This window comes from Schistocerca gregaria, chromosome 2 (assembly GCF_023897955.1).
Source record: "Schistocerca gregaria isolate iqSchGreg1 chromosome 2, iqSchGreg1.2, whole genome shotgun sequence".
NCBI classification, from domain to species: domain Eukaryota; kingdom Metazoa; phylum Arthropoda; class Insecta; order Orthoptera; family Acrididae; genus Schistocerca; species Schistocerca gregaria.
Window position 1 is genome coordinate 87,817,142 of NC_064921.1, and position 105,083 is coordinate 87,922,224.

Sequence of the window (105,083 nt, forward strand, 5' to 3'; positions counted from 1 at the left end):
TTCCACTATTGGGTTTACGTGTGCATATGACTCATCCTCAGTGTTTGCAGTCTTCTAATGCCATATTGTATGATGTAATAGGACAAAATATACAAATGAAGTGTATCCCCAGTGTGTTGGGATACAGTACTAATTATTTAAAATTTGTAAAAGCTTTGGTACTGTGTTTGATTGCTAAAGATAGTCAATGTCTCCGAATATATTTTTACAGTGTGCTGTACTTGTGTTTTTTTGTTCAAAAGGCCGATTTAACCCAACCTGATAGTCCAGTAGGGACTGTGTAATTTAGCATGGAGGGGGCAGGCTAACTACAGGATCAGAGTTTGTGAAATCCCTTTAATCATGGTTTTCACCAGTAAATCCAGTGTAGGTGTTTCAAGGTGATTAGCAGTAAGCACACTGAGAAGAAATGTTGCATTACTTGCATGTTAAATAGTGTACAATGGCTTATATCAGCAACGTTTTTAAAGTTGATTGTACTGGGTCACTAATATACTCTATAGCATCTGGCCCACGGTACAGTGTGTTGCTTATCGACACTTGGTATGTGCCATCTCAGCAGGGCAGAGTTACGCATCAGCCCAGGTGGCTTGAGGCAGTGTGTTGTTTCAGCTCCACAGGCAGCTGTAACAAAGAACATTCACAACTAGTTAGCAGCAATATTCCATTTTATTAGGTGGCATCAGCACCATACCTCCCCCCCCCCCCCCCCCCCCTCCATGAATCATGGACCGTGCATTGGTGGGGAGGCTTGTGTGCTTCAGCGATACAGATAGCCGTACCGTAGGTGCAACCACAGTGGAGGGGTGTCTGTTGAGAGGCCAGACTAACGTGTGGTTCCTGAAGAGGGGCAGCAGCCATTTCGGTAGTTGCAGGGGCAACAGTCCGGATGATTGACATAGTAGCAGAGCCCTTGCTCACATATATACCTCCATTAACCAGCTATGCCATGATGATAAATAAAACAATCCAAGCCAATGGGGGGTGTGGCAGTCAGGTGTCTTAGCAGGGCACACAAAATTATGTTTAGCCAACAACTAAATTGACCACAGTATTAGTTCCTGAGAATTAAATGGCAAAATCAAATTACTTATGGAACCCTATGAAATCTTTTCAAAGAGCCATGGTTAGGGGATGTTATTGTGCAAAATGCTTACAAGAAAGTCTCAAAAGAGCGCTAAACGTTCCAGGTAGAGGTATTAATTTGATGCCTATATGTCAGACATTACTTAATATATTAAAAACAAAGATTCCAAGACTTACCAAGCGGGAAAACGCTGGCAGACAGGCACAAGAACAAAACACACACACAGAATTACTAGCTTTTGCAACCGATGGTTGCTTCTTCAGGAAGGAGAGGGAAAGACGAAAGGATGTGGGTTTTAAGGGAGAGGGTAAGGAGTCATTCCAATCCCGGGAGCGGAAAGACTTCCCTTAGGGGAAAAAAAGACAGGTGTACACTCGCACACACACACACACACACACACACACACACACACACACACATATCCATCCGCACATACACAGACACAAGCAGACTTGTGTCTGTGCATGTGCGGACGGACACGTGTGTGTGCGTGTGTGCGAGTGTACACCTGTCTTTTCCTCCCCCAAGGGAAGTCCCCCCGCCCCCGGGACTGGAACGACACCCCCCCCCCAAACCCCCCCCCCCCTCGCCCCCCCCCCCCGAAGAAGCAACCATCGGCCGCGAAGGCCAGCAACTCCGTGTGTGTGTTTGGGGTCCTGCTCATTGTGCCCGTCTGAAGGCGCCCCCCCGCTTGGCAAGTCCTGGAATCCTTGTCCCCAATACATTTTTCCCATGTGGAATATATATATATTAAAAACAAAGATTCCAAGACCTACCAAGCGGGAAAACGCCGGCAGACAGGCACAAGAACAAAACACACAAACACACACACAGAACCACTAGCCTTCGCAACCGATGGCCGCCTCCCCAGGAAGGAGAGGGAAAGACAAAAGGATGTGGATCCCAAGGGAGAGGGCAAGGAGTCACTCCAATCCCGGGAGCGGAAAGACCTCCCCTGGGGGGAAAAAAAGGACAGGTGTACACTCGCGCACACACACACACACATCCATCCGCACATACACAGACACAAGCAGACATATTTAGGCAAAGAGTAAGGGCAGAGATGTCAGTCGAGGTGGAAGTACAGAGGCAAAGAAGTTGTTGAAAGACAGGAGAGGTATGAGCGGCGGTAACTTGAAATTAGCGGAGGTTGAGGCCTGGTGGATATCGAGAAGAGAGGATATACTGAAGGGCGAGTTCCCACCTCCGGAGTTCGGATAGGTTGGTGTTGGTGGGAACCAACACCAACCTATCCGAACTCCGGAAGAAGCAACCATCGGTTGCGAAAGCTAGTAATTCTGTGTGTGTGTTTTGTTCTTGTGCCTGTCTGCCGGCGTTTTCCCGCTTGGTAAGTCTTGGAATCTTTCTTTTTAATATATTTTTCCCATGTGGAAGTTTCTTTCTTTTTTATTTACATTACTTAATATGAGTGATCAGTTCACCATTAAATCTTCACATTTTACTGTGTTCTTTCCATTATTTTTGAAGAAGGATATTAATATGTAACTATAATGGGATCAAAATCTTGTTTTTACTATCGAGTGATAGTATTTGAAATGGTCAACAGATTGAGCTGAAGGCTGCATCATGATTTGTGTTCCTCACAGTCATACATGTGCAGGCTTGGGGCATGGCTGAACGATGATGCACACCATCTGTTGTGGCAGGACTCGCTACATTCCACGTGATAGTCACACTCTTCATGATGGCTGCCATGCAGTGGAGGAGAGCATAACCTGCACAATACTAATTACGACTCAGTGTGACATAACTGTGTGCCATCCCTTATGAAATTTATTGGTATTTGCAGCTTATAACTAGGTTTCTGTGTCTTAACAGCATAAAATTATGGCATTCTCTGGATAATCCATGGGTGCATAGTATGAGCACATATTTCTTGTAATATTCCTTGTAGTACTGTACTACATCTACCAGCACCGGCAAAATAAACTTACCTTGGTTGATTCCTTAATTCAGAAATAGGTTCAAATTGTTGCAAAGACATGGATTACTGAGTGCGAAAAATTTGATCAAGACTAATTCCTTGCAAAACACCTCATTAAAGGAGTGTAAACTGGTTGGCAGATATGTCACCTACTTCAGAATTTGCATCCTAACTAATCTGAACAAATGTAATTACTTTAGACAGTATTATTTTTTCCAGTGATGATACTTCAGTTAAGTGTAAGTCTTCCTAACTGATGTTGCTATTTGGATGTGACTGCTGCTTATTCAGTTAATGAAACATACTGATTCAACAATATAATCTTATTTTATCGATGTTCTAGTGTGCCCAGTTGGTTATTGCTTAGCTGTGTATAGACTGACTGATAATGAATAATTATGGTGTGGTGGTAGAGTGCCAAGCTTGCTACAAGTCAGCAGAATCAATGTGAAAGCTCAGTACCTTGTTTCCCTGAATTAGTGTTATTCAACCAGCTCATGATGATAAATTTTATGAGTGTCACTAAGAACTGCGTGAAAAGATAAAATGGTAGCCTTTCTACCATTTCTATGAGTGGTACTAGAATTAAATGGCAAGAAAAGTGTAGAAGAATATACAAGATGTACTTATTATTTTGGGTCTAATGCGACAATTTGAAATTTTCTTTTTTTTTCTTTTTTTTATATAAGTTTCCGGAAGGGTTTTTAAAGGGATTTTGTTCCTCAAAGGGCACTCTCTGTGCACAAATTAAACAACTTTCAATATATTTCTGTACGTCTGTTTGTCTGCCTTTCCACCAAAAGTGAGAGGCTAACCTAGCATTTGTGGCGTGTCGCCCATTATGCCAGGCCTGCGTACTGTCATCCCATTGTGCCATAATGCACTGCTGTAATTCTTTAAGTATTACCACTCTGTTACCCAAGGTTGTCTCCAGTGACAAATATGGATAGGACACCTACTGATGACATTCTACATCTCTCTCTTGTGCTGCCCATAGCTCCTCTTTTGAAACATCACCTATCTGAACAATTCTGACCTTTTGGGTTAACCCATCTGCATTCTGATCGAGACAGCCTGGCTTAAGACATAATGTGTCATCATACTCTGATAGCTTTGATGCCCATCAAGTTAAGTGAGTACTGGGGTCCTTTAAACTTAACATCCACACAAGAGTGGTGTGGTCAGTGACCACAGTGAACTTGTATCCCTACAGATACCACTTAAAATAATTAACTCCAAACTTAAGAGCCAAAACTCTTTCTCAGTAATGCTATAATTAATCTCAGCTACATTCATCTTCCTAGAGATGAAACCTATGTCTTTCTTTGACATTGTATTCCTGAGAAAGAATTTCACCCATAGTGTAACCAGATGCATCCATAGAAAGAATAAATGGTTTTTCAAAATCTGGGTAGATTAACAAAGGTGAACTCATTGAAACATAGTTAATTTTTTGCATAGCTATAACTTTGTCAGTGGATTGGCTATCATAGGATAGTCCTCTACAGAATCATGATAAAAATTTGCTAGTCCCAGAAGTGACTGCAACTCTTTAAAGTTTGTAGGTATTGGAAAATTGTTTACAGCTTTTGTCAACCTATGGCTTAACTCCATCTGCAATAATAACATATTCCAGGTACTGGGCCTATTACTTAGCAAATGAACATTTCTCATCATCAAATTTAGGTGTGCATTTAGCATCCTAGACAACATAGTCCCTAATCTCTTTCTATGTTCCTCAATTGTCCTTGAAAAAATTATTATGTCATCCAGATACACGAGATACATAATAGGCTTCAAATCTCTCAAGAGTAAGGCAGCGAATCTTTGAGAAGTGTCAGGTATATTCCTTAGACCAAAAGGCATATGCAGAAACTCACATAATTCAGCACGAATCACCAAACGTTGACACCCAGAGTGCATGTCAAATGTGGTAAAATACTTACAGTTACCTAATCAGTCCAATGTTTTGTCAATATGGGGTAGAGAGTAAGTGTCAGGGGCAGTAACTTTGTTCACTACTCCCATATTGTCACACTCATGAAAGGCCTTCTCTCCATTCAATGACTTTTTTGAGACCATGACTATGGGTGACAACCATGTGCTTCCAGAAGGTTGAATAGCTTCTTCAACAACAGATTGTAAATGAAATGGTACTCTATATGATTTCTGAGGAATCAGTCTAGTGTCTCCCATGAAAATTCCATGTTGTACAAGGCCAGTTGCTGGCAAATTCTGCTGTTCCCCGAACAGCCATGCATATTCCTCCAGAACTGGGCACTAAGGATTGTGATTTGTCTTATGCAAATGCAACAACTTCTCTCACAATTACTTCCATAATGCAGGTATAACTTCAACAATGTTTCTCACTACCAAATTCTTCCTGTTACTTTGCTTAAACTATTTTTCATTTTGAACTTCTGTTTCTCTTCTCCACCTACCAATATCATTCTCTGTGGAATCTCAATATCCTGCTGACTGAACTCGTCAATATAAACTAGTACTATACACTACTTTCCTAAAACTTTTGGTTTGCTTATGCTTCTCTTAACATAGGTTGGCAACCAGTCGAGAATGTTCCTCTGGCTGAGCAGATTGACCAGAAAGTCTGATCCCAGTGGTGTCCATGTTTTCACATCAATCCAGAGAACTTTTCCCATACCTACACTGATTCTGATATGGGTGTTAATTTTTAAAGCCCATGTACGTGGTTCTGTCGGGCTTGTGGAAGAAGCCTCATACCACAAGTTCCTTGTGACTGAGATGCATGCTTACTGCCAAAACAGTGAGTTACCTCACTGAATTGAACAGTTCACATCTTTTAATCTATCATCACCTGAAAACAGTGTAGGAAATCATTCCCTAAAATTAAATCAAAATCTTGTCTGCATCTCCTCACTTCTTCCATGTCAAACCTTTATCTGCAAATCAACAGAACAAGTTCCAGCCAGTATTATTATCTCCTCACCTTAACCACTTATATTGTACCTTGGTGGCCTGAGTGCACACTTGTCATTTTGGGACATAAATAAAACACTAATTTTAACTCCGGTATCTACTGATTTAGGGACAGTCTCCACTCTGATTTTACCTTCTAGTACTAAACCCATAACCTCATCAGTCCTTCCCTTCTTGACTGGAATCATAGTTCTGACTGGCTGAAGCCTCCCATTTCTTCCATCATTTTGTGGAGAAGCCCTCTGAGAAAACTTCGTTCCTTGTGAACATTTGTAGCTTGGATGCCCAATTGTGTGGCATTTTGTGCAACAAGGTGTGCAACAATGCTCTGCAGTGTGATTTGGCTTTCTGCACCACTGCTATCATTAACAAAAACTTGGTGTGATTCATGACTGTGAGCAGGTTTCTAAATGAACCACCCTGCTTCTTTGCATATTAATGCTAAGCAAATTGCCTCATGCAGAGAGGGGGGGAGGCTACTTTTACCTCACTCCTATTCTGTGGATTAATTCCCCACATAAATACATCAATCAGTCTGACTTCGGCCTCTTTGATTAGCACATTATTACGGGTTTGATTCTTCCATAAGGCATAACTGCAGCAAGATACAGTTCTGATGCGATCAGCAAATACTTCAAAATTTTCTCTGTTCTTCTTTGAGAGTGTCAATAACCAGTCACAGTAATAACTGACACCCTGCTTATCAGAGTTGCATTCACTAACCCATTCGCCACTATATCGAAAGTGACTCTGTCATGTAATACATCAACTGAGTCCATATACATCCATGCATTGCCAGAAAGTTTCAATACATTTAAAACTGTCAGTCCAGGAATATGTTTTCCCTACATCATGGACATTTAGGAGGAGTGTGATATTTTCTCCTAGTTTTCCAGAAACTCAAGGTGCAAAAGTAACAGCAGGGAGCATACTCACAACATTAGGTGAATGTTTGATAGGAGCCACTACAATGGCTCTGGAAGAGTTTGCAGCAGTCTGTACTGACACTTGCAAGGTTTCCCAGTGGGGCTCACATAAAGCTTCATCAAGCTGTCTCTGTAACTTTAATTTTGTAGGTGCCATTTGATTAAGCTGCATTTGTAAGAGCACAAGACAATCTACCTCATCATCTGAAGCAATAATGGATGCAGAAGCTGTTTTTTGCATCTCTGGCAAAGTACATGAATGAGTAACAGGTACAGTTACAATATTAAGGCCAAGATTTCTGTAGAACAACAATGTTACAAAAGACGGGTTTCAACAGTAAGTAATACTGCATTAAGCAGCGAAGACTTCCCACAGTGGGGGGTAGCACTGCAAATGGTGAAGAAAAGTTAAGATGCATTGCAGTGACACATTAACATCTCGCATCACTGGAGACAGTGGCAGAGGTGGTGGTGTTGACAAACCAGCAGTGCCAGGCTTTGAGATGACAAGAACAGCAGTGGCAGCATCTGTATGCACTGGCGAGGCGACATGGACCCCTAGCAGTGCAACAAGATTCTGTGGCTACAAAAACACAGCATGGTTGACAGCATGCACCGGAATGTGCACACAGTATCTCAGCATCTCCAAGGCTGTAGCATCAGTGTGACACAGTCCGAAGAGTGCCCTCATGCGGCTCATGCAGCAAAGGGGCTGTCTACGGCCTAATGGTTGATGGTGCTCACCACAAATGTTGACTCACGGCAAGCACACAATCTGCTCTTCCAAGCACAAATAGAACATTGAAGTTTTCTATAATTGGCCAGATCACATGGTAACTACCAAGCTAACAGGCTCTGCAAGCTCATATCTCTCAAATTACAGTGGCAGCAATCCCCAAGGGAAACTTGTCAGCCAGACACTACAGTGAGATAACCTGTTTTCAGCTTACATCACATTGTACATATTTGACTTGGTCAGGATGGGAAAATGAGTGAGACATGGGATGACTAATGGTGTTAGTAGAAAATTTTCGAAAGAAATATATTCCAGTGGAGGTTTTATTTCTCCAAAATTCTATGCCTAAGGGGTACGCAAAACTCAAACTCACTACAGCAACAGGAGGCTGCAACAGAAAAATTGTGCCCCTAAAAGGAGGAACTAGTGGATATGTCAGGTCTCGCACTGAGCTGACAGGCAAGAGAGCATTCTCAACACCAATGCATTCTTACTGTCCCATCTGGCGCACTCCATGTGACAGTCCCCAGTCCTCCTGCTGGTGGGCAGAGAGTGCTTCAGTCGACATCCCTCTGTCAGTGGTACACAACATATCGTCCCTAGTCAGCGATACTCCTGTGGAATTATCTTCGCATGGACTCAGCATGGGTGTTACACAAAACATTTGGTACTATGTCGACCCAGTCTCAGCCACTGTTCTCACTGAAGAGACAGTGCCATATCTGATGTGCAAGACAATTAAGATGTAAAATTTAAAATCCATTTTTCCTCTCAATAAAACTGCTCATCACACACATTGTTCAACCTGTTCTCCCATCTGTACACATAGAAACAATATCTTTCAGTGGATTGTCCTGACAGTTACTACTAAATGTCATGAGCATCTTTTATTGTCATGGAAGGTTGGCAGCGGGACACACCATCCTAAAAAGTCATGACAATCTTCATATTCCCCCACTAAGATGAAAGATGTCTTAAACAACTCATTACACCAATTTGCAAAGTTGTGATGTTAACAATCAAATTATTTACAATTAACATCCCTTTGGACTCACTTAAGCTTTTATTCCATAACTATGAAGCAGATAAGAGACTAGCTCTTTTCTTTCAATGCCCATCACTATAACTTTTATTTCTGTTTTTATTAATTGTGGTCTTGTTTACATTATGGAAAGCATTATTTCATATAAATCACAAAACCTACATTATCAATTAGCACTTCTCCGCATACATGACTGTAATCATTTCAATATAGTTAAACTTTCTTTTCAAGAATCAACGAGAGCTTTGTTCTCCAGTCCTATTATCTTAAAGTTATCTTCTATTTCACTTTATGTCTTTTTAAATGTTTTATATCTCACTATGATAATGGACTATTTTTCTTATTTAATCATCATACTCTTAAAATGTCTGGAGTTTTATGTTTACTATTTGTTTAGCAAATTTGCTGTACAGTTCCCCTGTAGTTACCATAATCATTTATGAAACATATTCCCATTTCATTAACTTCCTCCCATGTAAGTTTTGTGAATTACTTCCTCTTCACTGTAGATATCATCTCCATTTTACTTAATACTGTCACACTAACGAGAGGGTTTACATGTAAAATAGTTTCAAGCTTCCTTTGTCTTGTCACCTTATATTGATGACCATGTATTGTGTCTCTTTTATGCAACAGAGGAAGCCACTACTACTTTGCTCTAACTTAATAAATATTTCAGCATAGGCTAGCTACCTTCCTTATTTTATGCACCCAAGGAGCTACATGCTGATATGCAAATTCAACCATCGACTGCTAATTGCAATTCTCAGACATTTATGGAATCAAGCATGCATAGAAAAGCAGCTGTTTTACTTTGGCAGCAACATGGTATGTCTCTTTACATTGTACTAATTTGGATAACCCTTCTTGAACTGGAACAGACCACCTCCTTCTTATCACATTTCCATTTAAAATGCCAATGTCCCTTTACAAACTCAACTCCTGTAATTTGGCCCAGGTCATCCACCTGTGCATTCACCGGACCTAGGTGTTCGCCATTCCTTCCATGAGTCCACCTACATTTAATCTCCAATACATTTATTATCTTGGGTCCACTGCATCATAAACACTTGCCAATATACAAATCATCCTACCATTTTTTTCCCATTCATTTATACAAAGATGTTGCTCCTTAACCTTTCAATCCTTCCTGGTCACATTATATTTACATTTCCACACTCCTACAAATTTAAATTTACACCTGTGCTTTCAGTCTTGACTGGGCGCACCTATGTATAAAGTGCACACAGACATAACTAAAATTGTTTTGCATCTTTCTTGTTTGTTTGGGGTTTTAGGGCGCAAAACATCTAAGGTCATAAGCGCCCATTAGAGAACCAGAGAATGCTGGAACCGCGAGGGTAAAAAACCATTGCAAGATCCAATACAGAAAGGAAGAAAAAACAGATCTAAAATGTCAAGACGTTATGGAAGAGTATCTAAAAGATGTCAACAAGACACTGGAGTCACCAGGTAGAAATCAAATCTCTTTTGTCATATTACTGCATTTTAAAAACTACAACGTGAGTCACAGCTCGCATTTCATCCGCTAAAATGTCCAGCAAAGTGGGCGGCAGGCTGACCCTCAGACATAAGTGGCTAAAATAGGGGCAGAGGATCAGGAAATGTCTGACTGTTAATGGCTGGCTACAGAAAGGGCAGCTGGGTGCAGGGTCGCCACTCAACAAGTGGCGGTGACTAAAGCAGTAGTGCCCTATTCGCAACCCAGATAACATAACTTCCTCACAGCGAGACGGCCAGGAGGAAGTCGACCAGGCTGTTGGGAGAGGTTTGACTTCTCTGCGTGTGTTCCCAAGAAGGGAGCACCAATGGTCATGCCAAAGTGACATTGTACACCAATAGAGAAAAGTACAAATATCTTGTGAGGGAACCAAGTAGGTGGCGGGCCGACCGAGATGGACTGCAGCCTTTGCTGCAGTATAAACAACGTCATTCCCAGGCACACCAACATGGCCAGGAACCCACATGAACATCACTTGGTCTCCCCCATCCGGGAACAAATGGAGGCAGTCCTGGATCCGTTGAACGATGGGGTGGGCTGGATCAGGACATCCAGACTCTGAAGGGCACTGAGGGAGTCAGAGCAGATCACACAGCAAGTGAGCCGGTGCCTCCTGATGTAGTGTACAGCATCATAGAGGGCAAAAAACTCTGCTATAAAAATTGTGTACTGGTCAAGAAGCCGGTATTGAAGTTTATCAGCCCCAGCGACAAAAGCACAACCAAGACTGTGAGCAGACTTGGAACTGTCAGTGTACAAAAATATGCTATCGGCAAGTTGTGAGTGAAGTTCAAGAAATTTGCAGTGATAGGTCAGCTCAGGAGTCAGATCCTTTGGGAATGAGCTGAGGTCAAAATGAACAGAAACCAGTGTCTGAAACCAAGGTGGTGAAGGGCTCTCCCCCATTCAAAAAGTGGCAGGAAGTGTGAACTGCAGCTGCTGAAGCAGATGACGAAAGCAGGCACTGGGAGGCCTCAGAAAAGAAATGTACATCTTGTATTGGTGGTCAAGAATGTCATCAAAAAAAGGGTCAAAGGTTGGGCGGCCTGGCATGGAAGAAAGCCAACATGCATACCTACTGAATAGGATGTCGCACTGGTAGAACAGTGGTAGTTCACCAGCTGGCCTAGTACGGAAGGCACCAGTGGCGAGACAGATCTCAAAATGGTGTATTGTATTTAGATGGTGCAAGATAGATGGCTGTGCAGAGGAGTAGACAATGCATCCATAATCCAACTTGGAGTGGACAAGAGATCGATAGAAGTGGAGGAGACAGTTCCTGTCAGTTCCCCAAGAGGTACCACTCAATGCACGAAGGACATTGAGGGACCGGGTGCAGCGTGCAGCCAGGTAGGACACATAGGGAGACCAACTGAGTTTCCTATCGAATGTAAGACCTAAGAACTTCATTGCATCCATGAACGGGAGAGCATTTTGGCCCAGTCACGAGGACAGTGAAAGAAACGCCTTGTACCACCAGAAGTTGAAACAAACGGATTTGATAGCAGAAAAGCGGAAACCATTTGTGACTCTCCATGAATAGAGATGGTCCAGACAATACTGAAGACAGTGTTGAAGGAGACATGTCTGCTGGGAGCTGCAATAAATAGCAAAGTCGTCAACAAAAAGAGAGCCGGAAATGCCCGCTGGAAGGCAGTCCATAATTGGGTTGACGGCTATGGCGAAGAGCACGACACTCAGTACAGAGCCCTGAGGCACCATGTTCTCCTGTGAAAAGTTGTGGGATAAGGAAGAACCCACATGTACCCGGAAAACTCAGTCTGTTAAAAATTCCCAGATGAAAGTGGGAAGATGACCACGAAGGCCCCATGTTTGCATAGTGCATAGAATGCCTGTCTGCCAACAGGTATCATAGGCTTTCACCAAATCAAAGAAAATAGCCACTGTTTGTCGCTTCTGCAGAAAATTATTCATGACGAACGTCAATAGGGTGACGAGATGATCAACCACTGAGCGGCGCTTTCAGAACCCACACTGAACATTAGTGAGATGATGGTGGGACTCCAGCCACCACACTAATCGACCACTGATCATGCATTTCATCACCTTACAAATGCTGCTGGTAAGGAAAATTGGGAGATAGCTGGAAGGAAGAGATTTATCTTTACCAGGCCTAGGTAGGGGAACAATAGTAGCTTCAAGCCAACACGTGGGAAATACACCGTCAGTCCAAATACGGTTGTAAGTATCGTGAAGAAAGAATTTTCCCGCAGGAGGAAGAGTCTGATGCATGAGGACGGGGATTGTATCAGGCCCAGGAGCAGAGGACCTGGATGAGGATAGAGCACACTCGAGCCCCCTCATAGTAAAAGGAGTATTGTACCATTGTACCAAAGAGAGAAAAGAGATTTCACCAGCCTCCTCCACCTGTTTCCAAGGAAGGAAGGCAGGATGGTAGTGGGTGGAGCTTGAAACCTCCGCAAAGTTCCAGCCCAAAGCATTGTAAACATCGACAGGGTCGACTATGATGTTTCCCGCCACAGTCAGACCAGGAATCAGGGAGTGGGCAGTAGTGCCGGAAAGCCAGCACAGGCCACCCCAAACGAGAGAGGATGGAGTAAATCTGTTGAACTAACTGGCGAAGGAAACCCAGCATGCTTTCTTGCTTTCCTTAAGAGTGCGCACGTAGTTGCTTGTAGTGGATACAGTTCGTTAATGTAGGATGACAGTGAAAGACACTAAGTGCATGTCATCGGGCACGAATCGCATTTGTGCACTCCACAGTCCACCAAGGGACCAGGACCCAGCAGGGAGAAGTAGTAGTACAAGGGATAGAAGATTCAGCAGCTGAGAGAATAATGTCCATGAGGTGCTCGACCTGACCATCACAGCTGGAAAATGCCTATTCGTCAAAGACTGCCAAGGAGGAATATAGCCTCCAGTCAGCAAGAGAGAATTTCCAATGAGCAGGCCGCTATGGCAGGGTATGGTGGTACAGGTGAGTCAGAAAAGGGAAGTGGTCACTCGAGTAATTATCGGAAAGAGCACACCACTCGAGACATCAAGCTAGCTGGGCACAGCAGATCGAGAGGTCTAAGTGGGAATAAGTGTGCGTGGAATCAGAGAGAAACGTGGCTTCACCGGTGTTAAGGCACACAAGATTAGGATGATTCAGAAGATCCGCCAAAAGAGAACCTCTCAGGCAGGTGACAGGCAAGACCCAAAGAGGATGATGGGCATTGGTGTCACTGAGGAGCAGAAAGGATGGAGGAAGCTCAGCAACAAGCTGCATCAGGTCCGCCCTAGTGACAGCAAAAGACGAAGGGATATAAATGGTGCAGAGGGAAAAGGTAAATTCGGGAAGGAAAACATGGGCAGCAACTGCTTGTAGATGGGTGTGCAAGGGGATAGGACGAAAACAAACATCATCTCGGAGAAGCAGCATGACCCCACCACGAGCAGGAATCCCCACCATATGGGGAAGGTCCATCCGTAGCGAAGTAAAATGGGAAAGAGTAAAATGGTCTTGAGGACATAGCTTGGTTTCTTGGAGACTGACTACAAGCAGACGTTGCGATTGCAGGAGCACCTTGAGGTCCACCCTGTTAGACCAAAGGTCACGGATATTCCATTGTAATAGGGCAATAAAATTTAGGAATACTGGAGAATGAAGAAGAAACACTCACCTCAACAGCTGCTTAGAGCAGGCTGTCGAGGGAGGATGGCCACTGGAATCCATAGGTGGGGGATCTTTGTCCATCAACACAGCAGGATCAACGGACCTTCCTTGGTGTCGGTCAGTTTAAAAGGACTGATGATTGTAAGAGGGCCAACGAGTCAGAGAGGGGGAAGACTGTTTGCCTTTGGACAATTGTTTTGGCTTTTGCAATTGGCAGAAGATCCAGACAGCTGGGAACTCGTGGTATGAAAGAAATCTTCCCAGGAATAATCCTTTTTGAATTGACGGGTAACTGGCTGTGTTGCAACCGTCTTCGCTGGTGAGGGCAAAGAATGGGTAGCAGAATGGACAGCCCAGGAGGTGGGAGATAGAGTGTCAGCTTGAAGGCAAGGCGACTTTGCCACCATCAAACTGAACTGTAAGTCACAAGTTTGCATAGCCATGTTTTTCGTGGGATGAGGAGAGGCTAACACGGCGCTGTAGCTTCCAGACAAAGGGACATTCAGTTTACGGCTCACCAACAGTTTCCAGGCAACAGGAAAAGGTACCTTCTCCTTCACCCTTGTGTCCTGAACAGCCTGCTCATCTTGATAGATGGGACAAGAATGAGAAGAAGCAGCATGTTCTCCATGACAATTAATGCAGTAAGGGGAAGGAGCTGGACAGGTGCCCATGTGTGCATCCCTGATACAAGTGACACATTTGGCTGTGTTTTTACATGACGTGCTGGTATGACTGAATTGGTGGCATTTATAACACCACAACAGATTGGGAATGTAAGGGCGCACAGAGATGACTTCATAGCCTGCCTTTATCTTAGTAGGAAGCGTTAACCAATCAAAAGTCAGGAACAATGTGCGAGTGGGCACCAAATCGGCAGTTTCCTTCTTCATAACTTGACGAACAGCAGTAACGCCCTGATCCAATAGATAATTAGATATTTCATCCTCCATCAAACCATCCAACAGCTGGATGTAGATAATACCGTGGGATGGGTTAAGTGTCTTATGAGCCTCCACTTTTATGGGATATTTGTGCAGGATTTGGGCCTTGAGTAGTTTCTGGGTCTGGAGAGCACTATTAATTTCCAAAAGGAGAGTACCACTGTGGAGATGAGAGGATGACTTCACAGGGCTGGCAATTCCATCCACGCCTTTCTGTATAACAAAGGGGTTAACAGCAGCAAAAGTCTGGTTTTCATCTAAATGTGAGACTACTATATATCAAGGAGCAACAGGAAGAGACACTGAGGCAGGAGCCTCATTCCACTTTCTTTTATGAGAAACACTTGGAGAAACAGAAGGAAAATCAGTCATTGGGAAGAAGTCCCCCATGATTGTGGGTGTCTCCGATGGCGGGCTCCTTCCAGCCAGGGGCCCTCCAAAGGGGGAGCCCTCCGCCTTAGGTGATTGTCCTCACCTTAGGTCACACCTCCTGAATGACAGAGAGAGGGACCAATTGGCAGAGGAGAAAGGTAACAGCTCAGGTAATCACCCCTCCCTGAGCCTGGCCTGTACCGGGGGTACATGTGGGCCCTACATGCCAACCTGGGGCTGGGAATTACCTGTTACCCAGTCTCCTGCTACACAAACACGTGGGTGGCCATCAGGCACAAGCAGGGAGGAGAAGAAAAGATAAGAAGGAAAGGAGGAAAGAAAGAATGGCCTCAAACGCCACAGTGGAGGAAAAAGAGAGCAGAACAAGGAAAGAGCAGAACAAGGAAAGAAAGCAACAAGGAAAGAAAGGAACAAGGAAAAAAAGGAATGAGGAAAGAGTGGAACAAGAAAGGTAAGGAACAAGGTAAGAAAGGAACAAGGAAAGAGAGGAACAAGGAAAGAGTGGAACAGGGAAAAAACTGAACAGGAAAGAGCTAAACAGGGAAGGAGCAAAACGAGGAAAAAATAGTACAGGGAAAGGGCAATACAGGGAAAGAGCAGTGCAGGGAGAAAGAGCACAGTACGAGAGATAATATTGCCCCATGGTTGCCAAACACATACTCACCAAAGAGCGGTGAGCCCCTTGGGAGGGAGGGGGTTTGCATCATTCTATTGTCGCTATGCAGTTGTGAGCCCATACCTATTCTTTCATTATTGCTTCAGCTGACACAATGATACATTGTGTTGTCATATATCCAAGTGATCAGCAGCAGTAAAAAATAAATGGCGAGTTAGGTGAGAAAAATTTATGATCCACGCAAAAAAAAAAAAAAGTGACTCAGATTATGAGCTAGCAGCACAATCCCACAATGAGGCCATTGTCACAAGATAATAAAGCAATTGAAAACACAGTTGGCTGGGATCTGATGCAGGTGCACTGTTTAACACTTTGAGTGGCTCATTTCTGAAGGTAATTCCCTGTCCATGAGCATAGAGTGATACAATCAAGGTTTATTTCACTATTGTTTAATTAAACAGTGCTTTAGCTCATATTATGTAAGTATATTTTATTGTCAAATAATTAAACTAACATTAAACTGTGATCCTGCTCATACATATTTACTTTGGTAACATAAAGACAGCTATCCTTCACATGTGTACATTGTGCACCATGTACCCACTTGTTTTCTGAAAAATGACGTGCATGTTTGAGATTTAAGGAAAGGCAATCCTTCATCTGTAGCATTTACAGACTTACAGAAAGCTTTTGACTAAGTGACTGGAATTTCTCTTTGAAATCCTGAATGGTGGGGGGAGGAGTAAAATACAAGGAGTGAAAGGCTAGTTACAATTTGTACAGAAATTAGATGGCAGTTATAAGACTCGCGGGACATGAAAGGGAAGTAGTGGTTGGGAAGGGAGTGAGACAGGGTTATAGCCTCTCCCCGATGTTATTCAGTCTGTATATTGAGCAAGCAGTGAAGGAAACAAAAGAAAAATTTGGAGTAGTAATAAAAGATCAGGGAGAAGAAATAAAAACTTTGAGGTTTGTTGATGACATTGTAATTCTGTCAGTGACAGCTAAGGAGCTAGAGGAGCAGTTGAATGGAATGTATAGTATCTAGAAAGGAAGATATAAGATGATTAACATGAATAAAAGCAAAAAAAGGATAATGGAATGTAGCTAAATTAAATCAGGTGATGCTGAGGAAATTAGATTAGGAAATGAGACTCTGAAAGCAGTAGATGAGTTTTGCTATTTGGGCAGCAAAATAACTGATGATAGCCAAAGTGGAGGGGTATAAAATTTAGAATGTCAATGGAAATGAAAGCATTTCTGAGAAAGAGAAATTTGCTAACACCAAATATTGATTTAAATTGCAAGAAGTCTTTTCTGAACATGTATGCATGGTATGTAGCCATTTATGGAAGCGAAACATGGTCGATAAACAGTTGGACAAAAAGAGAATAGGAGCTTTTGAAATGTGGTGCTATAGAAGAATGCTGAAGATTAGATGGGTAGCTCACATAACTAATTAGGAGGTACTGAACAGAATTGGGTAGAAAAGAAATTTGTGGCAAAACCTGATTAGAAGAAAGGATCGGTTGATAAGACACATTCTGCTACATCAAGAGGGGAGGGGGGAATCATAGACAGGGACCAAGAGATGAATACAGTAAGCAGATTCAGAAGGATGTAAGTTGCAGTAGTTATTCGAAGATGAAGAGGCTTGCACAGGACAGAGTGGCATGGTGAGGTGCATCACACCAGTCTTTGGTTTGAAGACAACAATGACAACCTATTGTTCTTTTTAGTTAGTACCTCTGTGCTGGTATTACATATAGTTTGTTACTTATGTTACCATATTTTAGACCACTGATTGTTTTAGTAGAATGCAGTAACATCATAATATGACAAAACAAACACAGTGTGTTTTTAATACATATGTTGACTGTGTCATTGTGTCTTACATGTGCTACCCTTCATCACATGCATTATCTCTCAGCTGTCCTTTGAAAACAAATTGTAATTACCAATATGTGGCATGGATAAAAGAAGGGTTTCAGCAATAGAAACATATGAATGAAACAGAACCGGTACTCCTACTGAAGTAGAAAGAAATGAAAGGTAAGAATAAGTGTGCTAGGATTAAAGAAATAAAGATGACAGATTCCCATCTCACTCCCCCAGGACTTCCTCCTAGTCAGATTCTTCACTAGAACATCAGGGGAAGAAGAATGTAACTTAGTCCTACTCATCAGTTCCTTAAGTCTTTGCTTACTTACAGTATCTCGCCACTGTCATAAGTAAGTATGTATGTATGTGATTACATAAAATATTTAATCTTTGTCATAATCACTTATGTAGTTGGTGACTTATAGTACCTAACCTCCACTATAAAAGATATAAGAAAGTCAGTCATTATTTATAAGAGGAAAGAAGAAAACGTAGGAAATCCCATGTACAAAACATATGAAACCACCTCTCTAAATATAGCTTGTACAAATCAGTTGTTACATTTTATTACTTTTGTGTGTGCCTAAGCACCACTATTTAATCTTTATAAAAAGGTAAGGGTTTGTTTCATTCTAACCTGTTTTTAAACAAACATAAGTGTGACTTTTTAACTAAATATAACATAGTACATAAAATAGAAAGAAACTTCCACATTGGAAAAATATATTAAAAACAAAGATTCCGAGACTTACCAAGCGGGAAAGCGCCGGTAGACAGGCACAATAAAATAACACACAAACACACACACACACAAAATTTCGAGCTTTCGCAACCGGCGGCTGCTTCGTCAGGAAAGAGGTGTGTGTTTGTGTTTTAGTTTATTGTGCCTGTCTACCAGCGCTTTCCCGCTTGGTAAGTCTTGGAATCTTTGTTTTTAATATAACATAGTACAGTAAGAGATAAAGTCAGCTGAAAGATAACAGAAAAACGAAAGGGCAAGGAATTGTTTAGAGGAAAACTCAGCAGAAAATACTGAAATAGTTAACTTGGTAAATCCAATTGACATCAAACTGTTGAATACACTTATAGTGCAGGTTCCCCTGGGAACTTCAAAATTTATCAGTATAGAATAAGGGCACATTCACACTTTCATTGTCTCTTTTCACTCTGATATCTGCTTGCTTGTGCAAACTATTACTGACTATCTTCACAATTCCTCTGTCTCTACCTTTCCTGTAGGTGAGCATTTAATTAATTTTAATAGGGGCTCCCCAATAAAAGTTTTATTCCTCACTTCGACAGGAGGCAGTCTTGTAGACACGTGTGGTAGTTCATTTATGATCACTTGAAACTATGGAATCATCTGAACCCTTGTAGCTGGTTCTGCACAAACGTCCAGTTTCTTTCATTACTTGCTCATAAGATTCAATTGTGGGTGATATTTTGAAATAGCTATGTGTTTAACACCTTCCCATGCTAGAAACTCTTTAAAACTATTCCTCATGAACTGTGACCTGTTAGTAATTGTGGGGGTTTCACTATATCTGTAAAGTATTCTTTTAAGCAGTTCATTATGGTATCCATATTTGGTTGTTTAATTGGATATAATTCAACCAACATTCAAAAAGAATAAGAATGTATGTTATGTCTTCTCTACATTTAGGCAATTGGACATGAAACTCTGCTACAGGTAGATCATGTAGAACTTTCAGTATTACTGGGTACAGTTTGCATGGCGCTTTAATGTTATGATCTTCACTCTTTGACATACTTCATAGGTTTTCAATACCTTTCCCACTTCTCTACTTAGATTCTTAAAATAATATATGTTGCATATATTTGTATGTTGAATACATTTACATATTCCAAAATGTCCATATCCTTTATGGATAAGCCACATTAAATCTCTTTCTACTGTTTGTGAAAAATGCAACTTGCAAGTGAATTTATTCTCTCTTAATCTGCAGAACAAAGCACCTTCTCCTATAATCCACAGACACGTTTTTTTCTGATAGTAACATTCTTTGCCCACATTGCTGTAGCTTTTCTCTAAAATATTCATATATCCTTGCAGAATGCTTTACTCTTATTGCTAACTTTCTTATGTTGTTATTTGTGGAACTTGCAGCTAAAAGAATTATTGTGAAAATAACCCCTGGTCTCTCAATTCTAGTCAAGTCACTCAGGTCCAATGGCAATCATAACAGTGCATCTAGTACTTTATTTTGTGACTCTTTTATGCAGTTAATCTCTATTTGATATTCCTGGAGGAATAATATCCATCACATTAATTGGTTATGCAATAACCTAATTTCTTTAAGGGTGGTCTATTGATAGTGACCAGGCCAAATAGCTCGCAAAATACGCATCAAATGAAAAACAACAAAGAACGAAACTCCTCTAGCTTGAAGGGGGAAACCAGATAGCACTATGGTATCTGCTAGACGGTGCTGCCATAAGTCAAATGGATATCAACTGCATATTTTTTTAAATAGGAACCCCCATTTTTATTACATATTCATGTAGTATGTAAAGAAATATGAATGTTTTAGTTGGACAACTTTTTTTGCTTTGTGATAGATGGCGCTGTAATGGCCACAAACGTATATGTATGTGGTATCACGTAACATTGCACCAGTGCGGACAGTGTTTGCTTCATGATACATTACCTGTGTTAAAATGTATCATTTACCAATTGAGGAAAAGGTTGATATCGTGTTGATGTATGGCTATTGTGATCAAAATGCCCAGCGGGCGTGTGCTATGTATGCTGCTCGGTATCTTGGATGATTCCATATCCTGTGATGTATTCACAATATGGATCACCGGAACACGAAATAAATAAATAATAAATAAAAAAAAACATCATCCAAATATCCGGACTGTTCACCAGATAGTTAAGTTATTTAATGAAACAGGAAGTATTCAGTCACATGTGAAACATCAACCATGACCTGCAACAAATGATGATGCCCCAGTAGGTGTTTTAGCTGCTGTCACGGCTAATCGGCATATCAGTAGCAGACAAATGTGTGAGAATCGAGAATCTCAGAAATGTCGGTGTTGAGAATGCTACATCAACATTGATTTCTATGCACCAGGAATTGCATGGTGACGACTTTGAATGTCTTGTACAGTTCGACCACTGGGCACAAGAGAAATTATGGAACAATGAAAGATTTTTTGCACGTAAACCGGCATAATATGCACTATTGGGCAATGGAAAATCCATGATGGCTGCAACAAGTGGAACATCAGCGACCTTGGTGGGTTAATATATGGTGCGGCATTATGGAAGGAAGGATAATTGGCCCCCATTTTATTGATGGCAATCAAAATGGTGCAATGTATGCTGATTTCCTACGTAATGTTGTATCAATGTTACTACAGGATGTTTCACTGCATGACAGAATGGCAATGTACTTCCAACATGATGGATGTCCGGCACATAGCTTGCGTGCAGTTGAAGCGGTATTGAATAGTGTATTTCATGACAGGGGGATTGGTCGTCGAAGCATCATACCATGGCCCGCATGTTCACTGGATCTGACGATCCCCGGATTTATTCCTGTGGGGAAAATTGAAGGATATTTGCTATTGTGATCCACTGACAACACCTGACAACATGTGTCATGCGCTGTCAATGCATGTGCAAACATTACAGAAGGCAAACTACTTGCTGTTGAGAGGAATGTCGTACACATATTGCCAAATGCATTGAGGTTGATGGACATCATTTTGAGCATTTATTGCATTACTGTGGTATTTACAGGTAATCATGCTGCAACAGCATGCGTTCTCAGAAATGATAAGTACACAAAGGTACATGTATCATGTTGGAACAACCGAAACAAAATGTTCAAACGTACCTACGTTCTGTATTTAAATTTAAAAAACCTACCTGTTACCAACTGTTAGTCTAAAATTGTGAGCCATATGTTTGTGACTATTACAGCGCCATTTGTCACAAAGTGAAAACAGTGGTCCAACTAAAACATTCATATTTCTTTACATACTACACGAATATGTAATAAAAAAGAGGGGTTCCTATTTTTAAAAAACGCTGTTGATATCCGTTTGACCTATGCCAGTGCCATTTAGCGGGCCAACCATAGCACCATCTGGTTTCCCCCTTCAAGATAGACAAGTTTTGTTCTTTGTAGTTTTTTTGTTTGATGCTTATTTTGTGAGATATTTGGCATGGTCATGATCAGTGTACCACCCTGTCTATGGTTATCTTACAACCCCTAATTAACATTTCAAATTTTTGTATGCTCCATACAATAGCTAACAGCTTCTTCTCACTTGTTGTGTATTTCAGTTCATGCTTATTTAAACTTCCACCTGCAAAGGTGACAGTGTTACATTCTCATATATTGGGGTACAATTCACACTGGGACATTTCACATACCACACCATAATCAGAAACATCTGTTGCCATTTTTAATGGTTCATACACTATTGGGTGTTTTAACATTGGTGCATTCACTAAAGCTTGTTTGAAATTTTAAAAAGCCTCCAGTATCCTTGCATTCCATACCTGCTTTGACCTCTGCTTTAATAACAATAATAGCCTAAGAAAGTTCATAGGGTGATCTTGTATACAGTGATGGTAAAATCTGACCAACTTTAGTTAAGAACATAACTGTTTCACATATTTTGGTTCTGGACAGTCCTTGATTGACCTTAATTGCTCTGGATCTGATATAATATTGTGTATTCCTATAAAATGCCCAAAGAACTTGAGTTCCTGAAATGTGGCTTTGAGAATTTGGTGGTAATGCCTCTTCCATGAAATTTTTTGTACAGTTTTGGTTAACAGTATGCAGTGCTCCACCCATGTCTATGACACTAGTAAAATGTCATCTTTAAATAACTCTTTACCTAAAGCTTCATCCACTGCTTGTACAAACACTGAGTCTCGGATATTTTATCCGAAAGACAATACTCAAAAATTGATATGGCTTCCCCCCAAATGAAACTGCAGTATACTTCTGCAAGCTTACCTGACGTTACCTGGCAGCCAAATCCATTGAGCTAAAATATCTTCCCTCTTCATATTTGGCTAACAACTTGTCCAGACATACAGATCTGGCCTTCTCTGCTTCTACATACTTATCAATCAATCAATCAAATTTTATTATCACGTAACATGCCTTATACAATCAAGGATTGCGACATAGGTGACTTGTCAGTTTTTATACTACATACAGACTAATAAACTTAATTTTAGGTTATAATACATGTGTTGCTATACAGGTATTTTACACATTTGTCATAATAAAGTATTTTACACATTTGTCATAATACATATTGTGGTGATCTATACAATTATTTTTACATGGTTATCATTCAAGAATTCTTCTACCGTATAGTAGCATTTATTTTTTAGATATGTTTCCAAGTCTCCTTCAGTATATTTTAGAGGTGGGTCACATTTCCCCTTATTATGTGTTTGTGCATCTAATACCAAGTGCACTGCTCTGTAGGTTTTCTTACTACTAATAAGGGATTGTTGTATACACTTAAACTTTTTTCTACTAATCTATTTTCTACAATCTCATTCTCTTCTTTTTACTACAGGTCTTAAACTTATGGGAACAGGTTATGGGTTCATTATATTTTATTTTAAATTGGAAAATATATTCGCCAATTACTTCTGGTTTATCAGAGAATATACTGCTAGACATTAATAAGATCTTATAAAATTCATGCCTTTGTCCTAAAATTAAAAGGCTTTATTCGTAAGCTTTAATTCATATCTATTCATTCTATTCCTCAAAGTTCATTACTGATTCCTCTCTGCTTACTACTTGACCAGTAGTGACTGAATGCATGTTATCCAATAACACATTTTGCTTATTTGTTAGGTAATTCATCTTACCAGGTTCAATATAATTAGAATCTCCATTTTTCCCGTACAATACTTTAGCATCATAGTCTAGTTTACCTTATATGTTAGTAACCAATTATGCCAGCAGTATTTGCAAATTTACATTAAATACCACCGTTAAGGTTTGCATGAACTTAAACTTATTTATATCTAGGGGTAACCTTGTATCTTCTTTATTTAACCTTCCTTTATTTCTGGTTATTCCAACAAAATAAGTCTCCTGTCACTGGCAATATAGGGGACAGATTCTTGTTGATGATTGTCTCCAAAAATTCCTGGGATACCAATGGTACATCACTCCCTGAGCCACTGTAAATGTCTATTCTCTTTCCTCATGTTTTCTACAAGTATAGGTTTTGTTTGTTCTTGCTTTAACACCTTATCTTTCTCCAATAACCACTCTCTTGTATGAATAGTCTGTATGGAAGCAGTCAGGTTCTCTGCATATGACCCTATGTTTGTATCATTATATCCTGGATTGTGGTTCTTTTTTTAATTCCCTCCAACGGGGGTGGGCTGACAGCAGCTTAGTACGCTGCTCTACAGCCTACAGACTTTTTTAAAAACAGAAGAAGAAAAGAAACAAGAAAAACAGGCAATAAAATGGTGACTTAAAGTGTAAAATGGCAGAAAGTTAAAACAGAAAGCAAAGGGGTTGGCAATGTTAATAAAATACAAAGGAATCAGACAAGTAACATAGTAGACACACAATTAAAAAAACATGGCGACAGTCTGGTTTCTGTTCGCAAGAGATAAAAAATCACACCCAGCGACAGTATGATGGCCATTCACAACACTTCCCAAAAGACACACAACACGGAACACCCACTGTAAAACACTGCACGAAGATGGCGGCACAAAGATGACACTCCCGAGCCGAGGGCAGACGGGGGGTGTAGGACCTGGAGGAGGGGGAAAAACAAGGAGGGGGGAGAGGAAAAAACGAAAAAGGGGGGAACCAAGGAGGGAGAGGACTCATAAGGGGGGAGAGGGGCAGGGCAGATGCGAGAGGGAATGAGAAAAGGCAGAGGAGGGAAATGCAAAAGGACTCGGGGGAGAGAAGGGGGCAGAGAGAGGGGAGGTGGGGAAAAAAGAGGAGGGAAGGGGGGGCCGAAGGAGCTCGGGAAAAGGACAGAGGAAAGGAGGGGGAGGGAGAATCAGAGTTGATAGGAGGGATAAATGGAGGGAGAGAGGGCATCATCCGGGAGGGGAGTTGATAGAAGCCACCTTGGGAAAGAGGATGAAGGGTGTAGAGATGGAGGGTAGGGGTGACACAACAGTGAAGACATGGCAGGGGGCAGGGATGGGAGAGGAGCAACCAGGGGGTGAGGGGGATCAAGGCGGCAGGAGGTGTAGACGATGCGGATATGTTCAAGGAATAGGAGCAGATGGGGGAAAGGAATGAGATCATAGAGGATCCGCGTGGGGGACAGGAGGCGAATACGAAAGGCGAGGCGGAGAGCATGACGCTCAAGGATCTGGTGGGACTTATAGAATTTGGGGGGGGGGGGGGATATATACAGGGGGGACTGGCATAACAGAGGATGGGACGGATTAAGGATTTGTAGGTGTGGAGCATGGTGGAGGGGTGCAACCCCCATGTCCGGCCAGAGAGGAGTTTGAGGAGTCGGAGGCGGTTGTGGGCTTTGGATTGGATGGAGCGGAGATGAGGGATCCAGGTGAGGTGACAGTCAATGGTGAGGCCAAGGTAGGTGAGGGTGGGGGTGGGGGTGAGGCAGACAGGATGGGCGCAGACAGTAAGGGAGAAATCCAGGAGCCGGAAGGAGGGAGTGGTACAACCTACGATGATTGCCTGGGTCTTGGAAGGATTGATTTTCAAGAGCCACTGATGACACCATGCAGCAAAAAGGTCAAGGTGATTCTGGAGAAGGCGTTGGGACCGTTGGAGGGTAGGAGTGAGGGCAAGGAATGCGGTGTCATTGGCATATTGCAAGAGGAGCACTGGAGGGGGGGGGGAGGGGGTTGGGGCACATCTGCCATGTACAGTAGGTAGAGGAGAGGGGAGAGGACAGAGCCCTGGGGCACACCTGCGGAGAGGTAGAAGGTGTGGGAATTGGCATTATGGATGGTAACATAGGAGGGGCGGCGGGAGAGGAAGGGGGCCATCAGACGGATGTAGTTGATAGGAAGGGCATAGGTTTGGAGTTTAAACAGGAGACCGGGATGCCAGACACGGTCGTAGGTCTTTTAGAGGTCAAGGGAGACAAAAATGGCGGAGCGACGGGAGTTAAGCTGGAGGGAGAGGAGATGAGTGAGGTGGGGGAGTTGGTTATCAGCAGAGAAGGAAGGTTGAAAGCCACATTGGGTGTTGGGGAGGGGGTGGTTTTGGCGGAGGTGGTGGTGGATGCGCCGGGAAAGGATGGGTTCCAAGAGCTTGCTGAAAACCGATGTGAGACAGATTGGATGATAGGAAGAGGCATCAGATGGAGGCTTGTTTGGTTTGGAGAATAACAGGATACGGGAGGTTTTCCACAGGTCGGGATAGAAGCCAGTGGCAAGGATGACTTTGTAGAGGGTGGCAAGGACTGAAAGGAAGGAGGGAAGGCAGTGTTTGAGGTGGCGGTAGGTAATGCAGTCGTGGCCGGGAGCAGTGTTGCGTTTAGTGTGGAGTGTGAGGCTGATGTCCTGCGTAGTGATGGGAGTGTTGAGTTCAGAAGGTGGTGTGTGGCCCAAGTACTGGAAGCTAGGAGCAAGGGGAGGAACAGTGGTACTCGTATGGTCCATGACGTCAGGGAAGAGGGAATAATCAAAGTGGGGATCATCTGGGATGGAAAAAAACATCTGAGAGGTGAGAGGCAAAGTGGTTGGCCTTACTGAGGTTGTCAGGAAAGGGGGGGTCACCAAGGAGGAGAGGGTACTGGGGGGGGGGGGGGGGCGGTGGAAAGCAGACCAATACTTGGAAGAGTTTATGGGGAGCGTGGTGTTGAGTTGTGTACATGTCTGGCGCCAGGCATGGCGTTTCTTCGCAGTAAGCAGGTTGCGGATGTGTCGTTGTAATTGCCAGTGGCGGGTAAGTGTATCCCGGTCACGAGTGCGGAGAAAAGAGCGGTAGAGGCGATGGGACTCTCGAAGGAGAACGACGGCCTGTGGAGGCAGGGCGCGGCGGTGAGGGTGGATGGCTTTGGTGGGGACAATGTTCCCTGTTTCCCGTTACTATAATAGGATCATTACTCTTTTCTGAGTCATGGTTCGGCCAGTATTACACTATCAAATTTCTTTGTCAAAGTTGATATGTCAAATATTTACGTCAAAGAAATTTGATGGCGTAATATGTAACTTTGTCAAATCTCGTCTATCGTCAAATAAGTATGATCAAATCTGGGCCTCGCAGTAGATTTGATCCCGATTTGATCATTAAAGTCGCTTGTGTTTTGTTCACTGAAATGTGACATGTTACCACTTGGAGCGCTAGCATCGCTGCAGCGTTCTGTCATCTGTACTCTGTAGTGTGTTTATAAACATGGCTGCAAAATTCAATTGGTGTGTACTGTCGACTACAAAATTAATAGAAATGTATAAAGCTGATGAAGCGCTTTACAACGTGAGGCACGCAGAGTACAAAAACAGCTTAAGGAGATTGGAGAGCTACAAAAATATTGCGGAGGTCATTAGCCGTGAGATACGGCCGGGTTGCACGGCGGAAGATATAAAAATGAAAATTAATGGCCTTCGCTCAAGCTACTCCCACGAAAAAGCAAAAGTACGTATCGACATACTTACTTCATTTTATTTATGCAACTAATGTTTACATGACATACAAATGATTTACATAAATTTGTTCACTGCAGATACTTGAAACACACACTAATGTTTACGTAACAAACAAGTAGTTTACATTATTTTGATTACTATTATTGCAGGTGCTTGAAAGCAAAAGTGAAGCCAGTGCACAGGCCGTTTATACTCCGCAAGTGTACTGGTTACACTTGCTGAAGTTTCTCGATAAAGTCACAGACACGGACGAAAGTGTGAGTAACGAAGAGGGGGAAAGTGGCAGTGAACTTGGAACACCCACGTTCGAAGAAATGTTCGAGGTAGGTACATTTGTTTACATTTTACATAACGCAATGTCATTGCCTTACTAGGGCACTTTCCCAGCATCACTGTAAAATGTTTTAACGTATTTTCTAACTGCTCTCCCGTGCACTGGACGTCCCGAAGCAGCTTGGCAAGCTATTGGTACCATTCACTGTAGGCCCCTTGTGTTTTGAGACTCAAGATAAGTGCGGTTTCCTGTTATGGCAGACACTGTTTCCTGACGAGTGTACATGTGTTTTTTTCTCTCAGTTAACAAGTTGTGCAGTGTGCAGGCAGCCAGTGTAATTGTAGTAACTTTTTCTGCAGGCAGATTAATGGTAGTAAGAAGTATTCTGAAACAACTGGCAAGACTGCCAAAGCTGTTTTCCACTAATCTTCTTCCTTGTGACAGTCTGTAATTGAAAACCTTTTCTTCCTTAGTGATTCCTTTTAAGGGGTACGACTTCATAATGTTGTAACTCAGAGGAAAAGCATCATCTGCCATTACAACCATTGGGGTTGTAATGTTTGTGTTGCCAGGCTTTCCGCCTTCAGGAATGTTCAGAATAGATCGATCAATGAGACACTCCCGTAGTTTCATAGTTTGCTTTTTGAAAACACTCCAGCATCACCAACACGTCCATTAGTTCCCACATCAGCATACAAGAATTTGTAGGTGGCACCTACCATGGCAAATATACTTGTGGGCATTTAATGCGAATATGCTTTCCATCCATTGCTCCTATAGTGTTATAACAGTTCCAGTTCTCGAAATCATTTGCAATTTGCTCCCACTCTTCTCTGCTTGTGGATACCTGTGAATAAGATTTATGTATGTGTAAGATAGTGTGTAGCTAATGGTTTTAATTTCTATATTTTATAGCATGAAATGCAGGCTCAGTACTCTTCTCAAGAAGAGACTAATGTAGCTTGCAGTGAGCATCATGAGCGACCTCCCACAAAGAGAAGAAAAGTTACAACCGATGTTATCGTGGAGGGCACCAATATGTTGAAGGCTGTCGCTAATATGTGCAGAAATAAGTCCCAGCCTGTCAGAGAAGACCGTTATAGTGCCTTTGCCAGCCACATCACAGCTGAACTGCGGGAGTTGGAAAATGTGGGTGGGAAAGCATTTGCAACAGGCACTGCGCAAGGCTTAATTCAGTGTCTGATGGACAGGTGGGATTTGCTGTATGCGACAAATCCACAGCCACAACCGTCCACCTTTGGACATTTCCAGGCTACCGTCCAGAAAGCTGGCATACAAGAGGACGATACGCTGTAAAATAATATATATAAATTTTTTGTAGCTCTCCAGTCTTCTTAATCTATTTTTGTACTCAGGATGCCTCACTTTGTAAAGTGCCTCATCAGCTTCATACATTTCTATTAATTTTGTAATTTTCAGACGCAAAATGTAATTGGTATTTGATCCTAAAATAAAAATAATTCTTAATGCACATGAATTGTATAGAACATTTATTTCCCTTCGGATATTGGTCCTTTAGTGCTTTATAAATTGCTTCCCATATTTCAGGTACTATTTTTGTTAATGTGCACTGTGGTATTTGAGAGCTGTGCTGTAAGCTAGAGTAACTCTCCCCTGTAGCAAGGAATTGGAGTGTTACTGTGATCCTGTCTTCTGCAGATATAGCAGTTCTTAAGTGAGTATTGTGCTTTGTGATATGAGGACACACTTCACTGAGCAAATACTGAAATATATTCTCATCCATTCTTAATTTATGTATGACTTGCCGTCCTCCACTACAAGCTCACATAACAAATTTTGTTCAGTGCTTTTATTGTCCCATCGTAAAATCTTTGGCTTCATCCAGGTATGTTTCATTTTTTTACCCCTGCTTCTCTTCCAAATGTGCATACATGCAACTGCTGCAGCTAGTAAGTTGTTGTTGTCAGCCCTCTTGAACAGTGGGAAAAAAAGTGATTACAGTGTGATATCCCTTTTTAGCGCCACATCAAAGATTTTTGTCAAAGAAATTTGGCAAATATTTGATCATATCCTTGTAAAAGAAATATGATAGTGTAATACCTGCCTTAGCGTCGATGTCTTGCAGTACTGGAAACAAAAACTTTGGACTTCATGGTTTTTTTGCACACCATTTCTGCTTTTCCAATTTCTAATATTAACACCACAGAAGCTGCTTTCCTTTTTCTTTATGAATTTGTTTGGATAACAGTTACTCTTAATAATGTCATGTGATTTTTCTGTTTTGTATAATCACCTCATTCCTTATTTAAAGTGTCCAGGACTTCAACTGATGTTAACAAATCATTAACATTTGTCCACATCCGATACTAAATATCTTTCCTAATATAATAAGGCAGCTTATGGGCTAATACTTTTATTAGATGTGATTCTTCTACCAGACAACCAAAAATATTTTGATTTAGTGGGATGCCACTCAGTATACTTCTTATGTCTACCCCATGAACTTCAGATCTAATACTTCTAATGTCAGCTGTTCCTTTATTTAACTGTACTTTCTTTCAAACTTTTGCTGAAATCATTCCACGATTCAAATTCCTCTGAATAGGCAGCTCCCCAATCTGTAGTTTCACCCATCACATAACTGAAGTAAAATCTGTATTCTTAAGAGTTCTCCCGTTTATTAGGTACTGATCTACAGTACTGGTTGTTAAACTTTTTTGCTCGAAAGCCAATATAGACATTGCAGTGCAGCTTCTTTGGCCGCATACACACCAAACTTATTATTAATTGGTAATCTGCACATATTAGTAAGTTCTGAGCCCCTCAATAGACTAGGTATAGTGAGAGAGTAATAAGTTGGTCACCAGCCCCTGTACTAATCTGGAAAAATCAGCACCACTCGGAGCACTTTGTGTCGTTCCCTGTTTCAGATTGCTGCCACCCTCAGCAACCCCAAAGTAGTGACACAGCATGGGCTGATGAACTATTGTGCTGCCTGTGTGAGTCTATGATTAATAACAGCAGTTGTATTCATATTTAAAAGCATTGTGCAAATGTTTACTAAATGTTTTGAATATTGCGTTTCTTCTACTTATTGTGTTGTATTACAACATTGTTAATTTAATTTTTATTCCTTGCTACAAATATGTACATATTTGAAGATGGCTGTTGTTGTTGTTGTTGTTGTTGTCTTCAGCCCTGAGACTGGTTTGATGCAGATCTCCATGCTACTCTATCCTCTGCAAGCTACTTCATCTCCCAGTACCTACTGTGACCTACATCCTTCTGAATCTGCTTCGTGTATTCATCTCTTGGTCTCCCTCTACGATTTTTACCCTCTACGCTGCCTTCCAATCCTAAATTGGTGATCCCTTGATGCCTCAGAATATGCCCTAGCAACCGAGCCCTTCTTCTAGTCAAGTTGTGCCACAAACGTCTCTTCTCCCCAATCCTATTCAGTACCTCCTCATTAGTTATGTGATCTACCCATCTAAACTTTAGCATTCTTCTGTAGTACCACATTTCGAAAGCTTCTGTTCTCTTCTTGTCCACACTATTTATCGTCCATGTTTCAATCCATACATGGCTACACTCCATACAAATACTTTCAGAAATGACTTCCTGACACTTAAATCTATATTCGATGTTAACATATTTCTCTTCTTCAGAAATGCTTTCCTGGCCTTTGCCAGTCTACATTTTATATCCTCTCTACTCCATCATCAGTTATTTTGCTCCCCAAATAGCAAAACTCCTTTACTACTTCAAGAGTCTCATTTCCTAATCTAATTCCCTCAGCATCACCCGACTTATTTCGACTACATTCCATTATCCTCGTTTTGCTTTTGTTGATGTTCATCTTATATCCTCCTTTCAAGACACTATCCATTCTGTTCAACTGCTCTTCCAAGTCCTTTGCTGTCTCTGACAGAATTACAATATTATCGGCAAACCTCAAAGCTTTTATTTCTTCTCCATGGATTTTAATACCTACTCCGAATTTTTCTTTTGTTTCCTTCACTGCTAGCTCAATATACAGATTGAATAATATTGGGGATAGGCTACAAGCCTGTCTCACTCCCTTCCCAACTACTGCTTCCCTTTCATGTCCCTCGACTTGTATAACTGCCATCTGGTTTCTGTACAAATTGTAACTAGCCTTTCGCTCCCTGTATTTTACCACTGCCACCTTCAGAATTTGAAAGAGAGCATTCTAGTCATCATTGTCAAAAGCTTTCTCTAAGTCTACAAATGCTAGAAATGTAGGTTTGCCTTTCCTTAATCTAGCTTCTAAGATAAGCTGTAGGGTCAGTATTGCCTCATGTGTTCCAATATTTCTCTGCAATCCAAACTGATCTTTCCCGAGGTCGGCTTCTTCTAGTTTTTCCATTCGTCTGTAAAGAATTCGCGTTAGTATTTTGCAGCCGTGACTTATTAAACTGATAGTTCGGTAACTTTCACATCTTTCTTTGGGATTGGAATTATTATATTCTCCTTGAAGTCTGAGGGTATTTCGCCTGTCTCATACATCTTGCTCACCACATGGTAGAGTTTTGTCAGGACTGGCTCTCTCAAGGCTGTCAGTAGTTCTAATGGAATGTTGTCTACTCCCGGGGCCTTGTTTCGGCTCGGGTCTCTCTGTGCTCTGTCAAACTCTTCACGCAGTATCATATATCCAATTTCATCGTCATCTACATCCTCTTCCATTTCTGTAGTATTGCCCTCAAGTACATCGCCCTGGTATATATCCTATATATACTCCTTCCCCTTTTCTGCTTGCCCTTCTTTGCTTAGAACTGGGTTTCCATCTGAGCTCTTGATATTCATACAAGTGGTTCTCTTTTCTCCAAAGGTCTCTTTAATTTTCCTGTAGGCAGTATCTATCTTACCCCTAGTGAGATAACCCTCTACATCCTTACATTTGCCCTCTAGCCATCCCTGCTTAGCAGTTTTATACTTTCGGTCAATCTCATTTTTGAGATGTTTGTATTCCTTTTTGCCTGCTTCATTTACTGCATTTTTATATTTTCTGCTTTCATCAATTAAATTCAATATTTCTTCTGTACCCAAGGATTTCTAGTAGCCCTCGTCATTTTACCTACTTGATCCTCTGCTGCCTTCACTACTTCAACCCTCAAAGCTATCCATTTTTCTTCTACTGTATTTCTTTCCCCCATTCCTGTCAATCATTCCCTTATGCTCTCCCTGAAACTCTGTACAACCTCTGGTTTAGTCAATTTATCCAGGTCCCATATCCTTAAATTCCCACCTTTTTGCAGTTTCTTCAGTTTTAATTTACAGTTCATAACCAACAGATTGTGGTCAGAGTGCACATCTGCCCCTGGGAATGTCTTACAATGTAAGACCTGGTTCCTAAATCTCTGTCTTACCATTATATAATCTAACTGAAACCTGTCAGTATCTCCAGGCTTCTTCCATGTGAACGGCCTTCTTTTATGATTCTTCAACCAAGTGTTAGCTATGATTAAAGTTATGCTCTGTGCAAAATTCTACCAGGTGGCTTCCTCTTTCATTCCTCACCCCCATTCCATATTCACCTACTACGTTTCCTTCTCTCCCTTTTCCTACTACCGAATTCCAGTCACCTGCGACTATTAAATTTTTGTCTCCCTTGACTATCTGAATAACTTCTTTCATTTCATCATACATTTCTTCATCATCTGCAGAGCTTGGCATATAAACTTGTACTACAGTAGTAGGCATGGGCTTCATGTCTACCTTGGCGACAATAATGCGTTCACTATGCTATGTGTAGTAGCTTACCCGTACTCCTATTTTTTTTAATTCATTATTAAACCTACTCCTGCATTACCCCTATTTGATTTTGTATTTATAACCCTGTATTCGCCTGACCAAAAGTCTTGTTCCTCCTGCCAGCGAACTTCACTAATTCCGACTATATCTAACTTTAAACCTATCCATTTCCCTTTTTAAAGTTTCTAACCTACCTGCCTGATTAAGGGATCTGACATTCCACGCTTCAGTCCCTAGAACACCAGTTTTCTTTCTCCTGATAACGATGTCCTCTTGAGTAGTTCCTGCCTGGAGATCCGAAAGGGGGACTATTTTACCTCCAGGATATTTTACCTAAGAGGATGCAATCATCATTTAACCATACAGTAAAGCTGCATGCCCGTGGGAAAAATTACCGCTGTAGTTTCCCCTCGTTTTCAGCCGTCCGCAGTACCAGCACACAAGACTGTTTTGGTTAGAGTTACAAGGCCAGATCAGTCAATCTTCCAGACTGTTGCCCCTGCAACTACTGAAAAGGCTGCTGCCCCTCTTCAGGAACCACCCGTTTGTGTGGCCTTTCAACAGATGCCCCTCCGTTGTGATCTCTATAATAAACATTCATGAAACCCCGTTACTTCTGTTTGAAATTTATAAGACAACAGCTGATTGATATGAGGCAGACAGGCCACTGAGCTGTCAGCAGTGGAAGGCAAGCAGCAAAATATTCCCCTCTTACAAAAACTTCTAACACTGCTGCGACCATGCTACTTTCCCCTCTGCACTAGAGATAAGCAGCCAACTTTACTTACCTCATGGCTGAATTCAGGAATGTCAATTCAAACTAAGCACATCTTATAATATTACTGTCTAAGTATTTTTATTTGCTATTGAACAAGAAAATTGCACTTTTAAGAAGCTCTTACAGTTATTGACATTTTGGATTCAGCTGTTAGCTGCTATATGCATATTATCATAAAATGTAAAGACCGCATGGAAAATTGATTGGGGCCTGTGGCCCACAGTTTGATGAGTATCTTTGAAAACAGGTAGGGTGTACTTCCTCATCAAGTTTCAGTGCTGTTCTGAGTTGAAGTTCTGGTCAATTACCTGACATCCCATTGTCACCAGCAATTGACCTCTTGCCAAGCCCTCCTATGGTTCTTTCTATTTATCAAATCAAGTTTTGCAATGATTTTTGGTTTTCTTCAATATTGTCCACATAATTACATGTAACACTGATAGTGTCTACTTTTCCTTGTACTTTCTGGTGCACTAGTTCCTACGGATGCTTCTCCAAACTATTGCAAGAGTTTGGGGCACGAATTGTTTCACCAATTTTCTACCTTTTTCTAACACCTCTACTCGGCCTTGCATATCTGCGATTTGACTATGAATACTTGCTAATTCAAGATTTGACGATTTTTTATTTGTTGCATCTTATCACTTACCTCTTCAATCTGTTCCTGAACCTACTTCCTGAAGTCGCATTGTTTTTTTATCCGAGTCTGTAGCTCTTACAATAGTTGTAATAAAGTCTCTCCTACATCAGAGGTTTTATCTACATTCTTAGCTACCACCTCCCCTTGTCAAAAATCAGACAATGCTTGTTCTTGGCTTGTAATACTGTTAGACAGCTTGTCAAACTTTTAATTTCTCTGCTTGAGCCTTCATGAAAGCCACTTATTCTTCCTAGACCAAACTGGCACACAACTTTTAACAAAAAATTAATATCTACATTTAAAAGTACTTCAATAATATCACTTGCTGGGCTACCCTTCTACACCCTTTCAGTTTTGTGAAAGTTTAAACACAAACATAGCAAATGAAATCTCAGTTCTGGGCTGAGTAGAGATCACTGGATTAGGAAAACAGCTCTCAACAGTGTAATACCAACTAGTAGCAAATGCGTAGCTGATGCAGCATGTCAATGAACTGCATCATGGATGCTGCATGGAGTTGAGTCATCATCACGTCGATCACTGGCTGTGGTAGTTAGTGGTGTCGAGAACTGCTGAGTCAGTTGTAGCCCCCTGACCTAAGTCAGGAAATCTTCTTAGTCAAATGATGAACTCTTCTAGCATTTCTATGTCTAGTTTGACTTGAACACAGTAATATCTATTACTGTTGTCCAAGTTGCTATGGACAACAAAGTACAATCTCAAAGTTCCCTTTTTCATTCAGTTTTTTTTAAATTCTTCTAGTAGGTCGTATCTGGAGTTACTTTTCTTCTTATAATTCAATTTTTTGTCCTACACTGGGTATGTCTATTCTTCTTTATTGTTTATTGTTGGTACCGGTCTCTTGGAAATGACAGTTTTACTAAATTATTCTGATGAAATTGCAGTTAAATATTCTTATTCTCTCTTTCTCTGCCACCACTAATCTGTATCCTTCACCTACATCCCCTTATCAAAATAGAACCACAATGGTTTTTAGCATGGCTTTAGTATTCTCCATTTCCTGTGTATGATCTGTAACCCTCCTACATTTGATATCAGTAGCTTTATTTAATAAGACTTCTTTCAGTCACCTTTTCTTCATTTTTGTTGAGGTGGACCTGCTAGTCAAGTCCACCCAACCGTGCTCCACAAATCTTCACAGAATTTCGTCTCCTCCTGTTTGAATGAGTGCTGAAAGAGAGTGTTAATTGTCCTCCAAGTAATTTCAATGTAGTAAACAACTGAATTTTAAAATTTCTGTATTCACATTTTATTTTACAACAGCACCACTTCATACACTAAGTGGGCATCTTAAATATATGTAGCTTGTGCAAGATAAAGAAAAGCGTATTTTACATAAGCAAATTCGAGAGAAATTTTTTATGGCGTCTATTGTAGCTATGACCATTCCTCTTTTTCTCCTTGTCTTCTAAACAACCTGAAAGCATGATTCCTAGGAGCAAGTGGCCCCATACAGAAGGTGGAGATGCTCACTCACAGTCTCGCATTGTAGAAGTGATAGGTTCAAACAGTTCTTCCATCTGCACGTATTAGTATATCTCCCACACTGAGATGTATCGACATTTTCTTACTACTATGTCACAAACGTCTTTCATTGTCTCAGAAGCTTGGAAGTGGGATATGCCATTCTAGAAATGTTATTTCACACTCCAATTGGATCAAGAAGATACTAATTGGATCACAGTAACACTTGGCTTAAATTCTAGTGCCGCAAGTGCCAATATAATAAAATCAAATTTTCATTGGATATCAATGCCATCTCTGTCCCAGAATGAGAGATTTTCACTTTACACTCATGTAACTAACAGAAATTCCAACTATCACAAATGAAAGAAACTTCTCTCAGAACAGGTTCTTTTCCACTCGTCGGACCAAGTTGTTCCTGTCTTTTCGGGTTTTTCTGCCAAGCAGACTAACACTGTTATTAATAGGCTCGGTCAACAGGCACAGTGTTATTTTTTTTTTTTTAAAAAAAAGGAAGATAAAAGTGCTGACATTGAAGGAAAAAGTAGGTTTATGTTTTCTAGAGAAGACTAACTATAACATAAAAAGCTGAATGTTTTTATGTCATCAGAATGACAGCAAGCGATAACAAGAACATGTGAGCAGGAGTATTTTGATTTGGAGGATTACAATACAGGTTTATAGCAGTAAAAATGAAAAATATCACTGGCTGGTTAGCAATCTTTAAGTGGATAAGAGCTCTTAGTCCCTGAATGTCACCGAGCAAGGTGGCGCAGTGGTTAGACACTGGACTCGCATTCGAGAGGACGACGGTTCAATCCCGCGTCCGGCCATCCTGATTTAGGTTTTCCGTGATTTCCCTAAATCGCTCCAGGCAAATGCCGGGATGGTTCCTTTCAAAGGGCACGGCCGTCTTCCTTCCCCGTCCTTCCCTAATCTGATGAGACCGATGACCTCGCTGTCTGGTCTCCTTCCCCAAACCAACCAACCAACCCTGAATGTCCATGAAGGTCACATAAAGAAGTTGCATTAGATTTCAGTTGTCAGGTTTAGGAACAAACAATGAAACCGGCTCTTTCCAAATTGTTGTGTTAGATTTAAAAAAATTCCGGTATGTGTTGTAGAAAGATTCAGTGAAAAGCTATATTACTTTTCCAAAGACTTAAAAAATGTAGATACGCTTAATTTATTAGTTTGGGCCTTTTATCAAGGCAGTGCTGAAGAGGTAGTTTCTCTTTATAAATGGATAATAAATATAGAATTAATGCACTTTCTGAAGACAGGTCAAAAGGCACACAAACAAGTATAATGTCCACCATGCTGTAAATCTGCACAGGCTATGTTGTCACTACATTATAGTCCAGGCAGAGAGAGAGAGAGAGTGTGTGTGTGCGTTTTGCCTACCAGAATACCTGCCTGCTTTCTGTTCACAGCTATCGACTGGCATATTTTTATCTTAAACAGAGTTAATCATCTTGCTGTATCACAAAATAATTGTCTGCGTTACTGCAGTAAACAATAAAAGATTAAACAAAGAAAGAATTTTAAAATAACTATATTCAGATTTATTCCAATATGTACACTGCAAATTCCATAATAGTAATAAAATAAAATTTTAATCTCTCAAGGTTATTTTCCACAGCCATCAATATATTAAAAGTAATTCCTATTAAAACATACACCAATTGTGATATGCAGATTCAAAAAGTATTTTACATGAAGATTACTCACTTAACAAATAGTTCCATTCAACATTGGACAGTTTTGGATACACATCTGGTTCTATCTAACCTGGTGCGATGTTCACCACTTATGTGTGTTAGTGTCCATTTCAATTTGTGGTCTTGACTTGAAGCTAACAAAGAAATTATTGGAGCAGACCTACAAGCTAACATCCAGCAATAAAATACGTTACATTTGTACACAATCTTATAAAAGTATGCAAGAGATAAGAATGTTTGCTGTAGTAAAATAAAACTTTTAATTATGTAAAAACAATTATCACAGCCATTAACATTATTAAAACTAACTATTGTTAAAAGGTACATCAATTACTTGCTGAAGGCAAAAGATATTCTGCATAAAACTGGTAACTTTGGAATTAAAAACAGTTCAAAATATCCTACTTCCAAGTACACCACTGTTGCAATATGCAAAACTTGTACTGATACATTGGTGCTCATTTTATTTTGATGACGGCTTCAGGTTGGCAAACACTTTATTACAGCGTAGTTGTGAGCTAATATCTGTAATAAAGTGTGTTATGTTTGTTTCCTTCTCTGTTTTCTTACAGTCAAAAATAACAACCAGTGTTATTCGTGGATCAACACTGGACAAGAAATATGTTGTCCTGTCCTGTAACACAAAGGAGCAATAATAATCATAATATAAAATTTATAATCATTATAAATATGTCAGAGAAGCTAATAACACAGTTTGCCATTTTTAAATAGTTTTGCATCAGATGTCTTCATACTGTCAATTTTATACTACTGTACAGATATTTGGCACAATTTTCATATAGACTGCATTTATTGGTAGTATTTGTCTGTCATCTTCAATAATAATCTTGCAAGGACACCTAAAAAGTTTCCAGTCAGTATCAAACAGGATCTCTGGAATGACTAATTTGTGTGGTTAATGTCTACCCTGACTTTTGAGATAAGCCAGTTAATATGTGCCATATTGTTAGATGAGTATGCCCTTTTTATACCACAAAAAATTCTTCTTGTTCACTGCTTCTCAAAAATGGAGAACTGCTTTTATAGATTTACAATTGCAGAGCACACAGAAACTAAAATTTCAGATCAACTTGCTTACCACTATTAAATATCATTACTGATATGGTAAGGAACATTGTGGCTGAATACAAATAATCTATGAGTAAAGAAACAGCTCACCACACAGTAAAAATGTCGAGTCATCGACAGGCACACAAAAAAATGAATGGGAACTTCACTATCTTTCTGATATCTCCCCCCCTCCCTACACACACACACTCACACACACACACACACACACACACACACACACACACACACACACACACACACAGAGAGAGAGAGAGAGAGAGAGAGAGAGAGAGAGAGAGAGAGAGAGTTGAAACATCATGTTCCACAGATGGCCAAAATGACAGTAGTTATTGTAATTATCAATCCCCTTGAACCTTGCTGCAGTGGAATGGTTTGTGGTTTGTATGGCTCAATGATAGATACCTGTACCCTATAAGCAACTATTTTGGAATAGAGGACAGATTACCAGAAGGACAGCGGCCTTTTCAAAAGTTGGTGAGACAACAGTCTGAATTATTGATTATTCTGGCCTTGTAACATAAGCAAACATGGCCTTATTGGCACTGCAAATGGCTGAAAGCAAGGGAAAACTACAGCTGTTATTATTTCCTAAGGAGATGCACCTCTGTTTTATGTTTTAACGATGATATCATCCTCTTGGGTAAAATATTATGGAAGTAAAATAGTCCCCATTCAGATCCCTAAGGGAGGATTATTTGGGAAGATCTCATCTATGGGTCAGAGGGTGCAATATTTGACCCCTTAATGAATTCATCTGCAGAGCTATTGGGCACATAATGTTGTACCACTGGGTTGGATCCTCTTTGCTGTGTAATGTGTTCACTATGCTGTCCATAGGAGTTTAGCCACATTCGTATTTTCTTTTTGATTATTAACTCAACTTCTGCATTACCTCTATTCGATTTTGCATTTATAAACCTGTACTAAGATGACCAAAAGTCAGATGTATAATGCTCCATTTTGATCTATGTTGGAATGATAGTGAGTTGGAAGAAATTAGAAATTACAAACTTTTGTAATGGAAGGGAAAAAAAATCGTGTAATGTGCTACATGAAAATGGTTATAAAGGTCATGAATATTTCAGTACACAATGCATTTATTGTTTATCAAACCAGTGAGAAGATAAAGGAAGAAATAAGTGTACATTTTAGTAACTTCTTGTAGGAGAAATACTGAAAACTCATGAGAAAGAACTTAGTGTATGACTTTCTTTTGAATATTGTTTCAAAGTATAACACACTGAGATTTCTTCTGTTGGGCTCACGTGTGATTTAAATATAATAAAAGTCTATTATTAAATTCTCAATCATTTAATTAATTTTGGAAAAATTATTGCTACACAACAGCAATTTTAATGAAACTATGCATTCCTTTACCAGCTGACCCTATATGCTACTGCCAGTAAGCTGGGCAAAAACACTAAAATAATCATCTCAAACGGTTAATCAATGGAAAGAGCACTCAAAGATAAACCTGACAGTTTTTTATGGTCATGATGGACTCCCATGACATCATCTTGTTGCTAAACCTACTCATAGAAATCAGTTTAATTAATCAATCAGAAAAACATTACCCAATATTTGTTCCCAAATTACTGGAAAACACTTAAATTTTCATATAAATTTCAGATCACTGTTTGCTTCTTAGACTAAAGATGATAAACTGAATTCATCACAAATGAATGAAGCCAGAAAACATCACAGCAGAAAACCTAAGGAACAGCATAGTAAATTAAAAAAATTACTGCATCTTTATTAATGGTTTTAATCTATGTAGACTCTGCAAAGGATTGTTGTTTTGCAGGCACTTATGTGAAGCATATTGTTGTGACTGTGAGAATCAGATCTCCAAAGGCAAAATCGTAACTACATTGTGTTACATAGCCTTTTTCTATAAAAATCTCTATCTGGGGTGGTTTCATGGGAGGTGGAACACTGATAGGGAAAAAATGATATCACCGAATCGCATGAGACAAATTGGAAACTCAACATAATCCATGGAAATGTGTTTTCTTTGGTGTCATACTGAAAGAGGTAAGCAACAGAAAATATTTTGTCCTATAAATACACCAGGTGTTATTCACTTGTTAAACAAAGTATCATAAAAGTGAAAAATCTCAAAAAATCTTATCTTAAGAAGAGGTATGATGGAAAATCTCAGGATTCATAATCTTGTCCCTGCAGTCAGCTGTGTTACTTGTGTGCCAGACTGAGAAACAAATACAAGAAAGGAAAATGATGAAACATGACTCAAAACAGTGGAAAAGAATTTCTACAAGGGTCGTCCACAAAGAAAGTTCTGTTTCTATTTCTATCTGCAGCAGCACTACGATTGCAGTTCCGAGCATGTGCGGCAGTTACTCTGACTCAAGGAGAAGACATGTACACCATTTTCAGATCGCTGCTACCGACGTGTGCTTTGTAGTGCTTCTTTGGTCACATTCGGCATGTGAGGTCGGGCATTATCGTGGAAAAAAAACAACACCTTTTGACAGTTGACCACCAAGGACACACTTTAGGTGTAAGAAGAGATGAAAGTTGCCAGGAGCGAGGTCCGGGTTGTACGAAGGATGATCAAACGTGTCCCAGAGACAGCAATCCTTGGCGCTTGTTCTGTATCGCGTGGCGCAATATCTTAATGGTCTCGAAGTAACCATGTGCATTGATTGTTCGGCCTCATGGTAAGAAATCAATCGTCAAAATGCCTTTTCTGTCCCAAAAAGCAGTGCACACGACTTTTCGAGGTGTCAGATTTACTTCGGCTTAACCTTCGTTGGGGATGAAGTGTGCCTCCATTCCACTGGCTGCAATTTTGTTTCAGGGGTGTCATACGATACCCAATTTTCATCCCCCATGACTATCCAAGAAAGAAAACCATTGCCTTCTTCATTGTAGTGTGTCAAAAACTGAAGTGCACTGCTCATCTGTTGTTTTCTGTGTTGTTCAGTAAGAATTTTGGATACCCAATTTGAGCAAAGTTTTCAAAATTTCAGTTTTTCAGTAACAATATCATGAATCAGTCATCATGAGATTTGCAGAACTTCCATAGCAAGGGCACTGAGTGTAAACTTATGGTTGTGCTTAATCTTCTCTTCAATTGTGTGAACCAGTTCAGTAAGCACAGGCGGGAGTCCACTCCATTCTTCATCGTGCACTTGATCATGTCCTTCATTGAACAGTCTGACCCATCTTCTAACCATGAATCACTCACAGCATTTTGTCCGTAAACCTTGCAGATTTGCTGATGAATTTCCTTCGGTTTAACTTTCTTTTCATTTAGAAAATGAATCACAGATCTCATTTCACACGCAGCGACATTTTCAATTACGGCTGACATTATAAAGAAGCACTAAAAAGCACACATCGGCAGCAGCAATCTGAAAATGGCATAAATGTCTTCTCCTTGAGTCAGAATAACTGCCGCGCATGCTTGGAACTGCGATTGTAGCTGCCGCGGATAGAAATAGAAGCAGGACTTACTTTGTGGATGACCCTCGTATAACCATACAGTAAACAAATGAAGAAAAGAAGAATGGTTGTAACAATGGAGATAGGACTGGATATAAAAAGCAAAAAAAGAAACATATGTTCATCCAAATGATTGGGTCTAAATCAGCAGTATTTGGAGTGATAGGCACACCATTGCTATGACACAGGTTCCATTTTAGTTGCACAACAGCATCTAAAAGTAGGTGTTACATACTATAGGGCGCCCCACTCAAAAGAGGCCCCACAAACAAACATTTGCTTAAATTACACTTAAAGGTTTTGCATAAAAAATAATGAAATGAAATGAACATGTCATGCCTCATTCATGGGGAAATAAAGGTGAATCACAAAAGGTGCTGGAAGTGACCCCCCGCCCCCAAAGACTTGTAAACACGGGTGAACACAACACTGCAGATTCTCAAATGTTGCTGGCAGAACCACTTGTGTCACTGCCTGGATTTTGCAGATGATGTTCTCTCATAAAACTTCCAAGTTTTGTGGGTTGATCCTGTAGACCTTGTCCTTTATGCCACCCCAGAGGAATAAGTCAGGTGGTGTTAAATCAGGTGACCCTGGGGGCCACATTCCTTTCAAAAACACTCTGCCGCAGAAAAATGATTTGACCTCAGCCCCAGTCACTCGAAATGTGTGGTGTGTGGCACCAACCCATTGGTACCAGCCGAGGATAAGTTCTTCATTATGCAACTGGTTCACAAATTCCTGAAACACTTTGATGTAAAATGCATTTGTCACAGTAGACTCGAAAAAAAATTGGTCCGATGCGATGCTGTGATATTGCACAGAACCCTCCAATCTTTTGTGAATGAAGGGATTGCTTGACCAGTGCATGTGGAATTTCGTTACACCACAAATGTGTAGTCTGAGAGTTTACAAAGCCACCCAGGTGGAACCACACCTCATCGCTGAACCATGTTTACTGCAATATTCCTGGCCTCTGGACAATAAATTGCCGAAACCAACAGCAAAATATAATGCGTTTGTCTTTATCATTGACAATGAGTTCCTGAACAACTGTAAACCTGTATAGATACATGAACGCTTTCTTCACAGCTCTGTAACATTCTACATTCCTGAAGATAAACATTGAACAGACTTTGCAGGTTGTTTCACAACAGTCACTTTTTCTAAGAATAATGGCAGCCAACCCCTGTCTTGAAGATCCAACCCTGTTCCAGTGCTCTCAATTTTGTTCAATAACTTTTGTATGGAGCACTTAGACGTATATGCTGGTCACCAAACTGTTCAACAACCATTTGCTGACATGTCTTAATGAAACAAGTAATCCAATATTGTTTCACAAGGAACACACGCTCTGACAGAGTAGCTATACATTGTCACTAAACACTGGGCTCCAGACACAGCGACTTGAGGAAACACAGCTGCGCCAAATGATTTTGCAGAGTGCAGTGTAGCCATGTCAAACATCACTAATTACATGGTGCAATTTCAGCAGAATTGCTACACGTGTTTGTGGGCCCTCTTTCAAGTGGGACACCCTGTATAAAAAAAGAAGTTTTGTCCAATTTGGTTCATTGTTAGAGGCCTTTCTGTCCCGGCTAATGTAAATATTGAATGAGCTGACATATGAATTAATACATTACAGAATATATTCATTTCATTTGTTCATGTCAAGAACATTGCTGTCAATATTTTAAATAATTAAAATATTATTACACGTCATCCATGTTGAGAGTACTATCTCTGATGTATGCATTATAACTGTGTCATATTCAAGAGCCACACAAAATACATAAAATTTATGGGATTTCTCTATGGTTACACATTACTGTGTCACAGTTTGTTTTCTTATCAGTGAAATAGTAGTTGGATTTGTAAATTAACAACTTTATGTAAGTAGCACCTTCCCAGACTACAAACATCAAAATGGAAGTGGGTTCTTCCATCTCCCAGGAAAGCACATACAACAGCCAATTATAATGATTTTGGTGAAGAGACTAGAGAATATCTGAGACTTGGGGAATATTTTTGCTTATATAAAGTAAAAAGTGGTATCTACTTACTCTTGGGCAGAAATGATATATCACTTGATCCATTGCCATCAATTCAGCTGCATTTTCTTGTATAACATTGACAATAATTGGCAGGTAATTTACAGGTTTTTGCTGCGAACATACAATATGCATTTTGAGCCAGGGAGGGAGTTAATGTTTTCAAATATAAAAATTGGAATTGATGGCACAATGAAAAGCTATGAATTGATGCCACAATGAAAAGCAAAGCACAATAAAATGAATAACTCAATTATTAGAGATATTTCAAATCTAGATTTTCAACTATTAAAAAATGCTAAACAAGGAACGATGGATTAGAAATACCTTAAATAACTGCAACTATGGGTACACAAATGAAGAATAAATCTAAATTTGGAAAGAATTACTGCTATGGTAGTTGATTAAAAAAAACTACAAAAATATGGCAGACTGAATAAAATTAGCCAGTAATTTTTTGCATTAAATACAAAACCATATTGTGAACGTAGTGCTCAAACAAGCAGCAGAAGTATAATCTGCTCATCACGTGTGTGCATGCATGGTTCCCCCCTTTCCCCAAACACACACACACACACACACACACACACACACACACACACACACAGTGGCAAATGATGTACAAAGCAAAGCATTGGGGGGTGGGAGTAGCGACATAATGAGAGGCAGAAGAAAGTGAGACAGGTGACCCACAATGACAGTGGTAAAACATAAAAACCACAAAACTGAGAGAAAATGGTGTATGAGTGAGAGAGAGAGAGAGAGAGAGAGATTGGTTTACACTAGGGGGCATTAATGAAGGATATGCTGGAGGAGTTTACAGAACTGTTGGAGAAGGGGAGCCATAGGGTGGGAGGAGGAATTCTAATTAAATGACACAAGCTGAAAGTACTGAAATAGCTACTGGATTTAATGCCATTGTGGGGTAGACGCAGTTGGGTTTACAGTCAGTCATTGTTTAGTAAGTGTGGAGGAAGGTAACTGCTTGGTTGCAATAACCATATAGTACCATGATTGGATGTGACAGCATAGCTGGTATATGACAAGGCGGGTTTTATATGAGGCCCTAAGATGGGATGGCTATGAAAAGTTCATTGCTAGACTGAACCCACAGGAGATTAGTATATAGGGTTGCAGGACTTGGAGCGAGACACTATATCTCTGGAACAGGATAATGTGTATGTTTCATAGGCGCCAGGATATTACTCTGAAGGACAAAAAGTAGGGTTTTGGTTATGATATTGCCCATTCCAAAGCACAACGGAAGTAGTTGGAGCCCAGATGAAAGACATCATATAGGTTTTCAATTCCTGGGTGACATGAAGAATTCTAGTCAGTGACTGGTTCACATTCATGATAGGTTTGTTGATGTCACAACAAGAAATGGTGTAGTGTCTGTGTTTGGACCAACGGAGGGGTTTATGGTCTGCCTGAAAAAGATTCTCACAAGGTGATCAGCATATTTAAATAGCTCCTGGTGCCCTCTGCAGACGCAGTGCCCATGAGTGGCAAGGCTATAGGGAGGTACTTGGTACTTTGTTGAGTTGAGAGGACCATGTGAAACAGATGTGTGAGCAAATGTTGAGGTTTGGGAGCAAATAGCAGCAGCTGTCCTTACCATGGGGTTAGATCATGAAAATGACTTTTACAAGACATAAACAATAAAGTGTTGCTGGAATTACTGCACAGGGTTCGATGGGGTAAAAGAATGCCTCTGTGGCATTAGAGTGTGGCTCAACTCCATGCCAAGTGGTCTACAGGTTCCCACATGACCACTACAGATTTTGATGAAATTTTGTATGAACAATCACACATGTTTTCAATGAACACTTATAAAGTTTCATAATCATTAACTAGTGTACCATAGTGTAACTAAAAACAGTGCACCTGTGAGGTTTTGGCAACTTTGAGACATACGATCTCTGGAAATTTGTATTTGAAAGAAAGAAAATCGGGTCATCTTGTACACCTTTTTGTGCTCTCTTAAGTGAAATAATAACAATAAAAAATATTTCCTGAGCAACTTGCATATGGATAATTTGAAGCACAGTCGCCCAAAAGAATAGACACTTGCAGTTGAAGGGGGGGGGGGGGGGGGAATTTAGCTTTTTCTATCATTGCGGGATACATCTGAAACCTTGCACATGATAACTTACAAATAGGAGTTTAAAAAGTTCCTGAGCAACTTGCATATGGATAATTTGAAGCAAAGTCAGGGGAAGAAATAGAGACTTGAAGTTCAAGAGGGGGAGGGGAGGGAGGAGTTTAACTTTTTCTATCATTGCAGGATACGTCTGAAACCTTGCACATGATAACTTACTAATAACAAGTCTAAAAATAAAAATAAAAAATCCTTCTTCTACTGTTTTCCAATAGTTTACAAACTGAGAGCAAAGTTGAAGACTTCAAAAAAATGCCAAAATTGGCTATTTTTGGCCCACTTTCACAAAAAAAAAAAGACTTCTGTAAACTCTTTTAAATCTTTTTCATTAGAAATACCATGTTCGAAACCACCTAAAAACTATATTTGGTTTTGTAATATGAGCATATAAGGCCCTAAAAAAAAAAGGTGGAGGTGCATTGAAAATGGCCCATTTAACGCTGGTACTCAAGTTATATCTGACATCTTTTATTATGTTCTATAACTGTTTAATACTCTCTGGGGAAGGCAATACCAAATGTCATGAAGATATGAAATCAGAAAGTCTGAATAACTTGAAAAGTTTCAAGAAACTGGTGTCTTGTGTCACAACTCATCATGACATATTTCAGTCTGTTTTCACTGCTATAACTACAAAATCAAACTAGTTATAAATCTCACAATTTAACTGTGCATTACCAAGACAATGTAGATCGTGGCAGTAAAGTTGCTCGATGACAACTTCAGCACACATCATAGAAACAGTCTGTAGATTTTACACCACTCTGACATAGTGTAAATTTTGGTGAAGTTCACAGGAGTCTTCCTTACATTTTTTGGAATGGATTTAAGTTATAGAGAATTATTAGTATGCTTTTCTGTTGTGTAATGTTATTGATTGCTAGTTTATTTCTGGTTTAAGGTATATAGTGTACTTTCTGTTAGCATTGTTTGTAGTTAATGTGGAACACTAGCGTACACATGAAATTGTTTGTGTTGGTCCACTGTGGCTAACCATTGACTTTTTGTTTTGAAGTGAGAAAACCAGAATCCCCATCGTCATAGGAGCCAGGTCTGGTAGTTGTGCAACAGCCACCACTGAATTTTCTTTACTGCAGGATTCCAAGATCCCGAGATGATGATACATAGAAGTGTCGAAGCCAAAACTAGAAGAGGTCTCTTTTAGGATCCTAAGCTTATATTTACTTCAGCCTACTTGAATTTTCTTGCTATGGAATGTCACAATGAAAACTATACTGTGAGCCAGGCGATGTCACTGATGAGACAGTTTGGGAAGTAATTTTGAGAAGGCAGAACCCAAAAAAATTATAGTTTTCACAAGTGATTACATCAGATTATTAGAGCCACAAAAAGAGAAAAATATTCTTTTTACTTCATTCCTCACACCATCTCATTTTTTATAAAAAGAATTTTGAGGGCCCGATTGCTGTAGAGATGCATAAAACTGCTTACTTGCAGTTTTTCTGAATCAAGCTCATTTCCTAGTAATCAGGACTTTTAATATTGTCTTCCACAGAGATTACTAAACAGCTGCAGAACATAGTAAAAGATGTCAGATTTAACTTGATTACTGTCAGAATACATGCCCATTTTCATCGCACACAACTGTGTTGTTCTTTTTTATGGCTTTATATGCTCACATTGCAAAACCAAAGAGTTTTTTTAGATGGTTTAGAATATGGTCTTTTTAATGAAAATTGTTTAAAGGAGTTTGCAGAAGAATTTTTTTAAAGTGGATAAAAAATAGCCATTTTTGGCATCTTCAACTTTGTCCACAGTTTTTAAAGTACTGGAAAACAATAAGAGGATGAAATTTTATATCCTAAGACCTTGTATTAGTAAGTTATTACATGAAAGGTTTCAGATATATCCCGCAATTACTTCCAGAGATATAAAAAGCCAAACTCCAAATTTTTTTTTAGTGTGTATTTTTTCGGCTGAATTTGCTTCAAATTATCCACATGCAAATCCCTCAGGAAATCCTTTTTTCGTTTTTCACTTAAGTTGTGCAAGATACCTAATTTTGTGTCTTTCAAGAAAATACTGCCAGAGATATTATGTCTGAAGCTGCCGAAAACTCGGGGGTGTGCTGTTGATAGCTGCATTATGGAGTCAAAAAAATTACTCTATCTCTGCGTGTATTAAATTGGCAAAAGTAAAACTTTACCAATGTTCATTGGGAACATGAGTAAAAGTTCACACAAAATTTCAACGAAATCCGTGATGGTGATGTGGGAACTTTTTCTGAAATTTGACCACTTGGTACAGAATAGCCCTAAACAAAATTAAGGAAAGATCATTCACCTGAAGCTGCTTCAACATAGCATAATGCATTTCCAAGTGTTACACATTAATCAGCAACAGATGAGTGTTGCCTTTTCTTTCTTTCTTTTCTTTTTTTCTTGCACGTGTCTATGCACCCGCCATCAATCAGTTGCAGATGAGTGGTTGGATTTCCTCACTTTTGTTTATAATATAAGAGTATTTCCTTGTACAAATCACAATACATCTCACCTCTACAACATTTTCTATTTCCATATACATACATGAAATTCAACTCTTTGAGGACACCTTGGCCCTGATTTGAGAACATAAGACAATGCTCTGTGTTGTGAATTATCTTCAAGACAAGAATATTGTAATATCTAAGGTTCTATAATGTTTATAATAGAGGGAAACATTCCACGTGGGAAAAATATATCTAAAAACAAAGATTATGTGACTTACCAAACAAAAGCGCTGGCAGGTCGATAGACACACAAACAAACACAAACATACACACAAAATTAAAGCTTTCGCAACCAACGGTTGCTTCTTCAGGAAAGAGGGAAGGAGAGGGAAAGACGAAAGGATGTGGGTTTTAAGGGAGAGGGTAAGGAGTCATTCCAATCCTGGGAACGGAAAGACTTACCTTAGGGGGAAAAAAGGACAGGTATACACTCGCACACACACACATATCCATCCGCACATACACAGACACAAGCAGACATTTGTAAAGGGAAAGAATTTGGGCAGAGATGTCAGTTGAGGCGGAAGTACAGAGGCAAAGATATTGTTGAAAGACAGGTAATGCCCTTCAGAATATCCTCTCTTCCCGTTATCCGCCACGCCTGCTGCCGCTCATACCTCACCTGTCTTTCAACATCTTTGCCTCTGTACTTCCGCCTCGACTGACATCTCTGCCCAAACTCTTTGCCTTTACAAATGTCTGCTTGTGTCTGTGTATATGCGGATGGATATATGTGTGTGTGCGAGTGTATACCTGTCCTTTTTTCCCCCTAAGGTGAGTCTTTCCGCTCCCGGGAATGGAATGACTCCTTACCCTCTCCCTTAAAACCCACATCCTTTTGTCTTTCCCTCTCCTTCTCTCTTTCCTGAAGAAGCAATCGTTGGTTGCGAAAGCTTGAATTTTGTGTGTTTGTTTGTGTGTCTATCGACCTGCCAGTGCTTTTGTTTGGTAAGTCACATCATCTTTGTTTTTAGATATGTTCTATAATATTTCTCAGATGAATAATATTTACAAACTATTATCAAAGCAAAAATACACTGCCTGACAAAAAAGTGAAACATCTAGAAGACATAGGTGGATGTCAATGTAACGTGGGACACAACAATTACGAAAAGGATGGACTGCTACTCACTGTATTAACTATACCTACATCTTGACAACTGCCATCCCTTCACACCACAAAATCCCTACCATGCACCCTGGCTACCCAAGAATGGCATATCTGCAATGACAAGAACTCCGTTGCCCAGTATGCTGAAGGCCTCAAAACGGTCTTCACAGAAGGCAAATACTCAAACCTAGTCCACAAACAGATTTCCCATGCCATACCTCAACATACCTCCATTCCTCCCGTTACCCCAAGAACCAGCTACAAAAGAGTGCCCCTTCACCACCCAATACCACTCTGGGCTGGAATAACTGAACCACATCCTATGTCAGTGCTCTGATTACCTATCATCATGTCCCAAAATGAGGGGCATCCTACCCAAGATCCTTCCAACTGCTCTTCTAATGGTTTTCCATTATCCATCCAACCTACACAACAGCCTAATCCATCCTTGTGCCACTCCCAGTCCCAATTCCTTTGCGACAGAGATCATATCCTATAGGGGACCCAGGTGAAAGACCTGCCCAATTTAGCTACCCAGCATTTCCTAATCCAGTCCTGTCACAGGCTTATCCTATCCCATCAGAGGCCAGGCCACCTGTAAACACAGTCACGTCAACAATTGATTCACAACCTGAGCCATCTGGATCCTCCTTTCCACCACCAGCTTCACTGAACTGTGCAGATAGGAATTATATTTACAACATATTCTCTGCACTTGAAATTATCCTTGCCTCAATTTAACCTAATGTGTCCACCTGCTTCACCCGACAGTTTCCATCCCCTCTGTTCTATCAACTCCTCTCAATTCACATCCTATCACCCTCAATGAGCACCGCTCTCTGCCAATGCAACCAATAGCCTTTCCCAGCTCTACTACTCTCCCCCCCCCCCCCCCCCCTCACTCACACAGCGTCCTGATGCTGTGCCTTACAGCCCTGTCCTGGTGCCACATTCTGGCCCCTGCAGGCTCAACCAGGCAGCACCCTTCTCCCCCCCACCAGTACTCGTGCTTTCCCTCCCCCCTTCCTGCCTCATTCTGGGCTGCTGTTTCCTTTCAACACAACAGTTCCAGCCTAGCTAGAAGTAGTGGTCATGAGTGCGTGTGGTGTACCTGCTTGTGTGAATGTCTGTGTGTCTTCCTTTCTTTTCTGACAAAGGCAACGGCCCAAAGCTCAGTATGTAACAGTCTTTTCATTGCGCCTATCTGCAATTCAATGTACCATTTTCACAGTGAGTAGCAATCTATCCTTTTGATAGTTGTTGATATTCCAACCTGTACTTCCCATTGTTTCGCTTTGTACATGTATACACCATTGGCAGGTATGTACAAGATCAGAGTTGCAATCCTCTCTGCCAATAGAACACTTACCAGAGCAAATTAGTCTTGTTCATGTTTAGTGCTGTTAGCAGGCTGGTAGTGCACAGAAGGGGTAAGAACAATGTTAAATGTTGAGGAATCATTGGGAAGGACACAGAGGTGCCACCTATTCATGTAAGACAACATAACCAGCACCTGGCAGCTTTATAGAGGCCACACTGTGGGTCTTCATGTGGTCACCTGGTGGAATCTTGCTCTATTCAGATTTGTGCGGCATTCATATGTGACAGTGGTCTGATGCTGGAGTGCATGTAAGCATGCGCACAGGCATACTCATCGTCAAAATTACTATCGAGTGTCTCTGGCCACCATAAGGGAAGATTTCCATATTGTGCACCAAGCTCACTGCAACCCCTTAACATTTGTGCATGCCATCTGAAAACAAGAAATGAAGTCTCTGAAACATGTATCCCACACCATTGGTATGTGATTAGCAGCAGCCAGGCCAGGGAATTATTGTCCCACATGTAGTCTGCCATTAACACCACGATAGAAGTGGCTACATATGTAGTGGTGCAGTGACTGGGAAGCATGGATTGCTGATGAATGGTACTGCACTCTGTTCGGTGGTGACTTACAATTCTGTACTACCCCAGATGACTGTCATTTGTTAGTATGGTCGAGTCTGGGGAAACATCCCAGCCTTCCAATGTTTTGGAGAGAGATGATGTCACTGCTGGCATCATGGGTGGGAGCCATCAGGTATGATTTCAGGTCATAGCTGGTAGCAATTGATGGAACTCTGATGTCACAATCGTACATCACAGACATCCTGTATCTTCATGAGTTAATTCTCATGCAACAGAATAGTTGTGCCACTTCTAAACAGGACAATGCTCATCTGTCATGGCATGCAAACAGGCTAGAAGAGATGCAATGTACCAAAAGCAGTTAATGAAGGGCCACAATACTGCTCATCAAATTTGATCCTGTGAATGTTTTCCAAAACATGCTCAACAATAGTAATTTTTTACAATAGTGCAGGTGATCACAGTTCTAATGGTCCTTTTGATTCTGTTTCATCGTTCCCACTGTTCGTCTGATGTAAGATTTTCTACCCACACATTTTGATACATGTTGCACCTTTTACTCATTTCAGTAGCTTGCAGAATTTTGATGGATAGATGAAGACTGTTTAATTTTGTCTCTCTTCAGAAGGGGGTTAATTTTAGCCATACAATGGCAGAAATGTAAAATTCTGCTGCTGCTTCTCATTGAGGTCATTATTATTTTTACTACTTGATATCTGTAGTATCCGCACAGTTGCCTGGCCAGTACCACCAAAGGACACATCCGTGGCTGGTAGGTTGCCATACCCATAGGCATCCTCCACCAAAGCCAAACACAAACAACAATCCCAATTCTGGTCATACACACTGCTGGCTTACGAAGAGTGGTAGATGACAACAGCAACACACCTCTCTATGTACACACCAGACAACAGCAACTCATCACTCTGTCTGCATGCCGGACTCCAGCAGGCTCCACAAGACATTATATTTTGTGCGTCCACATGACACCGCAAGTAAATCCCTCCATCAGATCACTTAAGATGCTCACAGCTACTAGCTGACACCATTCATGCCTGCAGGCTCAACTCCAGCTGTCCCCTGCAGCTGATCTATAGGTTGCATCTTCAGCAGCCGTCTTCAGTGCCACCAAGATCATAGACCAGGCATCAACCCACGACTACAATAAAGACACCAACCATCCTGCAACTGACCGAGATAGACACTAACCTCGACTAGCCTCTGGTATACTGACTGAACACACACCGACCGAGGACATAGTGCTGGACAACAGTGAGGGACATTTTCATTCTACCAGAAATGGATCTTACTTCCTGTTTCACATCTCAGCTATGAACTGTTTTTACCAGTGTGTGTGTGTGTGTGTGTGTGTGTTTTTGTGTGTTTACCAATAAAGTGTTTCTTTCACTGTACTTGTGGGTCAACATTATTATATGCTTTCCTTGCCACCTTGTCAGAACCATGATACAAGAACATAATTAATTTTGTGACTGTTGTAGCACTGATCCTAAAGACACTCTGTAAGCAGATCAGCTAAATGGGAAGTTTTCATTGGCTGATCTGATTCTTGCATGGTGTATCTTAATGTATATCACAGTGCACTTCCGTGCTGGGATCTGGTTCTTGCATATGTACCATGATCTATACCACAGTGCACTTCTGTGCTGGGTGATGATGGTTGTGAGTATGCAAGAACAGAATAGTGTGCAATGGCTATCTGTACTTGCTGTGACCAAGGCATGCATCATGCATTTGAGGTGGATGAGGACACTGAGGAAAAGCAAGTACCATCTTTTTCTATCTTCCTAGAGAATTGGATGTGACTGTTGATGCTACAAAGATGTTCCAGGAGCTTCTCACATTTCTGTCTAAGGCAATATCTTCTTTGAAGCCATAATTGGTGACAAGTTTTATATCCTTTTAAATGTAAATTTGTTTAAGTTGTTGTTGTTGTTGTTGTTGTTGTTGTTGGTTTTCCCACATCCACAAGGGGAATTTCATTTGGGACCTGTGGAAGGCACGTTAGCATATCTGTTCTTATTTTGTAAATATTTGTTATGTATTCTTCTTTTCTTATATATTCCACATTGCAGAGGATCTACTCAGTACGGAGCAATTTGAACGAAAAGTACATCTAATCTCTAACGTAACAGGATACCCACTGCAATGCCATCAAAATGATCATGAAACTGGGCACTGGAGGGTTAAAAGGGAAGAAGAAGGTATAAAATAGTGCCTAAGTAGCTTGACCAATCACTTGCAAAGAAATGGAACACCGAGTCCAAAGAACCTTAGATAGGTACATTCATAAAGAATGCCATCGTATCATCAAAGATGATTATAATGTGACCATCACAAAGTCAAGGACATTTTTTGTGTCAAGGGTGGGGTGGTAGTAGAAGCAACATATGCTACATATGATGATGCTGGGACACCAGTAATGTCAAAGCTGCAGTTTCAGTATATCCGAAGGCACTGCAGCTGTCAGGAGTATTTGGTAGAAAGCTTGTGACAGTTTAAACAATTAACAGGAAGCATGAGAAGATGTTATATGGAAAAATTACTTTTACAACATGCTGCATTCTTACTACTGCAGTGGTTTGTTGCTGTTTTAATTTTACAAAGGAATATTTGCTCACAAGAGCCATCTTACTGTGTCAATTTTTGACAAGACAGTGGAAGAAAGAAAAACAAGAAGTAAATGGAGGAGAAGCACCCAAGAGAAGGTAAGATGGCAAAAAAAGCTGCAATATATAGAAGTGAGACTAAACAAAAAAATAAGTGAATTGAGAGGGAAACAGAGACAGGATAGGATAGGAAGGACAGTAAGCAATGATACAATCTACGTAAACCGAGGTCAGTATAAGGACAGTAAGAAAGCCACGCTGCTCAGAAAAGTTCTCATTTGCTGTTCTTGATAGCAAGGATCTGGATCATTTGCGAGGAAAAATATACACTATGACAAAAATCATGTTCTACTGTATTATAAATAACATATTAGAAAAAAAAAAACAATTAACTTACAGCCGGATGACTGAAAATTATTTGGTAGCAGTCAATACCAGTTGGAGGATCAAGAGGTTTATTTGGATGATGGTAGCCTGAGCCTTTGAAATCTTCCACACCTGTAGCATCAAACAACAGAGTGACAGCAGCTGCATCATAACGCCTCTGGAAATTATGAATTCTGAAACATTCAATAAAAAATGATTACTGCTTTAACTAAAACAGAAAAATATAACATAAACTAGGATCTTTTATAGAAGATATTATTTGGTGGATTCCACAAGAAAATGTTCTCTCACAGAGTAGCATGCACAATTTTCCAAAGATAAATGACGCTTCAGAAGTTCAAGGAGTGACCTACAATAACAAGCTTTACAGTTTTCAGAGAGAAAACTGTCTATGTGAATATCGACTTCAGTTGTAAGTGAAGGGCATCAATCTCAGTTCTGTCATCTCAGTGAGATTCATGTGCCAATTTCAATTCAAAATTCTGCTGGCTGTCACATCTAAGGAACCTTAAGATAAGAATACAGAAGGTCATGAATAGCTTGTAGTGCCTGGAAAAAAAGAAGACGGACAGGTCATGTCTATCACAATTTTATACTCATTTGGTCCTGACTTGATTATGGCTGTATCATCTCTGAAGTGACTTAACTTTCCTTATTTGAAAATAATGAATGCATTACACCACAAATCCATTGTATTTGCATTGGAGTGTTTATAGGATGAGCCCTTGCTTAGTTTCAGCACAGAATTTAGTGAGACAATTCTAAAATTTTGATGATGGGGCCTCACCATTTACAATGAGCTGGATATCAAGCCATTCAGAATTTATCTTGCATTTAAAATTACTTCTCACTTACCAGTTGTGGACAAAGCATACCTTATCACCCGCAAACTGCAAAATAATTAAGAATCCAAGCAAAGCAGCTCACTGTGAATGACAACATAGTACATATAAATGTCCCCTCCTAGGAGTGGAGGAAGTTGTTACCTCAATGAGTACACGAACAGAACTTAACTGGCTGTTGTGCTGTTTTACCTGGGAATTTTATGAATCTGCCCCTATGATGCTTTTGTAGGAAGAAAAAGATGCTTTCGTTGCTTTACACAACTTTCTCCGGTACGCGGATTTGTCATATAGTTTGAGGAGCACTCAGAAAATCAGAATTAAAGTGATACTTTGATGTAAGTCACATATCTACTCAAGGTCACTGCTATCTCCCCGTATGTCATTACTGAGATGAACAGGCATGAATAGATGGGAAACAGAGTGACAGGACTGGCCAGAGTATCAACTGCAGTTGGTTTCTCTAATCACTAAACCACGGAGTGCCTTCTATAGTGACTTATTCAAAATGAAGTTTATAAGATTATATCCATACAAGACACTCGCCATTAACCCACAGCGTCGCAAGATTAGCAGAGCTGTCTAAGGTGCTGCAGTCAAGGACTGTGCGGCTGGTCCTGGCGGAGGTTCGAGTCCTCCCTGGGTATGGCTGTGTGTGTTTGTCCTTAGGATAATTTAGGTTAAGTAGTGTTGGACTGATGACCTTAGCAGTGAAGCCCCATAAGATTTCACACACATTTGAACATTAACCCACAGCTAACTCCTACTCCATCACGAAAGCCACAAGCACCTGACTGATAACGTACCCTAGTGCGCATCTACATGCAAAAAGCCGAGTATGGCTAACATTAACTTAGTATGAGGTGCCACAGTAAGTAAATCTGATTACAAACATGGATTTTCCAGTCTTTTTTGTGACATTAAATCAGTACAAAGGAAACATGTATACTGTTTCAGAATAAGATTCTCACTCTGCAACAGAGTGTGCGCCGATATGAAACTTCCTGGCAGATTAAAACTGTGTGCTTGACTAAGACTCGAAATTGGGACCTTTGCCTTTCATGGGCAAGTGTGCTCTATCAACTGAACTATCCAAACACAAGTCACAACTCGTCATCACAGCTTTACTTCTGCCAGTACCTCATCCCCTACCTTCCAAACTTCACACAAGTTCTCCTGCAAAACTAGTACCCCTGAAAGAAATGATATGGCGATATGGCTTAGCCACAGCCTGGGGGATGTTTCCGCAATGAGATTTCCACTCTGCAGGAAGGTAGGAGACAAGATACTGGCGGAAGTAAAGCTGCGAGGAAGGGTTGTGAGTCACTGCTTGAGTACCTCAGTTGGTTGAGCTCTTGCCTACGAAAGGCAAAGGTTCTGAGTTCGAGTCTCAGTCTGGCACACAGTTTACCAGGAAGTTTCATGTCTATTGTTCACTACACCTGTTTTAAAATATTACACACTCATTTTCAGATGTATTAAAAACAAGAGTTGATAATGAAAAAATCAAACAATGGAAAATCCAGGATGGACGAATGACAATATTATGAAAAGAACAGTTTGCTACTCACCATATCGAGAAGACACAGTCACAAACATGCAGAAGAAAAAGATTGCTATATATTTAAGCACTCAGACAAGAATGTCCTTCTAAAGCAGAAAACACACACACCTTAAATTCACACAAACACAACTCAAACACACGAGACCATTATCTCTGGCCACAGTGGCCAGATGCACCCTCAGTGGCCAGAGGCAGTGATCATGTGTGTGTAAATTGTGACTGTGTGTATGTTTTCTACTTCAGAAGAAGGAAGCTTAAATGTATAGAAATCTTTATGTTGTGCGTGTCTGCGACTGACCGTCTATATAATGGGCTGCAATCCATCCTTTACATAATACTGTAGTTGACAGGAACTGTCTTATGAAGTAATTAGAGTGTGGCAGAACAAAAAAGTATGTGAAAATCTTGAAGAAGTTGAGAAAAAAAAGACTGCTCCAAATCAATAAAATAAAGTGGGGAAAAATGGAGTAAGATGACACTGCAAAGACATTTGTGATGGTGCCAAAGATGATGAAGGCGGGAATGTGACACAAATAAAGAAGGAAATGGGCAGTGCCTTGTTTTAGAGAAGAAAAGATAAATAGGGGGATGCATCATGAAAACACTACAGTACAATCTATATTATAGTTATTGTCAGTAACAACCCAACAAATTAGCACCAATTACTACTATGCAGGCACACTCCACTGGAATATGCCGAACCCAGCATTCTTAAAAAGCATATAAACTTTTCATGCAGATAAGGCAGGGCAACAATGATGTTCACAGTTTAATTTCATAGTGTGCTGCTTTGTCAATTTATTGCTACATCACACCATGAACTATGAATTAACTTTGTGTCCTCCACATAGAATATCTCAATTCCTATGCACAGAAGTCACCTGCCTACTCACAAAAAGAAAAAAAACAAACACTGATACAGTATCTGAATACTGTAATCACAGAAAGCATAAATACACTCCTGGAAATTGAAATAACAACACCATGAATTCATTGTCCCAGGAACGGGAAACTTTATTGACACATTCCTGGGGTCAGATACATCACATGATCACACTGACAGAACCACAGGCACATAGACACAGGCAACAGAGCATGCACAATGTCGGCACTAGTACAGTGTATATCCACCTTTCGCAGCAATGCAGGCTGCTATTCTCCCATGGAGACGATCGTAGAGATGCTGGATGTAGTCCCGTGGAACGGCTTGCCATGCCATTTCCACCTGGCGCCTCAGTTGGACCAGCGTTCGTGCTGGACGTGCAGACCGCGTGAGACGACACTTCATCCAGTCCCAAACATGCTCAATGGGGGACAGGTCCGGAGATCTTGCTGGCCAGGGTAGTTGACTTACACCTTCTAGAGCACGTTGGGTGGCACGGGATACATGCGGACATGCATTGTCCTGTTGGAACAGCAAGTTCCCTTGCCGGTCTAGGAATGGTAGAACGATGGGTTCGATGACGGTTTGGATGTACCGTGCACTATTCAGTGTCCCCTCGACGATCACCATAGGTGTACGGCCAGTGTAGGAGATCGCTCCCCACACCATGATGCCGGGTGTTGGCCCTGTGTGCCTCGGTCGTATGCAGTCCTGATTGTGGCGCTCACCTGCACGGCGCCAAACACGCATACGACCATCATTGGCACCAAGGCAGAAGCGACTCTTATCGCTGAAGACGACACGTCTCCATTCGTCCCTCCATTCACGCCTGTCGCGACACCACTGGAGGCGGGCTGCACGATGTTGGGGCGTGAGTGGAAGACGGCCTAACGGTGTGCGGGACCATAGCCCAGTTTCATGGAGACGGTTGCGAATGCTCCTCGCCGATACCCGAGGAACAACAGTGTCCCTAATTTGCTGGGAAGTGGCGGTGCGGTCCCCTACGGCACTGCGTAGGATCCTATGGTCTTGGCGTGCATCCGTGCTTCGCTGCGGTCCGGTCCCAGGTCGACGGGCACGTGCACCTTCCGCCAACCGCTGGCGACAACATCGATGTACTGTGGAGACCTCACGCCCCACGTGTTGAGCAATTCTGCGGTACGTCCACCCGGCCTCCCGCATGCCCACTATACGCCCTCGCTCAAAGTCCGTCAACTGCACATAAGGTTCACGTCCACGCTGTCGCGGAATGCTACCAGTGTTAAAGACTGCGATGGAGCTCTGTATGCCACGGCAAACTGGCTGACACTGACGGCGGCGGTGCACAAATGCTGCGCAGCTAGCGCCATTCGACGGCCAACACCGCGGTTCCTGGTGTGTCCGCTGTGCCGTGCGTGTGATCATTGCTTGTACAGCCCCCTCGCAGTGTCCGGAGCAAGTATGGTGGGTCTGACACACCGGTGTCAATGTGTTCTTTTTTCCATTTCCAGGAGTGTATATACTGCTTCTGTTACGCAGTCAATCTATTTTCAAACTGCTGCTTGTGAAGTTCATTCAATTTATATATTAGGCTATATGAATCACTATTCAAAACATAAAAGAAGCATTAACACTATTCATTACATAAAAGAAGAATTAGCAAAGTCATTTTTCAGAGAGCTAACATACGAAGAAACACGAAGAATGACTCGCTAAGCAAACAGATACAATTATATCAGCTAATTTCAGGATGCTTCCTATGAAACATTTCATCCCTACAAATGATCAATGCAAAGAAAATTTACATCATTAAATTACTGGTCTGATGTGTTCAACAGAAACATGTGGGCATGACAACCAACACACTTTATGTCTGCATGAATTGCAACCAACAAACTGTGGTGAAGAGACAGTTGGACCACCCAGCTGCTGAACATGCTGCTCAACAAATTGTGCTTCACTTCAATGACTGCTTCACACTAATAGGGGAATTGGGAGGAGGGAGTTGAAGTATGAAGCAAGGTGGGTCAACGGATTGTGGTCATTCGCCTCCCTCCTTAGCTCTGCAGATGATGAAGAAATTGATGAAATGTATGATAAGATAAAAGAACTTATTCAGATAGTCAAGGGAGATGAAAATTTAATAGTCATGGGTGACTGGAATTCGATAGTAGGAAAAGGAAAAGAAGGAAATGTAGTAGGTGAATATGGATTGGGGGTAATAAATGAAAGAGGAAGCCACCTGGTAGAATTTTGCACAGAGCATAACTTAATCATAGCTAACACTTGGTTCAAGAATCATAAAAGAAGGTTGTATACATGGAAGAAGTGTGGACATACTAGAAGGTATCAGATAGATCATATAATGCTAAGACAGAGATTTAGGAACCAGGTTTTAAATTGTAAGACATTTCCAGGGGCAGGTGTGGACTCTGATCACAATCTATTGTTTATGAACTATAGATTAAAACTGAAGAAACTGCAAAAAGGTGGGAATTTAAGGATATGGGACCTGGATAAATTGACTAAACCAGAGGTTGTACAGAGTTTCAGGGAGAGCATAAGGGAATGATTGACAGGAATGGGGGAAAGAAATACAGTAGAAGAAAAATGGATAGCTTTGAGGGATGAAGTAGTGAAGGCAGCAGAGGATCAAGTAGGTAAAAAGACGAGGGCCAGTAGAAATCCTTGGGTAACAGAAGAAATATTGAATTTAATTGATGAAAGGAGAAAATATAAAAATGCAGTAAATGAAGCAGGAAAAAAGGAATACAAACGTCTCAAAAATGAGATCGACAGGAAGTGCAAAATGGCTAAGCAGGGATGGCTAGAGGGCAAATGTAAGGATGTAGAGGGTTATCTCACTAGGGGTAAGATAGATACTGCCTACAGGAAAATTAAAGAGACCTTTGGAGAAAAGAGAACCACTTGTATGAATATCAAGAGCTCAGATAGAAACCCAGTTCTAAGCAAAGAAGGGAAAGCAGAAAAGGGGAAGGAGCATATACAGGGTATATACAAGGGCGATGTACTTGAGGGCAATAGTACGGAAATGGAAGAGGATGTAGATGACGATTAAATCGGATATATGATACTGCGTGAAGAGTTTGACAGAGCACAGAGAGACCTGAGTCGAACCAAGGCCCCCGGAGTAGACAACATTCCATTAGAACTACTGACAGCCTTGGGAGAGCCAGTCCTGACTAAACTCTACCACCTGGTGAAAAAGATGTATGAGACAGGCAAAATACACTCAGACATCAAGAAGAATATAATAATTCCAATCCCAAAGAAAGAAGGTGTTGAGAGATGTGAAAATTACCGAACTATCAGTTTAATAAGTAACAGCTGCATAATACTAACGTGAATTCTTTACAGACGAATGGAAAAACTGGTAGGAGCCGACCTTAGGTACCTCAGTTTGGATTCCGTAGATATGTTGGAACACGAGAGGCAATACTGACCCTACGACTTATCTTAGAAGGAAGATTAAGGAAAGGCCAACCTACGTTTCTGGCATTTGTAGACTTAGAGAAAGCTTTTGACAATGTTGACTTGAATACTCTCTTTCAAGTTCTGAAGGTGGCAGGGGTAAAATACAGGGAGCAAAGGGCTATTTACAATTTGTACAGAAACCAGATGGCAGTTATAAGAGTTGAGGGACATGAAAGGGAAGCAGTAGTTGGGAAGGGAGTGAGACAGGGTTGTAGCCTCTCCCCAATGTTATTCAATCTGTATATTGAGCAAGCAGTAAAGGAAACAAAAGAAAAATTCAGAGTAGGTATTAAAATCCATGGAGAAGAAATTAAAACTTTGAGGTTCGCCGATGACATTGTAATTCTGTCAGAGACAGCAAAGGACTTGGAAGAGCAGTTGAACAGAATGGACAGTGTCTTGAAAGGAGGATATAAGATGAACATCAACAAAAGCAAAACAAGGATAATGGAATGTAGTCGAATTATGTCGGGTGATGCTGAGGGAATTAGATTAGGAAATGAGACACTTAAAGTAGTAAAGGAGTTTTGCTATTTGGGGAGCAAAATAACCGATGATGGTCAAAGTAGAGAGGATATAAAATGTAGACTGGCAATGGCAAGGAAAGTGTTTCTGAAGAAGAGAAATTTGTTAACATCGAGTATGGCTCTGTTATTGGCTGATGCTCTGGTGATGTCAAAGACTAGGAGTAAGACGAAGCCATACAAACATTATAGGATTGTTAGCCGAAGTTGCAAGGTATTTACTACTTTTTCAGCAAACAGTTCAGCTATTTTGTGATGGAAAACACAATTACAATTTTTAAGTAATAACATAAAGGAATTTTGTGAATGCTGAGTGTGGAAACCCCGCAAAAATTGATGTGTTTATGCTCCACCCATTTACAGTGGCAACATGTGCAATGACAGACATTCTTTTCCCTGTTCCCTGCAACGTCATTAAACTCACTAGAAACCATGGAATTGTAGAACTTTTGCAATTATAACTATATTGTCAACTATCAGTCATGAGCTATGACCCAAAGTACAATAAAATTATTCTTGGCAAATCTCAGTTCTGATTTTGTACGTAGAAGACACTCAGCAGAAATACCGGTCTGACAAGGTATTCAGTGGTGCAATGGGTGGCGCATCTAACGACAGATATTGAGGTCAAATGTTTGAATCCTGGGAGGGTCATACCTTTTTAAAAGTTTTACATGAAACACGAAAATTGAGTTAGCAAGAACAGTCTGTAGTAGCTGTTTCGATGGCAAGTTGTATTATTTATGACTTCACATTAATCTTTGTCTGGGAAATGGACAGCAGAGGATAAATGCATTTACTTTCCAAACAAACAAATCACTTTTTTTGGAAAGCATTACTGGTAGTGAAGATATCATCATACGCCCACAATACAATGAGATGTATAATGATGATGTTTTCTACACAAAGAGATGTAAAGCAAGCACAGCATGCAGATATCACAAACATAAGGTCTCTGATGTTTGTGAGTGTAAACTAATGACAGTGTTTGAAGCAAGATGATGAAATCTTTATGCAAGATGATGAAATTTCAAAAGTTTAAACAATTGGGATATCAGCTGGACATTACAAAGATAAAAAAACATTGTTTCTAATAAAGTAAAAAGTGTGTGATCACATGCAATACAAAATATCTTTTTGAATTTGACGTGTGTGAACAGTGACTGCAAATGAAAGCTTATGTAACAGCTTGTAAAACACAATAATATTCTGTTTTGGTTGGTGTAGTGAAGTTATGTAATTGTGATTTGGTTTTCAAATGAGAGGACTGTGAAGTCGTTTCACAAATAAGTTAAAATACTCTTTCAGGTTGGATTCAAACCAGTGATTTATGGACACCGTCTTGTAAAATTCGATGGTTTACCACTCAAACTACTGAGCTACTGAATAATTTATGTGAAGCTGGGTAAAGCAATTTTCACTAACAGTTTAATTTCATTAAATGACGCTATCCTTTCTTGTACAATGGGAAAGCATATATGGAGGTACAGTAATGTTAACTTCACAGTGCAACACATTTTTAATGAAGTCAGTGAAGTTGTGCATCGATGTGGTAGCAATTTGACAGTACAATACAGTAACATTTTACACATCTTCTCATCCTCTGAAACACTCAAGAACACTTTTTCAGGAGTTTTTATGGATACATTTGTGCAGCATTGTACTAACACCATTCGTAACCAATTTTCTGAAACATAAATTCCAAAACAAGACATTACTGTGAATTATCTTTATGACAGTACGAGCAGCGAACTAGCCACTGATGCCACCGGCATCACATGATCTGAAAGGAGCATTTAACGGGCATTCAAATTCCATTTTTATAAAAGAATATGGAAATTCAAGAGGAAAACAGACCATGTTAGGAGCATAAAATGACATAATTAACCATTTAAGACAATCTCCAGAAAACAGTCAAATACTCTGTTCTTGAATTGAGGAGGTTTGTGCAGTCTAGTAGTAAAACAATAGAGAGAAGTGTAGTAGCTTTTTGGTCATTCATTAATTCATCACTAAGTGACTACAACACAGATACTTGGCTTTGCAATACGTTGTCAATGACAGATGGTAGCAAGGTGCCACATTTACCATTAACCCAGTCTCTTTCCCAACGACACTACACAGGTCACTGACAACATTACACTTACAAATTAAGCCCTTCTCTGTTATTGTTCATAGGAAGATATTTTACATAAAAGCAATTTAACTTCTTGCAGACAGTACTTCAGTGAGCACAAAATTCTTACAGTTCCCAGTCTATACATACTTAAAGCACTTATGCATGCCAAAGAGAATGCCCACATGTATGAAAGCAGATCAGATGTGCACTCATATGAAACCAGAAATAGGAACTTATTAGACATTCCTTGGACACGTTTGAGTAAAATCCAAAATAATTTTTTACATGCTGGCAAAACATTTTATAACAATACATCACACGGAACGAGAGAATTGCATGAGAATAGATTTAAAATGGTGGTAGAGACATGGTTGAAAGAGAAAGCATCCTATAGCATAAATGAATTCCTACATAATGAAAAAGTATGATTCTCTATTATTATAAATGTGATTCTGATCAAAGAAATTGAAATTTATGTCATACAACCATACTGACCTTTTGTATAATCTTATACCATTTGTTAGCTTTTGTGTAATCATTTGTACCACAATCTGTATAACTATGTAATTTAACAACCGCAAATAACTACACATTAATAAACTGAAAATAGCTCCAAAAGGTTTGTGGTGGGGAAGTTGCCTTTACCAGGAGAACGCTACAGCTGCCATACAGGATGACTAAGAATGAGTCTTCCCTCTAGCAGTATGGAACAGTCTGCATACATTTATGTAGATTCTATCTGTATGCTCTCCTTGCTTTAGTATTATAACTCTATACATCTGTACTTAATATAGGGTTAACACACTATGTACAAAATAACCACCACCTCCTGTAGTCTCTGTACACACTATTGTCAGTGATTCATAAGGTGAGTTGCAGAAGGGTGAAATACCCTGTAATGGCTTTTATGATATAGTGGGATACAGAGAGTGGGGAATTGCCAGCTTCCTCTCCAGTTTGCAGACTTACAAAGGAAGGAAGTGTGAAACACAATCTTTTCCCCATATCTGCTCTCCTCCCCAAAGACTCCTCCAACCTGTCACATCCTTAGAAAACAGTTTATCCTTAATACCATTCTCCTGCACTAAGATGTATTATATATTTAATATCTGTTCTGTTACACTTCACTGAATGATAAACATCAATTTTATACTAACAAAAGTTACTTTGAATACTCTGTGATTTTTCAATCCCTTGCAATGCGGACACTATTAGTCCTAGAGAATAAAGAATAATCCAGTTTTAATTTTGTATGGAGAAATATTTTCACCAGAAGCCACAGTCTTCGAGATATTCAAGAAAAACATAAGTGATTTTTAAGTAGCCACCACCACCATCATTCCCACACTCACACTCTGCTAGTTCGGATTTTTAGTGTGCTGTTCATGACTCTCTCCCCTACCACTGTACAGAAATTAGCGACTACACAATTTTTGCCCCAATCAACCCATTTTGGTGAAACTTCCTGGCAGATTAAAACTGTGTGCCGGATCAAGGCTCGAATTCAAGACCTTTCCCTTTTGCAGACAAGTGCTCTACAAGCACTTGCCTGTGAAAGGCAAAGGTCCCGAGTACGAGTTTCGGACCAGCACACAGTTTTAATCTGCTAGGAAGCTTCATATGGTGCACACTCCACTGCAGAGTGAAAATATCATTCTGTAAACCCATTTTGGTGTTTATTGACTGGACTATAGTGGACTCCACAAGATAAGAAAAGACTCAAATGACAACCTAATGGAAGGAGTGCAGATGAGACTGAAATTTGCAGATGCATCACGGATGCAGGTAGCTGAAGCCTGTAATGCAAGATAAAGTCTTGATACAGCCTTTATCCAGTGATGGATGTCAAATGGGAGATGATGATCACAGAGTGTAGTGTGAGAATTTAAATTTATGAGCTCTACAAACAGCTGTTTCCATAAACTGGATTTGTATTTTTCTTGCCTGAGAATTTACTCTACTACTGTCCAAACTAAATCCATCTTTCGTATTTACTTTCTTCCCTTTGAAATTATAATATCATTTAATAGTTTCAATCTGTGTACTTCTCTCTATGTTGCAAAACTGCTCCCTTGAATTAAGTATAGCATTCCTTATAAACCATTTAATGGTTGTGACTTCACACGATATAGAATCATCTGTAGGAGTGAGCTCTGTTGTATGCAGAAATAATGTGCCATGCATAACTTGATGAAATAAAGTACATATTTCCCATCCTTCTTTTGGATCCGGGCTTTGGACCGGCACTGGCGAAGTTAGAAATACACATTTCTGTTGACTGATATATTGTGACTTACACAATGTGAGTCAAAAAGTGCAACTTTGGAATGATATAGATATTTATTGAGCTAATTTACAGATTTGGTAGATGTGTCATTTTGTATGAAACAACCTTAAGTTTCATTCACATAGTGCATCAGTACCCCACTCCGCTATCAGGAGTGCCAGCATAGCGCATAGTCAAAATGATTACTTTCACTGTTGCGGAGCGTGCTTGCTGTGTGATTTTATTTCATCAAATAAAATCTACTATATGTTGCACATCAACTAAACAATTTAGCTGACCTGAAAAATTGTATTTAAGCTGCTAACACATAGGTAATGCCCAATTTGCTGCAATGAGTGTGGGAAGAAATTGGTTACCAGTGGGATGTTTACCGCATCACAAATGGTAGTCATACTGAACCAAAGTGGCACTTGACACTTGAGGTTGTTTGTTACAAAATGACACATCTACTGATTCTGTAAGTTATCTCAACAAATTTCTATATAATTCCAAAGTTGTAAAGGTCTTTTTGACTCACCCTGTACATTGTTCCATATTATTATATTTCATATTAAATACAGAATTTCACGTAACAAGGGTGAGTGTGTGTCATTAAATCTCTGTTCCATTTACAAGCTGGCATCACTTGTGGTTATCAAATGACTGACATCATGGTGAGGGCATGCCTCACAACAAGGATACACCCTGACTAATCAGTCATACATCAGGTCTTGTGCTTGCAAAATACCTGAGTAATAAAAATAAACATAAGGTGCACTTACTTTTGATAATAGTCACAGGACAGTTTACCACACTGTTGTCTCATGTCAGCAAATGATGTCTGTTTAACCAATGTAGTAAAAAAATATAAAGTGAATTTGGATACAAAAGCAGCTTTCAGTTTTAAACACCATTGGAACACTGCAGGAAGTTGATTTGCCTTCAGAAATCCTAGTTTCCTTGACTGAAAAAGAATAAATACATTTCATTATTACATGTATACACAAAAATGTGAGAAAATCTCAAACACCAAAGTAACTGAACTTAAAAGACCAAGTCAAGAAATAGTGATAAATAAACTGACGATGAGAGAAATAAAGACAGAACACCATATTTAGTTCAGGGGGATGACGGTTCAAACCCACATCCAACCATCTTCATTTAAGTTTTCCATGATTTCTCTAAATCAATTCAGGCAAATACCGGGATGATTCCTTTGAAAGGGCACAGCTGACTTCCTTCCCCATCCTTCCCTAATCCAATGGGACAGATGAACTCACAGTTTGGTCCCTTCCCTCAAACCAACCAATCAACTAAATGTAAAAGAAAAGGCAACTACTATTCAAGCAGTACATGTTTATAAAAAGAATACAAGCAAATGTGATATGCCAAAAGATGAAGATTTAGCTTCTTATGATGAGGAAGCAATTAATGGGATGGAATAGGGATAGATGTGATCAAAATTAAAACAAATACAGCACACTTTTGTCTCCTGTCTCACACACAACTTCTAACAAGAAGGCAATACACTGAATACGCTTTCTCCCAAATTTACCATCCCCTCCATGCTTGGCACATAACACACATTCCCTTCTGCAGCAATTTGATAATTGTTTAGAAAAATTTTGTGTTCAATGTCACATTACATTCCTCCCCCAAACAAATGGATTTAGCCACTATCATTTCACCAGAATTTACTTAAATTTCAAATAACGTACAGTATGCACTGATGTTTACGTATTTACTTGCAAATTTTCGGAAGTATCATACTGTTGCAGATGTCAAACTATACACATATGTTGAATGAAAAGTGTGTGTGTGTGTGTGTGTGTGTGTGTGTGTGTGTGTGTGTGTGTGTGAGAGAGAGAGAGAGAGAGAGAGAGAGAGAGAGAGAGAGAGAGAGAGAGAGAGAGAGAGAGGAGGAGGGAGGAGGAGGGAGGAGGAGGAGGAGGGGGTGATTAATATATGTGACAGACTTTTAGAGTGGTGACACTGTTGGGCATTATGTTTTACAAAAATAGTAAGAATATCAACACTTGATTGATGAATATCTTATTCTTCCCTTCTTAACATCAGAGTATTCATCTGCATTAGAAAAGAATTGAGCAGGTCTAAGGTATCTGACCAGGAACTCACCTCTCTGTTTTGGAGTTTATTTTCCCATGCCAATAATCGGGTATTAGCACCATGAAGTAGCATTAGGGACTGAAGAAACCTCCACATTTGCATTTCAACTTGGGCACGCAACAAATGGTCGAGAATTTCACACTCCAAACTGTAAATAATCAGATATGGAACAGAAGAAACTTGTTGAAAGTAAAGCAGTAGACAGTACTGGTACATTTATTGAAGTCCTGGGTGGGATGCAATAATAGAAGTTGTAAAGATAACCGCTCTCCATATATAACAGGCACAAAAACAAGGTTTAAAACACTGTTCAGCTTTTGGACACTGTAGTTAATGTGCTCTGTGATGCAAACCTGACAGCTGGGAGAGAGAGATAACAAAGAAATGGGATAGATATCCCAATCTCTTGCTGCCTCTTCCTTCCAGCCATCAACTTACTTCCTTCTATCCTTCCTTTTCCTCTCTGCCGCCTTACTCCTCTCACCTGTTCTACCATTACAAGCCCTGACAGCAGTCAGGCTTCAGTGGTTGGACAGTGTAGACAGCCAGGATAATGTAGGTTTGTGTGTGCACTTTTTGTTAGTTAACTTTGAGGAAGGACATTGTTCGAAAGCTCATCAATGTCTCTTTCTTGTTTATGCCTTTGTTAGCAAATAATACCTCAATTAAGTGGTGAATAGTTACCATTACTGCTTCTATTACTTACACAGCACAATTTTGTTAATTTTAATGAATGGTTTACACAAAAAAAAGGCTAGAAGAAACAACAAATACGGAATTTTAATGATCTGTGATTTGGTAGGCTAAAGATAACTACTGGGAATTGTGAGAATGGAACTAGTGTTACACTAAAAACTCACAGACAAAATCCTAATGTTCAAATATTATTACACTGGCTTAACACATTTGAGGATGTCAGCTACCAAAGTAGATTAACTCACTGCTTAAGAATGACTGATGACATGGAACATAAACATGAGATTCTCTACAGCAAAATTTAGGTTTGTAGTAAGAACCAAGTATGTGTGGCAGAGGATTTCTATTCTTAAAGCAGTGAGGCACTCCCAGACACCCTAATCAGGGAAACACATACTTTCAGAGGGCCTCTCTGGTTCTGCAATCAGATACTGTTGGCACTAGGGTGTACTGTTCATCTGAATGCATTTAATCTTACCTTGAATTTCACAGTTGTTACACAACTGTGAAATCTGAACTGAACGCTGTACTGCTGTGTTCAGTTTGTGTAATTTTTTATGTGATTTCACCATAGTTGGGTATGTTGGTCAATATTTTTTTCAATAGTCAAAATTATCTTGAATGTTGTTATGGATTTTATGTAATGGAACATGACTGTATGCCAGGGGCCTTAGTTGAGGCACAGACAGCAGTTTAATATTGATGTTTCCTGCAAGCCAACAATACTTCACTGAACTAGGCAGGCACTGAACACAGGTCTATATCAGCTTCAGAAATCTATTTTACCTTATTAGTGTTTCTCTACAGACAAACTACAAGTACAGTTACACATTTGTTCAATGCTAGGACAAAATATACATTTTCATATACATTCATTTCAAAATATACATTTTTATCCATTTAAACAATGAAAAATTCAGGATGGAATAAGAACAATATTATGAAAAGGACAGATTTTGGTGGAAATCTCAAATGTAAAGAAGTGTATTTGTTGTGCCTGTCTGTGACTCAACATCTCCATTTGGTGGCAGCAATCTATCCTTTTCGTAACATATCCATCCACTTATTTATCTATTATTAATGTTTGCTTCTAAATTCATCAATATAAGATCAAAATTTTATCAGTTTTAGTTGTTAAAAGATCATTTGAATAACATCCAGAGGATCATTCCATTTTTCTGCATACAGGAGATCAGATCACAGCCTACTCCAGAAGTGAATATGCACTCTGTAACTACATTCTGAAATTGGCATGGTAGTTTAAATTTCTTCAGGAAATCTGCGTTTACATAAATTACAAAACAATGTTTCTAAATGTCGTCTGTGGATAGTGTGTACACTGCAAGCACCATTTACAGACATTATGCTAAAAGTAGAAGGAAATGTTCATGATTATAACAATTTTAAATAAGAAGTTGACAACAGTGCAGGAATTATTTAACATTTACATGTGAACAATAAGCTAGGCATTAATATTTTGACTAAAACATGCCTGCTATTATAAACCACCATTAATTAAAAAAGCCGTGCAATGGATAATTTATGATACTTGAATATTGTCATAATACAGATAAAGATCCATCAGATCACTGAAGTTAAGCACTGCTGGATTTGGCTACCATTTGGATGGGTGACTGTCTAGGTCTGCCAGTGCTGTTGGCAAAGCAAGGTGCACTCAGCCCCTGTGAAGCCCATTAAAGAGCTACTTGATTAAGAAATAGCAATTCTCGTCACAAAAACTGACAAAACTCAAACTCAGACCACTGGCTGGCTGTTCTATCTAATCCACTGACACTCTTGTATGCACAATTGCTGAAGTGCAGTCATTTCAAAATCTTGAAAATGTTGTTGTTTATTTTGAAAAATATGACACTTACTATAATGTGCTCAGTTATATCACCTTGAAATATAGTATCAATTGAAATTAAATGCAAGCCAACAAAAATTTAAGACTGGTCTTCTGCAAGTTCTACCTTGTTAAAAGAATAAGAAAGATCATAGAATTAGCACCAAATCAGGCTGTGAACATAGATGAGACGGAAGATTTTTAGCTTTATTACTGAGCCTGAATAAGACACTGAAAAGTAGATGGAGATCCTAAGCTTTACTATGCAGTATATGGAAATACAATGTTGTCAGTTCAATTGCAACATCATGAAGGCACCGGACAGTAAACATAAAATCTTTATCAAGTGGAGGGGAGAGAACAGCAATGAACATACTTAGTGTAAAAGTTACTGCAATTAGGGGAAAAAAATATAATAAATCAAGCAAACTGTCTGCATGTTAACAGCAGAAAGGTGTGCTGATAGTTTTGGGTCCAATGATAATACTGGACATATCTGTGTGCAAAGGCTCTCAGGAAAATGAATGTTGCCATGTTGCTTCATCGTCGTCATACAGCTGCCCAGCATTTGGTTTGACAGTATGGAGTGCCACTGGGTACACTGCATGATCATCCGTGGTTCACACGGCTTACTGTTCTGATACACACAATAAGCAGTATTTGCTTGTTTGCTGTCCTTCCTTGGATTGAAATTGTTATAGCCAGCAATGTAGACAAGAAGATGTAACACAATTTCAGGCTGTTACTGACAGAAGCCACGCGAGTGAAAACAGAGAGCTATGCAAGTAGGAAAAGTGTTCCTTTAATTTGTGTGTCTATTATTGTGTATGTTTGTCAACAAGACAGCTCAGGTAGATTATTTATGTTCTGCCAAGTTTAGTCACATTTGACAGTACAGTGTTTCAAATACCCATTCAGGTTAATTTCCCTAAGCTGCTTAAAGCAAACGCCAGGATGGTTCCCTTGAAAGGGCATCACCAATTTCCCTTCCCGCGGAGCTTATGCTCCATCTCTAGTAATCCAGTCATCAACAGAATGTTAAATCCTACTTTAACTTTCCTTTCCACGAATTTTTGTAATTTTAGCCCAGCTTAAGCTATGCTAAAGAAGCATAAGTAAAAAATGGTAACAAATAATAATTCAGGGCAGACTTATGACAGTGAAGAGGAACATATGCATACAATAAGGAACATATGTCCCTAGAGAGGGAAGAAACCAGTGTCAGTTATCGACGACCAAGACAAAGGCCACGCATGTGCGAAACACAGTTCAGAAATAATTCGAGATTAAAGTAATGAATTAATTCTTTCTAAAATGCCTTTATTTTGTCACATTCAGTATGTGTCACACAAAGGTTCCACAGCAATACAGCATAGCACCACAGCTCGCAGAGCCAAATGAGGTAGCAACTGGGGACTGACAGTTTTAGGTATTTTGCCACAAACATTTTTTCTGCTTCTGCTTGACTCAGTTATGAGAAAAGTCACAGAATGAAGGCAAAGAGGAATCCAATGGGGAATCCACGAATGTCAAGGAATTGGACTTCACAGATGACAGTTTTAACCACTCAAGGGTTATACATATGAGAAATAAATTAAGTTCTCTGAAAAAAGAAGAGATTACTGGCTTCAAGATAAATATAGGTAAAACAAAGGAAATGAGAGTAAGTTCTGGAAACACGGAAGAGCTTCTATATGGAGAGGACCAGCAGGTGAAGAAAGTAAACTCATTCTTATATCTGGGTAGTATGATGACAGAAGATGTGAAGAACTGTGTAATGAGGGAAAATACTGCCTTCATATAATTGTACCCAATATGGTGAAGCAGAAACATCACATGCAAAACAAAAATTTGTATTTTTAATACAAATGTGAAGACTGCTCTTGCATACACCAGTGAAAGTTGGAAAGTAGATGAGAATACAACAACACAGTTACAGAACTTCATAAATAGGTGTCTCCTGCACATCACAAATATCTGTAGGCCAGAAAAAAATAAGTAACAACGAGCTCCAAAGGAAAACAACCATATCTGTACAGAAGACCAGATAAGTGAGGGAAAGTAAAAATGGATGGGTGCCACAGCGAGAAAACCTGGCAGAGCAGTCAAGAAGAAGGTTTTGGAATGGAATCCCCAGGGAATAAGGGAGAGAGGCAGGCCCAGAGGTACACAGACGAAGCCAGTGGAAGGGGAAGCAAGTAGAAATGATATGAACTGGTCAAAATTGAAGGGAGCGGACAAAGAGTGTAAGTTCCCCAGCAATTAAATAAAGTAAGTCAACTGCGGACCAAATTTTATTTTAGCATTGTATTGCTATTGAAATCAGTTACTCCCTTGCACACTACTTTGTTAGGTGGTTCCAGCTTAACAACCTCCTGTGCCATTTACCATATGCAGAACTGCTCTTGCCTGTATTCATCTCCAAAACAAGGTCTGTCTAAAAAGGATACGGCCTTTGGCCAGAAAAAATATTTTGAATACCGGACGGGGTTGGGACCCTAATCCCCTTCAAAGTAGGCCCCTTGTGCCTGCACACACTTAGCCCACCAATCCTTCCACTTCTCGGAATACCTCTGGAGTCTTCTTTTGGAATGGTGTTCAGCTACATCATCATGTTCCGCTTTATCTCTTCTCTACTCTCAAAATGGGATCCTTTCAGTAATGTCTTCAGTTTTGGTTACAACCAGAAGTCGCAAGGAGCCATGTTTGGAGAGTAGGGAGGTTGGCAAACGGATGTAATTCCATGTGTGGCCAAGAAATTTTGGATCAAGTGGGATAAATGTGCGGGGGCGTTGTTGTGATGCAGTTGCAAGTTTTTCGCCGTCCACATGTCTGGTCTTTTGCATAGAACTGCATCATGGAGTCGCTGGAGAACATCTTGATAGTACTCCTTTGTCACTGTTTTTCCTTTCGGTGCATATTTGTGATGCACAATCCCGCGAGTCTTGATTTTGCTTCCCACCTGTCGCACTTTCTTCGGCCTTGGAGACTCGGGATGCTTCCATTGTGACTACTGTCTTTTTGTTTCTGGGTCGTACCTGTATACCCATAACTCATCTCCAGTTATCATGGTGTTCAGCAACCCAGGATCAGTGTTGGTCGTGTCCAGAAGGTCCTGTGCAACGTCAAAACTGAGGTCTTTTGGTTCCAACGAGAATAACTTGGGCATGAATTTTGCAGCCACTCGGTGCATGTTCAAATCATCACGCAAAATTGCATGTGTAGAATCTTTACTCACTCCAACTCTTGGCCAATCTCCCGCACGGTAAAACAACGATCTGCCATCACCAAATTTTGCACCCTCTCAATAACAGCTGCACTCTGAGCGGCTTGGGACCTGCCAGAGCGCTGGTCACTCTCCGCTGATGTGCGGCCACTTTTGAATTGGTTGAACCACTCCTTAATTTGTGTTACACTCAACGCATATTCTCCAAACACCTGGTGAATATTAAGAATTTTTACACTTTGAGAATCACCAAGCTTTTGACAAAATTTGATGCTGTATCTTTGTTCAACATGTTCAGTCATTCTGAGAGAATCAGTAATCTGCATAAAGGTCTGTTCCTTTACTGTGTACAGTGGCGCCGCACTATTGTCTGTATTTGGCGCAGGAACATCAAAGGTTGGATACTTTTTAGACAAACCTCATACTCTTGTATCTTATTATTTCTCCAGTGCCCTTGCATTGATTCTCGTTCTAACATCTGTGTGGGTCTTCAGGAAGAAATTTTTGGTTCTTATGGCTTAAGAGTTACTATCCACTATACTATCAGATGAACACTGACCCTAGGATTTGGATATTTTATCACTTTAACACAGCAATTTGCAGAGTAGTTCTACATATTTTAAATCTTACTTAATTTTGTCTATGGTGCTTTCACTTCTGTACTTAACTATGATCTTCCACTCTCTATATAAAGGCCAGCTTACAGTAAATAAAATAATATAAAACATAGGTAACTGTTCCTCACATATTCTGCAAGGCTTAACTCTTACTTTTAGTTGTAACTGTTTTCTTATACAACATTACACTGTCACATGAAGTACCAGCACAGTATTAAAAACAAAAACTGTTTCCTTTGGACATCATGGTGCAATATCTGCTCTGTATATAAATTAATTTAAAACTTCCTTTGTGATACAATTCACCAGGGAAGTTTTCTTAGATTTACCTGAGAGCAGCTTTGATGGAAGTTAGAGCCATATGTGGAAATGACAAAGAATGTTTTTCCACAATACATTCAATATGGGAGACAAGCTCTTCATACTGCATTTGCTTTCCAGTTCCCATTACTTGCATTTTTTCATATCTGCATGTAGTAAAGGAAAACAAAGTGTCCTTAGCAACACAGTTCTCATCTACACAAACTGATAAAGGCCACTACGGAAAACACACATGCGCACGCGTGCCCCCCCCCCCCCCCCCCCACACACACACACACACCTGCGCGTGCACAGAGAGAGAGAGAGAGAGAGAGAGAGAGAGAGAGAGAGGGGGGGGGGGGAGAGGGGGAGAGAGAGAGGGGGCGGGGGGGGGGGGGGGGATGAGCTTGAACTGGGCATCTCTTTCTTCACTTCTGTTCATCTGGGCTCACAAAACTACACCACTCATTGAAAGATACATAACAAATGATAAAAGAGAGAATTGTCCTTACCTGTCAACATATTTTGAACATCCATTATGCATATATCATGAACCGTGAACCTTTTTCTGCAATCATACTGCAACTGTAACTGACCAACAATCACGACTTGCTTTGGTCTTTGCTTTTGTTGAATACATTGTGGGATACCATAATCTCACATCATCTTCATAAAAATCTTAACATTATGACCACCACAATCATGATCAATTCTGGCTGATGATGTTTCGGGATGCCAACTAATTGAGACACAACAAATAACTATTTAATTTTGTAACACTTGTGGCATTACACAAAATACACCACTGATAGTATCAGTTTTATTGGTTATAATTCAGAGTCTCAAGTTTGTGGAGTAATGTTGACGCTCTTAGCTGCATTGCACATTGCAGGCAGACACACATGTCCAGAACTAGTAACGTAGAAAAAAAAGTCAGAGATACAAATAGTGACTTGATATTTTTGTTGTTGATACTTCTGGCATTGCTTGGAAACATCATAACAAGATACTTCGAAACTGCTGAACTTGGCTGCAGCTGTCATTTATAAAGTGGCCTAGTAGCATGGCCATTGGCAGTGGAGAGCAAGTGGTTCTGTTGTTCTGCTTTGGCCACCATCCTCGGGGAGCCACAAAATTTATGCAGTTCATGGCCAAAGTGTGTATATTCACAGTAGGCAGAGATAAAAGAATGTCATGTATGACTGGTGTACTGGATGGTGTGGTGCTACTTTTGATGGTGGCACTAGATCCTCATTAGTAGCACACTCCACTGGCAAAGTTGGTTGAGGTAGCAGAATACTTGCCTACAAGCTGTAGGTGTCTTGGACAGTGATTCCTTCCCAACAATCCAAATTGGTGGGCAGTACTCCTAGGCTGGTAATGGTTGTGGGCTAGCAACCAATGTTGGATGTGTTCTCAATGGTAATGCGGCTCCTGCTGCTAGCTGGGAAACTGGCTCAATTTGTGCAGATAATCAGCAGGGCCACATCTAGTGGAATGGTTTTTAACATCGCGCACCAGGTGTTCCAAGACCTGTAGTTGTGTCAAGGAATCAGCTGCTGGTATAAGACACTCAAGTGGTCATTTGGTCACAAAAGACTAACTGCTGTTTTTGTGTATTGCTCAAGGAGTAGTTCTGCCAGACTCTGTGGATTGATTGGGATTGTGTAGTACGAATATAAGAATGTTGTCAAGAAAGTGTGATACCACTGTTACTATTTACAATATATATAAACGAACCTAGTAGATAACATAAGAAGCTCCATGGAGCTATTCGCAGATGATGTGGCTGTCTACAAGGAAGTAGCAACCCCAGAAAACTGTAGTGTATTGCAGGAAGCCCTGAAAAGGACCGATGAGTGGTGCAGGGACAGGCAGTTAAACCTGGACATTCATAAATGTAACATAGTGTGGAGTAATACGTGAAGAAATCCACTACTATAAGATTACTCTATAAATGCAAAGTTCTTGAAACACTAAATACCATAAAATACTTAGAAATTACAGTCTGCAGCACCCTAATGTGCAACAAGGACGCAAAGCAAACTGCAGAAACAGCAGATGCCAAGCAGAGATTCATTAAAAGAATTTTAATGAAATATAATTAACTCATGAAAGAAGTGGCTTACTGTAGTGAACCACATAGACAATGGCAAGAGCCTCCTTGACCTAAGAGTAAAGGAGTGTACTGGAATAAAAGTGTTGGGTGCAAACTCCAGTGGCTGTCTGAGCCATCTGCATCTGCAAGGAATGAAGTAGCTAGACATGATGTTGACTTGAGATGTTCCTTCAGTGAGTTGAAGACCTGGTCGCACACCTTGCGGAGAAGAAGGTAGAGGGGTGTGCAATGGTGGATGCCCTGGGAAGCAACCACCAATATTTAACTGTTGGTATGCCTGAATGCCATTTGCCAATTGAAAGTAGGTAATAAAACTTTCACAGAAATTTTGCAACAAGCAAAGGCCTTTTACAGACCTGTCCCATGTCACCATCAGTATTTAAAACCTATATAGATATTAGCCTTAGAGCATGGTCTCATAAATGTAATAGTATGGGATTAGAAATAAGAGATGGAGTTTACCTACATCATTTATTGTTTGCTGATGATCAAGTAGTTGTAGCAAAAGATGGGGGGGATATGTGCAATCAACTAACAGTAGCATACAGAACTGAGCGAGGTGGCGCAGTGGTTAGATACTAGACTCGCATTCGGGAGGACGACGGTTCAATCCCGCGTCCGGCCATCCTGATTTAGGTTTTCCGCGATTTCACTAAATTACTCCAGGCAAATGCTGAGATGGTTCCTCTAAAAGGACATGGCCGACTTCCTTCCCCATCCTTCCCTAATCCGATGAGACCGATGACCATGCTGTCTGGTCTCCTTCCCCAAACAACCAACCAACCGACCATACAAACTTGGGGTTTGAAGATTAATTACCAAAATACAGAATTCTTGGCTAATGATTCAGATGAGCTATACATTGAAGGAAAGAAAATCAATAAGATAAATACTTCCTGTTATTTGAGATCAATTTTAGAAATTGAAGGAAAATCAGAGTCAGAAATCTATAAAAGAATTAGTAGCAGACGGAAGGTCATTGGGATGCTTAACTCTGTCTTATGGAGCAAGAATGTAATGAGCAGAACTAAAAAATTAATATACAAATCTATATTTGAGAGTGTGGTTCTGTATGGAACAGAGACCTGGACAATTAACCTGAAGCATATCAAAAAATTATAGGCTCTAGAAATTGACTTCTGGAGAAGATTGGCAGGACTCTCCAGGAAAGAGAAGATAAGGAATACTGAAATAATAAGGAGAATGGAAATAAAAGAAAGAATATAAGACATAATGGATAGCAAGAAATTACAGTGGTACGGGCATGTACGATGAATGGAGGAAGCCAGAAATTGATACTGGAGTGGAAACCGGACGGGAGGAGAAGAAGACGACGACCTATGACCACCTGGCTCCAAAATGTACAGTACACAATGAGGAGACTGGGCACAGAGGAAGAGGACACACAAGATGAAAACATCTGGAGGAATATTTTGAAAATGTAGTTTAAGAAAGTTTATTCTTTGTATAGTAATTTCTGAGTAATTATTATGTAAATAAAATAAAAAGAAACTTCCACATGGGAAAAATATATTAAATATGCTTGTGTCTGTGTATGTGCGGACGGATATGTGTGTGTGTGTGCGAGTGTACACCTGTCCTTTTTTTCCCCTAAGGGAAGTCTTTCCGCTCCCGGGATTGGAATGACTCCTTACCCTCTCCCTTAAAACCCACATCCTTTCATTTTTCCCTCTCCTTCCCTCTTTCCTGACGAAGCAACTGCCAGTTGCGAAAGCTCGTAATTCTGTGTGTGTGTTTGTGTGTTTTGTTCATGTGCCTGTCTGCCGGCGCTTTCCCGCTTGGTAAGTCTTGGAATGTTTTTAATATATTTTTCCTGAGTAATTATTATGTTGGAGATAAGCCTCTGTAATGAGGAAAAGCTCAAAATAATAAATATATAATGCCCGAATGAAATTTCATGCATGTAGCACTGTCTACTGATTCTTTAGGAAACTACTGCAGTGTTGGTTTAATTCAGTAGACATTTACCAGTTGGTCAGAGCATATCGCAATGGCTGAAACAATCGCAGATCCCGCCAGTTGTGAAGTGCACAGCATGATTACATTTTTGCTGGCACAAGGATCTTCCGCTGTTGATATCCATAGTGAGATATCCCTAGTGTATGGACCTGAAATAATGAATGACAAACAAATTCGGAAATGATTATGTGAATTTCAAAATTATTGCACAAATGTTCACAATGAATACAGAGTGGCAGGCCAACTACACAGACCGATGACACTGTTGATAAGTGAATCAAATACTGACAACCTGCGTTCTGGCTAATTATTTCAAAATGTTGCTTGAACCTCAATTTACTGGATTGTCAATGGAATATCTTGGATATCATAAACTGAACATGACGTGGGTTCCAAAAATGCTAAATGACCAGCACAAAGAGAAAAGAATGCATAATGCATCACAGCTCTCAGTGTGCTATAGACAAGATGGAGATGATTTGTTTTCCCTCACTGTTATGGGCAACGAGACATGGATATCATAACCAATGGAGAACTGAAACAACAGTCAATGCAGTGGCACCATTCAAGTTCACCCAAACCAAAAAAGTTTAAGCTATCTCCATTCTGAAATAAAAAAATAATGGCTACCATTGTTTGGGATGAAAAGTGTGTCATTTTGATTGATTTCATGAACCGTGGGTCAATTACAGCTGACATATACCATGAAATGGTACTCAAACTGAGATGTTTGATCCAAAATTGACACTGTGGGAAACTGTCATCTGACATAATCCTCCTCCACGACAACGCATGCCCTCACACAGCTGGGCAAAACTAAGGAGGCGATTCAAGATTTTCATTCGAAACTTTTACCACCCTTCATACAGTGCCGACCACGCACTAAGTATGCTACATATACTTTCACGAATGAAATATTAAATACTTTGAGTAACCGGAAGTCACCCATTGGGACTTTTTGTGATCTATCAAAGGCTTTTGATTGTGTAAATCATGGAATACTTCTAGATAACTCAAGTACTGTGGTATGAGTGGAACAGTGCTCAAATGGTTTAAATCATACCTAACTGGAAGAGTGCAGAAAGTTGAAATAAGCAGTTCACATATGCAAAAAACTGGTGATTTCTCAAACTGGGGAACAATCAAGTATGGGGTGCAGCAAGGTTCGGTCTTGGGTCCTCTGCTGTTCTTAATATATATAATGACTTGCCATTCTATATTCATGAAGATGCAAACCTGGTACTTACTGCCGATGATACAAATATAGCTATCACACCCAACAGACAAGAAATAACTGGTGAAATTGTAAACCAAGTTTTTCAGAAAATCATGAAGTGGTTCTCTGCAAATGGGCTCTCATTAAACTTTGACAAAACACAGTATATACAGTTCCACACAGTAAATAGAATGATACCATTAATAAATATAGATTTCGATCAGAAATCGGTAGCTAAGGTAGAATATTCAAAATTTCTAGGTGTGTGCACTGATGAGGGGTTGAACTGGAAAAAACACACTGAGAATCTGCTGAAACGTTTGAGTTCAGCTACTCATGCTATTAGGGTCATTGCAAATTTTGGCGATATACATCTCAGTAAATTAGCTTACCACGTCTATTTTCATTCTCTGCTTTCGTATGGCATCATATTCTGGGGTAACTCATCATTGAGTAAAATAGTGTTCATCGCGCAAAAGTATGTAATCCAAATAATTGCTGGAGCTCATCCAAGATCATCCTGCAGACACTTATTTAAAGAGCTAGAGATCTTCACTGTAGCCTGACAATATATATATTCACTTATGAAATTTGTTATTAACAATCTGAACAAATTCAAAAGTAATAGTAGTGTACATGGCTACAACACTAGAAGAAAGGATGATTTTCACTACTCAAGGTTAAATCTAACTTTGGCTCAGAAGGGGGTAAATTATACTGCCACAAAAGTCTTTGGTCACTTACCTAATAGCATCAAAAGTCTGACAGACAGCCGTATAGCATTTAAAAGGAAATTAAAAGATTTTCTTAATGGCATCTCTTTCTACTCATTAGATGAATTTTTGTATATAGTAAGTGGGTAATTTCACCAACCACACACACACACACACACACACACACACACACACACACACACACACACACACAAAATTATATATATTAAGTGTCATGTAATATTTTGTGTAATGTAATATCTAGTATGGACACCTTTTATTAACCTGACACGTTCCACATCACTACGAAGTGTCGTACTCATGATCTATGGAACAAGTACTGATCTAATCTAATCTACTATTCCCTCTTTTCGCATTGGAAAAAGTGGCTGGGCGGACAACAATTCCAAAATGCCAATGAACTCAAGACTGGTACTTTCAACTGGTTCAGTTCCCTGGTGGCGGGCTCTTATACAGAAGGATTAAAGAAGCTGGTGCAGCGTTACGAAACATATATAGATGTGAATGGTGATTATGAGGAAAAGTAAGGTAGATGTGTAGTAAAATGTTACAGTCAATAAAATCCTTTTCTCATGAGTTTATTTTTTTATGAACAAACAGACCTTAATTTTGAAATATATCTCGTACTCTGTCTTTTGTCATCGTCTCTAGGTCTTAGAGAGTCCTACGCCTATTCATGGACGATGTCTCCCAGGATGCTTACTCTCAGAAGTTTGCTGCAGGGGTCTTAAGGATGTTATGTGAGGGTAACGGGGGTATTTTCTGCACCAAAGGCTTGACTTGGAGACATGTGTACTGGCCTGGTGTTGACTGGTAGCTGGAGCATTTAAGTGCTGCATGTCTCCAGTGCGCTAGTCAAAAGGCGGCTCCCAAGGCTTCATTCTCCCCATGGCTTCCAGCAACCCAGCCCTGGGAACAGATCCATGTGGATTTTGTGGGTCCACTTCTGAATATGTTTTGACTGATTGTCACTGATGCATTTCGTGTTTCTTATATGTGGTCCGGAGCTTCTCAGCAACTACTGAAGTCACTATTCAGGTGCTCTCAATTTTTATTTCTGTAGATGGTCTCCCAATTACTCTTGTGTCTGACAATAGACCTCAGTTCCTGTATTTTCAAGATTTCTGTGTTCTGTCAGGCATTCGCCATGTTTGCTCCCCTCCCTTTCACCCCAAATCTAACCGGATAGCCAAGTGCATGGTTCACACCTTTAAGACCAAAATAAAAAAAATATCTGCAAGACGTCTCTGCCAAGGATGCATTACAGTTTCTTCTGACGGCCTACTGGATGACTCCTACTGTTCTCACTGCCTCACAGAGCTTCTCCATGGTGCCAGCTGAGGATGCTGCTCCACCTGCTCCATACAGGATCTTGCCCATCATCGTATTCCCCTGTACTGAGTTTTCTGCCCATGACAGAAGTCTGGGGGGTGTCGTTCTTGTCAGTGCCCCCACTGGTTACCAGCAGTCATCGTGCATCAGAATGGCAGCCACATCTCAACCCTCCGGACTGGAGACTAGGACGTCCAGAGTCAGTGAAATCAGCTCCAAGTCCGGATGGGTGCTGACCCCACCCACACCACCACCTTTGTTGGGTGCTGCAGTCACTAAGTCGGACGCCTATCTGCCAGCGTTCCAGCCTCCTCTTCCACCCGCATCAGTGCATCCGACTGATGAGTCTACGACTTCGCAGCCCCCAGCAGTAGCTCCAGTGGCCCTCCAGCTGGTCGACATACTCCTCACCAGTTCAATGTCTCTTGCACAGCCTCAACCTATGGCGGAGTCATCTCCACCTTCCACACCACCACTGGACATCACCATGCCTGTCACAAGTCCTGTGATCTCATGCTCTAATGGAAAGAGGGGAGGGGGGGGGGGTGGGGGGTGTCCATCGCTCTGACCTCTTTTGCCCATATTCTAAGGTCTCTGGCGTGCCACAGCAGACCAGAACCGTCACAGGCCGCCATTCACGGATGCGTGCACTACCCCTCCTCCGTGCACTCTACCGGGTTGCCCAAATATAAGAGTCAGCCCTGGCCAGCCTAGCCCAGAGCTACATTTTGACTAGGATAATTGAACTAGTAGTGTAGCCACTCTGTGGCAAGTGTATTTTTGTAACAAGTTATTACTAGAGGTGTTCTTGTGGTTAGGACACTTACAAAACACTTTTTTAACTGATTCTAGATTTTTACTCATCAGTCTGAGACACTTACCATGTCGTATTAATAGATGAGGTAGACAAGATCCAACGAAGAATGGTGCAATTCATAAAGGGATCATTTAGCTGGTATGGCAGCATTACAGAGATGCTAAAAAACTACAGTGCCATATGCTACAAAAGACACACTGTGGATCACAGAGAGGTTTACTATTGAAATTCTGAGACAATAAGTTAAGGGGAGAATTGAGCAACACATTACTTCCTCCCACATAAATCTCAAGAAATGACCATGGGAAAACCCTAGCTATTAGAGCTAATACAGATGTTTACCAACAATCATTCTTCCCAAACGACATTTGCAAATGGAACAGTGAAGGGAGGAACAGAAGTACACTCCATCACATACCACAAGGTGGCTTGGAGAGTACAGATGTAGGTGTGGAAGCTGCATCACAATGTCAAATTTGCAGAGTTTGAGGCACAGAGGAAATTGGAACAAGTCACCATTTTCAGCATTGTTTAATTATTTTGTTGTGCTGAAGGCATGGTAAAATATTTATATCTAGTACAAGCTGTTGGCATAAAGAAGGACATAGACAATTTTGCAGATTTTCGACATTCAGGTTGCCACATAATGGTGACTTATTTAGCTTCATAATAGAAAAAAGTCTTTCACACATATATGTTGACCAAAACATTGTATCATGTTTGTAAACTAATTATGGAGACTTGGAAACTCTTCCTGCAAAAAACAATGCAGAATCCCTGAACAGGTTTAACATAAGAGAATTTGTTTTTTAAATGGGTATTACACTGAAGATAGATAAGTTCCAACTGTACAAACACAAGGGTGCTCTAAACTAAAAAAAGCCCAAAAGATGTAAGATACACAGTGCCCTCTTTTTTTTTTGCCTATTCTTTCAACATCGCACTGAATTGTTCAAAATTCACGTTTTCTTTAATGATAGCGGCTTAGAGAAGTGGACGATCTTTCACCCCAGAAACTGTTCTTCCACAATCCAATTTGCTTTTTAAATGCATTCAGACCAAATCAAAAATAAATAGTTTCCCACCTTGCAATATCTTACTATGGGTAATATGTAGTCAAGTCCACTGAGAATGTGAAGCCTGCAATCCATTACAAATGTTCTAATTTTCACACCTGCTTTCCTGTTTCCCTCACAAATTCAACAATCACAAGTCTTAATTTGAAAAATCATTCCAGAAATTCTACATGACTTAAGCACCATACTTTGCTGCAGTGTATAATGTACCCATACTCTTCATTCAAACCCATAAAAAACTGTGGCGAATAACACTATAATAATGTATGCCACCTACAAAAATTTACTATTAGTACCACCAATTTTACCACATGCTCCCTACCTGCAAATTTATCACATGCTGCTTACTGATGTACAAAACAATGAGTCCCTTACAAATCGCCTACCAATGCATTCCGGTCCGAGCTGCTGTATATGGCAGTCATGTGTGCGTGAGTTGTGCTTCCTTGTGTGAATGAATGTGTGTGTGGTTCCTTTTCTGATGAAGGCTGTGGCCAAAATCTAATATGTAGGTGCCTTTTAGTTGTACCTGTCTGCAACTTAATGTGTCATCTTTATGGTTAAGTAACAATCTATCTTCTCTTTACGGTGTTAAAGTAAATATGAAAAACTATCTTAGAAGCCTGATCTTTTTTTGGTGTGTGCTTCCCTTTATGATACAGCAAACACAAATTTGCCAGTAAATTTTAAATATGGCATCAAATGCTCAATGATTTAAAAAATTGATCATACATTCTCACATGTAACATAATTCATCTTGCATAAAAGGAAATTTACTTTGAAAGTAACACTTTTCAAACCACCATTCACAATATTTTGCCATGGCCCTGTTAGAAATGTAAACACTGTGATGCCACATTCATCGAAAGCAGTTTGTTGTTATGGTACTGCAAAGCCTTTGTTTAAATCTTTTGACACATTTTGCTGGTGGCAGATGCTTTTGTGAGCACTATGTTGCTGTAAACTGTGCATTTTCTCTGCAACTAAAATTTTATTTTGGTGTTGTTCTCTCTTTTATGTTTTGCTGCAGCAGTATTAATCTACAGTAGGGGGGCTAAAGTAAATACTTTGTTAGAGTATCAGTTCTTGCCAGTCAAAATAACAAAAACTTAACAGAAAAATAAAACAATGAAAATTACTGCAATTCTAAAAAAATTTCAGGTTTTTTGCAGATGAAAAAATTCCCTTTTTTTAGATTTCCCGGTTTTCCTGGGGCGTACATACTGTGATGTAACACTGTGGATAATGGCCTGGCTTGCAACAGGTCCACCCTGTGGCCACTTCAATCAGAATCAGTGAAGGAGCCTAGGTGTAGTACCTGTTACGATTTGACAGACAACTTCAAGGCTTTTCTGGTAACCAAAGGCATCACAGATAGCTCAGCATTAATGACACACTACACAATTATGACACTGGAAGAAGTTTGTGCAGGATGGTAATATCTGATGGCACTGCCAGGGTGGGCAAGCTGGGTCTAGGCACCATTTGTGATTGATAAAGTTAGGATGCTTTAAAAGCAATGTCTTCTGGATCTGTGGGTGAAAACTCAGCTGCTTCTTCAGTTAAAAATTTTTTGCAACAAATTGTGCTTCACGGAGAGAAGGGTTTGACAAATAGGCAATGTCAGCCAGAACCAGTTGATAAGGCTCATCTTATCTCATATCAGACCATTCCATATGAAAGTGTCAGCATGTAATTTGAAATATTCAGAGCCAGTAAATGCAATTTGGGAAACTAGGGTCAAGCTTTGGTCTACTGAAACTGAAAAAATAACTGGCCTGATTATGTTTCAAGCACTGAAGAAAATTGCAGCCATACGGACGTGACTTGCATGCAGTGATATAGTATAGTGCACACAAAATGCCATGGTTGCTCGATGTGTAGTGGGCTGGGGAAGCATGGCGAGAGCAGCACTGGTGGGGAGTCACTCACAATTGCTGTGATGGAAATGCCTAGTGCTGGAAGGCAAGTGCCATTCTAAACTGAAACCTACACTCAAATTTTTGGTAAATATTAAGCGGGGCTCCTCCACACTCACACTTGCCTGGTGACCAAGACTTGTCACCACTTCTTTAGTTAGAATCTAAAAAGAATTCTGACAAAAATGCACTGATTTATTTTTGCCTTGCTTGTAAAGCATTTGTAACTTTCAGAGAAGAGTCACAAGTGGGGAATTTTGAGTATAACCAACATTTTACTATTGTTGCCATTTTAAAATTTGCTTCTTTTGCCAAAACTCAGCAGTTTAAACAGTCTAGCCTCACTAACATGTTGTGCAGATGCAATTGAGAGAGAATTCTGAAACAGTGGTTTATTAAGTGAGGAACTGAGGAAAAGTAATGTCAGCATCTTATCAAAAAGCACATCCTCAGTACAAAATAAACATGTAATGACTTCACTTATGTTGTTCCAAACCCACAGAATGTCTCATTTCACCTGCTATTGATGGTCCTTAAAAATTACATTCTTTCGCCAGGATAGTCTCTAGTTACTGGAATAATACAGTAGATAAAGAAGTTATGCATAATAACCAAACGGCAAAATACTCTCTCTTTGTGTGCTATCACTTGGCAAAATCTCATTTTCATATCTCAAACCATTTATTAAATATGAGTAATGCTGTGGATATTTTTGACTCTGACTTTACCACTGGTGTGGTGTAATCATAAATGAGTGTGCTATGCCAGATCAGTTTTGCTGAGATTGGTGACATGTAGAGACGTCCAACCAAGTCTAAATACAAATTCAATATATATAAAAAAACAAAGATGCTGTGACTTATCAAACGAGAAAGCGCTGGTAGATAGACACAATAAAAAAAACACACAAATACACACACAAATTTCAAGCTTTCGCAACCCAAGGTTGCTTCATCAGGAAAGAGGGAAAGACAAAAGGATGTGGGTTTTAAGGGAGAGGGTAAGGAGTCATTCCAATCCCGGGAGCGAAAAGACTATGTTAGCTACCTATTTTTCATTGCAAACTTTTTCGAATTTCAAGCAGAATCTTACTTCCACATAAATATCCCAATAACTATGGACATTAAAGAAATAATGGACACATCATAATGAACCTGACATATAAAGCTACAAGTAAAGCAAAAATGACCTTTTTTTTTCTTTTTCTTTTTTGAACAGTTTCTGTAAAATTGTTTGAGAAAGACTGCACGGCATGCGTGTCAATTCTGTCATTTCCGACCGGCCGGAAGGTCGCAAACGCTTGTCGTCCTCCCGTTCTGAACAAAAGAATGAACTAGCCCAGCTCTTTGAACAAAAACTGCCTACTGTACATTGGCCACAATATCCTGCACAACTGAGTGAGCATGGTACTGGAGCTCATCCAGGGTGAAAGTGGAGGGCGAGCTCCTTCTGCTCCCACAACAGCCAAAAAACAGCAGAACCACATAACACTAAGAATAATCACAGCAATGATCAAAATGCGTACTACTTTCTGCTCTGAACTGGTGGAACATGTGCATCACATGCCCAAACCAGTCTGAATAGCTGCAGTCAAATGGCAGAAATGGGACAAGTGTGAGGTGTGCTGGGGGTGGTGAAACATGAGCACACAGTAGTAACCTCTGTTATTAAATTGCTCGACCTGTGGCATATATCTTTGTTGTTGTTTTGTGCCTCTAACACCTATTACTCTTGTTACTTTTGGAGATGTAATACCCTTTCTTTTTGCTTCTGGAGGAATGGCAGTAGCTGCTGCTGTTTTTTACAGCACTTATAGTCTATTTCTCGAATTAACCTAATTTTTCAATAACAAATACAACTAGGAAAAGACTACTAATGCTCTATGTGACAATCTATATTACCAGTATGTCATATCCTCAACTAATTAATTCAGAGACAACATTTTTCTAAGAAAATCATTTCATTTTTGGGGACTTACAGTATGCACAAAATATGAAATATGTGGTTCTGGTGTGAACAGTTACACTCAAGAATGCAAGTTCTTGGAGTAATGCTGAGACTATAGCCTGCAGAGCATACTGCATGTAAAATCTAAATTCCTGGCAGTCACATAAAGTGACCCACAGCTATGCTGCACAACAGAGACACCGTGCAGTTGATGTGACTTCTGCTAGACCCACACTGCTAAACTGTTGAGTGACTGTGGCTAATAAAGTGCCCTAGTAGTATAGCCAGCAACTGTTGATACAACTTCTGTTGTCTTCATATAGACTAACACAGCATATAACCTGTCAGTCACTCTTTTAATATATATTGCAATATATCTTCTAAATGTTTAGAACTGCTTTTATAAGTTTGACATTAATGAACATAGGAATTCGCTAATGGTAAACATTTGTGTCAAATGCCAAGGATGGGACTTTGTTCCTGGTAGTTTACTTCTCTCTTGCAGTTCCAATATTTCATTCCTGTATGATTATCTTTTACTAGATTGGTATTTGCTATGACAGTCTGTTCAAACAGTGTAACATTACCTAAAGTTGCTTCGTACCAAGATTCTGGGCTTTACAAGACAATCATAAAGAAAAATTTTGTTTAATTAATAAAAAATAGGTAGCACAGTACAGGACAAAAGGAAGTAGAGACAATGATGAACAGTTCTTATCCTATCAATAGGCCAATAAACTCTTCCCTATCACTGCCGCCACATAGAGCCTAATAAGAAGTTCTCATGACTGATAAGCCAACTAATTTCTCACATACAGACATATAGAGCTCACAACATGTACAAATATTTATGTTTCCTTTTTTGTATTGCTGACAGTACCCACTGAATCATTTACATCTACTGTGTTCCTGTCCACTGTACTCCAGTTTTTCCTGTTTCAGTGACTGGCAAGCAGAGTTGAGTAGATACCCATCTGTCATAGATATTGTTTAAGATAGCATAAATCAATGGTGAACATTACATTCCTCACTACACTTTCTGACTTACAGTTGTATCAGACTACAATAAAGACCTCAGAATTTTTTAGGTGTTTATGCATAGAGTTAATTATACTAACAGCAGGAGTGAAACGTTTTCACAGCTTTCTACATGAAACAAGAAGTACATGTGCAGTAAATCACATTCACTCCATTGTTCCTAACTTTTTCATACTTAATAACCAACACCATGTTGCATTTTTTCTCTTCTGAGAAAACATCAAATTCATTAAAATCAGCATCTAACAAAAGGATACAAGTCTATTAGTTCAATGCGAGCTGTTAAAAATTGTGTCAGCTGATTTGCAACAGTATTCACAGTTTTATCAGGCCCACTTGATCTTGTCAGCTCTTCCAAACGGCTCAGATCTGTACGTAAACCGTCATACATTGATTTGAGGGAGTTCTGAAAAATAAATAAAAGTTATGACAGAATGCTAGACTGAACAATTCTATGATAAATTGCTTCATCTGCTTTTTTATTTCCTACCACATTTAGAATGTATGTTAAACTAAATAAATACTCTATTTGTCAGAAGAGCTCCAGGATAGTTAAAAAAAAAAAAACACAAACACAGAAAACTGCACTTAGTATGTAATGATCCTAGCTCCTATCTCAGTAGTCCTAGGCTACCTATACACAACTGCCAATGTTTCTGGAGATCTTGGAAGCTAGCAAGGGAATTTTCAACTGCGATATTGGTAAGCTCGTTTGTCACAGATCATTGGATTTCTGCGATATCTTGATGAAGCTTTCCTTTCAGTCGCCTTTTCACTCATGGAAAAAAGAGAAAATTGCATGGCAACAGATTGGGCAAATATGGTGGATGTGAGATTGCAATAGCAGAATTTCTGGCTAGATACTTGGTAACAGATAAAGCAGTATGGGATCTTGCATTGTCATGCAGTAAGAACCAGTCCTGAGAATGCCACACACCAGGGCAACAATATCAAATTTCTTGTCGCAAATGTCTCAACACTTTGATGTACAGAGTTTGGCGCTCTGTTTGACCTGGGGGAACATACTTGCGGTGAACTAATCCTTTACAATCAAAGAATACAATTAAGATTGCCTTTATTCTCAAAGGTTGTTGTTCAACTTTTTCCGAGGCTGGTGATCCAGGATTCCGCCATTCAGTACTTTGATGCTTTATGTGAGAGTTATACAGGTGGCACCAAGTTTCATACCCAGAAATAGTCTTTGACAGAAATGTGGGGTCACATCTGGCTCTATCCAGTAGTTCAGAAGAAATTCATCTTTCCTCTTTCTGTTTGTCTGTTAGTGCATGAGGGACGAGTTCTGCATCAAGTTTCCCTGTCCTAAATCCTTGTATAAAATCTTATGAGACACATCACAATTCAAATTAAGTTCTTATGATATACAAGCACAGTTACTTAATGGTCTTCTAGCAGTAACTGCCTTACATGCTCAACATTTGCACAGGTATGTGCGGTAGATGGGAGACCAGCTCTGGGATCATCTTGCACTGAATCTCTGCCTACAAGAGTCCTTTTGTGCCACTCGAAAACACAACTTCTTGAAAGTGCTTGCTTAATCATCAGCCACATTTCACTAGGAGTTTCCCAAGCTTAACATAGAACTTAATGCTCACTCTTTGCTCACAATCAGCATCCATTGTGTCACCACGTAAATAACATGACAGAAACGCACACTGAGTGTTCTTAAGCACAGCCCTGCCATGTGGTGAGTTTGCTAAGGAATTTCAAGGACACACACATACCAGGTATAATAAAATCAATATTTGTTCCATTTTAGTATTGCAAATTGAGGAATTTTTCTGATAAAGAGAACACTACATAGGTTTTATATTCTAAACCATTTTCCTATGACAATGGGAAGTCCTTAGCAGAATGTAAAGAATGAAAGGAATATAGGTAGTTGAGGTGCCGAGTGATTGGTAGGCACATAAAAAGGACTGCTCTTATGCACTAACCAAGCATATTGCAACTTTTGCAGTCTTCTATGTGGACATGACCACCAATTAGCTGTTCCGCCAAATAAATGACCACTTCAAAACTGTGTCCAAAAACAGATTTGATCACCCAGAGGCAGAATAAGTTACTCAATACAACATGCTTGGTTTCAATGACTACTTCATGACCCATACAACCTGGACACCCTCCCCCCAATTACCAGCTTATCTGAAATATGTATACAACATGTACTTTGAACCCACAATCCTTCTGGTCTCAACCTTTGCTAGCCCCTGTCTTACATTCTCCTCCACCAGTGCCCAAATGCTGCCCATTTCACTTGTTCTACATTCCCACTCTCCTCCCTTAGCAGCTACCACCTTCCTCTGTTTTCTTGCCTCTCCTCAGTCCACTCCTATATACACAGTATACTCCACTGTGCACCATAAGTATCTCCTGCTGCCTGCACTATAATGAGCTCACTGGTGCCACATTTCTATCTCATGCATTTGCTGCCTTTTCCTCCCAGCTGTCAGTCATCCTTCTCTCCAATCCTCCCTCAACCTCCTTTCTCCTCTGATCCACTGCATCCAATAGAACCTCCTTCCCTACATAAGCTGCTATGCTACTACCACATAGCTCTGAAAAGGACATCATCTGAATGCCTAACAACATTTGCAGTTTTGTTTATGTGCCTACTGACCAATCAGTGCATCACTATTTGGTGATTCAATGCCTTTACTCTGTCCAGTACTGAAATCATTTTGTAAATGATGAATACAATATCCTTTACCACACAACTTTAAATAAATTAAATCACTTTCATTGTTACTTAATTAATTTCGCTTTTCTTCATTAACAAAACTCTTGCCTCTTCTGTTCTTCCAGCCCTAATGACTGATGATTCCTCATTCCATACATTTACTGCATTTCTGATCACGTCTTACATGCTGTGTTTCATTCTCGATTCTTTTCTATCCATAGCCACAATTACATTTCTCTCTCTCTCTCTCTCTCTCTCTCTCTCACACACACACACACACACACACACACACACACACACACACACACACACACACACACACACACACACAGGGAGGGAGGGGGGAGGGGGGGGGGGGGGAGAGAGAGAGAGAGAGAGAGAGAGAGAGAGAGAGAGAGAGAGAGAGAGAGAGAGTTCCATTCATATTTCAAAAATAGAACCTGTCTGTTACCAGGACAATATGGCACAGTCCCAATCACAATACTGAAGCCACAAAGAAGCAGCTAGTTAAGGATTTGCTAATCACTATCAAGGTAGACAATAGCTCATTTGGGGAGCAAGTGACAAATCTGTCATTTGGAGTTCTGCTGAGGCTCATTTGTGGAGGCAGCACCATCTGGAGACTTGGAAGCTGAATTATACCGTGCTGTCTTAATGCACTTTCTCGTAACTTTTTTGGACAGCTGCATGGTCACAGCACAAGACATCCATCGCATTTTTGCAACCTAAGGTTGTACTCTGTCTAACTGATTTGAAGCTACCATGACACTAAACGCTTGAACAAAAAATATGAAACTCAGCAGAATATGGAAGTTACTGGGAGCAATCTTGAGTCATTACAAACAATGGTGGTTTTCACTAATCAACAAAAATGTTGCTCAGTCACACTGTTCTTAATGTATGCTCATTTTTCACCTCACAGTGTCATTCTTCTTCGTAACAGTCCCAAAATCAGTTATAGATTGTTCTTTTGGGAGGAAAACTGTACATCTGAAGAACTTCCTAGTTACTTCTTAAAATGTTTTAGATTATAACCAAACCTAAATAAAAAGGTCACAAACATACAATTATTAACTGCATATTCAAAAAAGATGTGTTTATAATAACTGTCAACATTTATTGGTATCAACAATAAGCGCCTAGAATGAGGGCTGTTCAAAAAGTATCCAACTTTTTACTAATTTCCAGCATTCTGGAAGGCATGCTGTCTGCAACTATTCTGGTTAACCAAACTATGCAATACATTACACAGAACCATTAAAGTTGCTACATTAATTTCTTTTATTGTTTGAGGGTGAATTTTGAGCCTAAGCTCATTATCAAATCATCCAATAAGCCATGCAATAACATACATTACAACAGCTACATGAACTTTCATTAAGTGAATGAAGTTCAGCAGCTTAATGTTTTATAATAAATATGTGTGTAATTACAATGAAAATCCATGTGGCTCTTGTAATGTATGATATTGCATAGTTCATTCTATGACTTGATAATGGGCTTAGGCTCAAACCTAGTCATCAATAGAGGAATAGAGGAAATTAATATAGCAACTTTGACAGTTCTCTGCCATTTATTGCATAATTTGGTCACTCTATTTTTATTTATTAAGTCTATCTTTATTCAGATACAACTATTTGACACTATTCACCTACAAGCATTACTGGAAAATTCCTTTTGGTATAGTGTGCAGCTGCCCAATCAAATTTTGGATAATGACTTCGTTTTTCTGAAATCTGGTCGCTTTCAAAGTCTTTTTCAGTTTATGGAAAAGCCAGAAGTCACTTGGTGCTAGGTCGGGGGAATATGGAGGTTGACTAACCACAGCCATGCTGTGTTTGGCCAAAAGACTCTGAATTAACTGGGAACGATGAGTGGGTGCATTATCGTGGTGAAGGTGCCAACTGCCCATTGCTCACAAGCCTGACTGTTTGTGTCTCATTGTTTCATGAAGGCATTGCAGAACCTGACATTAGTACTTTCTGGAGCGTACTCATTACAAACCCCACCACTGTAGTCAAAAAAGATGGTCAGGGCTATTTTCACACTGTTGCAGACCTGCCTTGCTTTTTTGGGTCTCAGGGATGATGGATGTTTCCACTGCAATGACTAAATCCTTTCTTTCTGGGTCATACCCATAAACCCAGAACTCTTCACCAGTTATCACTGTATTAAGAAACTTGGAATCACTGTTCACAGTATCCAGTTATGCCCTGAGTGATGAATTGCTCGAAGTTGCTTTTGCTCAGTTGTTAGCAACATTAGAATAAATATGGCGAAGATCCTCCTGAGGACAAAATGTTCCATTAAAATGGAATGAATGGATGCAATACTAATTTTAGCCACATCTGCAAGTACTCCAGTCATGATCTGACTGTCTGCATCACCAGAGTCTTTATGTGGTCAATAAGAATTAATCAGTGGATGTTGAGAGCCTACCTGAATGTATGCCACTCTTCACTGATTTTTCCCACAACACAAAATCTGACTTCATGTGTTCACTTGTCAACATTTAGCCAGCAACTGGTTGTTTCTGCAATCATGGAAAAAATTAGGCTTGTCCACTATGTATGCCTACAAACAAGGAGTGTGCATGCACCCCGATAACATTGTTGGTTTCAACAATAAAAAATAAGCTCAGATACTTTTTGAACAGCTCGTGTAGAACTTTTGAATCAGATAATGTAGCAGTGTAAAATTGTAAAAAAATGAGATCTCCTTTACAGTTTCTCGATATAGGCAATATTAATAACATTAATTTCAAAATGCACCACCTACATTACTTTCCAATTTTCTTAAACTTTGTCCCTTTTTAACAAAAGAAGAACATGCAATTACTTTGATTTACACATGTCATACACTAATGACTTCCTGGGTATTTATCCAGTAAAGTTAAAAGATGTAAAAAAATTAAAAATAAAAAAATAAAAATAAAAAGTGTTGGAATGTAGTACATTTGTAACGATAGCACTGAGAGTTTAAAGAGGCCCCTCAACAGTGAGTATATATGTTTGTACAATACTCAGTCAGTCCTGTGCCATAAAGTGTGTTTACTTATGAAAAGAGATCCGTACACCGTCAAACAATGGAAAATCCAGGATAGTGTAATGACAATACTGTAAGAATAGACTGCTTCTCGCCATATAGAGGAGATGTTGAGTTGCAGACAGGCACAACAGAATGACTGCTACACATTTGAGGTTTTCAGCCAAATGGCCTTCTTCTAAAAGTAGAAAACGCACACATATTCATGCAAGCACAATTTGCACATGCATGAGCACTGTCTCTGGCCACCAAATCCAGCCTCAGTACCCTCACACAGTGGTCAGGTCCATGTGAGTTGTGCTTGCAAGAACATCCGTGTGTGTGTGTGTGTGTGTGTGTGTGTGTGTGTGTGTGTGTGTGTGTGTGTGTGTGTGTGTCTTCTATTTCAGAAGAAGGCCTTTTGGCTGAAATCTCAAATGTATAGCAGTCTTCCTGTTGTGCTTGTTTGCGACTTAACATCTCTTCTATATGGTGAATAGAGGTCTTTTTTAACGATATGTACATTGCATTTTACTTGTCATTAATAGATATTCTTAACAAAAATACTTACATCTTTGCGTAGGAAGCCTTTATTTTTCGTTACAAAAAACCCTAAATCAACATAGGAACGTTCAGCAAGTGCTACCTGAGACAAATGTGTTAGCAGCATTCCCCATGGTCCTGTTAGCCCAAGTCGTGAAATCTCTCGTTCTTTTTCCTGTATCAAAGAATACAAATGGTCGAGGAAAATGCATGAAAAAGAAGATCATAAAGAAATATTCAAAAGATGTGAAATTATGAGAACAGACTTATAGTGAATAACAAATCAAAGAAACAACAAGTTTCTATTTGCAGAACTATTCTCTTTAAGGGTAATGACAGGGCACAAACAATGTTAACAGCTTAATTACGTAAACTGTCATCAATGCTGAAGTTAGATTACAAATGACATTAATACTTTTCCAGTTTATTCCCTGAAGAAACAAGATGTAGGATTGTAAATATCTCATGAAGCCAAGATTACATAAAACAATTAACTGTGGGAAAGATACTAAAATTATATGTAGACCAGAAAACTCAAAGTTATACAAGAATTACATGTATGATCTGTAACTCCACCAAACAGTGACATCAATTCAATTGGTGGTTATCAATTCATTTAATGCTGTGTCCTATCATTTGGCAATAACTTCAAGAATATGAGAAATCCATACAGGAACATGCCTCAAACAACTATCACTAGAATGTAATATCAACAGACTTTCAAAGTGACACATCATATTGCAAGTAAAATGACAGTCCAAGAAATTCTGCAAAGTACTACTTTATATTGAAACCAGTGAAAACTGAAACTAATTAACTATCAAGGTCTACAAAATGTGTGTTATCTAATATGGATCTGTATGTATATTTTTTTTTTTACAAAATTAGAAAAAAGCTTGCTTTTTGTGTGAATGATGAATTCACAGTTGGACTCCACTGCACTCACAACCATGCAAAGAGAAACAGACCAGGAGGCTGAGTACAAATGGACAATTGTTACTGTCTGTGGATTCTCAGGCTATGGGCTTTTTTCCCCCTCATAACATGATTCTGGAGGACAGGGCATGCACTAGAGATAGCCTATTGTACAGTAACAAATACTAAAATCATTCAATGGCCTTTTTCACCTTTCCTCATGCTATTCCACAACTGATTTTTTCCAGAGCAGAATCTCAGAGTAAGTTGTAATAAAATAATTCACAATATTTCTTTCCATCACTGACCAATTCACTTCGTTCTTTCCATCACTGAACAATTCACTTTGTGATAGAAACTTTCAGAACTCTCTAAGTTTTACGGAATTTTTTGAGATATGCCTGACTTTGTCAAACGGGTGTACAAGAGCATGAAAAGTGGCATTTGCTTCGAAGCTGTCCTATCCAACAAGTTAACATAGCTCTGCATCAGGTGTGGGGGTGCTGCAACGGCTGTTGTTCATTATAGTCATGGACATTATTCCATGAGGTTGTGTCTGAAGGTCTTCTGCACTGATGATGTCATGATTGTTGCATTCATAAGACTAACATTACAGCAACAAGTATAGGCATCACATGATTGTGATCATGTTGGACTCTGATTATCACAAAACAGGCTACTTGGAATCATGTTTCTCATTATGGAATACTCCAAACTGAAAGGTGATGTCTAAGGAAGATATACATATTGGTGTCATTTAGAAAGTGTGACAGTGATATCAGTGGCAAATCAGTGAGAATCAAGGTAATCTAGCTGCTAGGTAAGAGCTAACCAAAGTTCCAACACATTTGAAAGCGGATATACATAAGAGACACATCCATCTTGAACTCTGGATGGCACAAATGCTGGATAACAGCTGCAGCCACTGAATGACAAAGCTATAGTAGGAAATGTGTATGTCCCCAGGTGTCTCCAACAATATAATATGGGAACAATCTTGCATAGCTTCCGAGATGTGGACATGTCCTGCAAGCATCTTGTCCTCCAGAGTACAAAACTGCATACACAATGGAAAGCAATGAGTGGTTGTTGCGTCGACAACTTAAGTTCAAACTGGAAGAGTTGTTAAGCCAAACCCCTAAAATGTAACACTGACCAAAGTGTCAAAAGTTTTGAGATTCATCTGCTACTGCAATTTTACATAACATTTTCCAAAATAGCTGTCACAATAAATCTACATTATACAGTAAAAACTGAAAAGACTGAATTTACAAACGATACTTGAAATAATCTGTTCTGTATTTAACTGGTTTCAGTTATGCATAAAATATCAATATTGAGCAAGGAACGGAAATTGAAGCAATACTAAAATGTTATCGAATGAATAAACATAGGGGCACAGTAATTTTGAAAATCTTCAATGGTCACTTATGGATGACATCACTGATTTTGGTTGCATCTGACAGACACTTTATCCATCTGCATAATAGGACCACTCGTATTTACGCAGTGGACGAATCTCTACTTGTAATGTTTGGAAGTAGTAGGGAAAAAAATTTAAGTGCTACTGAAAGTTTGTGTTGCTCTGATATTGGTAGCCGGAAAGTACTCTTAAGCATGATATCTGTCATCGGGTCTACTACAAATTTTCAATGCCACGCCAATCTGATTATAATAATAACACACTTTAGACTTCTATCATGTAACTTTCGTCTAAGAAAGGAAAGAGCAAAGGGTCTAAAAGTTTCAAAACAAGAGGATGGGGGTGTTATTACGATTAGCGAATGACAATGAAACTAACGAGTCTCCGAGATGCAGGTTTTCTACGATTTACATTTCTGCCAGTCATAACAATTTTCTCTCTCTCTTTTTACGTGTCAACATCACATTCCCAACACTTCAGCACAAGGATTGGTACTAAAATTACGCTTTTTGGAGAGATCTTCGATGCAGTTTACCACTGAAACATTGTTTTCTCAAAATCATATTTGCAACGCCTAGAATTACAAAATTTTGAATCAAATATTAATAACATTAAATCAGAGGTGTAGAATAACAAAGCCGAACATATCGTCTTGTCATAGGGACCCACAGACGGGGAAAATTTTTTTCAAAACAAAATCGTCTGATCTGTACGTTTGTTTGCAAGAGTCTTAAAGCGAAGATAATGCCCACCGCTAGCTCCCTGGCCTTTTCAAAATTAAGCTGCGACACATTATTAAAAAAGTCATTTAAGAACTCTTCCTGGTGGTCTGTCATCGCGGAAACAATATCACACACACGCACATCTACACATCCATAACAATAAACACAACATTGACACTTGGTTCAAGTAAACACAATCAGTGTAATTTAGCCCCAGATACTCCTCCCCCTGACGTAGTCTATCGATAGTTTATTAAGCAATTGGGCGAAACTTATGTATTTTATATTAAACATTTCCATCAGCAATATGTATTACACACAATTTTCGCACAACGAATAGAGGCTGACTTCGATATCATATGCTGCCGTATACTATTATTTATTATCCATATTTAAGCATTAAAAAATGCAAAAGACGTCACCGATTGTGTTCAAACACAATGCAAGTACATCCATATTGTTAAAGATACTTAAGATCATTATTGTCTACACAATTGTTGAACATGCTACACATGAAATGTACAATATATTCACATGTATAAATTTATTATAAATTAAAAATAAGATAAGCTTTAGGAGAAATTTTAATCTATTCTTTTGTATAAAATGCTTTTTTTTCTACAAGCCATTTCTTGTGGCGTTCTTAAACATAGTCAGTGACACGTGTGGCTGTACTGACAACATGTTAAATAGTTATATATATATATATATATATATATATATATATATATATATATATATATATATATATATATATAGCTTTCTTTTGTCAAATGAGAACTTTTTTTGCTTAAGGGAATTCCCCCTTAACAAACAGCATTTGTCAAGCTGATGCAGTGATTTATTACTAACACAAAAATTTAGTTTATCTAACAGATATATAAAACATGCTCACTTAGTACAGATATAACTGTCATGACTCTTTTATATTAATTTTCAATCATGATATATCCGAAGAAGTTTCGAGGAAACTCAGTCATTGGCACCATCGTTAATGCATAAGCTAAATAGAATATATACAGTTATTCAATGATTAATACACAATTCACTGATTTGGAACCATTTATTGGCTGCTCTGAGACGATCCCTAAGTTCCTGCTTCAATCTTCCTAAGTCTTTCCCAAACAACAAAAGTTGTATTATGTGGTCAGAGTGTTGATTTACACAACGCAATACTGGGCAAGAAATTTACATGTATTATTAACAATAAGTGAACCCTGTGGAATGCCCTGCGACATATCCCAGAAAATTGACTTCACATAGTTGAACTGCACAGTCTGTATTCTGTCACTCGGATAAGATCTGATCACAGATAGTTCTGAACCACTAAAATTATAGCTGTAGAGTATTTATAGAGCATTTCTGTGGCTGACTTGAACCAAGTGCCTTGGTGAGATTCAGAAGTATAGTACTTACAGATAATCTCAATTGAAATGGCGATAGCATAAATGAAACAATATTGTCAACTGTGACTACATATGCTTTCCTGTTGTAATAACTGATTATATTCTTTTGGTTCTGCAGGCGGATCATGAGTGATCTTGACACAATCTTTCCATGGTCCATTTGGGTGTCATCTTCAAGTGAATATGTTGGTGCACGAACTCACTGGAACTCGCACGAACAGTCCTAGTGACTACATGCAACAGCATACTCACTTGAAGATTGCAGCCAAGTGGTTGGCGGTGGAATTGTGCCAATATAATTCATGATTGCGCTGGAGCCCTGAGAAGAATATTATCAATATTTTTAACAGATTTTTGACTAGAAGCTGGACGTGAAGCTATATTGTGAGTCACTAAGAATGTTATTCACAGACAGATGTTGATTGATTTGGAATTTAAAGCAACAATCCAGTAGTACTTTCGAAAGGATCGGTACAAGTGAGTCTGGGTGGTAATTGTTACAAGACTTGTCATCTTTCTTCTGCAGAGAAGCAACAACTGTCATTTAACTAAACGTCTCTTAAAAACCTCTCTTAGAAAGCGAGTTGTGCAGAGATGTCAGCCACTTTATATTTTATGTATTTATTTATTTTCATTTGGTGCAGTAAATCACGTTTAGTACATTGTTCATGCACATGACATACGACTAGGCAGGGGTAACATAGTTAATTTATAATTACAATCATTATTAAGTAAGACTACATGATCAAACAATGCACATAATAGTAACATAAAGTGACATGCTACACTCTTTGTATTTACGATATAGGGCAAGCGAGGAGGAACACAATTAATTTATCACTATAGTATTTAATAAGTGAGACTACATGATCCACACAATCAAGATCAGTAATAACATAACTGACATAAAATACAATTATACAATAAACAATATTTGGTCAATTAGGTTTAGTGATTATGAGGTTTCAGAAAGAGAATAGAAGGGTGAGTTAAGCAAGAACTGTTCCATCTTTACTTTAAATGTATTTAATGTCAGTAGACATTTTAAGTAAGAATTTATATGGTTATATATCTTGATGAAACATCATATGCTGTTTTAAAGCGAGTCACTCATTAAAAGCATCATAAATGTGCAGTAATTCTATAAGACTAATACAACAAAGCACAACCTATAATAGTCTGTAGTGAACCCAAGAAGTTTCTATAATGACAACTAACAACATTCAAAGATCAATAACGTTAAATAAACACTGATACTTTCATATTCTCCCACAACATTTTATATATATGATGAAGCAGACACAATACCAGCAAGTACCTTCATCATCTGTAACCTTGCAAATGGTAACTCTTTGGTCAAATGTTTGGTGCCTCTCCTCTAGTTGGTGTGTAATCCACCCTTACCGTCTTCTCAGTAACTGGTTGACAGATCTAATGATATTATCTTTATGTTTTTTGATTGTGTATATAGTGATCAATTAATTAATTTGGTAGCATTTTCGTTTTCTACCTGCAAAATAGGAGCTCAGGACTCATCAACAGCTGTAATTTCATTCAGAAGTCGATTGAACCATGCAAGTGATTTGCAAATTCACTTGTAGCCACATATTATCTCTGCATCCAAAAATAACCACCATGTTACTGTAAGACACTTTTCTATGCATTCGATCCCCATGAAACTCGAGGAGACTGCCACTTGTTGATCATCTTGTGCCTCTATCCCCATCACGAACAACATCACTCTAAGCTTCCGTGTTACAGTATTCATCTTTCTCAAACTTAATGTCATCTGCAATTGTTGATTTATGATTTCCAAATGCAAAAAAAATCTGTATTGCTGAGGAATCTTGAACTTTCTATGCAATATCAACAGCATGTAATAAATCTAGTCTTGTAACTTGTCTTAACTAAATCAAACGCAAACAATTTCCCACTGGAGTTTAGTATTATTAGGAAATCAGGCACAACTACATAACAGCGATCTCAGAAAGGTACCAGTTAGTTGAATGTAGCCAGTTACAGTCATTGGAAAAGGAATGGACAAGGTACAGGGACACATTACTAGAAGTGGCTAAAGAATGTCTTGGAACAGTAGTGTGTAAAAGTAGGATGAAGCAAACAGCTTGGTGGAATGACACAGTCAAGGGAGCCTGTAAAAGGGAAAAGAAGTCGTATCAAAAATGGCTACACACTAGAACTCAGGTAGACACAGAAAGTTATGTTGAAGAAAGAAACAATGCCAAACAGATAATTGCAGCATCCAAGAAGAAATCTTGGGAAGACTTTGAAAACAGGTTGGAGACTATGGGTAAAGCTGCTGGAAAACCATTCTGGAGTGTAATTAGCAGTCTTCGAAAGTGTGGTAAGAAGGAAATGACAAGTATTTTGGACAGGTCAGGAAAACTGCTGGTGAATCCTGTGGATGCCTTGGGCAGATGGAGGGAATATTTTGAAGAGTTGATCCATGTAGGTGAAAATACGATCAGTAATGTTTTAGATTTCGAGGTAGAATGGGATAGGAATGATGATGGAAATAGGATCACATTTGAGGAAGTGGAGAAAATGGTCAATAGACTGCAGTGCATTAAAGCAGCTGGGGTGAATGAAATTAAGTCGGAACTCATCGAATATAGTGGAATGTCACGTCTTAAATGGCTACACAGGATAATTGAAATGGCCTGGGAGTTGGGACAGGTTCCATCAGACTGGACAAAAGCAGTAATCACACCAATCTTTAAACATGAAAACAGAAAAGATTGTAACAACTACAGGGGTATCTTTTTAATCAGCATTGTGGGTAAAATCTTCTCAGGTATTGTTGAAAGGAAAGTGCGAGTATTACTTGAGGACCATTTGGATGAAAATCAGTGTGGGTTTAGGCCTCATAGAGGTTGTCAGGACCAGATCTTTAGCTTGCAGCAAATAATGGAGAAGTGTTATGAGTGAAACAGGGAATTGTATCTATGGTTTATAGATCTAGAAAAGGCATATGACCGGGTTCCTAGGAGGAAGTTGCTGTCTGTTCTATGAGATAATGGAATAGGAGGCAAACTTTTGCAAGCAATTAAATGTCTTTACATGGATAGTCAGGCAGAAGTTAGACTTGATGGTAAATTGAGTTCATGGTTCAGAGTAGTTTCAGGGGTAAGACAAGGCTGCAACCTGTCTCCACTGTTGTTCATATTGTTTATGGATCATATGTTGAAAACAACAGACTGGCTGGGTGAGATTAAGATATGTGAACACAAAATAAGCAGTCTTGCATATGTGGATGACTTAGTTGTGATGGCAGATTCGATTGAAAGTTTGCAAAGTAATATTTCAGAGCTACATCAGAAATGTAAGGACTATGGTATGAAGATTAGCATCTCCAAAAGGAAAGTAATGTCAGTTGGAAAGAAATATAAACGGATTGAGTGCCAAATAGGAGGAACAAAGTTAGAACAGGTGGACGGTTTCAAGTACTTAGGATGCATATTCTCACAGGATGGCAACATGCTGACAGAACTGGAAGCTAGGTGTAGCAATGCTAATGCAGTGAGCGCTCAGCTACGATCTACTCTCTTCCGCAAGAAGGAAGTCAGTACCAAGACTAAGTTATCTGTGCACCATTCAATCTTTCGACCAACTTTCTTGTATGGGAGCGAAAGCTGGGTGGATTCAGGTTACCTTATCAACAAGGTTGAGGTTACGGATATGAAAGTAGCTAAGACTATTGCACGTACTAGTAGATGGGAACAATGGCAGGAGAGTGTCCACAAGGAGGAAATCAAAGAAAAACTGGGAATGAACTCTATAGATGTTGCAGTCAGGGCGAACCGGCTTAGATGGTGGGGTCATGTTACACGCATGGGAGAAGCAAGGTTAGCCAAGAGACTCATGGGCTCAGCAGTAGAGTGTAGGAGGAGTCGGGGCAGACCAAGGAGAAGGTACCTGGATTCGGTTAAGAATGATTTTGAAGTAATAGGTTTAACATCAGAAGAGGCACCAATGTTAGCATTTAATAGGGTATCATGGAGGAATTTTATAAGGGGGCTATGCTCCAGACTGAACGCTGAAAGGCATAATCAGTCTTAAATGATGATGATGATGATGATGAATAGGAAGAGACTTATCCAGTATCCACATTAGTTCAATGGATGAAAATAATGGTTTTTAATTTAGCACATCATTTTCTAAAACTTTCTTCCTGTGTATAGACCGATGTACTCGAATAAAATAGTCAAATTTCTTGATTTGCAAGTCCAGGAAGTAATCAGTCTTTTCTACTGTCTGTTCAATAAACTCAGTCGTTGCATCAATAGAGCTCATAGCAAATCCATCAACATAAAACAGCAGTACTGGCTTTTCCCCTTAGAACACAGGTGGATCTCTACAGCTCCCTGCATTCAGTAAGATATTTAACA

The 105,083-nt window shown here is 39.8% G+C and overlaps 2 protein-coding genes across 6 annotated transcripts; one reads left to right on the forward strand and one right to left on the reverse strand.

Annotated features, from left to right (window-relative positions):
• Positions 1–27,028: 27,028 nt before the first annotated feature.
• LOC126336380 (uncharacterized) lies at positions 27,029–29,081 on the forward strand. Its single transcript, XM_049999993.1, has 3 exons — positions 27,029–27,304; positions 27,465–27,638; positions 28,505–29,081. The coding sequence occupies exons 1-3, from the start codon at positions 27,065–27,067 to the stop codon at positions 28,904–28,906; spliced, it is 816 nt and encodes a 271-aa protein (XP_049855950.1). The 5' UTR covers positions 27,029–27,064; the 3' UTR covers positions 28,907–29,081.
• Positions 29,082–37,788: 8,707 nt separating this feature from the next.
• LOC126336381 (KICSTOR subunit 2-like) lies at positions 37,789–99,740 on the reverse strand. 5 transcript variants are annotated; one of them, XM_049999997.1, is made up of 9 exons: positions 99,592–99,740; positions 96,240–96,386; positions 90,204–90,352; positions 75,798–75,935; positions 69,093–69,231; positions 67,739–67,920; positions 55,295–55,457; positions 44,594–44,695; positions 37,789–38,604 (listed from the first exon to the last, which is right to left on the reverse strand). In XM_049999997.1, the coding sequence occupies exons 1-9, from the start codon at positions 99,628–99,630 to the stop codon at positions 38,434–38,436; spliced, it is 1,230 nt and encodes a 409-aa protein (XP_049855954.1). In that variant the 5' UTR covers positions 99,631–99,740; the 3' UTR covers positions 37,789–38,433. The 5 variants fall into 5 exon arrangements, with proteins under 5 accessions (XP_049855954.1, XP_049855955.1, XP_049855952.1 ...); XM_049999998.1 differs by lacking the exon at positions 99,592–99,740 and adding an exon at positions 99,302–99,498 and having other exon boundaries at positions 96,315–96,386; XM_049999995.1 differs by lacking the exon at positions 99,592–99,740 and adding an exon at positions 99,302–99,498.
• Between the last annotated feature and the right edge of the window lie 5,343 nt (positions 99,741–105,083).

Bases quoted from the DNA above. Each gene is read 5' to 3' on its own strand.
- LOC126336380 (XM_049999993.1), top strand. From the start codon at position 27,065: ATGGCTGCAAAATTCAATTGGTGTGTACTGTCGACTACAAAATTAATA. The intron at 27,305-27,464 runs GTACGTATCGAC...CTATTATTGCAG, and splicing joins ACTCCCACGAAAAAGCAAAA to GTGCTTGAAAGCAAAAGTGA. The intron at 27,639-28,504 runs GTAGGTACATTT...TATATTTTATAG, and splicing joins CGTTCGAAGAAATGTTCGAG to CATGAAATGCAGGCTCAGTA.
- LOC126336381 (XM_049999995.1), bottom strand. From the start codon at position 99,385: ATGACAGACCACCAGGAAGAGTTCTTAAATGACTTTTTTAATAATGTG. The intron at 96,387-99,301 runs GTGGGCATTATC...TCTTTGATACAG, and splicing joins AAAAGGCCAGGGAGCTAGCG to GAAAAAGAACGAGAGATTTC. The intron at 90,353-96,239 runs GTAAGTATTTTT...TTTATTTTTCAG, and splicing joins AAGGCTTCCTACGCAAAGAT to AACTCCCTCAAATCAATGTA.